This window comes from Mesoplodon bidens (assembly GCF_964165515.1).
Source record: "Mesoplodon bidens genome assembly, chromosome: 9".
In the NCBI taxonomy this organism is placed as follows: Eukaryota; Metazoa; Chordata; class Mammalia; order Artiodactyla; family Ziphiidae; genus Mesoplodon; species Mesoplodon bidens.
This window is the reverse complement of record NC_138166.1, coordinates 31,447,153-31,590,674: the sequence shown is the minus strand read 5'-3', so window position 1 is coordinate 31,590,674 and position 143,522 is coordinate 31,447,153. Positions and strand designations below refer to the sequence as shown.

General features: G+C 37.4%; 1 protein-coding gene across 4 annotated transcripts; it reads right to left on the bottom strand.

The window, feature by feature from the left end:
- Positions 1–39,213: 39,213 nt before the first annotated feature.
- Positions 39,214–126,821, bottom strand: HYCC1 (hyccin PI4KA lipid kinase complex subunit 1). 4 transcript variants are annotated; one of them, XM_081244545.1, is made up of 12 exons: positions 126,610–126,819; positions 85,838–85,916; positions 79,895–79,996; positions 74,263–74,442; positions 73,326–73,406; positions 72,710–72,825; positions 72,242–72,337; positions 63,490–63,606; positions 60,426–60,513; positions 59,568–59,727; positions 44,852–45,147; positions 43,922–44,054 (listed from the first exon to the last, which is right to left on the bottom strand). In XM_081244545.1, the coding sequence occupies exons 2-11, from the start codon at positions 85,886–85,888 to the stop codon at positions 44,879–44,881; spliced, it is 1,260 nt and encodes a 419-aa protein (XP_081100671.1). In that variant the 5' UTR covers positions 85,889–85,916; positions 126,610–126,819; the 3' UTR covers positions 43,922–44,054; positions 44,852–44,878. The 4 variants fall into 4 exon arrangements, with proteins under 4 accessions (XP_081100669.1, XP_081100670.1, XP_081100671.1 ...); XM_081244546.1 differs by having other exon boundaries at positions 43,938–44,054; positions 44,933–45,147; positions 126,610–126,820; XM_081244543.1 differs by lacking the exon at positions 44,852–45,147 and having other exon boundaries at positions 39,214–44,054; positions 126,610–126,821.
- Between the last annotated feature and the right edge of the window lie 16,701 nt (positions 126,822–143,522).

Below are 143,522 nucleotides of genomic sequence, written 5' to 3'. Positions count from 1 at the left end.
ATTCTTCAGCCCATGATGGCTTCTGAGCTCAGGAGAGCCTAGTAAGATTTGAACAAAGCTTTGGAATTAAGACTGTAAAAAATCACCTCAGCCATGCATCCTTCAAAAGCGTTGTAAGAATTCCCATTTGGAAACTTATTTGGGCTTGGGTTCCTTGTTCCTAATATTCTTCTCAATCAGACTTTGAGGCAAAGGACTATGACACGAGTGTGGAGTCAAGCTCTCTGTGAGGCAGGCTGCTCTGATTTGGGGACCTAACTTTATTCCCCCTCCCCAAGTGACCCTCTACATCCCACTCCACAATTTACATGTAACAGTGGGAGAAAATGAACAGGGGATGGCATTTTTTACCCCCAGTTGTAGTAATTACAATACTAATTGTGTATTTGAACTACTCAACACCCTTTATAGTCGACAGCCCTTATAAACATAATTAGGAAAAAGTTCAGATGCACCCACACTCTGAGAGAGATGGGTAAACAAAGCTAATTGTTTTCTGACATGTAAATTAATGAAATCAACAGTGGTTTTTGCAGAACATTGTTGCATAAAGGAAAAATGTTGCTTGATTATCTTTATTTTTTTTAACCTCCCATTTTACTTAATTAAAACCATTATGGGAGATTGGTTCAAGATGGCAGAGTAGAAGGACGTGAACTCATTCCCTCTTGTGAGAGCACCGGAATCACAACTAACTGCTGAACAATCATCAACAGGAAGACACTGGAACTCACCAAATAAGATACCCCACATCCAAAGACAAAGGAGAAGCCACAATGAGACGGTAAGAGGGGCGCAATCACAATAAAATCAAATTCCATAACTGTTGAGTGGATGACTCACAAATTGGAGAACACTTATACCACAGAAGTCCACCCACTGGAGTGAAGGTTCTGAGCCCCACGTCAGGCTTCCCAACCTGGGGGTCCGGCAATGGGAGGAGGAATTCCTAGAGAATCAGACTTTGAAGGCTAGTGGGATTTGATTGCAGAACTTCGACAGGACTGGGGGAAACAGAGACTCCACTCTTGGAGGGCACACACAAAGTAGTGTGTGCATCGGGACCCAGGGGAAGGAGCAGTGACCCCATAGGACACTGAACTAGACCTACCGGCTAGTGTTGGAGGGTCCCCTGCAGAGGTGGGAGTTGGCTGTGGCTCACTGTGAGGAAAAGGACACTGGCAGCAGAAGTTCTGGGAAGTACTCCTTGCTGTGAGCTCTCCCAGAGTCCACCATTAGCCCCACCAAAGAGCCCAGGTAGGCTCCAGTGTTGGGTTGCCTCAGGCCAAACAAACAACAGGGAGGGAACCCAGCCCCACCCATGAGCAGTCAAGCGGATTAAAGTTTCACTGAGCTCCGCCCACCAGAGCAACACCCAGCTCTACCCACCACCAGTCCCTCCCATCAGGAAACTTGAACAAGCCTCTTATATAGCCTCATCCACCAAAGGGCAGACAGCAGAAGCAAGAAGAACTACAATCCTGCAACGTGTGGAACAAAACCCACATTCACAGAAAGATAGACAAGATGAAAAGGCAGAGGGCTAAGTACCAGATAAAGGAACAAGATAAAACCCCAGAAAAACAACTAAATGAAGCGGAGAGAAGCAACCTTCCAGAAAAAGAATTCAGAATAATGATAGTGATGATGATCCAGGACGTCAGAAAAAGAATGGAGGCAAAGATCGAGCAGATGCAAGAAATGGTTAACAAAGACCTAGAAGAATTAAAGAACAAACAAACAGAAATGAATACAATAACTGAAATGAAAAATACAATAGAAGGAATCAATAGCACAATAACTGAGGCAGAAGAACGGATAATGACCTGGAAGACAGAATGGTGGAATTCACTGCCATGGAACAGAATAAAGAAAAAAGAATGAAAAGAAATGTAGACAGCTTAAGAGACCTCTGGAACAACATTAAACGCAACAACATTTGCATTATAGGGGTCCCAGAAGGAGAAGAGAGAGAGAAAGGACCCGAGAAAATATTTGAAGAGATTATAGTCGAAAACTTCACTAACATGGGAAGGAAAAGAGCCACCCAAGCTCAGGAAGCTCAGAGTCCCAGGCAGGATAAACCCAAGGAGAAACATGCTGAGACACATAGTAATCAAATTGACAAAAATTAAGACAAAGAAAAATTATTGAAAGCAACAAGGGGAAAATGACAAATAATATACAAGGGAACTCCCATAAGGTGAACAGCTGATTTCTCAGCTGAAACTCTACAACCCAGAAGGGAGTGGTGTGATATATTTAAAGTGATGAAAGGGAAGAACCTACAACCAAGATTACTCTACCCGGCAAGGATCTCATTCAGATTCGACAGAGAAATCAAAAGCTTTACAGACAAGCAAAATCTAAGAGAATTCAGCACCACCAAACCAGCTCTACAACAAATGCTAAAGAAACTTCTCTAAGTGGGAAACACAAGAGAAGAAAAGCACCTACAAAAACAAACCCATAACAATTAAGAAAATGGTAATAGGAACATACATATCGATAATTACCTTAAACGTGAATGGATTAAATGCTCCAACCAAAAGATACAGGTTCGCTGAATGGATACAAAACAAGACCCATATATATGCTGTCTACAAGACACCCACTTCAGACCTAGGGACACATACAGACTGCAAGTGAGGGGATGGAAAAAGATATGCCATGCAAATGGAAATCAAAAAGAAAGCTGGAGTAGCAATACTCATATCAGATAAAAAAGACTTTAAAATAAAAAATGTTATAAGAGACAAGGAATGACACTACATAATGATCAAGGGATCAATCCAAAAAGCAAATATAACAATTATAAATATATATGCACCCAACATAGGAGCACCTCAATACATAGGGCAACTGCTAACAGCTATAAAAGAGGAAATCGACAGTAACACAATAATAGTGAGGTACTTTAACACCTCATTTACACCAATGGACAGATCATCCAAAATGAAAATAAATAAGCAAACAGAAGCTTTAAATGACACAATAGACCAGCTAGATTTAATTGATATTTATAGGACATTTCATCCAAAAACAGCAGATTACACTTTCTTCTCAAGTGCACATGGAACATTCTCCAGGATAGCTCACATCTTGGGTCACAAATCAAACTTCAGTAAATTTAAGAAAATTGAAATCATATCAAGCATCTTTTCTGACCACAATGCTATGAGATTAGAAATGAATTACAGGGAAAAAAACATAAAAAACACAAACACATGGAGGCTAAACCATACGTTACTAAATAACCAAGAGATCACTGAAGAAATCAAAGAGGAAATGAAAAACTACCTAGAGACAAATTACAATGAAAACACGATGATACAAAACCTATGGGAGGCAGCAAAAGCAGTTCTAAGAGGGAAGTTTATAGTAACACAAGCCTACCTCAAGAAACAAGAAAAATCTCAAATAAACAATCTAACTTTACACCTAAAGGAGCTAGAGAAAGAAGAACAAACAAAACCCAAAGTTATCAGAAGGAAAGAAATCATAAAGATCAGAGCAGAAATAAATGAAATAGAAACTAAGAAAATAATACCAAAGATCAATAAAACTAAAAGCTTGTTCTTTGAGAAGATAAACAAAATTGATAAACCATTAGCCAGACTCATTAAGAAAAAGAGGGAGAGGACTCAAATCAATAAAATTAGAAATGAAAAAGGAGAAGTTTCAACAGACACCACATCCTGAGAGACTACTACAAGCAACTCTATGCCAATAAATTGGACAGCCTGGAAGAAATGGACAAATTCTTAGAAAGGTATAACCTTCCAAGACTGAACCAGGAAGAAATAGAAAATATGAACAGACCAATCACAAGTAATGAAATTGCAAATGTGATTAAAAATCTTCCAACAAACAAAAGTCCAGGACCAGATGGCTTCACAGGTGAATTCTATCAAACATTTAGAGAAGACCTAACACCCATCCTTCTCAAATTCTTCCAAAAGATTGCAGAGGAAGGAACACTCCCAGACTCATTCTATGAGGCCACCATCACCCTGATACCAAAACCAGACAAAGATATTACAAAATTACAAAAAAAGAAAATTACAGACCAATATCACTGATGAATATAGATGCAAAAATCCTCAAAAATACTAGCAAACAGAATCCAACAACACATTAAAAGGATCAGCTACATGTAAAACAATGAAATTAGAACACTCCCTAACACCACACACAAAAATAAACTCAAAATGGATTAGAGACCTAAATGTAAGACTGGACACTATAAAACTCTTAGAGGAAAACATAGGAAGAACACTCTTTGACATAAATCACAGCAAGATCTTTTTTGATCCACCTCCTAGAGTAATGGAAATAAAAACAAAAATAAACAAATGGGACCTAATGATACTTAAAAGCTTTTGCACAGCAAAGGAAACCATAAACAAGACGAAAAGACAACACTCAGAATGGGAGAAAATATTTGCAAATGAATCAACAAAGGATTAATCTCCAAAATATATAAACAGCTCATGCAGCTCAATATTAAAAAGATAAACAACCCAATCAAAAAATGGGCAGAAGACCTAAATAGACATTTTTCCAAAGAATACATACATTTGTCCAAAAAGCACATGAAAAAGCTGCTCAACATCACTAATTTTTAGAGAAATGCAAATGAGAACTACAGTGAGGTATCACTTCACACCAGTTAGAATGGGCATCATGAGAAAATCTACAAACAACAAATGCTGGAGAGGGTGTGGAGAAAAGGGAACCCTCTTGCACTGTTGGTGGGAATGTAAATTGATACAACCACTATGGAGAACAGTATGGAGGTTCCTTAAAAAACTAAAAATAGAATTACCATATGACCCAGCAATCCCACTACTGGGATTACAGAGAAAACTGTAATTCAAATACACACATGCACTCCAATGTTCATTGCAGCACTATTTACAATAGCCAGGTCATGGAAGCAACCTAAATGCCCATCGACAGACGAATGGATAAAGAAGATGTGGTACATATATACAATGGAATATTACTCAGCCATAAAATGGAACAAAATTGGGTCTTTTGTAGAGACGTGGATGGATCTAGAGACTGTCATACAGAGTGAAGTAAGCCAGAAAGAGAAAAACAAATATCATATACTAACGCATATATATGGAACCTAGAAAACTGGTACAGATGAACCGGTTTGCAGAGCAGGAATAGAGACACAGATGTAGAGAACAAACGTGTAAACACCAATGGGGGAAAGTGGCAGGGCGGGGTGTTGGTGTGATGAATTGGGAGATTGGGATTGACATTTATACACTAATATGTATAAAATGGATAACTAATAAGAACCTTCTGTATATATGTAAAAAAAAAAAGCCATTATGCTCAGAAGAACTTGACAGCTTCATACTGCTGATGTCAATGCAGCAGAATTGCCTCCGCAGGGGCAATGTGCCCCCTTTCTCAAGTAGAGTTTACTAGAATAATGTGTAACTGGAGACTTACCTAAACGACTCTTCTCTCTCTTCATCTGCCTGGTGCTTGCGGTTCTAGTCTCTTTCTCCTCATTTCCAGAATTTTCGGTGTCATTTAATTCTCCCACCATTACTACATGTTGGGGAAAAACGGTTTCAAATAATGAAAAATATATTTAAACTGGTCATAAGGTGGTAGAAGTCAATGTGTTTTAACTTAATTCCATTGGATTCCTCAAAAACCATTAATATTTCATTCATTTTAACTGCAGAAAGTTAATTGTATAATCTGTTAGAAGGGCCTTATTGCATATAATAAAGTCATAGCAATTGCTTGTGAAAGTTAGAGGTTTATTATTAATGCTCAAAACCCATTATTCTGGGGGAAACATTCAGCCAGCTCTAATCAGAGACTCACAAACTTATCACACTCAAAAAATGGTTAAAGATATGTTTTGACTAAATTATCTGTGTCACCATTCAACCCAGGAACAATGGTATAAGTAATTTCTCCCTCTTTAACATGTTATTTTTCCAACTTTTTTAAAAGAGCACATTTCTTAAGCTTGAAATAACTAATGCAAGTCATAAATAAAAGCTTTGTTATATTTTCACAAACATATCCTCAAGAAACAAATGTTTGCTTCTGCTAATGACTATTTTACCTCTAAAAGGAGTGAAAGCAAGGAATTTCTAAAATTTTAACATTCTGCTTACCGAACATAGACAACAGGAAGGTTTGGATCCCCTCACTGGACTCCCAGAGACCGTGTAGAAAGATGAATCACAAAGCAGTGCCATCAACAGCTTGGGAACCACATCCGGGCATTGCTACCATGGGCCACTTTGTGCAGAAAGTGTTAGACACGCATATGTTTCCTGTGGGCTGTGGAAAGAGAGGCCAGCAGTTTCTGCCACCCGTGACCTCCCAGCACAGTGTGCTCTGACGAGGCCCTTCTGGGGCTGTAGGGTGCTGCACCTCGCCTCTCCTGCCTCAGCCTGGGCAAGGACAAGAGATGTCCAAAACATCCCTGTCGTAGAAAAAACTAGGACACACGCAGGAACATTCGTTAAGATTCTTTTTTGTTTTGATTTGTTTTGTTTTGTTTTGATTTTGGTTTTGGGGGGGTTTTTTGGCCACACCACATGGCATACGGGATCTTAGTTCCCCGACCAGAGACAGAACCTGTGCTGCTGCAGTGGAAGCGTGGAGTCCTAACCACTGGACTGCCAAGGAATTCCCTCGTTAAGATTCTTAAAGAAGAAAGTTTGATTTTGTGCTTGGAAATATATCAGAAATCACTTAGAGGCAAACAAGAGCTGATCCTCTGCAGAGTTGAGCAGCCACCCGTCTCCTGATGCCTCCACGCTTAAAGTGCTCTCTTGAGGCTGGGGCTTTCAAGGCCTTTCCAGGCAAGGCTGCCCAGCATCTTTCTCTTTCTCCCTCCAGGCTTTGAACCAGTGATGCTCACCTGTGGTGTCTCATTCTCTCGGCAAACCGTGCTGGCTGGGCCCTGCACACATGAATCCTAGGAAAGGTTAATGGCAAGCCCAAGTTTGGGGATGGTCCTCCTGGACTGACTGACCCTCTTTCCAAGAGCGATGCTAACTTAACCAAAGGATTTCATTCATAATGGGAATTTCAGGACTCAGTATTTTTTCTTGGGTTGAGGAGGGTGGGATCAGGGATGTTTCTTGTTCTTTGGTTCAGAATGGGTAACATTTAGTAGCAGCTGTGGCCCAGCAAAACCTCTTTTTTGTTATTTCTGTCCCAAGAACTTAGAGCAGGGTTCCCCAACCCCTGGGCCATGGACCCGTACCGGTGTGCAGCCTTTTAGGAACCGGGCAGCACAGCAGGAGGTGAGCGGCGGGCCAGCGAGCGAAGCTTCACCTGCCGCTCCCCATCGCTCCCCATTGCTCGCATTACCGCCTGAACCATCCCCCACCCCCCCACCCCCATCCATGGAAAACCTGTCTTCCACGAAACCGGTCCCTGGTGCCAAAAAGGTTAGGGACCTCTACCTTAGAGCACTGAGTAAAAAATCCTTCAGATCCTCCTGATTCACTTCAGTAATGACCTATAATACTTCTCTCAGACAGGTTCAGATTCTTGGGACCATCTCCCTGTTTAGTCCATACATCTTGTTTGCAGTGACTGGCAGAGAGTTAGTTGAGAAATCTAGGATAACAAAGCTTTTACTGTATAAATGTTCTACCAAAGAAAATCAAAAAGATATCATAAAGCATTCAATCTGACACATTCCAGATAAATTATTCAAATTTTACTGCAAATGCTTCAGCCTAAAATAAATGGCTTTGTTTGCAGAACTGTGTATGATACCGCACATTTGTCTCCTTACCCATCCGAAAGTGCTGTTGCCCTGGTAACTGGGGAGCTTGGCAGAGCTAAGAGATCCTGCTGGCGGCAGGGGTAACATAAACTCCATGAGGGCAGGGTTCACGTCCATTATATTCACCGCCCTCTCTCAGGTCCCAGATACAGGGCCAGGCACAGAGAGGGCACTTGAGACATGAGCCCATTTGCTGTATTTACAAGTGTAAGAATATGGCAATAGCATCAGGCCCTGAGCTTGTAGGGCAAAGAATAAAAAGGACAGGTCACCACTTCATCTTTCATGTATGCATGTGTGACATCACATGGATGAAAAATGAGCAGGAGGAGTTGTTCTTTTCAAAAGGAAAATATTCACAAAATATATGGAAATAGTAACAGAACTTTGAGACCATAGGTGGTTTCCCTGAGCAAGATTTGGCAGGAATCAAAAAAGCCAATTTAGCACTCTAGGCAGAAACTTGATGGTACTTGGGAATGCGAGGAGAATTTTACGGTACCTCATCAAGTGGCATACACACACACACACACACACATTATATTACAGATGTATATATACACAAAAACATACATAGTATATACATAAGTATATGTATACATATGTATACATAGTATACAGTATATGTATACATAAGTATATGTTTGTGTATTTCTATCAAAGATCCCTGTGCTCTACCTCAGACTTTCCATGATGAAATGAGATACTTTGGTCATCAACAGAGAAATAATAAAATAATTCCCAAAGTTTGGGGAGAAGGGGAGGCTGGGGAGAAAACTGTTCCATATTTAGCATAAGACGACCAGCTTCCTAAAAAGTATCTTTCTCTACATAAACTACAAAAATCATTTCAAAATTTACCACTTTATGCTTTCCATACCTTTAACAAAACTGACATATCCAAAGTCAATATTGGAAGAGAAAAGGGATTATTTACTCACCCCCAGAGGAGCAGCCTTTCTCTCTCTTAAAAGAGGTTTCTACTTGTTGGTGGTGGTTTAAGTAAGAGGAACGGGTAAGTGGGAATCGTAGGGAGATGGGTTTTTACTCTCCAAAGGAGAATATTTTCCCCTTCACCGTACATTGCCGGTAGAATGATGCACTTGATTTAGTGCCCCAGCGGCAACTGAAGCCTTAAAGGCTCAAAGGAGTTCAAGGAAGAAGTGATGGGGAACCAGATTAGACAGAAGGTCTCTCCAAAAACATACACATTCAGTTTAGACCAATCGTATTTTCCAACCCGAAGCACTCTTCCTACAGACTCTGGCGGTCAGCATCCTCCCAAGCACAGGAAATGCTGACATCTGTGTGCAGGCACATCTGCAGGAGTCACACTGCCTGGGCTCAGACTCAGGCTCCACCCACCGGCCATGTGGCTGCAGTCAGGGTCACTGATTTCTTCAAGCCTCCGTTTCTCAGCTCTAACACGGGCATAACAATAGTACTTACCTCACAAAGTGGTTACGAAGATGAAACAAGGATGACAACGCATGAAGCGTCTTAGGAGAGGGTCTGGGGTGAAGTTAGTGCTCAGAAAAGCACAGCTATTGTCATTCTGATTGGCAGTATTGCATATTCAGTTATCATTATTATTATCAGGAACAGCAGCATTGTTATACTCAAGGAGTTTGGTCTGACTGAAGGTGAAAGTGTGAAATGGTGATCAATATGAGGGAGAAGGTGTAACTGAACCAAAACCTGGCTCAGCTGGCCCGTGCATGCAGTAAAGTCAATCTACTGACACCAGGTTGTGGTGAAGGAAAGGGCAGTGTTTATCGCAGGGCGCCAAGCAAGGAGTCCAGGTAACAAGTGCTCAAAAAGCCTGAACTCCCCCCGAAGGCTTTCAGGGAAAGGTTTTTAAAGACAGGGAGAGGGAGAGGGTTGCAGGGTATGTGATCAGCTCGTGGACATTCTTCTGATTGGTTGGTGGTGAGGTAATGGGGAGTCAACATCATCAATCTTCTGGTTCCAACCGGTCTAGGCTCTTCGTGCTTGTGGGCAGCGTGCAGTTAATTTCTTCCACCTGGTGGGGGTTTCAGTATCTGCAAAACAGCTCAAAGGATTTGGCTCAGAATATTATCTATAGCCTTTGAGGAGGAACTAAAGGTCCTCGACTTTGTTTAATGGCTAAATTATTATTTTGTCTTGCTTGACTGTTTTCCTTTGCTTCTGCATTTTCTCACTTCTTTAATTAAATATATTCTTTGGAACTCTGGGAAGGCCTAGGAGGCTAAAGTTTTTCTACAAACAAGAGGCAGGTAGAGGACATGTGCCAGGGGAGGGTGTGGGGGTGGAATGGGGGTGGTGTCCGGCTGTCCCAAGGAGGCCCCATAGGGTCCTGCTGAGTTATAAAGGCAACAAGTAATTTGGGGGAAGATAAAAATTAAACCCACAAACACACTCTCACTCCTTTCCCTCTGTGCCAGACTGTCAGCCCCTACAGCTTTGAGATTAATCTAGGTATTGTCCTGAGATTAAGGTAACAAGCTGAGTTCCTCCATGCATGATCCATAGTGATAGAAACAAAGCCATCAGAGTGACACAGAGCACAATAAAAAGGTAGTTTCACTCTTTTAAACTAATTCTTAAAATAATTAATGCATAAGTAGATTCTCCTCATAAAAATACAAACAATACAGATAAGGACAAACTCTCCCTTGACCACTATCCCCAATTCTAGAGCCCTCCCCAGAGGTAAGCACTGTTATCAGGGTGGAATGCATCCTCAGACTTTGTCCATAGAAAATGTACACTATTCATTTTGGTTCACATAAATGGACTCTCTGTACTATTGATATTTGGCAACTGCTGTTTTAATTAATGAGTGTCTGGAATGTTGCCATATTTGTATATATGAACAGTTCTACCTTATTCATTCTTTTCAAAGTGTGTCTATTCCCAGTAACTGAGTGGATAGCTTTCACAGTGCTGACGAGATTCCATCCCTTGCCCCCTTCTGTCTTTTGCAGAAGCAGTTACCTCACGGGAGGAAATGTCACTGCTTGAGAGTTTGGAGATGTGTTCTTTGGTTCTACCACTTCTGACTAGAAGTAGACCTAGAGAACTCAGTTTGCTTATCTATTAAACAAGAGAACTGGATCACACAGTTCTGATACAGCTACAATAATCCATGTTTTGGGTATTGAAACAAAAAAGCTGTTCCTCAGAATGAGGAAAGTTGTGGGAGTGGGCAAAAGCTGATGATTTCTAAAGAAGTTCTTCTTGCAGAGGTGAATGCTTTCCACAAAGTTCAGCCCACTTACAAACTAAAGTCTGATTTACCTCATTCTTTTAATGTTCGCAAACTATTCAATAGTATGTTGGCTTTATTTGAAAATCACGAGAGTCGAGATATTTTTGAGTAGCCACACATACAGAAATTCTTCTGGTGGAATTTAGCTGAAAATATTTGCATCTGGGCTGTTTGCTGGGTAGGGAATTAGGATGTTAGAGGGCAGATTTGGATGAAAGCTAAAAGGGAGAGATTTCAGTGCCCTAAAAAGGTTCATTCAATTGAATGAACACCCACATGTCCAGTGGTGAGGACACTAAAATAAAAACCAAGACAGTTAGATTTTGTACTTCCAGAATCTTCACCATTGTCTGTTCTCTACCCAAAAGATGTCTGTATACTGGAGTAGTTCTCTTGTTCCCAGTCCATTACCCAGGTACTTTGCTACTGGAGATTTCAGACAAAACCTTGAAGAACTATTTGTCAGCATGGCTTTTTAACAAGGTTCCCTTCAACCCCACCATTAATGGTTTAACCAGTAAAAGAGAAAGAGGTGGTCGACAGTAACATTTTCATGGCTCTTATTTATTACTCTTTATTATCTTATCCGGAATATATTTAAAATTACCATTACTGACACCAAAAAGAAATATTCTTTCACCAGAAAACAGGTAACTATTATGCTGTGGATGAGCAGTGATAAAATTTGGAGTGTGTGGGGAGGTTGAACATGAAGTTTGCCATATGGGATGAGGGGGAGGGGAAGACCCCAGCAAACCATCACCTACCTTCTTTCCTTTACAAACCATCACCTACCTTCTTTGCTTCACAAACCATCACCTACCTTCTTTCCTTTACCCTCTGAACTGCAGTAGGTGGCAAAGACTTGGGGAGTCCATAGCATGACTGCCCACACCCCCTGTTGCTGAGCCCTCAGGAAAGCTAAGTTCTGCCCCTTTGTCCCACACCACCACATTCTGTTGGACCAGTTCACACCCCCAACCACATTCCCACTCCCTAAATGTAGTCCCAGGGCTCCAAGGTTGAGGGGCTCCAGAACTGATTTCTTATTTCCCTCCCAGGATCAGCCTTGTCTATGGAGTTAGAGATACAAGCTCAGAACATCCCAACCCCAGCTGGCTCTCCAGTTGACTTTTAAAGAGGTCAATTCTTAGCCTCCAGTGCTTAGACTACCTGCCTGCCTGTGTCCAACACAGTTATGGTAAAGTGGGATTGGAAAACCCTAGTTTTCTTTCATAGAGTGTTGAACATAAATCCATGAAAGGCTAAGCAAGTCTTCCCCTCCTCCATCTCCCAGCACCTTCCTCCAGCCTTTCTACACGAATCACAACATTTTAGAGCCTACAGAAATCAGGACTAGTAGTCCTAAGAACAAATGTAAGGTAGTCCCGTTGGCTTTTTTGCAGCCCCCTTTTCCCTTGTGGTGACTTTCCTCTGTGCCTTCCCACTGCCCCTGATGCCAAGGGTCCTGATTCTAGGGCTCCCCACAGCAGGAGAACCTTCTCAGTTTCACCACTTATCACAGTGCCCCTTGCCAGGGTCCTTGTTAATGGTCTAGACCACAAAGAAAAGGATGGGGTAAACACATGCAACCTCATCTCTGAGCCCTGGGACCAGATGCCTGCCCTATACCTCCCAAGGAACTGATGCTGTTTAAGAGGGTCCCTGGAGGCAACAATGTTTTTAAAATTTTGTTTTTAATGATAGATCTCAAGTACTATCAGGACAAAGGAGGTCCGAGTTTTTCAAGTGGTAAGTTTTTTCTGAAGCATCCGAAATCTCCCCACATTACCCTGCTAATATCATTATTCTGTGAGTTTCTTTAATATCTCTTTTCATTCTCAACATTTGAGGGCTGAAATCAGGTAATGAAATTGCCTTATGCCTCCACTTCAGTAAAATAGAACAGACTACAAGCTATAAGTTATCTTATATGTAAACCGAATACAAGTTAAATTATCAGTAAATTAAAATTGGATTATATGGGCACTTGGCAAAAACACTTGGGACTTTAAAAAAGCAGACATTAAAACTACTATATCTGTGTTAGGCTGAAATTCTCAAAAATATCCCATGTGGATTGTTTATGTGTACATACACTCCTTTTCTTTGTTTCTTTTTCTTTTTCTTTCTTTTTTTCATTCAACAAACTTTTATTGAATGCTTACCCTAATCTAGGACAATTCCAGGCACTGGGGATACAGCCTTGAACAAGAAAGCCCACTTCCTGCTCTCAGGTTGCTGACATTATCTTTGAAGAGAGAGAAAGAATAGGTAATCAAGTAAACAAGATGATTTCATATGGTGATGAGTGTCTCCAGCCAAATAAAGCAGGTTACTATGATGGAGTGCCTGGGCTAGGGGCCTTTTTTGTTTTTGTTTTTTGTTTTTTTAGGGATATAAAAGATTTTAATAAATGGAGAGTTATACTATTTTTGGATTATAAAATTAAATTTGTAAGGATGCCAGTTCTCCTCACATTTATAATTTTAATGCTTTGCATCCGGGACCCCTCCTTTGCACACACTCTCCCCCCCTCCACTTGGGCCTAGGCAGCCGGTGCAGGGCCACACTCCACAAGGAGGCATCACCTGGCAGCTTGGACTCTGCCACTCTGCTGTGGAGGCGCCCTCCTCCCATCCCACTGGTTCCCACAGTCCCTGTCAGGCTGCTGCTCTGAGGGACATCCTCTTTTCCAGGTGGCCCATGCATTCCTTTTCTGACGAATCATTCCATATATACTAATTTGATGTCAGAAAAAGCTTGGACTAGAATCTTGAAACTTCCCTTTTAAGTTAAAATATTTGAATTCTCAAAAACTTTGTTCTCGGGCTTCCCTGGTGGCGCAGTGGTTGAGAGTCCGCCTGCCGATGCAGGGGACACGGGTTCGTGCCCCGGTCTGGGAAGATCCCACATACCGCAGAGCGGCTAGGCCCGTGAGCCATGGCTGCTGAGCCTGCGCGTCCGGAGCCTGTGCTCTGCAAGGGGAGAGGCCACAACAGTGAGAGGCCCGCCTACCGCAAAAAAAAAAAAAAAAAAAAAAAAAAAAAAAAAAACTTTGTTCTCAGTTTCATTTTAGATAAAGAGATTAAAACGCACATGTATATTGTATATGGGTGCGAATTTAATAAAGTAATTTCTTTAGAATTATAATTCGTTTCCATTGTGACTAAGAGCCTTCTAGGTGTGGTGGAAAGATGAATATGTGAAATTGAACAGAAGGTCTAACATTCTTTCTTCCTCATTTTCATACATTTGCAACCCTTTCCGGGAGCAGGCTCTGGAAAGGGTAGTTCTATTAGAGGCGTTTACATGTAAATGCTAGCTTGCCAAGACGTCTCCAGAGGTACTGGGACCAGCAAGTCAACATCAACAGGTGCTGAAACTCACCAGGTCATTCCTCTGGGAGCCCGCAGGCACGAGGGCCATCTCAAGTTAACAGCCTTTCTTCCATCCTTATCCCTACCTGTGAACTGCTTCCCCTTCCTTTTTGTCTTAGTCACTATGTGAATTTCAGGCATTCTTATCATTTTTTTTGTTCTCACATAAGCTTGTTTTGCCCCCAACGTTGAGGCAAACAATCCTGAAAAGTTCTGGAAGCATCATTTCCACATTGTAAGTTATCATATCGTCATATTTCATCTGCTGAAATCCATTGATCACTACTTAGCTAGTCATCATGATTTAATTTTCCACCCTGCAGAGCTCTTTTGCACACTGCTATTTCTCTAAACAATAACACGCAGGATATGGTGTAGGGCAAAGATAGAACCAAACACCGGCAAGACAGAGAGGCTGTTTTTATTATTGTGATTTCCTTATGTTGAACACACTGTGATATCCACCTAGCCAAGCTCTGTGGTTAATATTATATTTGAAATGAAAAAAATTCCAAGTTCTTCAAAATTTGCATTCTCAAAGGCTGTCTTCTTGAATTTCTACATTTTAAAAACAATCTTCTGACAACTAAGATCGTACTTAAATCGGCTTTGCAAATTCCAGCAAGAAACTGAGTCCACATCACCTGAGGATCTATTCTGTCGACTTCCCTTGCTTCCCCCTAGCCAAAAAGATAAACCATTAAAAAATTTTATATAATTACTTTAAAACTATTTTAAGGATTCAACATACAGCTAGCTAGGCTCTCTGGGAGTTATGGTACAGAAGGAGAAAGTGACGAAAGGATACAATACCAAGAGTTGGAAGAGGAAAATTTCTCAGTTGAATATTATGCCTGTAAAGCAAAGGAACAAAGCAAGCATTAGCGGGCAGACTGCCATTCTGGTTCAGCGGTATGGTTCATGTGGCAGTACTCCTTTATAGAAGATGGTTGTCCAGAGAGTCCTGAACAAGTGTGTATTCATTTGTCTAGATTATGAACAAAAGTCAAACATAAAATTTTAAATGTGATCAAAGAAAGCTTGCAGCCACTCCCCCAAGAATATGGTCATGAAAGTAGCCAAATTTGAGGAACACTGTGCTAAATGATTTTCTCTCTCTCCTTTATTTTTCTCTACTCTATGAAAACTTAACCCTTATTTGGAAGTTTGTTCTAGAATTGCAAGATGAAGTTCTTTTCCTTCTGCAGTCTCTAGTGTGAATGGATAATTTCTTTCCTAATTAAGAAGTACCCATAGATGACACAGTGATTTTCTCAAGATCTTAAGGAATGATATTAAATGCAAAATACACCAATTTATTCTGGTTTGTTCCCTGCCAGTATAAATGAACGAACTAACCCTGAATTAATTTGTTCAAAATGACCCCTACAGAGCTATTTTAAGGTCCCATAGTTCAAGGTTGTATGAATTCCTTTCATATGAAAATTAAGTAGCAAGATGAAAGCACGTAACCATCTGGCATAACTCTGTAGCCCAGGAAGAGAAGTGGGCTTTGGAGCCAGTTTACCGGCATACTCCTGACTTGAAATCTCTGAACATGTCTGTACCTTAGCTCTGCCTTTTGAACAATTCTCTTCGGTTATCGCATAGATTAAAAAAAAAAAAATTCCATTGAGCATTTCCTGGCAGAAAGGAGAAGAAAGGCCTGTCTCGTTCCCATCTCCCATCCTAAGCTTCTCTGCCATCTGTATTTTTTTTTCCTTCCCAAAGCGGAGTCTGCTCTGACAGTCTGGGAGTTCAAAGTGCAAAGCTACCATTTGTTAGCTCTGAACATTAGGCAAATGACTTAACTTCTCGACACCACATGTATTCAACAAATATTGAGTCAGTATGTGCCAAGCCATTTCCTAAGGGGTGAGGAAGACAAAGTCCTAACTCACTAAGCTCCCATTATTATCAAAGGAGAAATAATAAACAGATAGATAAAGAGGCATTTGATAATGTCAGGTGGCACTAAGGCTGTGCAGAAAAGTAAGGCATGGTGAAGCGAAGAGGGAGGAAGGGAAGTTATTTTAGATAGAGTCATCCGGAAGGGCTGTCTGGGGTGTAAGGTTGGATCAGAGACTAAACGAAGTAAGGGAGCGAGTCTGATCTGGGGGAGAGAACAGTGACTGCAGATGGCAGCAAGCAAGGAGCCAGGGTGGCTGGAGTGATGCCCATGTAAGGTCAGGGAGGTACGTGGGGCCGGGGCATGTGTGCCCTGTGGCCACTGTGGGACTTCAGATTTTATTCAGTGCCAGGAAGCAGCTGGAGAGTTTTAGCAGAGGAGTGACATGATCTGATTGCGTGTCATAAAAATGGCTCAGGTTGATTTCGAGAATGGACTATATGGGGGTAACCATGGAAGCAGAAAGACCAGAAAGGAAGTTACAGTAATGGCTGCAGCAAGGGATGATGGTAGCTCACTAATCTGCACCAGGAGGATAATGGTAGCGACAGCTGCATGGTGCTGCGGTGAGAATTAAATGGGACAATACATGTGGGTGGTTTGACTTAGCGCCTAGTGTGGAGCAATAACTCGGTGTTACCATCGTCACTGTTATCATCATGATGATTTTGAGGTGATTCTTCTACCCCAACTGGTAGCTCCTTTTCTGAGCTTTGGCATTCCCCTTGCTCAGGGGTTCCACATACTCCTTTATCCCCTCTAAACATTTCTTCTTGTGTCCTAGAGCAGCCTTACATACAAAAGTGTTTATGTGTTTGGTCAAAGACATTCAAAAATGCTTTGTCAAGACTGCTTTTATTCTTTGTGCTTGTAAGTCCTGCTGTTTATGACCGCAGAGAGTCAGGCTGGTGGACAGCACTGGAAGAGTACCGCTTCCCAGGGGTATCTGGTAATGGGGCATTCTGGATGTCACAATGACAGGGGGCCAGTACAAGTACTTAGTGGGTGAGGTCCAGGAACGCTAAATGGGACAGCCCTGCACAGTAAATGATTTCCTACCCAAACTGCCCACGCTGGCCCCCTGGGAAATATTTAGGTGGCAGGAGAGTCTCCACGCAAGTTGTATACAGCCAACTCCAGGGAGGTAGTGCAGCCAGGGAGGGGAGACCTGGGGATGCTGGGGCAGAGGAAAGAGCATCAGGTTGAGGGGCAGCTCTCAGTCTCAACTCTGACAGTACAAGTCATGTGAATTTAGATCTTTCATTCATCGTTGTTGAGCCTCAGTTTTCTTATCCATCAACTGGGGGAATTTTGACTACCTCCTTGGAAAGTTAAGAAAATTCAATAAGATAATGCTGTGTATGCATTTATTAAATTGCAAATCATCATGAGGCTAAACAACCTGTCTCTCTGCACACACAAACTGCTAATACAGTCTCTGCCCTGGAGAATTTATAATCCAGTCATCATTAATGGAGAGCTACTAGCTCCCATTAGAGAAAAAAGTAGGAAATGTGCTTTCAAAATCACAGGTCTGGTTTTCACAAGCCAAACATTTTAAATGTAATGAAAGTTTGCAAATGCCAATTATTTTTCCCCTAATTAAGCATATTTCCCAAGAATATCCATACTCTACTAAAACATATTAAATAAGACATACTCAAATGCTACTTTGACTTTTTAAAACAAAATTATAAGTAACAATTTTTTTATGACACTTACCTTCTTTTAAAAATGGAAAAGGAGGGGCTTCCCTGGTGGCGCAGTGGTTGAGAGTCCGCCTGCAGATGTAAGGGACACGGGTTCGTGCCCCGGTCCGGGAAGATCCCACATGCCGTGGAGCGGCTGGGCCCATGAACCATGGCCATTGAGCCTGCACGTCCGAAGCCTGTGCTCCGCAATGGGAGAGGCCACAGCAGTGAGAGGCCCGCGTACAGCAAAAAAAAAAAAAAAAAAAAATGGAAAAGGAAACAACCCGATAGCACAAATTTAGCTTTTTTTTCTGTTTTGCTTTGTTTTTTATTTTAATTAATGATTGTCTCTCTTTTTTAAATTTTTATTGGAGTATAGTTGATTTACAATGTTGTGTTATGATTGCCTCTTTTATGACAAAATAATCTCATTGGGAGAAATTTTTTTCTGCTAGAATAAAATTGAACTCTCCTTTTATCAAATTTCATTTTTTTAGTCAGAAAATAGTAACTTCTATGCGTTCATTAATTATGCACTTACTCACTAATAGAATATAATTATTACCTACCATAGACTCATTTTGTACAAACCTGCAAAATTTATTATAAAGGGCACTCCTAGCCCAAATAAATAATAAAATGGAAATAAGAGGTATAGGGCAACAAACACTAAAAACTAGAGTTCATGTAATTGTTTGAAGGGGATAGTTTTCCTTAGTAAAATAAATTATGAATGACAAAAAACAAAACAAAACAAAAAAGAATTATGTTAAAGTGTACTGAGGTTAAAATTTTGGCAAAGTATATTAGATAAGATTAATTACTGTGACAGACACTGATTCTTGTTTACCCCATATTCAAACCCCTTCTTTCCTGCTAACAAATACCAACTTACTTAGGTAGCAAGCAGAGCCCCTCTATTTCACTGTAGATGGATTTCTCCTCTATTTCCAGAATATGAATCTCAATTTGTCTAACTCAGTCACTACCTGTGGACAATGACTGCCATAAAGGTAGTGATGAGACCCAGTTTTGGCCAACAAGATGGTAATAAACATCTGCTAGGTGTGGTTCCAGAACAGCTTTTGATATACTGAATTAAAAAGACAAACTCTGGGGGCTTCCCTGGTGGCGCAGTGGTTGAGAGTCTGCCTGCTGATGCAGGGGACATGGGTTCGTGCCCCGGTCCATGGGGATCCCACATGCCGCGGAGCGGCTGGGCCCGTGGGCCATGGCCGCTGGGCCTGCGCGTCCGGAGCCTGTGCTCCACAGCGGGAGAGGCCACAGCAGTGAGAGGCCCGCGTACCGCACAAAAAAAAAAAAAAAAAAAAATGACAAACTCTGATTAGGAATGCATTTTGTAATTCCTAGAGTAACCACTAAAAATAATAATAACACAAAGAGGTGGCTAAAATGCCAACAAATAAATTACAATGGAATAGTAAGAAAAAAATTTTAAAGCAAAAGAGTGGGAACAGAAGAACGAAAAGCAGAAGGTACAAATGATGAGATAATGAAGTGGTAGACCTACATCTAACCATATTAATAATTACACCAGGTTAATGATCTAAACATATTATTTAAAAGGCAAAGACTGGGACTTCCCTGGTGATCTAGTGGTTAAGAATCCACCTTCCAATGCAGGGGACACGGGTTCAATCCCTGTTTGGGGAACTAAGATCACACATGCTGCAAGGCAACTAAGCCCACACACCGCAACTACTGAGCCTGTGCTCTGGAGCCTGCATGCCACAACTAGAGAGCCCGTGCGCCACAACGAAGATCCCACGTGCCACAGCCAAGACCCAACACTGCCAAATAAATAAATAAATATTTTTAAAAACGGCAAACATTATCAGAGTGGATAAGAAGGCAAGACCCAAATATATATTGCCTACAAAAGGCATATTTTATTTTACTTTATTTATCTTTTTGGCTGTGCCCTGTGGCTTATGGGATCTTAGTTCCCCAGACAGGGATTGAACCCAGGCCCTCAGCAGCGAAAGCACTGAGTTTTAACCACTGGACCTCCAGGGAATTCCCCAAAAGGCATATTTTAAACAAAAAGACATAAACAGGTTTGAAAGAAAATAGAATGAAAAAATATGAAATGAATTCTGAAACAATGTTTACGCAACCTAAAGTCAGACAAAAGAAAATAAACAAAAAAATTCAGAGGGAACTAATAGAAAACACTGTCTACCCTAGATACAGACCACTGGATAAAGGCCAGGAATGCTACTAAATATCCTAGAATGCACAGGATAGCTCTCACCTATCCAACAAGGAATTATTGAGGCCAAAATTTCAATAGTGCTGAGGTTGAGAAGCCCTCAGCTACAGTAATAAAGACAGAATGGTGAAAAAAAAAAAAAGAAAAGACAGAATGGTACTGGCAAAAAGATAGACATATAAACCAATAGAAGAGAATACAGTCTAGAAAGAGATCCGTACATATATGGTTAACTAATTTTTTTTAAGTCCCAAGGCAATTCAATGGGAAAATAAATTTTTTTTCAACAAATGGTGCTGGAATAATTTATATCTATATGGGGAAAAATAAACACCAGCTCTTTCTTCAAATCACACACAAAAATTAAACCAAACTGTTTCATAGACTAAATGTAAAATCTAAAACTACAAAGCTTCTAGAAGAAACCAAAGGAGACAATTTTTGTAATCCTGGGGTAAAACAAAATTTCTTAGATAAGAACACTAAAATATGAATTATAAAAGGAAAAAATGACAAATTGTGCATCAATGACCAAAGATATATAACTAGTCAATAAGCACATAAAAAAGACGCTCAATATCATTAGTCATTAGGGAAAGGCAAATAAAAACCATAATAAGATAACATTTCACACATACTAGAATGGCTGGAAGAACAAAAACAGACAACAAGTATTGGTAAGGAGGTAAAGAAATTGCAACCCTCATGGACTACTGGAGGGTGTATAAAAGTGCAGCCACTATGGAAAAGAGTTTGGTGATTTCTCAAAAGATTAAACATAGAGTTACCATACAACCCAGCAATACCACTCTGCTATGGTCTGAATGTTTGTGTCCTCTCCTTCCCCAATTCATATGTTGAAACTTTAATGCCCATTGTGATGGTATTAGAAGGGGGAGCCTTTGGGAGGTTATTAGGTCATGAGGGTGGAGCCCTCATGAATGAGATTAATGTTCTTATAAAAGAGAGCCCACAGAGCTCCCCAGCCCCTTCCACCATGTGAGGACACAAAGGGAAGTCTGAGACCCTGAAGAGGGTCCTCACGTGACCATGCCAGTGCACTGACCTCAGACTTCCAGCCTCCAGTATGGTAGGAAATAAATTTCTGTTTTTTATAAATTACCCAATCTGTAGTATTTTGTTATAGCAACACAAACAGACTGACACACTCCAAGGCGTATACTCAAGAGAAATGAAAACATATGTCCACATAAAAATTTGTACACAGATGTTCATATCAGCTTTATTTGTAATATCCCAAAACTGGAAACAACCCAAATGTCTATCAACAGGTGAATGGATAAACACATTGTGGTATATCCATGCACTGGAATACCATTTAGCTATCTTAACTACAAAAAGGACAAATTATTGATTCATACCATAACATGGATAAATCTCAAAATAATTATGCTGAATGAAAGATGCCAGGCCAAAAAAAAAAAAGTATTACTTTATGATCCCATTTATATAATACTAGAAAATGGAAAAACTAATATTTAGTGACAGAAAGCAGATCAGTGATTGCCTAAGAATGCAATTGGAGGGAAGAATAGGTTCTAAAGAGGCACAAGAAAATTTGTTTAGTTTTCTTTTAAGGAAAAGAAAAAGTATGACATCATAGCAACAATATTTAAGCTTATATACGGATGGAATAATGTGAATGCAGAGGAATTGATTAAAATAAGAAATATGATTTGGCTAAACCTCCTCTTAAAAAAGATAAATATCTGGATTGAAAAAAATCCAACAAATCTGATGCTTTCAAGGAGCCTCTTAAACACCAAAATACATAGAAGAGCCAAAAAAAAAAAAAAAAGGCAGAAAATTTTATTGTTCCAGAGGTTTCTAGTACTAAGAAATAAAAAGAAACATCAACTGGGTTCCCACTTTAGTTTGAGAAAAAACTAACTAGCAAGCCAAGAGAAAGTAAGGAAAGGGAAATAATAAAATTAAGAGTAAACATATGCTAAGGAGAAGAAAAAATAAAATTAATAACACCAATAGTTGATTCTGCAAAACAAAATTTTTAAATGAAAAAGCTATTAGCACAAATAATGGAATGGGTAAAAGAAAATACAAATTACTAGAATTAACTGATGCATAATAGATATTTGTTGAAGAACAAATTAATGAAAAAAGAACAGAGAAAACAAATATAAAAGAGTTCAAAACAGGAGAACTATAATTTAGATGTGTAATATACATAAAGTGAACATGGCAAAATATTAACAATTGTTAATTCTGCAAATCAACATTTCTGTTATGTTTGAAATTTTTTATTTTAAAATCTTGGAAGAAAAAGTAGGGGAATATGATTTTCTTCTATTCTAACAAATTTTATTATGACCTAGAAGGAGACAGCTATAAAAATACTAAAAATATAATATTAAAACTGATAAAACAAAAGCAAGAAAATAAATATTGATAATATAGTAAGACCAATAAGATACAAATGTAAAAATTATAAAATCCTAGAGAAAACTTAGTAATTGAAACTTTAAAAGAATTTGTCTTTGGGATCCCATAGCGCTTATTGCTGGACTGCAGAGTAAAATAGGGCATATTCATCATGCTTTCAAGAGGAAAAGGGAATAATCCACATCTTAAAAGAAAATCTTTTGTATAAGTCACCATCTTTAATTTCTTCTCAAAAGAATTAAATAATACCTTTAAAGAAAATTTGCCAAAAAGAAAAAAAGTAATATAATCTCACATCTTTATTTTATATAATTCTTTCTAATCTTTTCCCAGATGTAGATATATATTTTACATGGCATTATATATTCTGGTTTTTCACATAGGATATCAAATATGTTTCATTTCTACATGTTACTTAATAAAAATAAAAATTAGTTATGGAGAATTTCTTTAACATGACTAATAATTTCACTGCCTAATAGAAGAAATTTATTTATGGGGAAATTAAACTCTAATAGAGGGCGGAAATATACATTTATGAAGACATATACCTTGTTTCTGCCTGAGAAGACTTAAGTAAAATATTAACATGGTCACTAAGTTAGATGAAATTAAATACTAGTTAAGAGTCTCCAGCCCACTCTCTTGATAAATTAATAGCAATATTTGGAAAGGTTAGTGAACAAGACTCTCATACAGTGCCTTTGTTATTATTTGATTTTGATGATGATGACAATTAATAGTAGTAGTAGCAATAGCAATATCATCATCATAATCTTAATGCTGCCACTGCTTTTTCCAGAATGACATTGATACTCACTGACTCAGATCAATTAGTATTCCCATCTCCACTGACTCCTTATTCAGGAAGAAAAAGTTCACATACCAGTATAAACAAAGAAGCAGCGTGGGGCAGGAATAAATCAAGAGGAGGGATGGGAGATTTTTTAATATATCAGAATCTGATACATTAACTCTGAAAGTGCAGTTGACCTTTGAACAACGTGGAGGTTGAGGCGCCAACCCCTGCTAAGTTGAAAATCCACGTATAATTTTACAGTCCACCTCATGTGTCTGTGGTTCCACATCCACAGATTCAACCAACCTCAGATCATGTAGTACTGTAGTAGATATTTATTGAAAAAAATCTTCATGTAAGTGGACCCATGTTGTTCAAGGGTCAACTGTAATTCCAAATAAACATTGAACACTATTTTAAAATCTAGAAAAAAATGTACTGGCATATTTATCTCAGCTATAGAATGATACATGACAAGATGGAGGCCATTTTCAGATACATATAAAATACAAAACTTTTGTAACTATATGAAATATTAAAAGAAAAGCAACCAAAGAGAGAAATATGTAATAAGCTATAAAAGTTTACTACCCAAATTATCAAACAACAATTTTAAAGGTATAGGATTAGTGCCTTATTCTACTTGATTTATAGTTAACGTCGACAAACTATTTACACATGGAGACGTGCAGACATCAAATTACCAAAATGAAAAATGCACAGCCTTGCTGGCCTTCTTTAATAAGAAAATGGACATTCTGGGGCACAATTAAAATTTTTAAATAAGTTAAAGCTCAAGATTGGAAGCACTGGTTGGTGGAAGTTGGTTGGAGGGCAGGGAGAGTAATGCATAGATGTAATGCATAACTTAACAGCAGTGCAATTTTTTTTCATTGTTCAGAAAATCTACTTAGCAATGAGCCATAAAAGAATTAATGTCTTTTAAATGGTAATTCCACTTAGGGGACTATACAAGAAATAATTTGAACTAGTATGTTCAAAGTATTGATACTACCCCAGACAAATCATTTAACTGGTCTTGGTTTTGTTGCTCTAACTATGTGTGATGGTTGGGCTAAAGCAATGGTTCTCACATTCTGTGTGCAAGTAAATCACCTGACAAAGTCTGGTTCAAGCTCCCATCAAAGAAGAAGATGTTTGGACTTCCCTGGTGGCACAGTGGTTAAGAATCCGCCTATCAATACAGGGGACACTGGATCGAGCCCTGGTCCTGGAAGATCCCACGTGCTGTGGAGCAACTAAGCCCGTGCGCCACAACTACTGAGCCTGCGTGCTGCAACTACTGAAGCCAGTGTGCCTAGAGCCTATGCTCCGCAACAAGAGAAGCCACCACAATGAGTAGCTCACGCACCAGAGTGAAGAGTAGCCCCTGCTCGCGGCAACTAGAGAAAGCCCATGTGCAGCCATGATGACCCAATGCAGCCAAAAATAAATAAATAAATAAATAGAATAAGATGTTTAGGAGAGGTGGGGAAATTTTCCTTTTCTCCTTACTTAGTTCAGGTAAGATATGTTAGGATTTTTTAAAATTAATTTTTATTAGAGTATCGTTGCTTTACAATGTTGTGTTAGTTTCTACTGTACAGCAAAATGAATCAGCTATGCATATACATATATCCCCTCTTTTTTGGATTTCCTTCCCATTTAGGTCACCATAGTGCATTAAGTAGGGTTCCTTGTTCTACACAGTTGAATTTTAAAAGATAAACTTTTATTATGAAAACACATGTTAAAAATAACAAAAAAGTATCATCACCTAGTGACATCTAGTCAGTGATTGGCTGAGTGGCACATTACCTTAGTCCCTCCAGGTATCCTCAGTACAGAATCCCTCAGCCCTTCCATCTCAACCCTTGAATCTAGGAGATCTGTTGGAACAGGAAAGTCCAAAACTATTTGAAAAACATTTATTGAGGGCTTTCTAGGTGTCAGACACTTCACTGAAACAAATGTTTTCCTGGAGCTACTCTAAACAGATCATCATAAGGAAATAATTGTGAGTGTGTAAAACATTCTGAAAGACATGAGGTAGATCCAGATGGACACGCCTGTTAAAATGCAGATTTCTGTGCTCCACATGCCTCACCTATTGAACCAAAATCTCTGTTGATGAGGCTGATAAATCTGCCCAGAAAATTCTCATGCAGGCAGTTTGAGGGCTACCATTAAGATAAAAAATGGACTTAATGGAGTTTTAAGATCTTTCTTGCTCCCAACGTTTCTGAGTCTATAATTTTGTTTTTAATAATTTAAAACTTAAAAAATTTTAAACTTTAATAATTTAAAATAGCCTAAATGATGAAAAATGGGGAAATGAGTAAGGCATTATTAGTGTACAATGGAGTAGCAAAAAGGTCCATTAGACAAATTTCTTTTGGAGGATTTGGTTTTCTTTATTTTACTAGATAACAAGAGCCTTGACAACCATAGTTTCCTTTTTGCTGTGACTTCCATCGTGTGCTCAATTTAAGTAGCTTTTCTTGGTTAGATATTCTGGTGAGGCACTGTTGTGAAATACATACTCCAATGCTCCAGCACACAGACAAAACTTGGCTCTTCTTTTTCTTATGATTTTGGTTTTATCACAGCCTATTGTGGTCCTCCTGGCAGTATGTGGAAGCAAGTCATGATAAAAACCACATTCCCTAAATATGCTGGTTAATTCCATCTATGTCTTTGATCTATGTCTTCTGTTAACGATTTTTATTCCTTCTTCATCTGTCACCCTATCTGGATTCTCTATTCTGCCACTAGCCACCTTTCCAGCCTCTAAATCATTTTGTACTCCAGCCAGAATGGAATCTTCATGCCTTGGGTAGTAAAAATTGACCTTACCCAAAGAGAGGTCTGGTTTTTGCCCTAAGCTCCTGGGAGGTGATCTCTAAGCTGTTGGAATGCCCTGCCTGATAGGAGTGTCTTTGTTTACCTGGGGGCCTTGGACCACACTGTATAGTCTAACAGTGTGATTTTTGGTGGGATCTTCAGGCAATGCATTATCAGGTTGACTCCCAGAGGGACTAGAGACTAGAAGTTAGCCATGCAAGTGGTCAAACATATCTACAGGACTGAGCCCTAGTAAAATCACCATATTCCAAGGCCAAAGTGAGCTTCCCTGGTTGGCAATACTCCATGCGTGTTGTCCCACATCATCACTGGGAGAATTTAGTGCTATCCAGGACTCCAGTGGGAGAGGACAACTGAAAATTCCACACGTGGAATTCTCCTGGACTCTGCCCCATGCAATTCTTCTACTGTCTGAAGTTAATCCGTTTCCTCTTGCTGTAATAAACTATAACCACGAGTTGAACAGCTTCCAGTGAGTTCTGTAAGTCTCTCTAATGAATCACTGAACCTATGAGTGGTCTGGGAACTCCTTAACTTTGCATGCCTGTATCGCTCTGAACACACTGAGGTCTCTAATTCTTCCCAGCCTTTCCTCCCACACTTCCCTCTATCTAATAATCCCTTCCTCATTACCCTCATCTTCCCTACTTATCTGGCAAAATCTTGTTCTTATATTTAGAATAATTAAATGGCATCTCTTGTTGAGTCCTCACCACATCACTCTTTCCCACAAAATTAGTCATCCCCCACCCCACGCTCATTGTGCTCCCATAGATCGACCAGGACACCAAGCACAAATAACCATGTCTTTCTCATCTCTGCATTATCAGTACACATCAGAGTGCCTGGTACATAGCAGGTCTTTAGTACATGTGTATGGACTGAATGAGCTACATATGGACATGAGTATTTGAAACAGGGGGAAAAAAACAGACTAGAAAATATGCACAAATAAAGTACAACTCAGTGAAAAATACGTAAGGCCATTAATAAGCATAAGTGAGAAATGTCAAATAAGGTCTATTTAACATTTACTATTGAGGGACTTCCCTGGTAGTGTAGTGGTTAAGAATCTGCTGGCCAATGGAGGGGACACGGGTTCGAGCCCTGGTCCGGGAAGATCCCACATGCCGCGGAGCAACTAAGCCCATGCACCACAACTACTGAGCCCGCGCTCTAGAGCCCCTGCTCTGCGACAAGAGAAGCTACCACAATGAGAAGCCCGTGCACTGCAACGAAGAGTAGCCCCCGCTCTCTGCAAATAGAGGAAGCCTTCGCATAGCAATGAAGACCCAACACAGCCAAAAATTAATTAATTAATTAATTTTTAAAAATTTACTATTGATTATCTTCATCGCCCTGAAAAGGCTAGTTTTCTGTTAGTACGCAAAATGAGGGTAGGACTGCTATGATAAAAATTATTTAACAAAGAAGCACATATATAATTGCAGGATTAGGAGCTCTAAAATATGAAATGTAAAATGTTACAAAAATGGATACATTTTCATATTTTAAATTCATAAGCAGATTTGTTTTAGCAATCAAATTACTTTGGGAAATAAAATATATCATTACATTTTCCTGTTGCTTTCCTGGCCGACTAATTTTAGCTAACTTCTAGTGAGTTACTATAACAAAATATTTCGGGAATATGCTTATTCTCTCTGAAGTATGTTCACTCAGAAAAAAAATCCACAGAAATTATGTTGCTCTCATTATTTCACGTTAGTGTTTATGTTTTATTATGTTAAAGTAGCTACTCAGGGCTTACCTGTTTAGACGTCTACATTTTGAGTACTTGGGTTTTAGTTTAACCAAAGCCTACACCTGATAAATTTCATAGAAAGGCTAAAATAGTAACCATGCAAAGTGCTCATGTACTTGGGTTTTAGTTTAACCAAAGCCTACACCTGATAAATTTCATAGAAAGGCTAAAAGAGTAACCATGCAAAGTGCTCATTTGCATGGGTTTGGGCTTTAGGAACAGAGAGGAAGAATTTCATGACCTTTTGGCTTTTTATGATAGCATCAGGGGACAATTACTGGAACTGGATCCTAGTGGTTGCCATCAATTTGGTGGCTGCTTAGAGATTCTTAACCCTAGAAGGTATCAGGTAAACAGAGTCCTTGTAAATGAGAGCAGCAGTATGTAGATTGGTTTGTTTTGTTTTTGTTTTCCTCCTTGGCTCACTTGTGAATTTTTAATCACAACCAATTGCCTTGGTACTAGAGTTCTGACTGGTTTTGTTTTTATACCAGATAATCTTTGATAATCAGTCTTGATGTTTGAAAAGAACACTTCAGCAATGTCTGTGGCAGCAAGATAATTTACCCCTAAAATAGACCCTAGAGAGAAATTATTCATTGTTTTCATATCTACATTGAAGTTCAACATTTTTGAAATGTTCCTAATCCTAGTATTATATCTTTGAAGTGTATTCTAACTAAATAGCCCCAACTTAGTAAAGCAAGATATCCATCCTTTTTTCAAAAGAAAAAAACAGTGACATAAGAAAAGACAAATGTATTTAAAGATTGGCTGGTGATTTTATCATAAAAGTACAGTGACTGGCTTCACAGGAGAGTACAGAACATTTATAAGTTGATGGCAATGTTGTTGGCATTTTGTCATCTAAACTTAAGTGAAGGTTCCACTTCTGGGATGGTAGCATGAGGAGTTCTGAGGACCTATTCCCCAGTATACAAGCATAGCTGGTAAAAACTATTTAAACAAACAACCAGTTAAAGTCTCTGGAAATTGCCCTAAGTGCATACAGCAAGTGAAGAAAATCTACTAAAACTCAGAAAAAACAGAGAAAGTACGTAGAATTTGAGTTAGGACACTCTCCCTCCCTTACACCTCCCAGATTAGCTTAACGGAAGCTCCATTCTAAGTGGATATGGCCAAGAATATGGGGGCTCCTCTTTCCTAAGTTCCCAATCAAAGGTTAACTTATCTTACCAGGAGGACAGGCCTCTAGCATTTCTCATCTCCTCCAACTCCAAGTCCAAGAGGAAAAATTCCTGGAGAGTGCAGCCAAGAGGCTGGGGCCTCCATTCCACCACTCAGCACACATCTATAGCAGAGAGACTCTACCCCAGATGTGGCAGGCCAAGAACACTGGGACCCCAGTTACACTTGTTCCAGCTCACTCAAAAGGCAGTGATTCCATGCCAGGACAGGCAAGTCAAGATCACATAAATAAATAAATAAATAAATAAATAAATAAATAAATAAATAAATAAATAAATAAATAAATAAATAACTAACTAACTTCGGGGCTTCCCTGGTGGCGCAGTAGTTCAGAGTCCACCTGCAGATGCAGGGGATACGGGTTCGTGCCCGGGTCTGGGAGGATCCCACATGCCGCGGAGCGGCTGGGCCTGTGAGCCATGGCCGCTAAGCCTGTGCGTCTGGAGCCTGTGCTCTGCAACGGGAGAGGCCACAACAGTGAGAGGCCCGTGTACCACAAAAAAAACCCAAAACAAAACAACAAAAAAACTGCTCCTGCCTGAATTTAAGTGGATCAGACTGAAGAACGATTTATGCCCAGGGCATTGTTGAAAACAATAGAGGAATTATCCAGTAACTCATGGAGCCTAACAGTTGGATGTGATATCAAGTAAGGCTGACAGCTTAACAGAGACCAGGGAAAAGATAGTCAAAGAAAGCCCTGTTAAAACCATTGTCATCCCAACGTGACCGTGTGCACATCGAGGCAGTGTCTTCCAAGAATTGATACCACACAGTGGGAGAAAGAATCTGAAAAAGTATATGTGTGTTTATATATATATATATATACATATATATATAACTGAATCACTTTGCTGTACACCTGAAACATTGTAAATCAACTACACTTCAATTTTAAAAATTATTTTTAAAAAGAGAAAAAATAGCCTAGATTGCCATCAGAGGGAACACAGTCCTGCTGACACCTTCATTTTGAACTCCAGAACTGTAAAACAATAAATTTCTATTGTTGTAAACCATATGATTTGTGGTAATTTGATACAGCAGCTCTATGAAATTAATACATCAACCTTGAATTGCTAGGATAAATTCTTGTTGATCTGCCTCATGGCTATATCCATTATCGAAAATGGGGTATTGAAGGCTCCAACTATTATTGAGCTATCCATTTCTCCCTTTGATTCTGACAATTTTTGCTTCATATATTTTGGAGCTCTGCTGTTAGTGTGTGTTTATAATTGTTATATCTTCATGATGGATTGACCCTTCTATCATTATAAAATGCCTCTCTTTATCTCTAGTTACATTTTTTGTTTGTTTTAAAGTCTAATGGTTTGATATTAGTATAACCATTCTGGCTGTCTTATGGTTGCTCTTTGCATGGTGCATCTTTGGATCCTTTTATTTTCGATATACGTGTGCCTGAATCTAAAGCATGTCTGATCTTTTTAACAAATTCAGTCTAACAATCTCTTTTTGATTGTTTAATCCATTCTCTAATCTGCTTAAATATATATACTGAGTTCTTAATTTTAGGTTTTGCATTTTTCAGTTCTAGAATTTTGAATAAAAAAGATTCTAGTTCTTATTAAATTCTCAATCTCGACTCATTAATCAGAGCTATTTTTAAATCCATATCAGATAACACTAATAACTGGGTCATCTGTGGATCTGCTTTTAGTGTCTTTTTCCTCATGGTTCTACTCTTTGGTATTCTTCATAATTTTTGACTTAATGCTAGATATTGTATATGATACACTGTGCTGTCTCTGGAATGTTATTTGCATACAGGGAGGGATCACCCTATTCCCTGGTAGGAAGATAAGAGTGGTGGCAAGCAGATCACATTAATCCAATCTATAATTCAGTGGATGTGAAACTAGGTTGTAATTTTTATAAGCTTTACTCTTTCTCCTGTTCCAATTTTTGTTTCTTAAATACAATGATGAGATAGATAGATAGATAGATAGTAGATAGATAGATAGAAAGAAAAGATAGACAAATAGATATCTTTGCTTTGGCTTTCAGGTTTCTGCCTTTTTTTTTTTTTTTTTTAATCTTTCTGCTCTGATCAGTCCCAGAATTCAGCAAGTACTCAAGGGGAAAACCAGCAGAGTATCAGGCTCACTTCTCTGAAACTTTCTGCCTTATTGGGACCTTAGGTCTTTCAAGTGTTGGTTGGCTTGATGACCCTAAGCTTTTTGTCTCTCTAGTTCCTTGGAGTTGCTATAATTTGTTTGCTTCTCTGATTCTTAGCAGAAATTCTCTTCCTGGGCCTTCTACCCAGATTTTTGTCCCAAACTGGCAAATTCTATAAAGGAAAAAGTAGCTGCACAAGGCTTGCTCACAAGTTCTCTGGTTACCTTCTGTGTTGAGAGTCCACAAGAAAACCCTCAAATTCAGTGATTTAGTAGAACGACTCACAGGACTCAGCATACAGTCAGACTCATGGCTATGATGCATTACAGCAAAACAACGCAAAGCAATATCAGCCAAGGGAAAAAGTGCATGGGGTGAAATCCATAGGAAACCAGGCACAAGCTTCCAAAAATTTTCCCCTGTGGAATCACACAAGATGTGCTTAATTCCACCAGTATTGAATTGTGACAACTTATGTGATATGTTATCTGCCAGGGACACTCTTTAGAGATCTACTGCCCAGGGTTTGTATTAGAAGCTGTTCATATAGGCACCTTCTGCCTAGCATGTATCATAATTACAGACGCCCAGAGGAAAGCAGATGTTCAGCATAAACCATGTTGTTTGTATAATGAGTCTATACATAGTAAACTACCTTATCAGTTAGGAAATGGTGGGAACATTCCTGTAATCCAAATTCCCAGGTGCCAGCCAAAGGCCAACATTGCAAGCAGGGCTTTCTAAGGATAGTATGTCAGGCCTGCTCTGTAAACTCTTCTCTGCACACCTTCTTTCTGGGATTTTGGCTCTTGGAGTCCTGTTTGCCTAAAAGTTCTTCAATGGTTTCAAACAGAGGTTTTAAATTATTTTATCCAATGTCACTAGTTGTCCTCAGCGAGGGCTGCTCTGCTGTAGTAGTGTCTGGTTATTTCTTCTTCTCTGCTGAACATTTAATTTCAAAAATTATGGAACTTGAAACTTAAGATGTTTTTTCTTTCCTCAACAGAGTATTTGTTTGTTTGTTACCAGGCACCTAAGGGATTACTTCAGTTCAATTTCAGGATTTGAGATGATTTGACGCTGCGCTGAATTCCCCGTGAATTTGGAGGGGTGGGGGAGTGTACCTTCAATTCACTTTTCCTTCACTGGTGAAGCTTTTTGGGACCCCAAACCAAAAAATGGGAGTTTTCTAAGCCCCTCCCCATGAGATGGCATGCACTAGTATCCAATTTTTGTCCTCCTAGCTTTCTGGGCTAGTAAAAGCACTGCTCATCCCCTTAAGCGCTTCTTCTAGAATCAGCCAATACCTCCAGGTAAGAAGTGGCCACAATGCTGGGCTTGCCTCTCTAGATTTTCGTATTTTAAAAAGAATTCGTGGGCTTCCCTGGTGGCGCAGTGGTTGAGAATCTGCCTGCCAATGCAGGGGACACGGGTTCGAGCCCTGGTCTGGGAGGATCCCACATGCCGTGGAGCGGCTAGGCCCGTGAGCCACAACTGCTGAGCCTGCGTGTCTGGAGCCTGTGCTCCGCAACAAGAGAGGCCGCGACAGTGAGAGGCCCGCGCACCGCGATGAAGAGTGGCCCCCGCTTGCCACAACTAGAGATAGCCCTCGCACAGAAATGAAGACCCAACACAGCAAAAATAAATTAATTGATTGGTAAACTCCTACCCTCAACGTGTTCTTTAAAAAAAAAAAAAAAAAAACTTAAAAAAAAAAAAAAGAATTCGTTCAGATTATCTAGATGTCCATGGAGATCTTGATGTTATTACCCACTCTGCCATTAATGGAAGTGGAATTCCCCCTCTACCTTGCTTCTTACGCTATAAAGCAAGTTCCTTAGATGCAACATTTTGAGGAAAATCATTATGGTCAATAGGGCACTTAGTGTTGCACACGGAAGCATGACAGACAGGGAAGGCAAATCTAAATCCAGATTAACAGTGTCTACTCTATGAACAAATAACTGCGTCTCCATGACAAGAGATTTGATATAATTTGTCTGCCACTAGGCAACTATTTGGTTGCCCTAGGGCACGAAATCTTAGGGTTTGTCACTCCTGCCGGCAGACTGGGCTCTTAGCAGTGGCAGTAATAAGGGTAGCCTTGATGAAAGGAGGGCCATATTGTTTGTCTGTTATTTGATAAGTTTTTTAAAAAAATAAATTTATTTATTTTCTTTTGGCTGCACTGGGTCTTCGATGCTGCGCACAGGCTTTCTCTAGTTGCAGTGAGTGGGGGGTACCCTTTGTTGCGGTGCGCGGGCTTCTCATTGCGGTGGCTTCTCTTGTTGCGGACCATAGGCTCTAGGCATGCGGGCTTCAGTAGTTGTGGCACGTGGGCTCAGTCGTTGTGGCTCGCGGGCTCCAGAGCGCAGGCTCAGTACTTGCGGCGCACGGGCTTAGTTGCTCCGCAGCATGTGGGATCTTACCGGACCAGGGATTGAACCCGTGTCCCCTGCAATGGCAGGTGGATTCTTTTTTTTTTTACATCTTTATTGGAGTGTAATTGCTTTACAATGGTGTGTTAGTTTCTGCTTTATAACAAAGTGAGTCAGCTATACATATACATATATCCCCGTAGCTCCTCCCTCTTGCGTCTCCCTCCCACCCTCCCTATCCGACCGCTCTAGGTGGCCACAAAACACTGAGCTGATCTCCCTGTGCTATGTGGCTGGCAGGCGGATTCTTAACCACTGCACCACCAGGGAAGTCCCAGGAGGGCCATATTGTTGAAGTCCATGTATAGCCCTTTTGCTTCCAGTATCACCACTTTGTTCATTAGCTGATTGAACATGGACTGGAATATGAAAGGAAGATCTGCTGACATCCTCAGAATCATCTTGACCATCTGAGTACTTAGTATCTCCTTCAAATGGGGTCTTTGTTTAGTATTTATGTAGAAAACAATTATTCTTACAACCTGAGCCCATCTTGAGAAGTCCAACCATACATTTAGTGCCTGAATTTTATCACTCATCCTCCAACCTTGTTACTTCCATGTCCTCTACCACCTGGCCAACTATGACTCATAAAATGGGGCAGATCTGTACCTTGGGATATCTTTACCTTCTGTGCAGAGCAGACAAGAAATACTGGTCAGATTTATTCTCACTGTAAAGAGTTCCTCTCCTAAGTGTCCTCCACCACCATTGCTGAGTGGGGTTGTAGTGCCACAGTTTACCTCTAACTACTTCCAGCATACTGGGCTGTAGTGCTTGTATAACCCAGCTCAATTTTTTCCTGCTTGGCAAACTGTAATATTCTCTCCTATTGTAAGTATAGTTCATGGGTTTGCTTGCTTGCTTGCTTGTTTTCTCCTTTCAAACATACCTTGCCTCATTAAATTCAACTTGGTGGATGTAAATGAATATTGAAACAAGATTCCACACTAGAATAGAATTAGAATAGAAGAGGAAGTGGTGACATGTTGTTCCAGAAGGTTACATTTCAAGCGATTTGGAGAAGAAAATGTTAGTAAAAATTATATAGCACAGGGGGCAAGACAGAAGTAGAAGCATCCTGGCTAAGTAAAGAGAACACAAGTTTTAAGATAAATGCACTACAGGCCTTCAATAGGTAGTAATGGACCTGAGATACAAAAGTTAAACATACTTGTAGCTTCTATAAAAGGAAGCAAGTGAAGCAAGAAGTGAGAATTTGTATTGTTCAAGTTAAGTCTTTCCTACTTCATTTTCTAAAGAGTCTAGATATCACTTACGTGCACCACAGAAATATTGAAGAGAATATGATAGAAAAAGAAAGTCAAACATAAGTCCAGAAAAATCTTCATGCTATTCATTAGTTTAAGTAAAAAGAAACATGATGTATCATAATTTATTTCTCAAAAAACTTTTATGTAGATACTTGTTAAAGAACCAAAGTGGTAAAGTTTTACAACCTTCACCTTCATCTCTGTACAGATGTACATTAGAGAATCAAATGAGTTTCACAGACTTTTCTTGAATGGAAGAGGAGCAACACAGTGTCCCTAAGTTGCCACTCATTTCCTGGATTGGATTTACATTCTATCTAGTAAAACAAATCTTTATTCACTATCATGTATTAGGTATTATACTAAACTCCCACAGGGCAATGCGGAAGACAGACATGTGAAAAGATAATCGCAGTACAATGTGATGAGAATTATTATATTACAGCACTTTACAAGTATAAATCCAGTGTGATAAGGGTCAAGAAGCTTCAGAAGAAATCTCTGAGATCTTCTGTAGAACCCTAAGAAGTCATTAAGGACGTATCAATATGCTGTATTTATAGTATTGACTTACAATCTTTGAATGGGAAGAGATAAACAGACTTGAAACTATCAGTGTCAGTATGGCTTAGATAAGGCTGTAGGCCCTCTACTTCAATATGAGATAGTTGTTCATTCCAGTAAACCCTTGCCCAGGAAAGATAAGATGGTAAACAAAACAAAACAAAAGACAAACAGGAACAATCTCTAATTTTTTGTTTGCATAAGGAAGTTCCTATAGGATGGAGACAATGACCTGCTGACCTGGGCAAACAGCTAGCTTATCAAACAACAGTTTACTTATCAAGATTCTTCAAGGTCCTTATTTGCCGTGTCCACCAATCCTAAACCATTTCTTAACTTTGCCAAATCCAATCAGTTCCCTGTCTTGACAGACATGTCTTAAACCATCTGGGCACAGGTCTCAAAACTCAACAAATAGCTAATTTTCTAGTTCTGAGAGACAGGTAAGCATATCAAGGTGGTGCACTGACTTACTGCAGTTAACTTTTAGTACTTAATTTTGCTTTATTAGCAGGTCATCAGATGATATTTGAGAGAGTTAAACAACAGCAAAGGTTTTTTTTTTTTAAGGATTACTCATTTAATTGGCATGTGCTATACAGTAGAATCACTTTTGTGTGTCAGGTCAATTTACCTTTCACTAACAGGTCTATGTTGATGATGTTAATCAATGTTAATTGGCTTTATCTTAGGGGGAGCCCCATTTAGAACACAAGATCTGGTCAAGAAATTTGTCCTTGCTGAAACAACGTTAAGTGTCCATCAATAGATGAATGGATAAAGAAAATGTGGTACACACACACAGGAATATTATAAAACCATAAAAAAGAAGAAAATCTTGCCGTTTGTGATAACATGGATGGACGTTGGGGGCATTATGGTAAGTGAAATAAGCCAGAAGCAGGGGTGGAAAGGTGAGCAAAATAGGTGAAGGGACTCAAAAGGTACAAACTTCCAGTCATAAGATACATACGTCATGAGGATGTAATGTACAGCATGATCACTACAGTTAATAATACTGTATTGCTTATCTGAAAATGGCTAAGAGAGTAAATCTTAAAAGTTCTCATCACAAAAGAAAAAACATTTTGTAACTCTGTATGGTGATGGATATTAACTAGACTTACTGTGGTGATCATTTTGCAATATATGCAAATATTGAACCATTATGTTGTACACCTGAAACTAATATAACATATGTGTCAACTATACCGCAATTTAACAATTAATTTTTTAAAAAACACATTTGTCTTTCCTAACTACAAACCATTACCAGAGACATAAAGATAACCAATTCATTGATGTCAGCTACTAAACCAAATGTTAAGTTTGTATAAGAATCAACTGAAAAACTTGTTAGAAATAAAGGTTTTCATGCTTCACTCAGTGATTCTGATTTGGAGGGATCAGCACAAGGCCTAGAAATCTCTATTTTAAAAAGCACCATTTTTTCCCTAATGCAGGCTGTTTTTAGATCATACTTAGAGAAATAATGCTTTCCTCCCCGCATACCAGCAAACATACAAGTGCTGAACATATGTACATATATGAATATATAAACATATATAAACACACATACACCCATACTAAATGTTCTACCCAAGTCTTATAAAAATGGGATTGCTCTATGACATGTTTTTTTCAGGGAACATTCTATTAAATAATCTCTCTGAATCACCACATACACATCTGCATTGTTTTCCACAGCTACATCATATTCCACTATATGTGGGCACCATAATTTATCCAGTCCTCTATTAACAGTCATTTAGATTGTTGCTTTTTTTTTTTTTTTGCTATTACAAGCAATGCTGCAATGAATACCTTTATACCTTATGCTAAAATTTCTGTAAAATATAGAGAGTGGAATAAACATGGAAGAGCAGGATTGCTAGGTCAGAAGGTACATGCACTTTAAAGTTTGACAGATCCTGCTGAACTGCTCATCAATTTAGTTGTACCCATTTAAGTCCTGCCAAAGGCCTCTTAAACTAATGATTTCCCCACACCTATACTAATACTAGTATCAATCTTTTTAATCCTTATCTATCTGACAGGTAAAAAAATAAACAAAATCTTAATTTAAATTTTACTATGCTTTTAATATCAGAATAACTAGCATTCAGTTTACCACTGAAACACAATTACCTAAAGCTCTACAAAACATATCATAATTTATTTTTGGAAAACTTTTATTTTGACCTTAAAACTTAACTGTCACCTATGAGACAGATGGAAGGAGTGAATATCAAACACATGTCTGTTATGTAGTATTCACTTAGTATGTTCTTTTACCAAGTGATAGAAAAGTGAGAGTCACAGGACCTATGTTTAAGCTCTAGCTTTCCACCCAGCAGCTAAGTGACCTTGGGCAAGTCACCTGCCCTTTTGAGAGCTTCAGTTTCCTCTTTTGTAAAATGTGAATTCTAATCATTTTATAGGACTGTTTTGAAGATTAAATGAGATCATAATTTTAAATACAAATATTAGGTATCTACCACCACAATAACAATGTGAGGGAAATTACCAAGTGACTAGAATTATTTGTAAAAGCCTTTCTTAATAAGTATAAAATAATTATATGCTGGTATTACAGATTCTATGAAGTGAATCAACTATTTATTGGGATTGCTAAAGTCACTAGAAGAGTTTGTATTCCATAGGGCTAACATACTGCCTACAAAATCGCTTCTCTTGTTTTCTATGATTGCTCCTCTAATAGTAGTCAGAAAATATTTCCTAAATTACTTACTTCCTTAGATGAAATGGAATTATCCAAATATATAATCAACTATACAACAGGATTTTTTTTCAAGCTTCTAAGAGGGTTTTGTTTCTAAGCACACACAGTAATCCTATTCAAGTAATGTCATGGAGATTTCCTAGAGTCAGTAAATGAAATTTTAAAATTTTACCATAATACAATACGTTGGAGACTTTATCCTTGATTCTTTCCCAAAACTAACGTCAACCTAACTCACACATTCATTGAATGTCTCAATACCTACCATGTACAAAGTCCTATGCTAGGAACTAGGGGCATATAGTCTCTGCACTCAAGAGATAAAGACCCATATGAAAGATAAAAGGGCAAAGCACTGCTATCTAAATTTGCCTGTACTTCTGGTATGACAAATAATCAGTCACTGGTGCATGACCCATGGAGCTCATCTTCTTTTGGATGGATACTAATGAACTTGTCACACTTCTCATCCATAGCCATGTAAAATGTAAAGCCAGGAATGAGATGTCACTGTCCTATGGCTTACTCCCAAAAGCTCTCAATGGCTCAACTCACCTAAGTCTTCCTCCTTTAATTTCTTCCTCCACATCATGACTTTTGCAAAATTTTATGACGATTTTTTAATTAGTAAAGTGATCTGGAAAAAATATTTTTTCAGTTTTTATTTCATTAAAACAAGAGGCAACACTGCTGTATAAAGTATTGCATATGGAGAACATTTACACAAATATACAAAACTTCAAAAAACTAAACTCCAGTTTATTTCCATAGCCTTAAAAAGGTAGAGAGCACATAAAAATATCCAAAGTCATAATTTATTCTTTAGGAGTGTAAACTCTAGAAACACGATTAGAAACAAGTCAATTTACTATGAAAAGATTAGTATCACTATGTGATTAGAAATAAAGATAAGAGGTACACAATAAACTCCACATAAGAGAAAATAACAGTATGTGAAATAGGACCTTCAGTTTACTAGTAGAAACTTCATATCAAGACATAAGTACTCTAGAACTCTACTATTAAAAAACACAAAAGCATCTTCTAAAACGTTCACTGCTAATCTCTTTAGGTATGCACAAGTTACAAAATACAGAAGACAACATATTTCTGTTCTCTGATGAAGAATTTAACAATATTAAATATAAATGTGAATAACTCAAAGTATTGAGTATAATTTTACTAAGCAATTAATCTAAAAGTATAAATTCATGCTAATTAAAGGACTAGAGAGTTTATTTTTTATCCAAAGATTGGTAAGACACTATTATACATTAACTTCTATCTACAATGATTAATTAAAGTACCCATCAAATTATTCTTTTTTTAAATGGCTTTTTAAAAAATATTTTTTCAGTTACGTTATTTAACATATATATTTCCTTGATGTGCTTCCCTTTAACAAAGTGTAGACTTATTGTGCCTATAGACTTAAACGTTAGCCTTACTTTAAATATATGCTGAAAATTAGGTCTCAGGGTGTATTTTTCTTTACAATTTAAATTTAAAGGTTTCAACACTTTAATTTTATTCTTCCAAAATAGACAAAATCTCTTAAAAATGGGATCATTTTTCATCCATTTTGGTTTAAAATTTTTATTTCCCTTTATTTTAACTTATTATCTTTAAAAGTTAATAACTTTTATAATTATTATTGAATAATGTTTGCTAAGCAGTTACTTCATAATTGAAAAGAGCAATGAAATATTGCTTTTTCAAAACACACTGAAATCATTTAAGGACTGAGAATTTCTACTCTTCAAATCTACAGAGCTGCCTTTAAAAGTTCCATGGTGGTATAATAAGGAATTCCAGGGTGCTCACCTGCCCTGGGACACTCCCCTGAAGTCTTTGTTTCTCTCTGCACTTGGATTCTAAAATGGAAAAGCTGGCACCCAGCTTCGCTAGAATATCCCAGGTAGTCGCGTATCTGAAGAGTGAGAGGTTGGGTAATTTCAAGAATCTTTTAGAGGTTTAAAATGTGGAATGGGACTACAATGTCTGCACAGATCCTCTGAGCTATGGGGTGCAAGGCCCCAGTTTTGTGCAGAATCCTTCTTGTGGTAAAATGTATTACTCTGGATATACAGAAGGTCTGTGAGCAAATGGTCACATCAGCATCTTCTTAAGAAAATGACCTACAAAAGCCACTCCAACTTTCAAATTTGGAAAAGTGAATGGGACAAGAAGAGTAGGGATAATTACCATTGTTACCACAGTTAGCATTACCCAGTATTAATAACTGCTATAAAAATTTTCAAATGTATAATCTTTATTTGAAATAGTATCAAAGGTACTACGAAAGAATTTTACGGTTAACATAACTCCACATTCCAGAAAATCAACTGGGACAAACTACTTGAAGCAAAAATTCAGAACCACTCCTTTGAGTAAGCCTTCAGGGTTTTTAAAAGAAAAAACACATGCAGATTTGTTGTGCATTGTGTAAAAGGGTGGTACCCCTTTCATACTTAAAATTGTAGGCATCTACAGCTCTGATTCCATTTTCAAATAATAGAAGAAGATAAAATGTTAACATTTTTATTGTAAAAATAAATGAGATTCATTAAAAATTTAGAATTAGGGGACTTAAGTCAGTTGACACTTAAAAAATTGATTAGCTTTAAAAACAATGAAGATTATAATGATCTAGTATCCAACATATTTGATCTAGGGCTGTGAGACCACTGAGAATTCTAAATATTAGATAAGTGATTTGTTTGCACTTTGATACTGTCTTCTCAAACTTTAATGTACATAATAATCACCTGAGATCTTATTAAAAGGCAGATTATGATTCAGTAGATCTAAGGTGGCTCTGAAATTCTGCATTTTTAACAAGATGGCAGATAATGCCAATGTTCCTTACTGGTCCTCAGACCACAATGATTTATAACAGCAATGATCTAGAATAGTAACAAAATGAGGTTCCATTACAACAGCTGAACATTAAAATCTGATCTCTTATTTGTGCCAGCTAATGTTTCCTCAAACTTATTCTATAATGTTTCCTAAGCACCTTAACTTGCCTCCAATGCCAATCTTTTAAATTCGTTCTTAAGACTATTATTAATATTGTTAGTAGCTATGCCTAGGGGAAATTCTTTGTTAAAGAATTACAAAAAGACAATAGGAAATTCACAGTAATTGTACACAGGATTTAAATTGTAGACAGGATTTCTATTAAGTTAATACTTTATCAACTTTCACTGTCTGGTTGCTTTGCTTTTTTTTTTTTTTCCCTACAATGTATGCCAATAGATCTTATTCCATTTCTATCACTGGCACTAAAAAAATCAAATTCACTTACATTAAAAACCATATTTTATTCAGGGTTACTGAATAAAAACTAGTTCATGCTTTTTGAAGAATTGGATTTAAAACGATAGCCAAAGCAGTTATGGTCAAAACTGCATTCATAGTGAAAATGCTTTAGCAGTCTTCAATACATAACAAATTTTTCACATATTTGAGCTCTGCATAAGCAGGTACAAGAGGAAAACTAGCATTTTCTCTGTGTGACCACAGCTAAAGACTGTGAATAAGGAAACTACTGTGTACTAACCACTAACAAGGGGACAGCTCCCTACATCTTCCTCCCCAGTCAACTTATTCTCTCATCCTCAACCCTGCTTTCTCTCTCTTACCCTAGATTATTACTTAAGTATACTTGATTTATAAGGAACCTCAACCATAGCTGAAATGACCACCACTAGCAAACATCAAATTTTCACATCCATCTGGACGTCACCTGACTCTCTATAGCTACATACAAGTTTGTTTAGCTTCTGCCATATTGCCTTTTTATTTTTATTTTTTGGTTGGGAGCAACTACATTGATTATTCTTTCTATCATAACAAGAACATTTCAAATAGGCCTGTTCACAAAACAGGAAACACATTTAATATTTTTCACACTTAAAATTTTAAATTTAAGAACACAAACATATATAACCCTAAATTAGTTAATATATAAATGTCCTTTGTCCATATTTCACTATTTTTACTTTCTTTCAACGATATTTTATAGATGAAAAATTTACCTAATTTCTTTCATTTGTAGACAAACAATTCAATATGGTAAACACTGGTATCTTGAGAGATGGGTTGCAAAATTCAATGATTTCCAGAAAGTCTTCAATGATGTGTGCTCTGAATTGTGGGAATCCAAACTAAGTAGGATTTCCGAAGTCCAGCAGCAGGGTAAGTCAGTTTTATGGCCTATTACATCTTAGGAACTGAAAGGGATCTTCACCTGCTAAATCCAGATCAAACACTTCAAAACAGCACATCTACTAGCAATCTGATTTCTGTTATAAAAATGTTCCAAAGATAACAATGGAAACCCCTCTTCCCATCCCCTGGAATCATATAATATTTTAGGTTACGGAGTTACCAGGCATTTTCCAGTGCTTTATATAAACTGTTTTACTAATCTTAAAGATGATCTGGTTACAAACATTTTTAGCAGGCACTTTTCATACATATCATTTTTGTTTTTTCACATGCCTGTTTTTCAGACTGGCTCGCTAAACAGCCAGCTGTAGAATTCCTGGAGTTGTACCGCAGCCTCATCCTTGAAAAAACTGTTCTCATGCAAGGAGATTCCCTTTTATACTGAAGGTCAAACATACAGCTACCAAAACAGGAGTTATTAAAGAAAAAGACTCATAACCTCTCATGAGCTGTAACCAAACTAATCAGACAACCTGCCAAAATGTATTGTCACACTGACAATCTTAGGGCAACAGAAACAAATAAGAAAGTAAGAAAAAAAAAAGACTCAAGCCAAGGGGAAAACACACAACCAAGAAATAACAAAACCATATTTCAACTTACTGTAACCTAGACATTATTCCCTTCATAAAGTCAAGGTAGCCTTCAGAATTTAAGACATCAGGGCTCCTGTCAGGAACAGGGATGAAAAGACGACCCTGGGAACTTTCATGAAGAAGCAAAGTCATATTTTCTGATTCACTGGTTACGTGAGAAAACTCTTATAGATTAATCTGTGGACAAAGTAATGCTAATACTAGGAGGTCTCTGCTGACCTGTTTGATGCTTCACTGGAAGTTCAGTCCTTTCAGAAACGTAAATAAGCGTTTCTTCTTGCAGACTACAAGCAGAAAACCTATTGGTATCTGTCCCAGTCCCACAGCCAACAGCAGATGATGGGTTATATGGGACTGTGACACCACTAACTTGTTCAAAGGATTTACTGAATACGGTCGCAGCGGTCTTAGCCAAACCATGACTACTAGGTTTAGGCAGAGATTGGCTGGTTGTTAATGTAAGTCTCTTCAAGGAGAGAAGCTCGAGATTCTCACTTTGGGCTCTCTGAGTTTGTTTTCGAGCAAAGTGATCTTTGCAAGACTCCCCTGCAGTTTCTTTTTCTTTTCCTCCAGTTTTGTTTCCTCCTGACCGTCTCTGAGTCTTTCCTACACTTGCCTTGTTACTACAATTTTGACTACTGTTTGATAAACCCGACTGGCTGGTACTAGACGCAGCCCTGGAATAAAATCCCTCGTCAACTTCAGATATCTCCATCAGTTCTTCTTGACCTGTTAATTCTGTATTTCCTAAACAAAGAAATAACAAAGATTAATTAACATTAAGCATTTTAAGTAATTGTTTTTTCATGATTCATACCAAATCAAGTATACTTTAAATACATTAAATTTTAGCATAATATGTAAAGCAAAAGATTATAGACCAAAATCAAAGGATAATCAAAACATTCTATAAAATGTCAACAATAGTTCATTATAATTAAATAAGAGTAATTTAGAGTGTATTAAACGAAAAACATGCCATAAACCACACCCCACTGTGTTTTTAGAAAAAGTTCTCTTACTATTCATGCAAAAGATCAGAAACAATTAGGAAAAATACCACACAGTAAAACTAGAGGTAAACTCTCCCCCAGTAGCAAAGCAGTGTAAAATCAATGATCATACAAAGGAACTTTTTAAAAAATGGTATTAAAATGTTTCAAAGATTTTTTTAAAGGTTGCACTACACATTCTAGATTATTTTACTAAGAGAAAAATATACAGACCATAAGTATCACAAGCTCAAACTTGTTAAAATTCTTTATACATTCTCCTTCATATCAAAGATGGCAAAAATACAAAGATAAAAAAGTAATTTTAAATCTCAAAACATAAGCAGAAAATTATTTTGGAAGCAATTTTCTGCCTCATTTTCATAACTGTTTACTCAGAGAGCAGAGCTATGACTATTCCAAAGAGCATTAAGAGTCATTGAGAAACTGTGGTACAAAATTCATGCATTTTGATTAGGTGGCATGCAAAATTTTTGTGACTGTGCAACTCTTGCTTAAAACATGCAGCAGTGACCCTTTGCCATGAGATACCTTGGAGTGCAGTTATAAAGTGCTCTGCTAAAACTGCACTCTGCCAGGTGAGTTTATTCCATCCTCCATCATTTTTCTTACAGATTTTTGCCTCCTGATCTCTGGCAAGCCTTTGCTCTCAGTTCTAGGATCTGTGGTTGTTTCCTGTACACCCTGTATATGCTGAGCATCAATCTCTCCTAGTGTTCTGCCTTTTTCCCCATTCCCGGTCCTCTCTCCGGCCACATTTGTGACACTAATCTCAGGAATGACAAGGATGCCCAATTCAGTAGTATCATTATTGTTGTCAGGTTGCTCTAGAATTGAAGATGATAAGACAAAATGATGGCTGAAAACAAAACAAAATAAAAATGCAAAACAAGAAAAGCAAAAAGATCCAAAACAAAAATTGGACGAGTGAATGTTAGGTGTTAAGCCAAATATTTGCACTGTAGAAATTCCCATAATTTACCATACTCTGACAGCACTGGAGACAATGGGGTCATGTTCTTTAATTTCAAATGACAATGACAAAACTCAGAGCATCAATTAATGTTCTGTATTTTTTCACACACATATTTGATGTGGACTATGAAACAGAAATTTTTTTATAGTTTAAAATAGAATTTCTATTATTTTTAAGATAATATTGTGACCACTTGAACTTATGTCAAGCTTTAGGCAAATTTTCAAGGATTTACAGCCAAAACTCTAGCTCTTCTTAACATGAGGAACCAAGCCACTTAGGAATTCCCCTTGCACAGTTTTTTTATTAGATTACACTGAGACTGCCTTAATAAACCATGATATTGGAAAAATGCTTATGCACTTATATCACGGTTAGTAATGCTACAGGTATAGTTTTTGTTTCACACACCAATCATCTTGTATATTAGTAAATATTAATGTGGCTGTGACATAATTAAACAGTCTATTCCTTCAGACTCATACTAATTCCATAAATTTAGGCTAATTTGTAACCGTTCATTACTAAACTGGAGAAAAATAAAAATGGATTTGGAAAAACAAATTGGCTATTGGTCCTTTATTCTGAAAATGGTCATTTGGAATCAAAACAAAGGAATGAAACTCCTAACGAGTTAATACTTGTAGACATTTTATTGTGTCTCAAATCACAAAGCCATGGTTTATTTAAAGTTGTCAAGGAAATATCCGTAACAGATGGGGAAAAAATAACATGAATATGTCTACCATGGACCAGTAATGAAAGTTAAAGTTCAAAACACCATAAGACTATGTAAAACAGTATATACTCTTTTAAAATGTAGAACACAAATCTGTGTGAGGGACATTACCCACTATTTTCAAATATTTTTCATTTCAAGGTCTCCTGAATGGTGCTACAACATGTGAAACAGTAACAGGCAAAACACTGGCGGCCAGAACCATATATTCCTGTGGGTGCCTACTTTGCTGTGCATCTTTAAGTACTATGAATGCCTGGCTCTCACCCTAGACATTCTGATTTAAACAGTATGAGGTATGACCTGGGCACTGGGATTTTTAAAAGTTCCCACATGACCAATGTGCAGCAAAGTTTAGGAACCACTGCTCTATTCTGATTCTTTCAAATTTTGAAAACTTAAAATGAAAGTTATTATGGATGCTCTGGGTACTCCATACCCAGCAGCAATACGCACCTCCAAAGGTCCTCCAAGCTTCATATTGCCCTGTGCTGGTAGGTCAATGCGCTGGTATATTAATTTCCCAATTACCTAGCGCTTCATAAACCTTTTTTTTTTTAATTGGGGTATAGTTGCTTTACAATGTTGTGTTAGTTTCTGCTGTACAACAAAGTGAATCAACTCTATGTATACATATATCCCCTCCCTCTTGGACCTCCTTCCCACCACCCCCCCCCATCCCACCCACCTAGGTCAAAAGAGAGCACTGAGCGGAGCTCCCTGCACTATACAGCAGGTTCCCACTAGCTATCTGTTTTACACATGGCAGTGTGTATATGTCAATCCCAATCCCCCAGTTCATCCCACACCTCCTCCCCCACCGCATGTCCACACGTCCATTCTCTACATCTGTGTCTCTATTCCTGCCCTGCAAATAGGTTCATCTGTACCATTTTTCTAGATTCCACATATATGCATTAATATACAATATTTGTTTTTCTCTGACTTACTTCACTCTGTACGACAGACTCTAGGTCCATCCATGTCTTTTGACTGAATACACTCTAAATGAAATTTTTATTTCCTAGACAGACCAAAGCATGTTGGTGAGGCAGTATCACATTGCTGCTTCTGCTTCCCTAACAGAGGTTTAATGAGACTAAGAAGTTCCAAACAAGCCCATTCCCCATTGCTAATAGTTGTCTTCAATGTGAGGGCAAGTGACACAACATTGTAAAGCAACTATACTCCAATAAAAATTAATTTAAAAAAAACAAAAACAAAGTGAGGGCAAGTAAAGTCTAACTGAGGTAAATGCCAGAGGCCACTGCAACTGAGAGTAAAATCAGCATGGCACTGTTGGTGACAACCAACAATTGTCCATTTACACTGTAGAAGAAGTTTCACAAAAGATCTATTAACGGGATCATTAGTCCAAAATAGTTATAAACTGTTGAAATTATCCAGACATAACAAAGCCAATGATTACTAAAATTTAACAAAAATTTAAAAGATAAGCATAAGTAGCCTAACAGAATAGAAAACAATCTACACATTGGTTGGCACTAAATAATTTTCTTGAGAGTGTTCACATATATTATTCAATTATATTCTCAGAATAATGTGTTAGTGCACCTCTGAAGCAGGCAATTTGACTCCCATTGACAAGGAAACTGAAGTTCAGAAAGAGCTAAAACAACTATTGTATGGGGGATCTAAACAGTAAAACATACTATAAATTCTAACTCTTCAATTCATTAAAGTCAATTTGAGTTAAATATTCTCTGATAGAGATTTTTCAATTACATTTAACTTACTTGCTTAGATTCCTGGTCATTTCATAGAAAGCAAATAAATTACTTGGCTGAACACAGAGCAAGAGCAAATAAATCTCTAAGAAAACCTAAATAAGTCATAACTCTCAAGGTTAATTTATTTTTTTAATTAGGTTTATTTTTTAAAAGATGTCAATGAAAATTAAAATGGTGCTGCAATGTGAAAATTTAGAATTTTGCAGGAAAAACTAGAAAATAACAAGAATATTATATAAAAGAGCAATAGGCAATTGGATTGCTAATCACATTCACTGGGATAATGGTAAAGATCTGCAGCCCAAGAAAAAATAACATTAATTTTTTTTAATCATGAAATTAACTGGCATGTGGAAAAACAAGTTATGTTTTTCCACAAGCAAAAATCTTTAATTCATTTATGTATGTTATCACTCAAAAATGGTAAAAACCACAAAACTTTTAAACTGCTTATTAAAGTAAATTCATAGAAAGAAAAACATGTAATTTTGCACAGAGCTAGAAAGAAAAGAAATATAATTCTCAGGAAAATTACAGGATAAAGAAAGATAATTACATAACAAACATCTGTTATGTTATCTTGCTCTCTATTATTTCTCCAACTTCTTCCCCTATATAATTCTGTGACCCAATCCCCCCACACACAACTTCTTATTGGTCTTACTATTCTCTAGGCCTGGAATGCTCTTCCCCACATAGCTACGTGGCTCATCTCCTTACTTCCTTCAGGTCTTTTCTCAAAACCTTCTCAGTGAAGTCCTCCCTGATCATCCCATCAAGTTTCAATATTCCCCATATTTCATATGCCCTCTTCCCTACTTTGTATCTTTTTCTTCTTAGCACTTCATTACTTTCTAACCTACAAGTATTTATCTTGTCTACTAGATGTGAGTTCCATGAGGTCAGGGATTTTTATCTGGTTACTGCTGTATACCTAGTTCCTAGGAAAGTAGATTGCATTAAGTACGTGCCTAATAAACATTTGTTTGATAAGTTGAATGAATCTCCAGTTATGAGGTGAAATTATTAAAATAAATAAAGTTGAAAGACCATAAAGAAGGAATGAGAAAGGTAAGCTGGGAATGTGTTACTTGACTTGATAAAATGAAAAAATAATGTATAGCATAAAAGAAATTTTAGGGACTTCCCTGGTGGTCGAGTGGTTAAAACTCTGCACTTCCAGTGCAGGGGGTGCAGGTTCAACCCCTGGTCGGGAAATTAAGATCCCACGTGACAGGTTGCGTGGCCAAAATAAAAAAAAATTTTTAGATGGCAAAGAAAAGCAAAGGCTTTTTGTTTTAGAAAAGTGTAGTAGCTGCCTCTAAATGTAGGTTTAGTAAAATGCTTATTAACATCAGAAAGACTTTTTATTTTTAAATCTATAGTTCTTTTATTATGTTATCCAGATGATAAGAAGAGAAAGTTATTCTTTCTTTAAAAAGCCCATTTTAAGGGAATATAAATGAATAAGAAAATAGAATCTGCTTAAAAGCCCAGAACTTAAAATTTTATGCAAAATGTGTCATGATTGTTCTATACCTATAAAAAAACAGTATTTACATTTGACTTCAAATAATTTGAAAAGTTCAAAGAAGATCCAAAGAGAAACTTCTCAGACAATATTTTATTTGTATAACCTCTATAAATAGGTAATATTCTCTCCATGTATAGATATGAGGAGAGTTAAAGAATACTTTTAATAGACATTTCCAAATTGGTTCTCAAAGGCACTCAAATCATTTCTCCCTACAAAATTTCTTCTGGCTTTGAAGGAGAAAAAAAAAAAAAAGGTGAAACAAATTGCAAATATCATTAAAACTGATCATGAAAAGTTGTGATTTCTCTCATATGTAATTTTATAATCCCAAATATCTATTCCATTATGTCACTCATGAAACTCTTTATCCTAGCTTTAGCTTCTATTTTTTCACAGCTGCCCTACTTACTAAAAGCGACAATTTAAATAACGGAACAGTTTATTATTCACAGAATTTACACAACTCTGTACTCAGACTGATTCATAAGTCTAAAGGAATCTGGAAAAAAAAAAAAAAAGACAATCAAGGTGAATCAAAAAAAAAAAAAGAAAGGAACCTGGTTATGACCTAAGGCACTTGCAAATTCATTTGCAAAATCAATAAAATAAGCTAACATTAAAAAAAATTAATCTGTATCATAAAATTTTGACATTAATTATGAAAAGTATTTTAGAGTAGAACCCAGAAGAAAGTCATACATATTCCTTTACAATTTATAAGATATATTTTAAATGTCATAAAATACCTGAACAATTTCATATTACCCAGTTTAATGTTTACAATTCATTCTATTCAATGGAAGACAAATGTTTTCTATATTCATTAAGCTATTCATTGCAGTGTTATCCATAATAGCAAAAAGTTAGAAACAAATTATTTAGCATATTAAGGAAATGGTTAAGTAAATGCTGGAATATAAACTCAATGTGGTATTATGTAGCCATTAAAATAATGGGACTTACTAGGAAAACTTGGGAAAATGTTTAACAGTGTTAACAAAAGCACAGAATGTAAAAAAAAATTAATTAGAGAATAACTATGAAAAGTACATATACGTATGGAAAAAAAAACTGTAAAATGGTAACTCTTTAAGTACTGGGATTATAAGTGAATATTCCTCTACCCAGTTTACTATCATGTTGTTGCACTGTTTTTCAATAAAATAAGGAAAAAATAAGCAAATTGCTCAGTCTATATTATAAATTTATCATTTATTCACTTATTCATGCATTCAACTATTTCTTGAGCACCTATTATGTGCTAGACATTGTTTTAGACTCTGGGGATACAATGGCCAACCAGACAGACAAAGACACTGCCCTCACAGAACTTATATTGTAGTATGGGAACTAAGTAAACAAGAGAATTTTAGATAGTGGAAAATGCAATGAAGAAAAGAATAATGGGAAAGAGTAAGCAGGGTAGTGGGGAGAAAGTCTACTTTAGATGGGTGGTCTGGGAAAACCTCTTTGAGGAAAAGATATTTGAACTGAGATCTGAATGATGAAAAAGCACTGGCTACACAACAATGTGGAGGAAGAGAGTTCAATCTGTCACTTATTAATAATTCAAATCTCAGCTCAAATATCCCCACTTCCTAGTACAAAGTCCCTAAGGCAGAAATGGCTTAGAACGTCGAAGGGTTAGAAGGAAAGGTGAGAGTGGTCTTCAGATGAGGTCACAGTGGTAGGTAAGACATCACCAGGGCCACCTATGCCATAGTACAGAGCTCAGACTTTGTTCTGATTGCAATAGGCAGCCATTGACAAATACACAGATAAATTATTTGGGTACTTTATTAGCATTCTTTATCAATAGAAGTCACATCTATATGACACAAAATATTGAGCACGAAGTGTGTCCTGGGTTAGAAAGAACAGCACTGTAACAGTCCACAGCCTGGGCCAGTAATTTGCAAGGCAGATTAGAGTAAAGTAAAGCTGCCATAGAAACACAGAATAAGGTCCTGGCAGTTAAGGGGCTGCACTCTGAGCAAAAACATGAATTACTAAGATATAGTAATATTAATCCTGAAGCCAGAAGCAGAATTCCCAGGTAAGAAAAGAGGGGCCTGGGTCACAAAGAAAAAACACAGTCTGGACAAGAACAATTTATTTACGGACACACTGGTTAGGAAATATTACCAGATTCCTTAAGTAAGAACAGGCAAGTCTTTAACTTGTGTATATAGTAAATGACACAATTCTCCTTATCGAGGTAAATTCAATTACTTGCAATAACTTCTGCCATCTTTATTAAGTCTCAAGTATAAAAAAAAATCTCTTTGAGAACTGCCAACACTGCTGCTGGATCAGGTGAATCCTCCATGATTAAAGATCCTTATGACCAGAGAGACCAAAAACAGGCAAGCAACATCTACTAAAAAACTATCTATAAAAGCTTATTTCTTCCTCTGTGTGCATTGTACAACAAATGCTCCTTAAAAGGTTGGGGGAAGGGTAAAGCTCAATAATAAATAACAATAAATAATAAGTTCCTTAACTACAGCCAGAATTATATAAGGCATCCTTAGTAAAAAAAAAAAAAAAAAAAAAAAAATGTAGAACACAGTCATTTACAAACAACTGTTTTTGCCTCATAAAACCAATAATTTTAACTATCTTGCTTCTCTGTAGAGAAAATTACTTTATTTTATCTAGAAATAAACTAAGATTTTTTGTTTGCTTCTAAAGTTGGCCAGAATTCTTAAGACTACTGTCTTCCTCTTTAAGCCTAATGTTCACATGTGTCAATTGTATTTCAGCTCTCTGGTCAATATGTCCTTTTTCTTTGTGTCACCCAATATTTTCTAATATATTATTTTGTCTTCCATGAGTAAAAGGTCAATATCAAAAATGTCAGTTAAAATTCATGTAATGCTAAGTTTGGTCAGAAGGAAATGCTTATTTTTGGTTCTAATGTTTTATCATCTATATTGGAAAAAGAAAATTTGTTCCTCAAACAGCATTTTAGAATCTAAAAATAATGGAGCTTCTCAAAATGATAACAACTTTTAAAATAAAAACATAAGCATTATAAATTTCTAATTGCACATGTAGAATTCCAATAGCCAATTCTTTAAAGTATGCTACTTTTGAGTTTAAAATTACCATTTCTTCATTTTTCAAAATGCTTTTATAACTATCAGCAATTTTGTTTTTCCTCAAATGCTTTACTTATAAAGTCATAAAATCTGATTCACAAAATAAATGTTCTGTGTCAAGATTTATGGCACTTACCTTCTGCAATATCTAGAAAGACTAGCTTAAATGTTTTGAAATATTTACAAATAATCTTTTTTTAAATATTTAACTAAAATATACCTCTTATAATTATTCCAATTTGTTCAACAGTTAGAAAGTTATTAATGTCCTATTTTATCAATATGTTATTATATGACAGAAATTTATTAACATTTTCTAAATCAATATCCATTTTTTTAAATAATCAGTTTTAAATAAACTATTTTCCAGTTGCATCTTTTTATTGTTCCATTTCTTTCTTTCTTTTTTTTTTTTTTTTTTTTTGCGGTACATGGGCCTCTCACTGTTGTGGCCTCTCCCGTTGCGGAGCACAGGCTCTGGATGAGCAGGCCCAGTGGCCATGGCTCACAGGCCCAGCCACTCCGCGGCATGCGGGATCCTCCCAGACCGGGGCACAAACCCATGTCCCCTGCATCGGCAGGCGGACTCTCAACCACTGTGCCACCAGGGAAGCCTTATTGTTCCATTTCTTATCTCATCTAATAAGTTGGTCCTAAATCACTGGGAAAACTGAAACAAATCACATTTTTTGTCATTTTTAAAAAACAGAATCGCAGGTATCTTTGAATTTTATTACAATCATTTAAACTTATTTAACTACCTTGGCATCCTTTAAATAGGAACTTAATGCTGAAAATGCAATACAGCTGTAACAACATGAAACCACTTTCTTTAGATTCACTCTATGTAAACTATATTTTGTTTCATTTTCCACTTAAACATTCCATATAATTAATGAAATACTCTAAAATTCTCAGGGTACTGATTTGGTATACTAAGTTAGAAGACTTAAAAATATATATAGTACTTATTTTCCATTCTTTTTCACTGCTTAAAACTTTGTACTCTTGGATCTCCTAAGTCAAAATAATGAAATGCAATATTATAAAAATAAACCATTTAACATATGCCAGGACCAAAAGCAGGGCAAAATTCAAAGAATCTAGATTACAAATATTGCTTTTATTGTTACACCTACCTGTTGCAAACAGTTGTAACTGTACATAAATGAGAATACAAGTTCAATCTATTCTATTTATCTGTCAATTTGGGATTGAGACAAGTATTAAAGCAACATTCTAAAAAATCCTGACTGTAATGGTGTTATACATGTCAGATAATAGAGTACTATACCTCAGGGCTTTAGAAATTACAAAAAAATCATTAAACTGATCGTTACTATTATATCACATATGTATACTTTTTGTTTGATATTACACTCAAACTAAACATGTTTGTCTCAAATTGAGGAAAGCCAATGAAAGGGTTAATCAATCACAGGATGATCTGAATAGCAAGCTGGCTAAAAAAAGCTCATCAAGAATACAATTATTGAGCAGTTAATAAAACAAAGTAAATAGTTTTAAATTAATAAAAGTCAGCCTTTACATAGTGCTTTAAAGCATACCGAAATGCTTTTCACTGACTTGTCTCATTATCTCACAAATACACAAGTGGAAAAATGGTGGGCAGTAATAAAGAAGTAGGATTTCACTAGATAAGACTTTTATCAGATAACTAGTTGGCAAGAATTATAAGCACTCATTATTTGCAACCATAACTTAATTAGGGGACTTTTATGGAATGGGTATTTCAACAACCATTTTAAAAGAAAGGAGGAAAGTTGTTACATTGTTCCAAGTATAGATAATTTTTTAAAAAGTGGAAGAAGAGTGAGTCATAATGGTGGTGGTGGTGAGGAAACAGATGAAGAAAAAAATAGCAATTAAATTTGCTCTAGGAGAGGAGAAGGAATGGAAAAGTACAAGGAAATAAATAAGTATAGATTGTATAATAGAATCTTGTAGAGAATCATTCAGGGATTTAAGAAAAAGGACTCTCATAGCTGAAATGGTAGATAATGAAGATAGCTTTAGAAGCAACATTTAAGAATAACTATAGAACAGAAACATAGTTATAAAGAAATACCTTCTGTTTCCCTTTTAGCTCTGTTTATTTTTTAAACGTAATAAATATTTAAGAAAATAAAACTGCATTTTTATTATTAATTTAAAAAATTGATTATCTCACTGTTTTATCTTATTTTTCTTATTGGAATTTTCATTTTGATTCTTGTGACGGTCATAATCTACTCACATTCTTCTCTTACCTTACTTAATGCTTTTTAAAATCTTTATTCAATTATTATCTTTCTCTAATTGCATTTTACTTTCAAATTATGACTTCTAAATAGCCCTCAATCTGTAGGTGGCTCAAAAATCTAGGTTTAAAAAATACACACTAAGTGAAACACAATATGCTTAAAATAATTAACAAATATATATAAACAAATCTATATAAATATATATAAAGCTATTAATTCTGAAACTATGACCCTTGAAATTCAAAAGCAGCAACTCTACATTGTAATTTTACTTTCCAAACATATGTATTGACATGGAATTATGAATTCATTAAACCTTTCTCAAAAATTTATACACAAAGTTTAAAAAGTCTGAAAACACAACATTAAGTTAAGCCACACCAGTACAATATTAAAATAATTAAGTGAAAAGTGGGGAAAATCAGGCCAACACACTAGTTCTCAAACATGTCTCTCCAAAACAATACTTCAGCTGAAACCAACCTTTCTTTAAAAATCACCCTATTTAGTCACTGTCTGATCAAAATTAAAATTACAGGGCCTTGCGACATCTCCCTTGCTTGGGATGTTGATAGTCAGGGCGGATAAAGCATGCTGACAGAGGGCAGTGGTCAGAGGGTATATGGCAACTCTGTACTTTCCACTCAATTTTGTTGTGAGCCTAAAACTGCTCTTAAAAATAAAGTCTATTAATAATAATAATTTAAAAATTGAACCGTCCAAAATATGATTCTAGAAATTTGGGTTGTTATTTAACAATAATAAGATGATGGCAAGGGATATGTGTTCTGAAATGTGTGGAAATGCTAAAGCTAAAGTAATTTTTTACCTTCCAAAAGAACGTTTGCCATTAAAATATAAACTATAGATAAATTCTTAACTTTAAGAAAAGAATGGCAGATCTGTGAAGCTTCAGAGAATCCTGAAATACTGATACATTCTAAAAGAGCTCAGAAAAACATTTTTGAATGCAAATGATTAAAATTGCTCCAAATTAATTTTTGAAAGACTAAACCATGAATGGGTTTTGGCTGTAAAGACAAAGAGATTTTTTTCTGTTACAAATAAGAAAAAGAATACATGTGATTAACTGCTCCAATTTAATGTATTTGTTTGCATGTGCAATTTTTGGTGACTCAGATGTACAAACACACTAATGGCTTAACTATCTATATTCCTTAATGAAAAAGGGAGATGGAAAGAGAAAAAGAAAGCTCTGCTTGGCTGCTTCTGTGGGACAATCTCATTTACTCCTGCCCCTCTTCTCCCCAGAGAGGATGGAAAATGGAGAAAAAAGGAGAGAGGCAATAAATAAAGACATAAATATGGAAGCAACCTAAATGTCCATCGACAAATGAATGAACAAGGAAAATGTGGTATACATACAATGGAATATTATTTATCCATAAAAGAAGGAACTCCTGTCACTTGTAACAACATGGATGGACCTTGAGGGCATTACGCTAAGAAATAAGTCAGACAGAGAAAGACAAATACCATATGAGATTCCTTATATACGGAATCTAAAAAAACTCCTAGATACAGAGATCAGAGGTGGGAAGTGGGAGTGGGTGAAATGGGTGAAAGTGATTAACAGGTACAAACATCCAGTTATAAAAACATAAGTCTTGGGGATGTAATGTACAGCATGGTGACTATAGTTAATAATAAGACTGTGGGCTTCCCTGGTGGCGCAGTGGTTGAAAGTCCACCTGCCGATGCAGTGGATACGGGTTCATGCCCCGGTCCAGGAAGATCCCACGTGCCGCGGAGCGGCTGGGCCCGTGAGCCATGGCCACTGAGCCTGCGCGTCCAGAGCCCGTGCTCCGCAACGGGAGAGGCCACAACAGTGAGAGGCCCGCCTATCGCAAAAAAAAAAAAAAAAAAAAAAAAAAAGACTGTATGGTGTATTTGAAAGTTGCTTAGAGAGAAGATCTTACAAGTTTTCATCATGGGGGAAAAAAGGGTAACTATGTGTGGAAATGCATGTTAACTAGACTTATTGTGATCACAGTTCACAATATATCCATATATTGAATCATTATGTTGTACACCTGAAACTAATGTTATATGTCAATTATATCTCAATTTTTTAAAAAGACACAAATAAAAGAAAAAAGAGAAGAAAAAGGGAAGAGATCCAAGAAAAAAAAAAGGGCCAATTGCTTTCTTCTTTCCCAGCACTAGCAATAACAAGGAAAAAGACAAGGAGTAAAAAAAAAAGAGTATTCCTTAAAGTTCATGTTTCTTGTCCCTTCTCCTTCCCCAACCCTCATCATCACTGCCTTAAAGTTGCATATTCCATATTCCTACCGTATGATACAGTTCAGGGTGTGGGAAGAAATCCCTCCTCCTGAGAGGGTTGGTGTGGGAAGGGAAGGGTAGGGATAGAGGTGGAACACGAAACACATTTAGCATTCCATCAAACAAAGAAACACTAAATGTGTTTTCACAGTCATAAACTAAGCTTACATTCTACAGTGCTGTGCTTCAGAAACATTATAAGATGATAAGGCTTTTGTGGATCACCCTGGAATCCACATGCCCTTTAACATTGTTTCTGCAAATATTAATGTATAAATAAAATTGTTATAATTTATATATATAATTCATATGTGAATGTAATATAATAAACATAATTTATATAAACAAACTTAATTTAAAAATCCATTTACAACTTGAGAATGATCTATATATTTAAGAACTGTAGTAAAGATACCTATCTTCCCCACAAGAAGCCAGTGTCAGCTAGAGCCCAGGACAATGATAAGATGTTCAAATAGGAATCAGGACCATGGAGATGGAAAACAGAAAAGCTTTCGATTCAGCAAAACAGGATAACAATGAAAAATACTGCTCTAGGAAGGAAAGCCAAGACTACTCTAAAAAGGGAGAATGCAACCTACCTGTAGAGATAAATAAGGACCTTGGACTAGGAATATTTTACAGTCCACTGGATAAAGAGAATTCATACTGCAGAAGAGTGGTAAACAAGACTTAGCTACATTCTACATGCGCCTGACTTGCTTTTCACAGTTCGTTCTCTTTAAATCCTCATCCTTGACTTTTTTGTTATCATAAACAGGAGTTGCTCAAGTGTTAAGAGTTGTTAAGATTGAATAAGTGTAGGGAGACAGGTGACAAGTAAGGTTAAGGCTGTAGCCTTAAGACACTGTGCCAACCCTTCAAGTGGTAGCCAATATAAAATCTGGAAGATATGTAAGAATCTAGTATATACAATATATACAAGTAGTCTTTTCTTGTTTTGGTAATTTACTGCTATACAATACTTCTGGAAAATGATTTCTATTTTATTGCACGGTACACATCTTATTCCATTAAATGCACTTATGGACACATACACAAATCTTCTTTCACACATACATATGTGCAAATACAATTAAACTTCAATATTTCACATTTTTAACTGCAGGACCTATATTTTTCCCCTAGTTCCCAATATGTCCACCTAAATAGAAAGAATGGAAAGTGAAAAAGGAACTAAAATTCATTCTTGCATTTCCTGTAGTGGTAATTTTGGAGCAATTATGGCCACAACGGACACATATGATCTGGTTCATTGCCTCTGTATACATTTTCACTTGCTTTAATGCTTAAAAGGGGAACATGGTGATATCTAATTAAATGACTTTCTACCTGTAATCTAGTCCCAAACTGTAGCATAATTTTCACTGAAGAAACTGATGTATGTTTAGACGCTGACTATATGTTTTAAACAGTAGCATAATTTGCCACCTCTTTTGTGCCTTCCTAAAGGACTTTCGAGAATTGGTCACATTACTTTAAAAAAGGAAAAGATTGAAAATGATCATTGGTTAAGCTGGAAAATTTCATCATCATTTTTTTTTTGGACATACTGTCTCCTAGATTCCCTGAGTAGAAACAAAGGCAGCTGTTCTCATCATCAACTTTCTATTTCGTAGTGAATAATCTCACTCTTCTCACTTTTGCATTTTCTCTATAGATATCATAGAGAGAACTGGAACTATCAAATATACAAAAAGGAGCTACCATTTTCATTGCAGTTTGTAGGAAGGATAAAACAGACAATCGATTTTGTTTTACTCCAATATATATGTTTGCTTGGAGCAAAGAAATGGCTTTTTGCTTCCCATTCTATGGTTAACTTCTAGGAAAGTGATAGTAATCTCCTTACACTGATTCTTGTCCACTACAACAACTTCTAGGTAGGAGGCGAGTTATAAAAAGAATAAGAAATTAAATAAAAAATAATAAGTTATAAGAAAACGGAGAGAGATAGAAAGCATTAAGAAGGTCATGGTAAATAAAATTCACTTCCAGTAGAGTTTTTAAATAATAAAATGAAGCAGTCAAGAAGGGATACTAAAACAAACAATCTTACAAGAAAATTAACTTCTAGAAAATAGAAATGCCTAGAGTTGTATCAATACCATGGGATTCTTTACCAAGACGTCCAGAAGAAAATGTTAAAGTCCCTATTGGTTGTTCCATTTCAATATGCAAGTTTACCTGCTAAAGAGTTGAAAAATCAGAAACATTAAGGAATATTTGCAAATAGTTGTGAATAGAAACCCAAAATGTATTAATAATTGAAAAATGCATTTCCTACTCTCCTACTGTGTTGAAATAAAATTTAAAAGCCAATACAATGTTCAAATAAATTTTCATCCGTATATGTAACACAAGGGGCTCTGTATTCTTATTGCTTGCCATTCATGGGTAATAAATGAAAAGTTAAAGGTGATCCAACAGCTCTTTATTCGATGCCACTATGGTATTATTTACTAAATTTAGAAGTTACAGCACCTTAAGTACAGAGAAGAAGGAGACAGCAATAACGATCCTCTAATTTGAGGAGTGTTTTATTTCTTACCGTGTCTTTTCCACCTATGACCTCTTATTGACATGCTGGTTACTGCATTTCTCGATATTCTAGAAGAAGTTGGTGTGATTTCAACTTGAATACACCTTGTACCCTCCTTACTAGATTTCATGGCACCATGAGGCAATGAAGCCTGTATTGCATTGGCAACCTAAGAAGGAAAAATATAGTTCAAGATTGGCATTAAACAGATGTATTATTATACCCTTAGATAAAACAAGATGCTAAATTCTTTTTTCAATTTTGTTTATTGAAGTAGAGCTGATTGACAATGCTGTGCCAACCTCTGCTGTGCAGCAAACTCGCTCAGTTATCCACAGACACATTCTTTATTTATAGTCTCTTCCATTATGGTTTATCCCAGGATATTGAGTATAGTTCCCTGTGCAAGACATTAGGACCTTGTTGTTTATCCCAAGATGCTAAATTTTAACAGATTTTTAAAAAGAATAATTCCTTCAAGATCTTTCATAAGATCCTCTAAAATGAGGAGTAAGAACGCAGAAGGAAACATGGTTAAAAATATATGTGATGAAATTTAAAATTCCAAAATACTAAATTATATTTCCAAATGCCTAATGCCAATTAATAAATGAAGCTTGAGCATGTTAATGAGAATATTCTTAGAAGTGAAAATGACTATTCATATCAGGCTAAGACGTTAGCCTAATGAAATTTTCAAATAATATATACCTTTTTCGAGTAACATATTTTTCTACTATAACAGGAACATGAATCACTGAGTATTAATAATGTATTAATGCACTACAAATGGCTACTTCTCAATTTATAGTTTTAAATTGAGAAGTTTTAAATTACAAAATTTACATAAATAAGTGAGACACCTACCAGCAATGGCTCTGGATATAATTCTAGCTGGGCTCTGTATATAATATCATCCAATGCTTTTTGTGCTAGATCCCATTCTCCATTATAACTATAAAATTAAATGAAGTATAATTATTTTAAATTAATTCTATATAACTAAACAAGATATAATGAGAAATTGTTTATCTTTAATAAGGAAAATAATAGATCGTATTAGCACATTGCTTAGCCTTCCACCCTCATTAAATATATATTTCTAAATCTTTGAATTCCTTTCAACTGTATCTGAAAGCCTATTAGTAGCAAAGAAAATTTTACAGATGTTCATTTCTTCTCTAAAGAACGTGTCTATTTATAGAACAGACAGCCAAAAAGCTAGGCAATCTCGAAGCACTTTACGCTTTCAAAACAAGTCACAGCATAATAAATTATATACCTTAGAATGTTCAGAACACTTTATGGTCAAATTACTCTGTAACTCCCATGGTTTTTAATGAAAATCTACAACTACTGTGGCTTGCAGCATCCTAAGTAGTTACTTCTTTGCATTCACATAGTCATTTAGAAGTGTACATGACATATGCTGCAAACATCACAGAGATATTGGGAAAAAAGTGCATGTGTATATTAATTTTCAAAGATATGGCCAAACTCTTCCTAAAAATTGGCTAAACGATGGAATGGACAGAGAAATAATGGCTTGCTCATATGACAACAAAATAAAGAAGTGTGAATTACATCAAGCGTGCAAGTGAGGCCTAAAAAATGGAAGCAGCATTGCTCTCACCCTAAAAACAAGATAAAGCCAGGTAATCTACAAAATCATAACTTCTCATGAATCCAACAAGCAGCTAAGGTCACAGGGCAACCAAGTAGCCCGAAACCCAATGGCAGCCAGGTGTCCCTGAAGAGAGTGAGGCCACAATGCAGGTGGGTAAAAAGAATTCAGCTAAACTTTTCAACAAATTTCTAAAAGCCAGGTGTGGGCCAGTACAAGAGTACAAACACTCTGGAAGCAGATACAAGGGGACGTCACACCCACTCATAAGCTCTTCTCCACAAACCACCTTTAGGCACTCATAAGAAAAACTAAGCGCAAGGCGGGGGACCAGAGAAAGCTGCTCTTGGTAGTGCAGGCCTGAAGGAGAAGAGTGGCCATCAGAGCAGGAAAGGCACCAAGATCCAGCCAGACACTTCCAGTGGAACAAAAGTTTAAAGCCTTTGGGGAAAGAGCAGAAAAACCCTTTCACCCTGAGGGTGGAGACGAAGACCAACTCACTCTTGCTGTGAGGGAGAGAAAAAGAAAAAAAGCCTCTACATGTAGGGGAGGATCAGGAAATCATCCTATGTTGAGAAGAAGGAAGGCCAGAGGTCTCTTACCACTGGAGGAGGGGCAGGACCACTGAGGAACTCCCACCCAGATAAGCAGGGACATAGGGCCTGCTTAGAACTGAGGCCAGACAAGGACAACAGAAAACACCACTTCCCCTCCCTCCCACCCCCAACCAGGCTAGTACACATCTAGAAACATGCAGCAGCACTCTACTGCTGGAGGAGGGGCAAGAACACGGAGAGAGACCCTCTCTGAGGTATAGACACACTGGGAAAGCTAAAAGCTGAGGATGGAGCAAGAGTATTGAGGAAAAACCCTCCAGCAATAAGTAGCAGGTAACATAAAAGGAATCTGAAGTAGGTGGTGCAATATAGGTAATCATAGCAGCAACGAATCCAGTCCCAGCTCACTCCTGCCTACAAAAAACTCTACTAGTATCCCAGAAAAGAGGCATATCCATTTCCAGGCATAAATAATATTGATCTCAATCTTTACTGTCCTACCCATGAACAAAATAATGATCAATCAAATACTACAAAGCACACAAAAAGCAAGAAGAAAACAACCCACTATCAAGAGACAAAAAACAACCAAACCAAATTCAGAGATGACTCAGATGTTGTACTTATCTGGGAAATTAAAATAACTGAGATTAATATATTAAATGCTCTAGTGGAAAAGAGGGACAACATGTATGAACTGACGGGTAGTTTAGCAGAGAGATAGGAACTATAAGAAAAAGCCAAATGAAAGGCTAGAAATAAACACAGTAACGGAGATGAAGAACCCCCTCAGTGGGCTCATTAGTAGACTCAACATAGTCAAGGAAAGAATCAATGAACATGAAGATAGATCAACAGAACTTAATCAGAAACACAAAGCAAAAAGGAGAGAAAATAAAATGGATCAGAGCATCTAAGAGCTGTGGGACAATATTAATGGTCTAACACAGGGGTCAAGAAACTTCTTCTTAAAGAGCCAGATAATAAATATTTTGGGCTCGTGGGCCATACCGTCTCCACTGCAACTAGTCAACTCTGTCACTATAGCACAAAAGCAGCCAAAGACAATACATAAACAAACAGATATCACTGCTTTTCAATAAAACTTTTTAAAAACCAGGGAGCATGCCAGATTTGGACCAAAGATCATAAATTCTGCCTTCAGTTAAGAAGCTTATAATCTACTGGGGAAAATTAAGGTATCAAGTGAATATAATATAAAGTATAGTAAAATATGTGTAGTAAGAGAAGTACAAAGTAGTAAAAGATAGGGTGCAAAGAAAAATACTAATATCTCAAGTATCAAGTAAGACTGAGCATCAATATTAGAAATTAATAGCAAATTCATAATAAACTTTGATGCAAGAGGCTCTAAGATGTTTCTCAAGAATTAAAATTTCTGGAAATGGAAAAGAGATATTCATTAGGGAAAAAATGCTACTTGGAAATTACAGCAAAAAAAAAAAATTGAGTAATGAAGAAAGAAACTGTAAGTGTATTTAGGTGTCACTAATTTTCATTCTGTCCTGAATTAAAGAAAGACGATGAAGTGTTTTAGTTGGTTACAAATTCTTTGGAATATTAAAAGATATGTTTTAAATAATAAAACTATTATCAGGATATTGATTCATATTTTTTTCACAAAAATATGCTGATTGTTTATTGAGATAATAATATAGCAACAATAAAATAACAGACTATAATTTTCCAAAGAGATCAAAGGTTAACTTTGTATATGAAATAAACTTACAAGGCAAAATAAATTCCTGTTAACATCTGCACCATGAATCCTGAAGAAACCGGTACCCTGCTACTTATACCTTTGTATTTTCTTACATGTTGTCGAGGATATCCACAAACACAGATTCTAGAAAGACCAAAATAAATATATTTGTAAAATTAGTAAAAATTAAGGTAATTTATTTTTTAACATTTATAAGCCAACAATGTACGAGGTATGCTCTCATAACAAACCAAACAGCAATGAAACAAAGAATCTTTCAAAACAGAACATTTGTCTGTAACATTTTACTGAGTAAGTTAGACTGGGAAAAAATGTAGAAAGCTGGGGGTATGTTAATATAAAGTAAGTGAACCAGATTCTCAGAGTTGGTTCACTAATTTTTTATTTTTTTATTTTTTTTTTATTTTTTATTTTTGCTGTACATGGGCCTCTCACTGTTGTGGCCTCTCCCGTTGCGGAGCACAGGCTCCGGACACGCAGGCCCAGCAGCCATGGCTCACGGGCCCAGCCGCTCCGCGGCATGTGGGATCTTCCCAGACCAGGGCACGAACCCGTGTCCCCTGCATCGGCAGGCGGACTCCCAACCACTGCGCCACCAGGGAAGCCCGGTTCACTAATTTTGATCAATCATTATTATTGACCAAATTATTAATGATTTTTGGTTATCATAAAACCATAAAACATGAAGCTCAGCACTATTCATCATGAATAGATCAGTGGTATGATCCTCTATTCCTGATAAAGTTCTTGACACAAACTGCAGGCTCCAAAAAAGTATTCTAAAATTAGACTCAAACTTCATATAGTATATCTTAATAAATTTCAGATAGATTGAAAATTTTAATGTTAAAATACCATAAGAGGGGACTTCCCTGGTGGCGCAGTGGTTAAGAATCCGCCTGCCAATGCAGGGGACATGGGTTCGATCCCTGGTCCAGAAAGATCCCACGTGCCGCGGAGCAACTAAGCCCATGCGCCACAACTACTGAGCCTGCACTCTAGAGCACATGAGCCACAACTACTGAGCCTGCGTGCCACAACCACTGAAGCCCACGCGCCTGGAGCCCGTGCTCTGCAATGAGAAGGCCACGCACTGCAACAAAGTGTAGCCCCCACTCGCCACAACTAGAGAAAGCCCGCGTGCAGCAACGAAGACCCAATGCAGCCAAAAAAAAAAACAAAGTAACATACTATCATCAGGGAGTGAAAAGGAAAGAATAAGAGGAATGTATAATTATCGCCACATTTATTGGGGGGTTTGGATAGCTGGCTGGCTGGTAGTGCCACTAAATCAATTAGGACAAGTAACACATACTGTTTTGGAAGGTGCTAAGTTTCAGGTATGTTTATTTTTAGGTATACAATATAGGTATCAGTTTTGTCTGTCATGTCCTCTCTCCCACCCCCAACGTCTTCCATTAATAGTACCTCTATCCCTCTTACCTTTAGGAAGTAGTCTCCCCCTATAAAATTAAGTATAACCATGTGATTATGGTGAGGCTGACAATAAAACTGCCTGTGACAAGAGATTGCTACTCTAAGATCTATTTTTCCCTTCTTCCTTTTAATAACATATATAAAGGCACACTCCCCTCCACACTCCCCAACCAATTTTAACTAGAACTATGGCCACCTGCTAGAGACCATATTTCCTAGGCTTCCTTGCATCTAAGTGTGACCATGTGACTAGTTCTGGACAGTGGTCTGTTAACTGAAGTCGTACGACTTCTAAGCTGTACCCTTAAAAGGCAGCTGCTTGCCTTCCACTCTCGCTTTCTCCCTGCTTTCAGGATAGAACGCAGATGTAATAGTAGTGATCCATCACCATACAGACAAGAGTAACACCATAGGGAATGGTAGAATCCCAAGAAAGAAGGAGCCTGAATACTTTAGAAACAGAGTCAATCTGCCCTCAGACCATCTATCAGCTTGGACTTTTATGTGAAAGAAAAATAAATAGCCACAAATAAACAGCCAAACCAATATTTAACCTGATACAGTACTCTTCCAATAATACTACTGCGCAACTTGGCCCCATAGGGGTTTGTATAAGCTTCAGACGGCACAATCGAAACTTTTGCTGGATTGTTTTTCATAGTGAACCTGGGAGAGATGTTCTTTTTCCTGCGTTCACTAAAGGAAGACAATGTAAGCTTTTAGCTGCCTGTGGTCACTGCTCTTACCACATAGAAGAAGCCTATCTTCAGTAAAAAAAAACAAGTATAATGCCAACAGATGAAAATGAGGTAAGAGAGAGAGAGGAGAGAATAGCCTGATAACAGTTGAGCCTCTGCATCTAGTTGACCCTGAGGCCAGTTCCATCCCTACTCTTCCCAAGTACTAACAGCCAAAAACGTTCCCTTTGATATTAGGTAGTTTTACGTAGGTATCAGTCAGTTGCAAGAGAAAGAGTTCTAACTCTTACAAGGTATCTATGGGACATCTTGATGAAGATGTTTACTGAACTGGATACACAGGTTTAGAAATCAGGAAAGAAGTATAGGGTTTAAGAAAGAGAATATGGTCAGAAAAATAAGTTATTGTTGTTATTACACAATTTTTAGAAAACAACATTGCCATAGCTCTAGGATGGTCAATCAACTTTTAAATTTACTTTAGGTAAGAACTAGAGAGATAGTTCTCTCAATTCACAAAAGAAATAGGATTCCAGGTTCTCTTGTTTTCTCTACTAGCTACCTATAAGGAAATAAGCAATTATCTGTTAGAGGCTGTATTTACTTCTTTATTCAGAAGTGCAAAGGGTTAGTGTCTTAGTCCGTCTGGGCTGTTATGACCAAATACAACAGAAGGAGTAGTTTATAAACAACAAAAATTTATTTCTCATAGTTCTAGAGGCTGGAATCACAAGATCAGGGTATCAGCATGGTCGGGCGAGGGCCCTCTTCAAGGTTGGAGAGTTCTTGTTATATCTTCACATGGCAGAAGGGGAGAGGGAGATCTGGCTAAGAACACTAATCCCATTCTCAAAGGCCCCACCTCCTAATACCATCACATTGGGCATTAAGATTTCAACATAAGAATCTGGGGATGGGGGGAACACAAACATTCAGATCATAGCAGTTAGGGGGGTTTGTTTGTTTGTTTTTTAGCAGTTAGTTTTTAATAACTACTAAAACTTTACCCAAACTGTAGCAAGTGACTTCAGGAATTTTTCATTTATCAATGAAAGATTTTTAAAAAATAAAAACTAATTATTTCCTTTAATCATAATTTTACTTAATGGTTCACAAATCTGAAGTGGAAGAGATCATCTATCATTCATTCATTGAACAAATAGTTACTAAGTTTTTACTGTATGCCAGGCATTTCTCTTGAACTCTAAGGAGACAGCAGTGAAAAAAACACCAAAGTTCCTGACCTCATGATATTCCAGCAGTTGACAGGCTATACCAAGTGAACAAACAAGGTAATAACAGTGTTATAAGTGCTAAAAGGAAATAAACTGGGGTGGGAAGATGCTACTATAGAAAAGATGATAATGGAAGATCTCTCCAAGGAGGTAACATTGAGCTGAGACCCAAAATAATCTAGTGCTAGCCAGCTGCAGCATAACTCATAATGGCAACTCTTTACCCTCTTTTCTCCAGTCCTTTTTTTAAAAAAAATAATTAATTTTTGGCTACTTTGGTTCTTCGTTGCTGTGCACGGCTTTCTCTAGTTGTGGTGAGCAGGGGCTACTCTTCGTTGCGGTGCGCAGGCTTCTCATTACGGTGGCTTCTCTTGTTGTGCAGCACAGGCTCTAGGTGCACGGGCTTCAGTAGTTGCGGCACGTGGGCTCAGTAGTTATGGCTCGTGGGCTTTAGAGCACAGGCTCAGTAGTTGTGGCGCACGGGCTTAGTTGCTCTGCGGCATGTGGGATCTTCCCGGACCAGGGATCGAACCCGTGTCCCCTGCATTGGCAGGCAGATTCTTAACCACTGGGCCACCAGGGAAGCCCTCTCCAGTCCTTGCTTTTAATAATTAAGAATTCTGATTTACTCATCAGTACTCTGAATGCTCTCTTCAAAGATATTCTTTTCGCATAGATCCTTCACTGAATTTACATAAAATGCAGAACTAAGCAAAAACAATCAACAAAGCTACATGTCACATGAATGCCTGACTCCTCTGTTCATCAGAGGGTATCCTGAAGTTGCCTGACTTCCCTTTACAAATCCAAAACATAAGGACTCGACCTTACGAAAGAGCAGCTGAGTGGCCTAACCTCCACTGCTGTATTAAACTTACTCTGCGGTCACATATAGGAATCTCCCAAATTCACAAACCATGATAAAATAAAATTCCTTTTAGAAGGCATATTTGTCAATACATTTCTGGAAGAAGTTCTAAGTATCCATTTGTAAGTGAGGGAAACTACTGCCATAATTCTCATTCTCTGTTGAGAGATACTATCTCTTTCTTAGACTGAGAGAAAACCTGTGGGATTGTTCTCAATATACTGAATTACAAACCACAAAATGATTAGAAAGCCCAATTCCAGTGGGGCTGACTGGAGAGAGTATTTATTTAGAACTTAAAGTAGAAAAGAAAATAGATTAACTACTATCATTAGATCATCAGACCAGTGAGTAGAAACTAGCTAGAAAAAAAGGGAAACAATGATTTTTCTATTTTTTAACTTGAGAAATATTTAAAATTTGGTCCAGTTCTATTTCCTATCCATCTGGATAAAATACATAGACTATGAAATAAAACTAACCAATTTCAAAACCTCTTCCTTTTCTGCTCTGCTTTTTAAATAGTGAGGAGAGGGGAGGTGAGGAGAAGGCCAGGAGAGCAGAAAAAGTGGGGGAATGAGGGAGAAAAGAGAAAATGGAAGAAATTCCTATACAGTAATGAGCACTTTTCTGTTCTCATGCTTCTGCTCTTTGAAATTAGGAGCCTAATAAAGGCTGCATCTTCTATCACTTTCCTCAAGAGAATACCATATACAAAAATAGTGCTCAAGTTGCTGGAGAAGAGAGATTATTTCAGATGGGTTGTAAAGGAAGGATGGAGAAGACTTACAATGGTGGAAAGGTGTACAAAGTAAATAATAAGCAATGAAAAGCCAACTGTAGGTTCTTTCAACAAGGAATTTCCTAGTATAAGATATGCTCTAGAACGGCTGGCAACTGCAAACAGGTGGGAAAAAAGAGCGGCTGTGTATCTATAGTGAACATGTGTGTTCATCATTGGGGTACTAGCTGTCATTTACTGAATGATAACAAAGTGGCATACACTGTGCTAAGAGCTTGTTCTCCCTCTCTCTCTCTCTCTCTCTCTATCATTTTATCAGTCAGGAAAATTAATCCACAAGATGGTTTATTTGCACAAAGCTGTCCCTAATAGACAGAAAACAAGAAGAAATCTGTTCAGTGGTCAGGAAGGCTGATTTAGGAATCAAGAGTGAGTCAGGGTTTCATTACAGATTCACAGGAACAAATACACTAATCAAGAATCCCTAGCAGTACATATTCAAGTCAGTCACCGAGGTGACTCACCAAGTGAACAAAATCAGGACAGTCCCTTAGACAATGGGGGAAAATTTAATTTACAGCTTAGTACAGTTTCATCTTTAATATTTATATTCTACATCAAAAGGCAAGATAAGCCATTTCTTAAACACAATTGTATTAAAAGAGATGCTCAACAGAAAAAAAAAGAAAAAAATATTCCCCCAAATTTAGAGGACTTAGGAATATACTAATAAAACTTATTTGTAGTATTGGTGGGTATGTTGCTTTTAGGAGGGCCATATGTAATATTTAGTACTAGCAGAAAATAAAAACCTGTTGACTAAAACTCAGTCTACCTCTTGCCTCCTTTCAGATCTCTCTTCTAGTGGTCCATGCACATAGGTAGGAGAAAAACACAGGCTATCAAGCTGGCCATCAGTATGCTTACAGTTAACTGAAGCAAAGCTTATAGTTAACTGAACAGATTTTTGACCAGTAGAATAGATTTGTATGTATGCGTGGAGGGTGGGAAGTGTCCAGGATTGTTTTAATTCCACGATTCATTACAATCAGAAGGTTAAAAAAAGAACAGAACACATTTGTCACTGAACCTAGCTCAGGTATTCCATGAAATTTTTCTGGTTGTATTTATGTGTCCTTCCTCCTAGATAACCCAGTCTATCATTTTGATATAATTATCATCAACAACCAAACTAATCAGCAATCTGAAACAACTGCCACATGGCCAAAACAACTTGATTAGCCATAACACAGTGTGATCACTTTATTTTATTCTTCAGGAAAACCTGCACCAGGACTAAGATCATCAGGAATCTCTTGTACTTTAACTATCATAATCATTTATAACTTACTTATCACCATAGTTCTATAACTAATTTTCCTTCCATAGCTCTGGACTAGGCTTTGCTTGATTAGCTACTAGTGCTTTCTAGTTCTTTGCTATACATCTTTAAAGTGTACACCTTAATTAGAATATTTGATAAATGATTAAGGGAATCCAGAGTTAAGAGAAATAAATAACTAGATTTTAAACTATTGAGAATACAGTAATAGGGAATCTAAAACAAAAACAAAAGCAAACTAAAAAAGATGGAAACGATAAATTTGATGGAGTTCCTATTACATCATGTTCTGTGGCTTAAGAGTTAGCATTATTAAATAGTTTAAGTCTTTTGAATTACATAGATCTCTTTCCTCCCTCATTTTCTTATAGCTAGTGAGTATACAAGAGTTTTTCTTGTGGCATAGAATTAATGTAATATGTTTCTACTAAACTCTTCCTCGGCCAAAATCCTATAGCTAGTTTTCAAGTAATCGGTGTTTCTATTTGTTTTCAAAACCAGCTCTTACTTGCGTTCTTAAGGGATTACCTAATTCCCTCATTAGTTAAATTGATATATTAGCAGTTTTCTACCCAGAACATAAAGGTAATTATACTGAAGATAGTGCACTGGAGTTACACAGGACAGAAACCAGTGACACATGTTCTTTCCTAACTTTGCCATCACTCATTTTAGGAAAACATCAACAGTGGTTCTTATTTAGGAGGTTGTGTTAGAACATTTGTATGTATTAGAACGTTAGAGCTTCAAGCATATTAGAATATTCCTGGGTCCTACCATCTAAAATACTGCTTTGAAGTAGTGTGTTTTAAGTTCTACAGGTGAAAAGTTCCTGCATCGAACTACTCCTTAAGCCAAAGTTTCTGAAGTGTTGGTTCTTACACTCATTTTAGTGCATAACAACATTTTCACTGGACCATAATGAAATGAGAAACAAGGAATGCTAAACACCTCACTTTTGACTTATAAACTGTTGTCCTGCCCTTCCACTCTACCCCTTTTGGGTGTTAAAATACTCTCCCCTTTCATTAAATAATGTTGACGGTAGATATTTATTATACAATGACTTGACAAAAGACAAAGTCGGCAACACCATGTAAATACCCACTTCAGCTTTTTTGAAATTTTACAGATCTGTGAAATTCAAAAACTCTGGGTACCTCTGCCTTTAAAATATTTAAAACAAGAAACATATTAGAAAGAGTCAGAGAGATGGCACACTGGTATCGTCTTCTAAGGTGCAGCAAATGTACTTGTGCTCCAATTCAGGAAATATCTGAATGACTCTCCACTTCTCTATCTTCTCTAATAAGCCCCCTGCCTTGTTACCTCCCTCTCCCTCTGGTCCTGCGTGGTTTTCTATCTTATTCAATAGAATCAGTTTAGGTTTTTTGTTTGTTTTGTTTTGACTTCATTTCTAAGTATTGCTCTATGCACCCTCCCTCTTACTAAATTTCCAAAGCTACATTTTCTAAATAAGTTTCCCAAATCTAAATTATTTTACAAGTTCCTTAATTCTATATTTTCCCTTATTTACTTGAATTACCAAAGGCATTTTCTCTGCCTTGTTTTTTTTTTGTTTTCTTTTGTTTTTGTTTTTTTAAAAAAGGTAACAGGGACTTCCCTGGTGTTCCAGAGGTTAGGACTCCTCACTTTCACTGCTGAGGGTGCGGGTTCAGTCCCTGGTTGGGGAACTAAGATCCCGCAAGCCATGCAGTGTGGCCAAAAAAAAAAAAAAAAAAAGGTAACATCGTCAACATAGAAAATGTAGAGAATGACAGAAAATCACACAGGAAAAAAATTAAAATAAACTATAATTCCACCAAGTAGACATAACTATTGTTAATATTCTGGTCATATTCAGTCAACACTGGAATCACACCATATATACTATCATTAAGTACTCTTTTAAATCAGAATTCTTAAATATTTGCATAGTATACACAAGGATTACCATAATTTACTTAACCAAGCTCTTGGCTAAATTTTTTTTAACACGAAAAGTTTAAAAACCAGTATCTCTTACTTCCTTCTTGGTACCAAATTAGAGCACAATAAAAATAACTACCTAGATAGATAGATAGATAGATAGGTAGATAAACAGACAGATAAAAAAGCAAAGAAAACAGAAACCAACCACATGCCAAAAACTGAAAGGTCATAATAGTTCCATTCTTTTAATTATATAGTATGATCCTTTTCTAATTAAATATTCTATTGAAATGTTATTCAGCTTTACCCACTTCACTGTGTCTTTTGTGACTTCATTGTGTTTTTAGGGAGCTTTCTGTATGTCAACTACGTGGAGCTTTATATTAACCTATTTAGTGTTTCAAGCAAATGATTAAACAAAACAAAAATAACGTAGATATGTAACAAACTAGCAATCCTAGATTCATCTATTTCAATACTAAAAACATTTGAATTTTAATTTACCTTGAACAAATTTGACACAGTGATTGAAGAGAAACACTGGGCATATAAGTTAGGGCAGCATTGTAACACAACAAAAGGAATGTCAACACTTCAAACCTAAAGATAAACCAAAAGAATATTTACAAATCTTGAGAATTCTAAGAAGTCAACTGTAATTAAGCAAGCATTGGGGAGGGATATTATGTTACAGAACAGACCTGTACAATATAATCACACCAATAAGAATACAAAACTGAAAGGAAAAAGTAACAGTCATATGAAAATTATCTTAAAAATTCAATGTTCCAGATGACATCTGAAGCAAAGTGTAAGTGACAGATTGGGAAGATGTGTTTTTCTCTTGTATAAAATGACTCAACATTTTAAAAATTGTTACATACAACTCATTAAACGTTATTTATAAATCTACTGAAATAATTCTTAAACAATTAGCATGGTACAATAGCAGGTTATGTCTCCACAGTATACCTATTCTGTGCTGTCAGCATCTCCCTTTGGGGGTGAGGTCCGCTGTACACAACTTTTGACAAGCCATGCTGGGATAGGGCACTCTCGGTCAGAGCCATGGACCCAATGCTGGAAGGCTAAAGAAAAGACATGTGAATAAAGAAAACAACATTCTGTTGAAGATGTGGTATTTAGAATATATACACCAGTAAGAATGATTGCCAAGAACATCATACATCTTGGAAATATTCAGACTGCCTACTAAGTATTCTGCTCAAAGATTTAACAAATAATTAAAAACAAACCACAAATAGAAATACAAAATAGTTTAACTTTAAAAATTCTACCCCAGAAATACATAATTGCCACACATAAAAAATCTAATCTTATCTGTCAGGAGAAGGGGAGAATATTTCAAAATGAATACTTTTAATAGATCATTTACAATCAGGTTTTAGTTTAATGATTTTGATTGCCCATTTTTACTTTGGGAACAGCCAATACTTTGTGTGGTGTTTTATACTTTTTAAGGCACTAATAAACTGATCAAATTTTTTGTCTCAATAACCAGACCCTAATTTATAGCAACTTCAAATCTTAGGACCAATAAACTTACTTTGATAAAAATGTCACTTACCTCATGATATACAGATGGTTTGGATAAAGATGGAATCGTAAAACTCAATACTTTGCTATGTCCCTGTTTGTCAACTATTTCCTACAAAAGTGAAAGAAAATATCTTACAATATTTATTTTTTATACATAAATTTAAAAGCTGAATTTAAACTGTTAGTCTAAAAAAAAAGACCTGAGAAGAAAGGAATTTTAAATTCAGCTAAAATCTTAAACTATAATAATCGATTATTCACAAATACTAGGAGTTAACCTTCTCCTTAAAATATAAGTACCATAGTTTTAAGGATGAAATACAGGATGAAATACAGATGTAGTATGGTAATCATTGATTTTTTTCTCATGTAAAAAGTTCTACTTTCTAAATCAATTAACATAGTTATGAAATACATTATGAAATGACCCTTAAATTTTTTTTCCACTTTAAAAAGTACAAACCTTAAGTATGTATCTAGAATATTATACTATTTAATATACAAACACTATTAGTAATGCAAACTATATATTTTAAATCAATGGTGTGAAGTCTGGAGACAGTCCAGATTTTACAGAATTATTATTGGTAGATATTAGACTAGATCTTTTCTCCCAAACTTTCTGTGAAGGTCACAACAGACAATTAATAGACAGTGGATTTTAAGTTTAAAAAATTTAAAACTCAACACTGATATTTTCAGATACCTCCATAAAATTATTTAAATGGACTGATTTTTAGTCTCCAATCAATCAAAAAATGTATATTTACATAATTGTATGTATGCCCATATAGCCTTCAACCTCCATAAAGTTATTTTTGGGAGAATGAGCTATGAGTCATTTGATGTATTAAAAATAAATATTAGCTTTACTAAAATGAAAAATAGCTGCCATTATGTATTCATTTTTGTTGAAAGGGTTATTTTTGTCAGAAAACATTTTGTTAACTACATTAAATACAAACCAAATTGTAAACCCCTAGGAGAAGAGCTTCAATGCATCCACTGCTATGCACATTTCTGCTGGCTGAGACGGCAAGGTAGCACCAAATCAGTTCTGGAAGAAACTGCAGTGTAAATCGAAGCAACTGCTCCTCTCCACTGCGATAGAATTCAAAGAGCTGGTGACAGACAGGCTCTAGCAACTGCAAGAAAGACAAAATATTCATTCAAGGACTGGACTGTATTTGAATGACACTGATGTATGAAATATAAAAGGTTTTCCCTGATTGGTAATTACTGAAATATACAAATGTTTCCATTTTTTAGAAACACAAAACTCTTCACAGCTAAGCTATTTAGTAATGAACTCTAGTGGAAGCCAAACTGCAAGCTAAGTGTATACTGAAGCACTTTATAAACTCTAAAACATTCTGTAACTTGAAGGTAGTATTGTTATTAAAACCGTATCTTTTAAAATTCCTAAAATAGATAGGTTGTGAGAAGTTTCTTCCTGAATATCCTTGCTTCCAGATAAAACATGTCAATATAAATGACTGGCTACAGGGTTGGAGAAATTGAAATGGGAGTCCTAGGGAGTTACTGTCTCATTGCCTTCCTGAGTTATAACTAGGCAGCATCGGAGAGCAACGCCCAGTATGTGTGGAGGGAGAAGCTGAATAATATAAAGCCCCTAGGTCTAGTTTCTTACTGTAACCATGGTTAATTCCCCTGGATGATCTAAATGTTGCTATCATTTTATTTTAAACTTGATTTGGACTTACGTTTTTCCCCCCACCACACTCCCCCAGTTACCCAGTTAACAGAGCTGACTGTATCTTTATAACAGACATTTTTTAAAAATATCAGAAAGTCAAGATAAGAGACTCTTATAGGTAAGTATTATCTTAAAGCATATATAATCATCACACACAAGTCATTAATGAATATGTCAGGGCTACTTTTCAAACAAGCAGGCTACTATTATATTTTCAGCAAACGGGAGTTCATTCACTTCACTAACTTAGGCAATAGATTGACGTCAATTTACGAAACAGATTTTCTACTACCAATAATTGGAATGAACAGGAACTAAAGTGGATGTTTTGATTTCAAAAAAGTTCAATATGTAAAGCAAATCGGGTATAATTAAAGTCAGTATTATAGAAAAAGTTATACTTTAATAAATATTGACTAAATCAAACTGGTCTTTCCTATTGAAAAACTATCTTCTGACAGTTAAAGAACATTTTTCCACTCTCAGAATGGTCATCAGAGTGCAACAGGTGTCCACTGTGGCATGGCAAAGGCAAAAGGAAACTGGAGGGTCAAAGGCAAAGTAACCCCATTCACAGATAGCAAGAAAAGTTTTTAGGGTAGGAATTTGGAAGAATGGAGAGGGGGATGGTGGAAGAAAGACTGGTAGGGGAATGTTTAGCTTTCAGGGTGGAGTTTTAAAAATTTCTTTGTGGACCAGGGTCGATAATCCTATATTGTGGTGTAATATCGGTCATCTCTAAATACCAGGGAAAGCTTTGATTAAATCAATTAATATAGTCTAAAAATTATTTGCAAACTTGTGAAACTTTATGCTGAAAATTTATTCAATAGGCTACATGAACACATAATCAATTTTAATCAAAACACTCCAAAAGGCCTTTTAAACTGGTTTAAAGTCTAAAATTAAATGGAGTTTTGGTTTATGAAAGCAGAACCAAATGAAGACAGACTCAAAAGGGATGCAGAAGTTATATATTGCAATGAGATTAGATGAAATTATGCATATCAAACCACTAGAGGTAAATACCAGTATCTGTGCAGGATTTTACAGCTTGCAAAGTACGTTCACATATATGAACCCATTTAATTCCCACAATATTATATGGTACAGTGTCATTACCCTCATGTATACTTTCTACATAAGGAAATTGAGACAAAGAAGCTATCAATTGAAACCAAAAAAATCACACAGCTCACGAAAGTCAGACTGAAGCCAAGGCTTTCTAACTCCTTTATAAACATACATGAAAAATGTCGGAAAAGAATAAAACAATATACAATGTGGGAAACACAAGCCGTGTTTGACTTAACTAACCTGAATATATTTGAGACAAGCAATGGAGCATTAGAACATGCTGTATTCCTAGTGTCTTGCTTGAACTTTTGAATTATTTTCTCATGAAAACATTGTTATACTTGGTGGGTAGGTTTCTTAATACTGTTAAGAGAGAACTGCACCTCAAGTATATTTTGATGTGTTAAATGGCCTTTTTATGGTCTGATCATCATGTACCTTCTTTCCATTCTAAAATACATTCTGAATTCTAAAACAACTGAGTTACAAATGAACTTTTACAACAATCTATTCATAAGTAAGAAGCTGTATCTTAAGAGAGAATTTTAATAATAGAAATGTATCATTAAAATGCCTTTAAATGACTAAAGCAGGGATAGAAGATGGAAAAGAGCTAAGTTTGGGTAAATTCACAAGAGAATCATCCAAACTTTTTTTGCATTGAACAACTACTGAGAATACAGGTAGGAAACAGATGCAGAAAAGTTGGAGGGCACTACTCTTCAGGTGCCAGTAGCCAATGAACTGACCTCTTCTCACTCTGGGATTGCTATGCCTAGAAGATTTTATGTGGCTTTTTCAAAAAAAACAGCTGGTTTCATAACAGACTTGAGCATTGTTAGCCTCTAATCCTATGCCTATCTTAGTCAATTAAAAGCACTGGTTAAGGAAATTTCATTGTATCCATAAACTGCCTCTTTACAGTTTCTTGAGCCTGCCACACACACCTGCCTCAGGGCCTTTGCACTTACTATTCCCTCTCTGGAAAGCTCTTGCCCCAGTTTTATTTTCTTCCTCTAATTCACCTCCTCAGTCCCAACACATACTTCCGCTACTCTGCTTTATTTATCTTCACAGTTTTATCACTGACATTTTATTATACATTTAGGTATTTGTTTAATGTTTCTTTCACCTACCAGAATACAAGCTCTAATCTATAAGAAAAAGAATTTGTTCTATTTTGTTCACTGCTACATTTCTAAGTGATTTCTGGCACGCTATATGTGTTCAATAAATATTTATCAAATGAATTTAACTGAATAATGAAAAAGTACTACTTGTAAAATCCAAATACCAAATTTCCCAGACTTCAAATAACAGCAGAATCAACGTTCCAAATTTCAAAAATGCCAAAAGACAATGATGTCAACTTTTTGGGAATATCTCCACTTTAAGACACAAAGTGTTCTGAAGAGCAAAAGGAAGGCTATGATGTTAAAGTAGACACTGCTATATTTCAGAAGCACCTCTAAGTACACTTTTAAAGATTGAGTTGTCTTTTTAAGAATACAGAATACACACTGTCTTTACCACATTCATCAGGCTAAAAACATAAAACAAACTTACATGCAAAACCTCCTAAACCAGTGCTTCTGAAAGTGTGGTCCATGGACTGAAGACCATCTACAAACTGTTACCAGTCCTCAACAATATAAATACAGAAATTGAGAGCAAATATTTAAAAACTTTTATAGCAACTTGATATGGCTGCAATAACAAAGAGAGTGATCAGCAGATTATTATTGAACAGAGTATGGATCAGTTAGGGGTTATCAAATTTATGTGGTACCTCGCATGTGATGTGAGTTGCATACTTGTCATACACATTAGGTACACATATTGGTCTGTGAGAGATTGGAAAAAAAAATTTTAACTGGTACTTCACCACAAATAGTTTGAGATATACAGCTCTGAGTCATTAGAGCTCACTGTCATCTGAATGAAAGAAATGCTATGAACCAAACTAGCCTATCAGAAATTTACCTCTATCCAAAGCAACCTGGTAAAAACACACTTCATTAGAGAAATAATTTTTAAGTCTTTCAAAATACTGAGCAGTAAATGATAAATAAGACTTAATTTGTTAAAAAAAATAATAAAGCACACAGCTATACTTGCTCCATTTGGTAAAATAATTCTCAAATAAACATGGAAAACTGTAAGACAGCTTCTACCCAAATACTTCAAAAGCTAAAACCCTTCAAGAAAACAAGCTACTATACAAATTAAGAAGCTTTGGGAAGGAGGAAGGTTGCTCTATTTAGTTATTCCAGTTAAAGTTTTTGTCTTGTCAATATAAACCCTAGTCTTTTTTCCAGCACCTAAAATTCATAATCTTTATAATCTTCTTTATGGAATAATCAGTAGAAGCTGGGTTATTCTAGACCCCCTCCAAAAGAGGTTACCTACTCAAATAACAAAAGACTCTAGTTTTGATAGTTTCATCCCAAAGGCATATAGGTCCACATAGGACTAGACGCCAGGATGTAAGTTGTTTTACCCCTAGATAATAGGATTAGTGGTCTTAGAGCCTATCGTTTCACCTACCAAACTCAAGTATAAAAAGAATGCATACCTCATACTCCTCCTCTCTACTCCACCTCTTTCCAGTCCCACTGACACTGCCTTAGTTCAGGTTCTCAACAGCCCTCCTACACTGTTGTCATAGCCTCCTAGTCTTCTTGCTTTCATTTCTTCCATTCTCCAATCTGTCCTCCACAGAGCCACCTTCCTAAAACAATCATCTGGTCAAGTCATCAGCACAAAAAAAGTCTGAACTGCTTATGATGGAATTCTAGGCCCGCCACGGTTACAACCTAAACCTATCTTTCCAGCTTCAGTTCCCAACAGTCTTTCATCTCTTGTTAACTACTGCATTAGCCTATTTGCTTTTATCTGAATGCCATGCCTTTTGATTTTCCTCACTAATTCCAATCCTTACCTATTATATTTCTACTATGAATGGTGGGATTTATAAGCACCAGAATCTGGAGTATAGATCATTTTGTCACCTTCAAAGTAAATTTGCTATCTAAAAAAGAAAAGGAAATGCGGGGTGGGGTGGAGGGGTGCACAGAGCAAAGAAGAAAGGACTGGGAAAAACACCAGCAGGACCAAACTACTTGCTACTCCTCAAATTCCTCACATTTTCTCAGGCCTCCATATACTATCCCTACAGCTTGGAATGTCCTTTTACTTTCCACACCTGGAAAACATGTGCAAATCCATCTAGACTCAGTTAGGCACTGCCTTGAAAGCATGTATTTACATATTTCCTCCCTTTCCTCTTATGGGATAAAGACCATGTTCTACTCATCTTTGATTTTCTGTTGCCTAGCACTGCAGCTGGCTCATAATGGGCACACAAATATTTGCTGAATGAATAAATGAATGCAGTGACCCAGACTTTCCAAGGTTATCTCCAGCAAGATAGATATATAGATAGATAGATAGACAGACAGATACCTACATACATAATGCATAGGTAGATGAGCAGGAACATGTTCAGAGGTGGCTTTGGAATATGGTAATAATTCTATTTCTTGGCCCGGGTGATGGTACACTGGATCTCATTTTATTATAATTTTTTTTATTCTGCCATTTTTCTGCACATAATGTATTCTTCTCTTATCCCTCTATCCACTTCTCAAAAGAAATCAGCTAAACACTCCAGAATATATATTACAATTCTTTAAACTATACTTTTCTTACCCTTTTTAATATATGTATTATTTTTCACAGTAACAAATTAAAAAATCAATCAAATGAATACTACTAGCACAATAAACTATTAGAGTACTTACCTCACTTTGTGGCTCCTGGATAACTTTATAGAGAGATGAAACTAAAGAATTCTTGTCTTTCAAATTTGTAGCATAACTTGGTAAAGATGTTTCTGGTAGTGTCTAAACAAATTTAAAAAAATACATTTTATTTTTATGAAATGTCCAGAATAGACAAATCCAAATACAGGAAGCAGATTAGTTGTTGCCAGAGATTGGGGGACGGGGAATTGGGAGAAGGAAGAATTGGGAGTGACTAACCAGGTATGGAGTTTCTTTTGGAGGTGATGGAAATGTCCTAGGATTAGATGCTTGTGTTAGTGGCACAACATTGTAAAACCACTAAAAACCACTGTATTTTCATCTTAAAATAGTGAATTTTTCATTATGTGAATTATATCTCAACAAAAAAATTGTAAAAATAAAATAAAAGATATATTTAATCCTCAACATCAACAGGGACATAAATTAACATCAGCACTTCATCTTTTTTTTTTTTTTTTTTTTTTTTGCGGTGTGTGGGCCTCTCACTGTTGTGGCCTCTCCCGTTGCGGAGCGCAGGCTCAGCGGCCATGGCTCACGGGCCCAGCCGCTCCGCGGCATGTGGGATCTTCCTGGACCGGGGCACGAACCCGTGTCCCCTGCATCGGCAGGCGGACTCTCAACCACTGCGCCACCAGGGAAGTCCAGCACTTCATCTTTGATCACAGTTTGGGGTTAGAAATAAGAATACAAATCATTTGTAAAGCCAGAGATACATTTTTTGTAGCAGTATACAGGTTACCAATCTTATTAGCAGTATTTTATCCTGTTTCTTTTTTTTTTTTTTTTTTTTATAAATTTATTTATTTTATTTTTGGCTGTGTTGAGTCTTCGTTGCTGCACACAGGCGTTCTCTAGTTGCAGAGAGCGGGGGCTCTTTGTTGCGGTGCACAGGCTTCTCAGTACAGTGGCTTCTCTTGTTGCAGAGCACGGGCTCTAGGCTCATGGGCTTCATTAGTTGTGGTGCACGAGGACTTAGTTGCTCTGCGGCATGTGGGATCTTCCCAGACCAGGGCTCGAACCCATGTCCCCTGCATTGGCAGGCAGATTCTCAACCACTGCGCCACCAGGGAAGCCCCCTGTTTCTTAATAAACATGTTATATAAGGATCTAATGTTTCAAACCTTAAAGCCACAGATCATCTATCAAAGTAACTCCTGAGTTACATGTTGTGACTGTTAAGTAAGACTGTTCTAATTTACAGAATTGGGGGGAAATTTTTTACTTCTCAGAACTGGAGAAAAAGATAGCCACACTACCAACAAACTAGTGTTCTTAATGCCATTTAAAATATCAGCAATTAATCACAGAGCCACCCTTTCAGAAAGGACACTATGACCAGAGAGGAATGGGAAGAGATAAAACTCCAGTAGTAAGTCAGACGGTTTAGGATAAAAGTAGTAGGGAAATCTGAAGAAAAACAAAAAACAAAAACCCACTTCATCATAACAAATGATAAAAACCTATCCTTCTAGAGTGTACCCCTTCCTTAACAACTTCTGTCTCCCAAGTCATTATTTTTTCCCATGAAAATTATTTCTATCAATCAACCAATTAATCAACAATGTTAATCCTGCAGTAGATATAATGTCTCAAGATACTGCTAACAGTCATTCCAAGATATACACTATTTCTTACATGTCCCACATCCTAGTATTTCATTATTTAAAATGGGTTATGGTTAGTGTATATAGGTGTGTGTGTGCATAAATAGACATAGAAAATTAAACAGCATTAATTTTTATAATAAGGACATTTGGTTCATTTTTACCCTACTGTGAACTCCTTGAGGGCAAGAACTATCTTATCTCTCCATCCACAGCATTCAGCACAAAGCCTCGTACTCAAATCTTTGCTGAAGACATTTATATAGATGAACAAAATAAGAAATAAATACTGTCACTGTTTACTCTTCAGTAGGTTCTTTAAAAATAGGTCACATTTCACCTTAGGATATATAAGTGAATAGCTTCTTTTTGTAATTTATTAAGATAGTTTTGTTTACCAGAATGGTAAGTAAATGTGAACTATCTGGGAACCTTCCACAATTCTTCCGGGGCGGGGTGGGGGTTGGGGGAAGCGGGGAGTTTCACTGCAGCTGCTTACACAAAGAGGAGATTAGGGCTTTCTTCAGTATTTCAAAAGCATGTAGCAAAAGATCTCCGGCAACATTCCATTTCCGTTATTTGATCAAGAGTAACCTAATATTGATGGAATTTATATAAAAGGGAATAATAGTCAAATGAACAACAGATTTCCAATCACCTGAATGATAACGAACCTAAATGTACATGTAAAACACATTAATATATGTGTGTGTATGTGCACACGTGCACATGTGTGTCTAAACATAAAATTTTAAACCAAGTGAATTGAAAAATAAATCTTAAAAAATGATTAGTGAATAGAAAGATTATTACATATACTATCTAGGCTAAAACTGGAAGAGTCATTAAAAATGTGAACTACAATTTTCAGTTTACGTACCAATTTTACGTCATGAGGTAAAATATTTTTTGTGAAACAGCAAAAAGCAAAAGGACAGCTCTTTTCTGAAAAGACAAGTTCTAGAAAATATCCTGGGCCTAGGCTACTACTGCTAAATGAGAGGAAGGATCTCCTAACAATTAGTGTAGTGAACTATTATATTTTATCACAATTCTGTCATTATTTCATTTTGTGAATGTGGGAAAAGTTACTTTTGTCTATAGAAGGAGAGAAAATACAATTGCTGTGTTTATGAACAGTGTTTTGAAAACCTTAAGATCTAAAAGAGCCTATGGATTTAAATACCATGACAGCAAACCTTTAAATTTTCTTACACTGTACTAGTTCAAAGGTACTTGCCTTCTTAAATACCAGCCAAGCTTTCTCACTTTTCAGAAGGCAGAACTGGAGACAAAAGAAGTTATAATGGGAAATTATGGTAGGAAATTAGTCTTGACAAAATTTGAAGAAGACAGATGCTTCATACTAAAGTATCATTTGGCAGATGGCTTTTATAAAATGTAAGGAAGTGATATGGGTTGGGTGGAAGAGAATTAATGAAGATGGACAGATGGGTGGAGAACCAATAAATAAAACAATTCTGACCAACAACATTACACATAAGACTAGATTTTGAGTCACATATTGTGATTCAGTGACTACCAGAAAATCAAAAATCTGGCAGATAAATCTACATATAACATTAAGAAAAACATAATACAATCTGAAAGATAATATTTTATAAATAAATATTTGTAAAGACAAAGATTGAACTAACTATTCATGAAACCTTAAAATAATGAAGTCTGAGTCTAATTCTCTTTGTTGGTATACTAAGAGAATATTAATGAGGGCCCATAGCTAGAGTAAATACTAGTTTTTCCAAAGGCAAAAAAGAAAAAAAGAAATAAAAATTGCACAAAGCAAACTGCATTGTCTTTGTGCATTTGAGAGAATGTTGAGTGAGGTTATGAGGTTGGGAGTTCAGACTGTACCCACGGAACAGTGCACAGTTAAAATCATCTTCAAAGACCACCTATTTCAGTTTTTCTGGTGAGGATACTGAGACCCAAAGAAGTTATGTGATTTGTCCAACATCGTAAAACCACCTAGAGGAAAAATTATAATTAGACCAAAGGGTGTCTGACTTCTCAGCCCCATGTACTCTGTACCACTTACTTTATTAATCATGATGACCTTGGCCTTATTAGCACCACGGTTATTAGATTAAACAACCAAGCAGAGGCATAGATAGATAGATGATAGATAGATAGACAGATGATCCCTAAACTTTATTTCTTAAATATTTTCACCAAAATATATAATTAACATCACAAATCATTTCAAAAGACAAGATATTCGATTTTAAAAGTATAGTTGGGAGATTTGTTCTCATGCACTTTCCTATCTTCTATCACTTTTACTATGCTGCTGATTTTGTCTGGTAACCTTAATCTCTTCATCAAATATAAACAGAGCTGAATTCAACACACATTAACACAATTCAAAATAATTTTCAGAAATGCCTACCAAATTAACCAAGGAATATGAAATATCTTCCCTTATACTTGACAATAATTTAAATCATTTGTTATGTCAAATTGATTGAAAATTGGGTAAATTTAATTTTGGCGGGTTAGGGGAAAGTTAAATAACCTTTTATTTCATGGGGCCCATGATCTTACTCCCCTCCTCTCAAGGAAAAGTTTCCTTCCCAGGAAGGGAAGGAAATAAACAAAAAGATGGGAAGGGAAGAGAATTAGTCATGATTTTCAGTTATTTGCCTTAATAGTTGATCCTCTCCTAAGCCCCACATCCTTTTTCGAGCCCTCTTGACACAACTCCCATAGTAAAGAACGGCTAACTGGCTCTATTTGCTTTTGCAAATTTTACTTCATTATTAATATAAGAATGCCCTAGAAGTGGTATTCAACTGTTGAACTTGACAATTTTAATCAACTTGCCAAAAAAAAAAATCATGGTAATGAACCATATTAAACACTCTTGAAGCAGGAATAAAGGTTAAAAACACAAAGACAACATATGTAAGAAAAAAAGGCACACACCAGATTTAATCAAACTATTAAAATATGTATACTATATACAGTGCCCTTTTATAAGTGCATGTATAACTACATCACTTTATGATGAGTTACGGGACCCACAGAAAGATATTCAATTCATGACTATAAAAGCTTAGAAAATGAAAACCTTTGTCATTCATCAGGATGAGATAACGACGGGTAAGGCCAGCTACAAAATTAACAGGAAACATTGCTTCTCTCGAGGACATACTGCAGCTAAAAAGTGTCATAACAACCTCCATTTTTGAATGACTACTGTATTCTTACTCAGTGAGAAGCCTTGTAATCTAAAATCATAGATATCAAGAACTTTGACATTTAAACATATATCGGTTAAGAATGAAACATCCCACTCTTGGCAGGAGGATCTAAGTCACCTAGACACAGAGAAGCAGGCTTCAGATAAGGGGTTTCTGAACCGAACATTCCACACAGATGTTAACTTTGTAGTTCCCAAGACAACATGACCCTGGGTCCTCTTCACAGTCCAGGCCAGATTTTAACCCCATTACACATAGCTCTGCTTTGTTTTGAGTCTATCAAAATACTGTTTCATTTAAATTTCACCTTTTCTGAAAATCCTTTAACAGTTTTATTTTTTCCTTTGTTTGGTGAGATGCCTACAGGGTACCTATTGTATAATCTCCCTCACTGAAACAGGCCAATAAGTCTGACTTTTGTCCGAGGCCTTGGGCTAACTTGGCTGGACAAAAAATGACAATTTCAGCCCAAACCCTTCCTTCCTGTGGTTCATGATCAGGAAGCTCACATAATTATGTGTAACAACAAGACCCAGAGGACAAAAAGAAGTTAGTTAACTGGTTAAAGGAACACTATTTTAACTATCATAAAGAAGAGTTCATGAGACAAGAAAACAGAGTTTTATATTTCTTCATCAACTAACCAAGAGTTATATACTGCTTATACAGGCATTGGGTTAGCCAACTAGAGAAAGATGCACTGATAGAAAGTTGGGCAAATATCTTCCCATCTTCTCCTCATCATTGATCTGCCCACTCCCAGTGCCCCCCAAATTGGGAGAAACATTTCAACAGTAAATCTTTCATAGTGGTTGGAGAGAGTGACATCAACTTTCAGAGACTTTAACCATTCTTGGTGGTGTTGCCATAAAAGGGAGAAAACAAACTAAACTACTTGGTGAAAAAAGGAGTCAATTTCCTAGGAAAGATTACTATGTGTAAATAATTCCTTAATAAGATTTTTTGGAACCTTCTTTTGCTTCCACAGATATTTAGCTTTTTAGTCATTAAAAAAAAAAAGTCACTGGAATTTAAATCCCAGATACAACTTCTTTGGAATATAACTATTATATTAAAACAGTAAATATTACCTTAAACTCTGACAACCATTCCTCCACAACCCCTTTCTCTGAAGTGAACATCTTTCCACATCTGTTCTAAACCTTCAACCTGAAAATTAACATAGAAAAATGTTAAAATTTTGAATATATTTTCTTTATAGTCAGATTACCAAGAATAAAAGTAATCCTATAAAATTTAGCTACTTTGTTACTTGTGAAATTAAAGCAGTTTCAAACATAAATTACTGGGTTCATTTCAAAACCAGTATGCACAAACAAGCATTAAAATGCAACAATTCTGACAAAAGTATAAATATCATAACATGATGAAACTGGCTCTGCAATTTTTCATTCAGCTTTTAGTAATACATACTGGACATTTTTCCCTAGTTTCAATTAAATAATTCCAAGTAGATAATGCATCTTAAGAAAACTGTAGAGGGACTTCCCTCATGCCACAGTGGTTAAGAATCTGCTTGCCAATGCAGGGGACACGGGTTCGATCACTGATCCAGGAAGATCCCACCTACTGTGGAGCGACTAAGCCTTGTGCCACAACTACCGCGTGCTGCAACTACGAAAGCCCCCGCGCCTGGAGCCCGTGCTCCGCAATGAGAGAAGCCACCGCTACGAGAAGCCCGCGCACCGCAATGAAGAGTAGCCACCACTCGCCGCAACCAGAGAAAGCCTGCACGCAGCAGCGAAGACCCAACACAGCCAAAAATAAATAAGTTAATACATAAATTAATTAAAAGAAAACTGCGAAAAACATTTTAAAACTGAAAATATAAAAAGACGTGCATCCAAAACTAACTTTATAGAAAGCATTAATTTAATTTGCTTATATTTCAGTTCTTTACTACAGTAACAATCTATCTAGGTAAGCCACTTGGTTCCCTGAAAGCTTAATATTCATAAAACAGAAGTAAAAGTGGTAATATCCAAGAAAATGACCTTAGTCTTAACAACAGTTATTCATAAGATTGGAATTTACTTAAGTATAAATAAGAAAAAAGGAAGCTAAAGGAAATGCAAAACAAATTTATCTCACGCAAAACTTTTGTCAAAGTACAATGTAGTTTTCTTCACCCATCCATCTATAGGAGAATAAACTTAAAAACTGTTTCTTGGGGCTTCCCTGGTGGCGCAGTGGTTGAGAGTCCGCCTGCCGATGCAGGGGACACGGGTTCGTGCCCCGGTCCGGGAGGATCCCACATGCCGCGGAGCGGCTGGGCCCGTGGGCCATGGCCGCTGAGCCTGCGCGTCCGGAGCCTGTGCTCTGCAATGGGAGAGGCCACAACAGTGAGAGGCCTGCGTACCGCAAAAAAAAAAAAAAAAAAACCTGTTTCTTGAGGGGAAACTTTATTAGCTCTAGCTGAATTTACTAACCTCCTAAGTCAGGCACAAACCCTGCATTAGCCTTCTTAATTTTAATCAGCATTATCATGTAGTAGAAACCGGGACAGAATTGACAGAAACTGAATCCTGATTCTATTCTTACTTATAGTATAACCTTGGGCAGGTTATTTGCCTTACTTTTTTCATTCACGAAATAGGGATAACCACAGTACCTACTTTCAATGGATTATTGTGAGAATTAAATGAAAAAATGTAAATAAAAGCACTTATTACAGTACCTTGCAATAAAAGTGTTATTACTATGCAATATTATTATCAAAGAATATCAACTTGTATAGCCACTGCTCAGCTGTCTATCAAAGTATACAGATACTTCTTAATGAACAACATAGGTTCTTGCAAAGAATACATTCTAATGTTTCTGTTGTCTAATTTCCATTAAAAAAATGGTTAAATATATATATATTCACTAATTCATTTATTCATACATGAAGAATTACTTGAGAGATATGCATTTTATTTTTTCAGGATAAAAAAATAGCCCTTTTTTATTCTAAATTTTATCCTTGGATCAAGCCACACTATTAGAAAACCACATATTTGTACCATATTATTGATTTTATAGAACTGTCCATTCAAATAAACTGGGCTTTGGAATTATGCCCAAAATGTTACTGAAAACCCTGTTAGATCACGTTCTTCCCTTTAAAATCCAAAGGAGGAGAAATATCACATCTTTCAATCACATTTTTCAATACCAGGAAAAACTCTCCTTTAGAGTAACTGGTTTACTTTTTCTTTTCTTTTTTTTAAATTGTAGTACTGATTTTAAAAATTTATTTATTTTTATTTTTGGCTGCATTGGGTCTTCGTTGCTGTGCACGGGCTTTCTCTAGTTGCGGTGAGCGGGGGCTGCTCTCGTTGCAGTGTGCGGGCTTCTCATGGTGGTGGCTTCTCTTGTTGTGGAGCACGGGCTCTAGCCGCGCAGGCTTCAGTAGTTGTGGCACGTGGGCTCTGTAGTTGTGGCTCACAGGCTCTAGAGTGCAGGCTCAGTAGTTGTGGTGCACAGGCTCAGTTGCTCTGCGGCATGTGGGATCTTCCTGGACCAGGGCTCAAACCCATGTCCCCTGCATTGGCAGGTGGATTCTTAACCACTGTGCCACCAGGGAAGTCCTGGTTTGCTTTTATATTATGGATACTGTGAATCTCATTACAGATTCTCTTTGCTTTAATTTTAATAAAATGGGAGTCAAAGTTTCTGCCCTAACTCTGTAAGCAGGCCAGGATTAATTTTATTTATCATTTTATATTATACACTTACCCTTACTTTCTTTCTACCTAGATCTACTTATTTTTATCCTGTTATACATATTTGTGAAGCAAAATGAAGCAAGGTAAATATAAATGCAGATGAGTTTTCTTTTGTATTTATCCACTGTTTATCTAGTAAATTAGGACAGAAAGCGATCACAAATAGAACGACACTACATCAAGTTACAGAGAATTGGGGAGGTAAAATTTTTACAAAAATTCAAAATAATCCTCTACTTAAAATTTATTTTTAAAAGGTTAAAAGGAATCAAGAGGCATATGCAAATGGATCAAGAATAGTCAAAGCAATCTTGAAGAACAACAGAGTTGGAGGACTTGGATTTCTAAATATCAAGGCTTACTATAAAACTTACCAAAACCATAGTAATTAAGCCAGTGTGGTATTACCGTAAAGTATTATCATATTATCATCATATTATCATTACCAAAAAAGAAAATGGAACAGTTTAGAGTGACCAGAAACAGACATACACATACATTATCACCTGATTTATAACCAAAGTGACACTGTAATTCAGTAGGGAAAGGGTAGTCTTTATAAATAAATGGAACTAGGTCAACTGGACAGCTACATGGGGTACAGAGTGGGGAGAGAACCACAACCTATAGCTCATGCCATATGGAAAAGTCAGTTGCAGCTGGATCACAGATCTAATTTTAAAAAGTAAAACAAAAATTTTAGGAGAAAACATAAGAGAATACCTTTATAACCTTGGGATAGGCAAAAATTTTTTAAATAAGAAGAACAAAAGCACTAATCATATAGGGGTTTTTATAAATTGGATTCATTAAAAGTAAGAACTTCTGTCTGCCAACAAATGAATGGATAAGAAAATGTGATACACATACACACAAACACACACACAATGGAATATTATTCAGCCTTAAAAAGAAGAAAATCCTGCCATTTGCAAAAACATGGATGAACCTGGGAGACCTTACGCGAAGTTAAAAAAGCCAGACAAAAAAGACAAACATTGCAGGATCTCACTTGTACATGGAATCTAAAAAAGTCAAACTCATGGTAACAGACAGTAAAATGGTGGTTTCCAGGGGGGTGGGGGAAATGGGGAGATGTTGGCCCAAGGGTAAAAACTTTCAGTTATAAGATGAATAAGTTCTAGTAACCTAATGTGCAGCATGCTAACCATAGTTAGTAATAATGTATACTTGAAATTTGCTAAGAGAGTAGATCTTAAGTGTTCTCACCACACACACACACACACACACAAATGGTAACTATGTGAGGTGACAGATTTGTTAATTAGCTTGATTGTCGTATATCAAAACACCACGTACACCTTAAATATATATAATTTTTACTTGCCAATCATACCTCAATAAAGCTGGGGGTGGGGGGAAGAGAAAAACTTCTATTCATCAGAAGATACTACTGTGAGAAGGAAAAGGCAAAACCAAAGACTGGGAGAAGATACTTACAATTGACATACCTGACTAAAGTCCCATATCCAGAACATACAAAGAAACCATAAATTATTAAGAAAAAGGCAGAAAATTCAATAGGAAAAGCAAGCATGTCACTTATCCAAATGGAAACTTAATATAAAAGGTGCTTAAGTGTGTTAGTCATCAGGGAAATCTCTCTCTCTCTCTCTCTCTCACACACACACACACACACACACACACACACACTTACAAGTATGGCTAGAATGAAAGAGATAGTACCAAGTGCTGAAAAAGATATGAAGCAACCAGAATATTTATACACAGCTAGCCTGGATGTAAATTAGTACAGTATCTCGGAAAACACTTTGGCAATATCCTCTAATTGAACACATGCATACTCTAACAACTCCACACATAAAAATATACCTTACAAGGACTTCCCTGGTGGCCTGGTGGTTAAGAACCCGTCTGCCAATGTAGGGGACGCGGGTTCGAGCCCCGGTCCAGGAAGATCCCACATGCCGAGGAGCAATAAGCCCGTGCGCCACAACTACTGAGCCTGTACTCTAAAGCCCGCGAGCCACAACTACAGAGCCCACGTGCCACAACTACTGAAGCCCGTGAGCCTAGAGCCCATGCTCCGCAACAAAGAGAAGCCACTGCAATGAAAAGACCCAACACAGCTGAAAATAAATTAATTTTAAATATATATATATATACCTTACAGAAATATGAATATATGTCTCTGAAAGATATGTTCAGGAACATTCACAGCAGCAGTTTTTGTTAACAGTCAAAAACTAGAAAGAGATCAAGTGTCCATCAAGAGTAGGATGGATAAATTGTAGTATATCATACATGGAGTTCTACATGACGACAATAAGCAAACTATAACTACATCAATGTCACAATATTGGGAAAAGGAAGGCAAACAAGAGTAGTGCTATACAATTGCATTTATATAAACTTCCAGAACAGGCAAAATTAATCAATTTTGTTAAAAATCAGAAGAGTGGTTGCTCTTGAGGCAGTTAATTCTTGGGTTCTGGTAATATTATGTTTCTTGATCTAAGTGCTGGTTACACAGGTGTGTTCATTTAGTGAAAATTCATCAAGCTGAACACTTATGTTTTGTGCAGTTTTCTGTGTATATATTATACATTAGTAACACCAGACAGCTCCAGGCCTCTTATCATTCACTTGATAGAGATCAAATGGGAGCCCTCTATTGCATAACTGAGTTCACATGAATACTCAGTAAAATTGTCCCTCTCCATACTTCTTTGCCTTCCTCTGCAGAGCTCAAAAGGGAGACCTCAAAACAGCACCCCCCCCCAGAAACTTTCACAGCCTCACCACCACTACCTGCCTCCACCAGGACTAAAGTCATTTTCCCTTCCCCGCTGTTGATGTCAGGAACCATAAGAAAGTACAGCTCCCAGGTTACACTCAGCCCTTGCACACTGATCTTCGTAACTCTTTGCGGGCCCTCTATTTTACCTTCATCTCCTATTCCACCCTAATTCTGGAAGGAGGTTCTCTTTCACTGTGCCTTCTGGAATTGACAATCTGTTACCAGCAAAATTCTCTATATCTTCAACAGTTCTCTCACTGTCACTTTCTTCTTGTTCTAACAAGAAGCCTGGCTCTTCTCTGAAGACACTGCTTTCCCTGCAATCTTCTCAAAGAGGACTGCTTTTCCTCTCATAGCCCTGGAAGAAACCACTGGCCCTAGAGGTAACATTACCATTTCAGATCATTCTCCCTCTCTCCCCGCAAACCATCCACCCAACGCTGTTCCAAAACTCATGAAGCTGTCATCTACCATTCAATCCCTCCCTTTCATTTCTAGATGATTTTAGCTCTGGCTCACTGTCATGCTTTGAAACTACTCTTCCTTCTCACTCCCTGAACTCTTAATTCCTAAAAATCTCCTACAACAATACTGTCTTCTTCCTGGCCTCAGCAACTCAATCCTATGATCATAAACTAGACCAAACATTTACACTTTTAAATATTGAGCCAACCTGAAAGAACCCCCAATGGTCAAAGTTGGAAAAATTTGAGCAACAGAACAAATAACGTAGGATGAATTATTACCCAAAGTATAAAATAAATATACATGAGTCCATATTGATATAAATAAATGACTAAATAAATAAATATTAGCGAATAAGAGACAAATACTTTTTTCAGAAGAATTCCAAATAATATATATAGGTATTTCCCCCTCTAGGAGGAGTTTAGTCTCTGTTGCCTCCCCAGTGAGAATGGGCTGGACATAGTGATATCCTTCCAAAGAAGAGAGTATGGAAAGAGGAAAACAGTAACTTTATAGTGGAGAAATCTGATAAACACTGCCTTGATCAAGGTTAACATCATCCATGAGGTCATGTGAATATCATGTACCCTTGATATGATGAGAAGGGCACCTTACCTCTAAAAAGCCATAAACCCAGTATAATCATGATATAAACATTAGAAGAAACTCAATTTGAGGGATGTTTTACAAAATATCTGACCTATATTCCTCAAAACTAAAAGGTCATGAAAAATTAAAAATGCTGAGAGACTCACAGACCAGAGAGACTAAGGTGACATAACAACTAAATGCAATATGGTCTCCTGGATTGGATCCTAGAAAAGAGATAGTAATAAAAAAAAAAAAGTCTGAAATTTAGTTAATAGCAAAGTAATAGTAATGACAAATGTACAATGATAATATAAGATGACATTAGGAGAAACTGAAACTGGGTTTGGGGTATACAGGAATTCTCTGTACTATCTTTGAAAATTTTCTATAAATCTAAAATTGTTTAAAACATTATTGAGGCTCTGATGTATTTCTGTTCTAGGATCTAATCCAACTGACATTTACTGTATTCAAAAACAAAACAAAATTTAAAAGCACAAGAACATATGAGCACATATTTCATTAGTCATCACTTATCATGTAGCCACTGTCTACTCATAAATGGGAGTGAAAAAGACAAAAGTCCAAGTATTATTATGAAAATAGTTTTGAGCTTGCAAACACCATGAAAGGATCTTCAGGACTCTGAGAGGTCTCAAGATGATACTTGGAGAACCATTACCTTAGTCCTTGTCATTACCCACTCTGATCATTCCTCTTATCTTTTCGGCACACACTTTTATGTACTCAGACCCCAAAACGTTTTGACCATACCTGAATCTAATGTCACCTTCCAACCTTCTCCTTTCTCTCCTTACCCATTTCAAATTCTTTAGTCACTTATAATCACCATTTTGAATATGCTCCCTCAACTCCTTTGCTCTTACTAGTTTTACTCCTTTAGCAAAAATATAATTTTGGTAAAATCCAACTCTCCACCTAGTCCATGTGAGCACCCATGCAGCTGAACAAGGTGGAGAAAACAACTAAAACAACACTGAAAACTTATGACTAAGAACCTGACTCGAGCTCTTACTGCTGCCTGGCAATCATGCAGTGTCCTCCTCCCCATAGTCCATTCACTTTGCTACTGTCCTATTTAATTGTTTAGTGCATTCTACCTGATCCTCAAAACCCAAAACCATCTCCCCATTCCTACTCTCAGCTGATGATTTTAATTCCTACTTCACTGACCAATCAGAAGAGAACTTCCACAAAGTCCCAAATATCTACCAATCTTAAAGCATCTGTATCTTTTTACTCCATCTTCCCTTTTGTTAACTATAAATGAACTGTCCATGATCCTATCTGCAGCCAATCCTTTGAATTACACACCACAACCATCCTTTCTTGTCTACCTAAAGAAATTGCTCCAACGAGTCTCCTCCTCTCACTAATTAAATTTCTCCCTCTCTACTAACTCACTCCCCCTAAAAAACTCTCAACCTTATTTCCTCTTCAGCTATTTCCACATTTCTCTGCTTCTGTTTTATACTCAAACTTCTCAAAAGAGTTGTATGCTTGTTTTTAATTCCTACCTCCCCTCACAACATTTTTTTTTTAGTTTTTAGAAATCAACTTTGAGGTATAATTTATACACAATAAAATGTACACATTTTAAGTGTACAGTTCTACGCATACATCTATGCATACATCATTTTTTATGTTTTTTTCCCTGTAATTCATTTCTAATCTCATAGCATTGTGGTCAGAAAAGATGCTTGATATGATTTCAATTTTCTTAAATTTACTGAGGCTTGATTTGTGACCCAAGATGTGATCTATCCTGGAGAATGTTCCATGCGCACTTGAGAAGAAAGTGTAATCTGCTGTTTTTGGATGGAATGTCCTATAAATATCAATTAAATCTAGCTGGTCTATTGTGTCATTTAAAGCTTCTGTTTCCTTATTTATTTTTATTTTGGATGATCTGTCCATTGGTGTAAGCGAGGTGTTAAAGTCCCCCACTAATATTGTGTTACTATCGATTTCCTCTTTTATAGCTGTTAGCAGTTGCCCTATGTATTGAGGTGCTCCTATGTTGGGTGCATATATATTTATAATTGTTATATCTTCTTTTTGGATTGATCCCTTGATCATTATGTAGTGTCCTTCCTTGTCTCTTGTAACATTCTTTATTTTAAACTCTATTTTATCTGAGTATTGAGTATTGAGTATTTGCTACTCCAGCTTTCTTTTGATTTCCATTTGCATGGAATATCTTTTTCCATCCCCTCACTTTCAGTCTGTATGTGTCCCTAGGTCTGAAGTGGGTCACTTGTAGACAGCATGTATATGGGTCTTGTTTTTGTATCCATTCAGCAAGCCTGTGTCTTTTGGTTGGAGCATTTAATCCATTCACATTTAAGGTAATTATCGATATGTATGTTCCTATGACCATTTTCTTAATTGTTTTGGGTTTGTTTTTGTAGGTCCTTTTCTTCTCTTGTGTTTCCCACTTAGGTTCCTTTAGCATTTGTTGTAGAGCTGGTTTGGTGGTGCTGAATTCTCTTAGCTTTTGCTTGTCTGTAAAGCTTTTGATTTCTCCATCGAATCTGAATGAGATCCTTGCCAGGTAGAGTAATCTTGGTCGTAGGTTCTTCCCTTTCAACACTTTAAGTAGATCATGCCACTCCCTTCTGGCTTGTAGAGTTTCTGCTGAGAAATCAGCTGTTAACCTTATGGGAGTTCCCTTGTATGTTATCTGTCATTTTCCCCTTGCTACTTTCAATAGTTTTTCTTTGTCTTTAATTTTTGCCAATTTGATTACTATGTGTCTCGGCATGTCTCTCCTTGTGTTTATCCTGTATGGGACTCTCTGCACTTCCTGGACTTGGGTGGCTATTTCCTTTCCCATGTTAGGGAAGTTTTCAACTATAATCTCTTCAAATATTTTCTCTGGTCCTTTCTCTCTCTCTTCTCCTTCTGGGACCCCTATAATGCAAATGTTGTTGTGTTTAATGTTGTCCCAGAGGTCTCTTAGGCTGTCTTCATTTCTTTTCATTCTTTTTTCTTTATTCTGTTTTGAAGCAGTGAATTCCACCATTCTGTCTTCCAGGTCACTTATCCATTCTTCTGCCTCAGTTATTCTGCTATTGATTCCTTCTATTGTATTTTTCATTTCAGTTATTGTATTGTTCATCTCTGTTTGTTTGTTCTTTCATTCTTCTAGGTCTTTGTTAAACATTTCTTGCATCTTCTCGATCTTTGCCTTCATTCTTTTTCCAAGGTCCTAGATCATCTTCACTATCATTATTCTGAATTCTTTTTCTGGAAGGTTGCCTAGCTCCACTTCATTTAGTTGTTTTTCTGGGGTTTTATCTTGTTCCTTCATCTGGTACATAGCCCTCTGCCTTTTCATCTTCTCTATCTTTCTGTGAATGTGGTTTTTGTTCCACAGGCTGCAGGATTATAGTTCTTCTTGCTTCTGCTGTCTGCCCTATGGTGGATGTGGCTATCTAAGAGGCTTGTGCAAGTTTCCTGATGCGAGGGAATGGTGGTGGGTAGAGCTGGGTGTTGCTCTGTTGGGCAGAGCTCAGTGAAACTTTAATCCGCTTGACTGCTCATGGGTGGGGCTGGGTTCCCTCCCTGTTGTTTGTTTGGCCTGAGGCAACCCAACACTGGAGCCAACCTGGGCTCTTTGGTGGGGCTAATGGAAGACTCTGGGAGGGCTCACAGCAAGGAGTACTTCCTGGAACTTCTGCTGCCAGTGTCTTTGTCCCCATGGTTAGCCACAGCCACCTCCCGCCTCTGCAGGAGACCCTCCAACGCTACCAGGTAGGTATGGTTCAGTGTCCTATGGGGTCACTGCTCCTTCCCCTGGGTCCTGATGCGCACACTACTTTGTGTGTGCCCTCCAAGAGTGGAGTCTCTGTTTCCCCCAGTCCTGTCGACATCCTGCAATCAAATCCCACTAGGCTTCAAAGTCTGATTCTTTAGGAATTCCTCCTCCCGTTGCTGAACCCCCAGGTTGGGAAGCCTGATGTGGGTCTCAGAACCTTCACTCCAGTCAGTGGACTCCTGTGGTATTAATTGTTCTCCAGTCTGTGAGTCACCCACCCAGCAGTTACGGGATTTGATTTTACTGTGATTGCGCCCCTCCTACCATCTCATTGTGGCTTCTCCTTTGTCTTTGGATGTGGGGTATCTTATTTGGTGAGTTCCAGTGTCCTCCTGTCGATGATTGTCCAGCAGCTAGTTGTGATTCTGGTGTTCTCGCAAGAGGGAATGAGAGCACATCCTTCTACTCCACCATCTTGGTTCCTTAATGGTATTTTTTAAATAACAGAAGGTTTTAATTTTGATGAAGTCCAATTTATCATTTTTTCTTTCATGATTAGTATTTTCTGTGCCCCATTTAAGAAATGATTGCCTACCCAAAGAATTCAATTTCTCTAATAGATGTAGAGCTATTAAAATTCTTCTATTTCTTTTCATGTCAGCTTCAGTGAGTTGGTCAGTAATACTTTGCGTGTGTTGCTGCAGTTCACTTCAGGAGAAAAAGTGTGTTCCATGTGATCATTATGAGGGAGGACTTTGAAAGCTTGTGTCTGGTTTCCTCCTGACTCTACCTGATGCATCTTTTTCCTTTACTGATTCAGCTTTATATGCTTTCACTGTAATAAAGCATTGTGTGTGTAATTGCCTGAATCCTGTGAGCTCTTCTAGTGAATCATCTAATGTATGCATGCCATGAGATATCTGAAATAAGCTTATATGAAGCCTAAATCTTCTTATATGAAGCTTTCTCTTCATTTTTGGTTTTCAGCAGCCTATGATAAATCTAGGTGTGTTTTTCTTTGAATTTATCCTGCTTAGGGTTAGTTGAGTTTCTTGTATCAGTAAATCAAGTCTCATAGAAAGAGCTCATATTACGCCTGGAGTCAGCTAAATCCAAAAAGTTTTCTCATGCAAACTGCTTCCAAACAAGGTTACTCCTATCTTGTATTTATTATCTAATCTATTCTTTAAAATCTAAGTTACAATGTAGCCTTTTAAACTGACTCACACTTAATAGATACATAAACATTTGCTCAGTGAATGAAAAAGTGAGCAAACCTTTGAACCTTTGCTAGCTTGGGCCCTGAATTCCATTCTGTGTTTTGAATATAACATTTACCTTGTTAATTAGCCCTCCATGGTAGCTGACACCATAGCATGCAATAAAAGTGATCCTGAAAGCAAGAAATTTTGTACTAGAGAAAAAGTAAGGAATCAGAGCTAGAGATATGTTGTAAAACTATCCATGAATAAGCAATAATGTAGAAAGACACCAGCCACTGTGGAGAGCAGATCTGAAATGAAAATTAGTATATTTCTAATTTTTAAAGGTAAATTTATTTTACCGTATATAAAGTAATGTAGTATACTATCTGCCACAAGTGTAATCTGAAAGCACCTTCCAACAGTGGGATTAAGATCACTCCAAAGATATTCATGTCTTCTGATAACATTCTATACCATTCTTCATTAAAGCTTCGATTTCAGTAACTTTCATAATACTTGATTACACAAGGGCTTCTTAACCCTAAGGGGCAAATTCTTTTCCATTATAACTTATTCTCTGCACTAAACTGAGGTGACAAAGAGACTAATTTATAAAGAGATTTCTTATCTAGTTGTTGTTGTAAGCTAAAAAAGGAAAATAATTACAGTACTGAATTACAAACATGAATGAAAATTCAAATCATTAGTTAACTTATCATTAGTTGTGCTTTCTTTAAGAACAGTAATATACTCAGGCATTTTAGCTGTCTTTACATGGAGTCAAAAATCTTCAGTACAATGTATAAATATTTTTAATTAAATGTCTAATTTCAGAGAAATATTATACTATACCATAAAATTACAAGAAGTGAAAATTTCAACTGGCATTCATGTAATTTTAAATTACCAAGTCAAGCCAGTTCAAAACAAATCAAAATATGGTAAAACTTAAAAATTCTCTCAGATGACAAGTTTTTATAAATTTCAAAAAAGGAAAAGTATCTTAAGAAAAATAGGAAATGTACAAAGATTAAAAATGGGACCTGAAATATTAATGCATTATATGAGAAAGAGGTTAATGGAATTTTATAAAATGTAGTATAAGTAGCTAGAGAAATAGAAGATGGAAAACCAATAGTGTGTGTCAGTTTACAGAAGTTTTTCTTTGTCCTTACCACACACTGTGACCCTGTAAAAAAATTTTCTTTCCATTAGACCTGGGTTCCATGGTGAGTAAGTTATGACTATAGGTACCACTAAAGACTAGGGAGGACAAGAAGCAAAATGACCACAAAATTGAAACAGCGATTTAAAACCTTTTTCTCTCCACCAGTGCTCAGCAAAAGGCTCTCTACAGTTGCTATCCCACCCCCACATTTCATATCTAATATGTAATCTTTTAACATTTATGGCAAAGTCTTGATTACATAACTTTAAAGCTTTATAAACCTAATTAGATCTCTCAAGCAGTATTCAACATATACTCTCACATTAAAAAAATATTCTTCTCAAAGGCAAAAGGAATAAAATTAAAATAGGTATTTCATGCTGTGTATCTAACTTCCTATTTTTCTCAAATATATCTTGGAACAGAGTACTTAAAATTATATTAGAAAGCTCTCTAGGATTCTATGCAGTATTTCACAAGCAGAGTTAGTAATGTGTGAAATTAATTTTTTATATTTTCAGTATGTCATAAAACCTTTCTAAATCTAATGTCTTTTTCTTCAATCCCCCACCTTATATTTTAATTTTAACCCTAATAATGATTCCTGAATTCCTCAAGGAGCTTTCCAGAAAGCATATCATAAAAATGTTGTCACAAAAGACATATAACTTATAAATGTTTTACTCTTATCCAATTAAGGAAGAACATAAAAAGAAAAAAATGTACTTATAACTTTCACTGTAAAACTCTAAAAAATATTTTCACTATTATTTCACATCATCCCTTGCATCATGAAGTATTAACTATAAATTATTACTGAATCTTTTAAAACCATTTGCTTTATATGTCATGAAAATCAAGTTTCTATAAATCTAAAGAACAAACAAATTTCTATAAATGGATTGTGACACATCACAAAGTTTTAAACTTCTGTCCTACAAAATGGGGCCATTGCAGTAAATTAAGTGCCACCAGAAGATTACCAAGATTCCTAGCTGAATTTCAGGAAAACAGAGCAGAAGGAAATGTTCAGATTATGTTACAGAATAAAATTAATTTAATCTTAGTGATTTTACTGCTTAGAAAATAACCACTCAACTGGAGAGCCCTATGAAACAGGAAGGTACCTGTGCTGGTGCTTGAAAAGAAGTGCTGCTGATTGCCTCACTGCCTACTTGCGTCCTCAAGTGAATAAAGTTTCCTCTCAGGGCACAGGGAGAAGGAATAAAATTTATAGGCCAGTAGAAGAGGTGTGAGAAGTCTTTCCAAAGACCCATAACTTAGGCCTATTTTCCCCATAAGTCACAAACAAGTGTCTGGTTATTAAAAATAGAGCAGAGGTTTTTACTATGTGAAATATTTTTTGCATTCAACTTCTTTTGCCTACCCCAAGGACAAATAAAATCATGTTAGGATACCAATGTATTATGGCAACCAGGCCAGTGTGTTTCTTTTGGAAAAGGGAGGACAATTAGAAGAACGGTAGCAATCCCTCTTCTCATTTCTCATTTCTATCTTTCTATTCTTTTCAAATCCTCCAGGACTTCAGAAGAACCTTTTGTCCAGGGAAAGGATATCTGATTTGAATTTAAATCATACAAGTGAGAAAAAAACACTTTGATATCTGGACTAGCCCCATGTGCTGCTTTCACTGAAAGAATGCAGTGAACACAATGCTGTGAAACTGCTGAGGCCAGGCCTTAGGAAATCTGCAGCTCCCACTTTCATGTGTTTAGAATCCAAACACCATACTGTAAGAAGCCCACACCATCATGAAAGGTTGCATGGAAAAGAACTGAGGCCCCTGCTGAGCTACCAGCTAAGAGTCAGTACCAAGTACCAGCCACAAGACTGAGCCATTTTGGATATTCCAACCAAGCCAAGCCTCAGATGACTGTAGCTTCAGCTGACAACATGAAGTAGAAGATCTGCCATGCTAAATCTAGTCGGCCTCAGATTTGTGAGAGATCAAAAATATTTGCTGTTTGAAGCCACTAAGTTTGGGGATGGTTTGTTAGGCATCAATAGATAACTAGAACACGTATCTTAATCAGACATATAGGACATAATTTTTTAATGCAAGACAGTGTGCTAACTCCTATCAGAGAATATTAGATTTTTCAAGACATGATCCCTGCCATCAAGGAATTAGATTTTTCTCTGAAAACTTGTAGTTAAACCTATTATAAATAGGATATAATCTACGAATGTCTAATAAATGTGTTTACATTCTGCTGATGTGTATATTTTTTGCTTGATCCTACTGTTAATAATCGCAGACATTGTGATACAGTTGGCTAGAATTCAAAGTTTGGAGAAGTCCATAGCCACAAAGCAAAATAAAACTCACTGACTAATAATCATCCTATCTTAAATGCTATGTTTAATCAACGGAGCCAACTTATCACAGTAACCTTCACAGTTCTCACTATATTATATAAAAGTTGCTTTTAATAGCACAGGGAGATCAGCTCGTGCTTTGTGACCACCTAGAGAGGTGGGATAGAGAGGGTGGGAGACGCAAGAGGGAGGGGATATGGGGATATTATGTATATGTATAGCTGATTCATTTTGTTATATAGCAGCAACTAACACAACAATGTAAACAATTATACTCCAATAAAGATGTTTAAAAAAAAAGTTGTTTTTATTCATTAGGTATAAACAATCTTAAGTTTGTACATATGATGAGGCCAGCACCTCAGAATTTTCCTGAGATGTCAAATACTTTCATTTAAATTTTCAGTTTAAAAAAATCAAGTTTCACCTTGATATTCTTCTTTATAGTATAGATCTTTGCAATTTTGAAACTAATAAAAAATTTTAATTTAAATGATACAATAAGGGATTCAGGTTTGATAAAATAATTAATAACCCTTATTATTGGAAACCTCAATATAAAATAGGCTACGGAGAGAAAACATACAATTTCCAAAATTCTTTAAGATTATGATAGATTTTTCATCTGTCCAGGATTTTATAAGTAATAGCTCAAGAAAATTGATAGATAATCTAGAAAACTCTTAAAACTCCTGCTCATCCTACATCCATATATAAAAATTAATTATTCAAAAGAAAGTTTAGTAAACTGTTACAACAATGTACCATCTTAATATTACAGAAAGGGATATATGCAGAAGACCACAAAAGCCGTATGTCCAATTCCCACATCTCAAAGCATAGGATGAATATAGGTTGCTTTCATAGTGTTGATGTTCCATTCTTCATTTGCTGAATGGCTTTCTAACTTACTCATCCTGCCTATGTCCCATTATGGCTATTCTAGTCCTAATTATCACGACCTTTCTGCTCCAGACACACACTCTTCTCTGCACCAAATCTGCATTTCTCAATTTCCCAAATCTAAATTCTTCAAATAAATCTGATTGTACCAGTTACTTATTTTGATCATGACCACAACTCAACTAGCCACCCTGGAAATTGGCCAGCCTGAAGACTGCCCATCCTTTGGACAGATATCTCCCCTCGGTCCTACAGTTGAAATCAAAGAAACAGACGAATATAGATGCAGGTTTATTTCGAAGGGGCTTTGCGTGAGCAGGAATGGTAAACATATCTAGTATCTACTATAGATATAATATCCCAGGAGAAATCTAACAAGCTGAATACAAGGATACAACATTTCAATCAGGGAAACCTAAAAATTTTTTTTACTTTCCTTTGCAATCAAGTCTCACAGAAAGAGATGATATTATGCTTGCAGTCAGCTAAACCCCAAGACTTTTTTCATACAAACTGCTTCCAAACTAGGTCACTCCTATCTTATACTTATCCAATCAATTCTTAAAAATCTAAGTTACAATTTAGCCTTTTTAAACTGACTCACACATAATAGATATATAAACATTTGCTCAGTGAATGAAAAAGTGAGCAAACCTTTGAACCTTTGCTAGCTTGGGCCCTGAATTCCATTCTGTGTGTTTAATATAACATTTACCTTGTTAATTAGCCCTCCATGGTAGCTGACATCATAGCATGCAATAAAAGTGATCCTGAAAGCAAGGAATTTTGTACTAGAGAAAAAGTAAGGAAACAAAGCTAGAAATGTGTCGTAAGCTATCCAGGTATAAGCAATTATTAGTACAATGACAATAAATGACTTTTCCCAAAGTTGACACAGGCCAAATACAGGAGGCCCCAAACTAAGTAAATATCCATGATAAAAATCCAATTTCAATGTTTATTTTTTTAACATCTTTATTGGAGTATAATTGCTTTACAATGTTGTGTTAGTTTCTGTTGTATAGCAAAGTGAATCAGCTATATGTATACATATATCCCCATATCTCCTCCCTCTTGCGTCTCTCTCCCACCCTCCCTATCCCACCCCTCTAGGTGGTCACAAAGCACCAAGCTGATCTCCCTGTGCTATGCAACTGCTTCCCACTAGCTATCTGTTTTACATTTGGTCGTGTATATATGTCAGTGCCACTCTCTCACTTCATCCCAGCTTACCCTTCCCCCTCCCCATGTCCTCAAGTCCATTCTCTACATCTGCGTCTTTATTCCTGTCCTACCCCTAGGTTCTTCAGAACCATTTTTTTTTTAGATTCCATACATATGTGTTAGCATACGGTATTTGTTTTTCTCTTTCTAACTTACTTCACTCTGTATGACAAACTCCAGGTCCATCTACCTCACTACAAATAACTCAATTTCGTTTCTTTTTATGGCTGAGTAATATTTCATTGTATATATGTGCCACATCTTCTTTATCCATTCATCTGTCGATGGACACTTAGGTTGCTTCCATGTCCTGGCTATTGTAAATAGTGCTGCAGTGCACATTGTGGTACATGTCTCTTTCTGAATTATGGTTTTCTCAGGGTATATGTCCAGTACTGGTATTGCTGGGCATTTTCAATGTTTAGAATGAAGAAAGAATGGGGGCCTATGCTGAGGAAGGTTCCAGATCAGCCAATGAAATAGAAATCTCTGAAACAGATAACAGGAGAAATATCAAGGAAAAAATTAATAAAAGTATACAAGAATTACAACAATGAATCTTATGACTGTCCAGGAAGACAACACAGAAAACAAAATATTAGTTCCAACAGAATGAAAGCATTAAAAGCCAGGGCTTTCATTGGGATCTAATAGGGAAAAAAAGAAAAGCAATGCTATAGGCAGTATATTTACAGTTATGACAGTAAGAAGAAAAAATTACTTTTGCTTGTTGTCAATGAAGACAATACCATTAAAATTGAAATTTTCCAGTCTTTCTCATCAACACACTAAGGTATAAATTATTTATAACATGAAGATTTACCTCCATTGCCTCACTCTGCCCACATACTTATATTCCAATATGCAAACTACTATGTGTTATCAACATAACTTAAGGAAAATATTTATCTTATAAGAATGATTAATGTGGCTCTTTGAGTGGATTCATACCTACTTTTCTTATTGGCTTTAACCAGAGAAAATGACCTCAAAATCAAAGTACTTTTCAGTTTGTTTTAAACCAACAACCTATTTTAAGCATTGCTTGATGCAGAAATCATACTAACAAGATGCTAAAAGTATAGCACAAAGTGATAGTTGGCATTATAAGACTGTAATGAAAAGACTTTTTTATGCACTAGAACATTCTATTTTTTGGGGGGCGGGGGGGCCGCACTGCTTGGCTTGTGAGATCTTAGTTCCCCGACCAGGAACTGAACCTCTTGATCCTGGGCCCTCAACAGTGAGAGCTCGGAGTCCTAACCACTGGACCACCAGGGAATTCCATGCGCTAGAACATTCTTAATTGTTCACAAATATAAATGCAAGCTTTCTTAAAAAATAAAGCCCTCTGTTTAAGAACTTCCATTTGCTTGCCAGAGGATTTCTTATATGCACAATTAAGTAGCTGGTTTCAATTTGTTAATCAAATAAAGTACAAATTATTCTGGAAGATTAAGAAGTGTTTGCTCTTCATTTTAGAAAGGTCTAGAAGACTAGCTATTTTTAAAATTACAGGGCTTCCCTGGTGGCGCAGTGGTTGAGAATCTGCCTGCCAATGCAGGGGACATGGGTTCGAGCCCTGGTCTGGGAAGATCCCACATGCCGTGGAGCAACTAGCCCCGTGAGCCACAAATACTGAGCCTGCGCGCCTGGAGCCTGTGCTCCGCAATGAGAGGCTGCGATAGTGAGAGGCCCGCGCACCGCGATGAGGAGTGGCCCCCACTTGCCGCAACTAGAGAAAGCCCTCACACAGAAACGAAGACCCAACACAGCCATAAATAAATGAATAAATAAATAAATAAATAAATAAATAAATAAATAAATAATAAAATAAAAAAATAAAATTACAAATCACCAGAAAAGAGAATAGTAAGAACTTCACCACCGGTGTACATAATTTTAAAGCTTGAAATTGTATTGTAATTATAGGCAAAGTTCAGTCCAGATATTAGAAGCATAAATATATACAGTCAAGTATTTAATAAATATTTGTTGAGTAAAGGAATAAATTTCATTCTTCATAATGCCTGTCAAATTTGCCATCTGCTCTCCATCTCTATAGCTACACCCTCAGTCTGGGTCTTTATTGCCTCTGCAGGCTCAGTTCACACAGCCTTCCTGCTTCTGTTTCTTCTCCAGGACACCATATGCATTACTGCCAAACTAATCTTCCTGAAACACTGATTTTCTCCTGAATCATACTATGACACTTTTCCACACCGTACCTATCAGATCTTCTACCTCAAGCTCCCCTTATAATACAGCCATAATTTACCTATCTAAATTTTACTTACTGCTATTCTCCAAAATGCACCATGCCACTCCAACCTCCAAGTCTATATGCTTTTCTTCTCTACTATATCTTCCTTTTACTCCTGTTTTTTACAACCTACCCAGGAAAAACTCAGAGCCTAGGCTGATGAAGTATATGGGTAGCAAGGAAAACTGTCAGGAGAGAACTATGGCACTGCATCTATGAGCCACAACAGCATCACCTGATTGATTGGTTTAAAGATTGATTGACCTTGACTTAGAAAATATTACTAGAATTTTACAAGAATTCTAAAGAGTCAACTAAGGTAAGTTATGCATTTCTTTAAAAACAGAAGTATCAGAAATTGAGTTATTTCAAATTTAATATTGGGTATAAATCTACAAGAGCAATTATTGGCTGAAATAAGATTTTCTAAAATGTTTGTAGCGTCTTTTACAAAATATAATTACAGTATATACTGAATGATTCAAGTATTACTTCAGTAAATCAAAGTCCATGAAACCATGATAACTAAGACACAAATTGTAAAGTTTATGTTGACAGATTATAAAAGTTTCAAACTACAAAAATTACCTCAATACCATTCATTGACATGATTATTGTATAAGTAATAAGTAAGTAGTATAGTGATCAGTACTGCTTTTTACGTATTCACTAGACCAGGACCTCAAGTTGATACAAATTAGTTATGCATCCCCTGTCTAGTTCATACAATTTACCCAGACTGTAGGGCAGGCAGGGTCAGAGTGGGAACAAAAAAAGAGAACAAGACTAGGCAAAAACAGACATAGGATGAGAATCGATCATGTGTATAACTCACTCAATATTTTCATACATGCAAAAAATCAATATTACTATAGATTCAAATTGCAACGTTAACAATTCAACAAGCCCTTGAGTGCCTACTGAGTATAATACAAAGTGTTTCTATTACTTTGAAAAGAACAGTAAAATATGATCTGTGTCCACAGGAGGCTGTAATCCAGATGACAAAGGAAGGGAGAAGCATAGCTGAGGGGGAAAATGAATCAAGACGGCACCCTATATTTTCTACAGGAATAATTACAAGTACTAGAATCATGATAAAATTATGCGAAATACACAAAATCAACAATGTAGAGTGTAAAACAGGGTTCTGCTTATTACAAAACTATAAAAAAATTACAAAATTTCCATTAAGAAAACAAACCAAAAAACTATAAACACTTTCATAGAACATTAATCTCCCATCTCCACTAATATTTTTCTTTATTGGAGTTTTCTTTCATTGCTACACTTAAATCTTTTCCACATAATTAAAAGAAATATTCATCCATCTCACTGTTGCTATCCCACTCTTCAAAGGAAAGCACTGTTGTACTATTTTGTATTATTTCAAACTTTTTTCTATGCATATACCATCAATATATAATCAGCAGTTCTCAAAACTCCTTACTCTTAAAAATTATTGAGAACCCCAAAGAGGTTTTGTTTATGGTGGATATATTTACTGACATTTCAATCATATTTGAAACTTTTAATGATAAAATTTTAAATTTTATTACAATAATAAACCTATTACATATCAACATATTTTTATTTTTAATAATCCCTAAACAAAAAAATTATTGAGAAGAGTGGTTCTGTTTCACATTTTTGCAAATTTCTTTAATGTCTTGGCTTAATAGAACATAATTGGATCTTTATAACTGCTTCTGCATTCCAACTGATGATATGATGGTCAATTTGTGTTTTGATTTCCCCTCTCCCCCCTAAAATGGAATCACTCTCCACAGAGACTTGATCTTTTTCCATCTACTATATCCTGGACATTTTTCTTCATGTGAGGTAGACTATTACTATTATATTTATGGCCTTCAACAAACAACCCTTCCTACCATTTACACCTTTGTGTAGTCCTCTCCCACACTGATGCTGGGCTTGGCAATGTGACCTGTTTTGACCAGTGGCCTTTACCAAACATGATGCCAGCAGAGGCTTAACAGAAGTTTGCATCTCAGACATGTCCTCTTGAAATACCCTTTTAGAAGGTAGCCACCATGCTGTAAAAGCTCAGGGATAGACATGTGAATGAGAAGCCACGTGAAGAAAGGCCTTGGAAGATGAGAGGCCACATTGGGGATTTCAGACACAGCCAAGCTCCCACATGAATGCAGCTGCACAGTGATTTCAGCTAGACTGCTTTTAGCCGTGCAAAGGCAAAACTGCCAGCTGAACTCAGTCACCCATAAAATCATGAGAAAAATACATCTTTGTTATTTTTAAGCCACTTGATTTTGGGGTAATTTGTTACACAGTAACAGATAACTAAAACACCACAGGACACATTCAGAGAAATTAGGTTTTTGTGGGGAAAAAAAAACCCTGACTATTACAATTTTAGCTAAATCTATTAAGTTACAGGTATTTCGCTTTTTTGAAATTTTTTCCAGCCCTTTAAAATGGTTTTTTCCAATTTTTCTATTTGAACAATGCTGTGACAAATTTTCTTGTATTTCTACAAGTACTTCTATAGGACAGACTCAAGAAAGAGCATTGCTGGGTCTAAGGTTACTTGTGCATCTTGTTATCTAATAGGGTTTAATTTATACTGCTATTATAAATGAGCACTTTGTATTACACCTTACATTTTTTCTTTTTAATTGTAACTGCTTATTTCAAGTATTTAGGAAAGCCTGTTTTCCTATGCATTCGATTTCATTTCTAATAATCCTACTGAAATATTTATCCAAAGTTCCAATAATTCTTCAGTCTATTATCTGAAATACTCTAGATAATCATATTAATTATATATAACTGTCCCACATGACAGTTAAATTTTTTATTCTACCTCAGTGTTAATCCCCAATTTAATTTTACCTATACGAATTTTGCCATTCAGTAGGCAAATCATATTTTACATTTCAAACATTTCAAACGTGCAAGTATTAAAGTTTGCTGCTATGGATACGATATGAAGAGATGTTGGCAATGCAGGTGAAATGAAAAAAGTTTCATAAAATGTTATTTTATGAAAAGATTTCTGAATGTTTCAAAAATAAATAATCCAATCAGAAAAATATTAACCTTTATAGCTAATAAAACCATTTGCTTGGGCTTCCCTGGTGGCGCAGTGGTTGAGAGTCCGCCTGCCGATGCAGGGGACACGGGTTCGTGCCCCGGTCTGGGAAGATCCCACATGTCGCGGAGCGGCTGGGCCCGTGAGTCATGGCCGCTGAGCCTGCGTGTCCGGAGCCTGCGCTCCGCAATGGGAGAGGCCACAACACTGAGAGGCCCGTGTACCACAAAAAAAAAAAAAAAAAAAAAAAAAACCATTTGCTTGTTTAGTTCATAATTAAATGAAAACTATCACTACCACAGACAACCTACACCAATTCCTTCTCAGCCCTCACACACTCACAAACAGGCACAAACATTTTAGTCATGCTAACACCTATACGAAGGACAGTCTTGTGACAGCTTGGTATCATGCATTTAATCTCAAGAGGTAAAGCTGAACGGAAATTAAATGAAGACCATATAGTTGAGTCTAAAAAATGAACTGGACAAACAAGGATGGGGGAAATATGACTATATACAGAAATTTAGTGCTTAAAAAAACAATAAGAGGATTTTCAAAACACCAGGCTACATTAATAGGAAATATTTAGGACAAGGGATTTGAATGAGTGGCACAACAGAAGACAATATTCTAAGGATGCTGAAGAACAGCACAGGGAAAAATTACAACAGCAGCTGGGGCAAGAGTTCTGTTTCCACCAACTACTCCAAGGTGACCAGGCAAACATGGAAACCAAGACTCAGAAAGTTTATTTGACTGTTAAGTGACATTGAAATGCAAAAAATAATAGCTGCCCTACCTACCACACATAACAGAAAAATAAAGAAAATAAAGCATGTGAAAACACTCAATTACAGAATGATAAATGAATAAATGAATATAAGGTATCATTACTAGTACTGGTTTGGGGAAATGTTATTTGACAAATTATCTCTATTTTTTTTTAGAGGGATGTGGTTTTTTTTTTAATTGAAGTACAGTTAATTTACAAGGTTATGTTAGTTTCTGGTGTACAGCAAAGTGATTCAGTTATATATATATATTCAGTTATATATATATATATATATATATATATATATATATATATATATATATACACATATGTATGCTTTTTCATATTCTTTTCCATTACGGTTTATCACAGGATATTGACTATAGTTCCATGTGCTATACAGAAGGATCTTGACCTTGTTGTTTATCTATTTTATATATAGTAGTTGGTACCTGCTAATCCCAAACTCCTAATTCATCCCTCCCCCACCCCCTTTCCCATTTGGTAACCATAAGTTTGTTTCTTATGTCTGGGAGTCTGTTTCTGTTTCGTAAATAAGTTCATTTGTATCATTTGGTTCCACATATAAGTGATATCATAATGGTATCTGTCTTTCTCTTTCTGACTTACTTCACTTAGTATGATAATCTCTAGGTCCATCCATGTTTCTGCAAATGGCATTATTCCATTCTTTTTTATGGCTGAGTAGTATTCCATTGTATGTATGTACCACATCTTCTTTATTCCTCTGTCGATGGACATTTAGGTTGCTTCCATGTCTTGGCTATTGTAAATAGTGCTGCTATGAACATTGGGGTGCATGTATCTTTTTGAATTAGAGTTTTCTCCGAATACATGCCCAGGAGTGGGATTGCTGGATCACATGGCAGTTCTTAGTTTTTTGAGGAACCTCCATACTATTTTCCATAGTGACTACACCCATTTACATTCCCACCAACAGTGTAGGAAGGTTTCCTTTTCCCCACACCCTCTCCAGCATTTATTATTTGCAGACTTTTTAATGATGGCCATTCTGACTGGTGTGATGTGATACCTCATTGTAGTTTTGATTTGCATTTCTCTAATAATTAGCGAAGCTGAACATCTTCTCATGTGCTTATTGGCCATATGTATGTCTTCTTTGGAGAAATGTCTACTTAGGTCTTCTGCCCATTTTTTGATTGCACTTGTTTTTTTGTTGTTGAGTTGTATGAACTGTCTGTATATTTTGGAAATTAAGCCCTTGTCAGTCGCATTGTTTGCAAATATTTTCTCCCAGTCCGTAGGTTGTCTTTTCATTTTGTTTATGGTCTCCTTTGCTGTGCAAAAGCTTATAAGTTTGATTAGGTCCCATTTGTTTGTTTTTGCTTTTATTTCTATTGCCTTGGGAGACTGAACTAAGAAAACACTGCTACAATTTATGTCGGAGAATATTTTGCCTATGTCCTCTTCTAGGAGTTTTATGCTGTTGTGTCTTATATTTAAGTCTTTAAGCCATTTTGAGTTTATTTTTGTTTACGGTGTGATGGTGTTTTCTAACTTTATTGATTGACATGCGGCTGTCCAGCTTTCCCAAAACCACTTGCTGAAAAGACTGTCTTTTCTCCATTGTTTATTCTTGCCTACTTTGTTGAAGATTAATTGACCACAGGTGTGTGGGTTTATTTCCAGGCTCTCTATTCTATTCCATTAATCCATATGTCTGTTTTTGTGCCAATACCACGCTGTTTTGATTACTATAGATTTGTAGTATTGTCTGAAATTTGGAAGGGTTATGCCTTCATCTTTGTTCTCTTTCCTCAGGACTGCTTTGGCATTTTATGGTTCTATATCAATTTTAGGATCATTTGTTCTAGTTTTGTGAAAAATTTCATGGTTAATTTGATAGGGATCATATTAAATCTGTAGATTTCTTTGTATAGTATGGCCATTTTAACAATATTAATTATTCCAATCCAAGAGCATGGGATATCTTTTCATTTCTTTGAATCATCTTCAATTTCCCTTATCAATGTTTTATAGTTCTCATCATATAACTCTTTCACCTCCTTGGTCAGGTTTATTCCTAAGTTTTTTGGGGTTTTTTTTGTGCAATTTTAAAATGAATTTTTTTAAACTTTCCCTTTCTGATATTTCATTGTTAGTGTAAAGAAATGCAACAGATTTCTGTATGTTAAAAATGATTTCTATTTGAGGATAGATTTTATTATTTTTTATTTAAGTTAGGCTACAAACATCAGAATGTGACAAAGTAATCTAAATTAAGTATATTAAAAAAAAAAAGAAACCCAAACCTCAACTTCTTAACCATATACAGAATTTGAACTTGCCAAGGAATTCTTTTTAACCAGATTTCTCAAAGCTTCTGCAGTTTTGTTAGTGACTATTTCTATAATGAATTTGATATCAGGGACTTGATCAGGAACATAGCTCCTATTCCTATAACTTATTTGCAAGGCTGGTTGTATGACAGTTGGTACTAAGGCTGAAAAAAAGTCAAATCTAACAGGCAAGTTATTTCAATGACAAATCTTTCATATAACCAGTTGTTTACAGTCATTTTCCTCATTTATTTTGTTACTTCTAAAAGGCACATATACAGGCTAACTCCTAGGTAGTTACAGAAATTCTACTAGAATCCCAAACTCCTGGCTCCTTCCAACTATACATCATATTGTTATTGTAGAGTACAAATAACTGGGGAAAATAAAAAGATCACTATCCATATTAATTCACTAAACCAGGTAAACACAGTATAAATAGTTTAGGCAGTGCTTCCTAAACTATCGTTAGAACTGTTCTAGGACTTCCCTGGTGGCGCAGTGGTTAAGAATCTGCCTGCCAATGCAGAGGACATGGGTTCAATCCCTGGTCCAGGAAGATACCACATGCAGTGGAGCCACTAAGCCCGTGCACCACAACTACTGAAGCCCGTGCACCTAGAGTGCATGCTCTGCAACAAAAGGCAACACAATGAGAAGCCCACGCACCTCAATGATGAGCAGCCCCCGCTCGCCGCAACTAGAGAAAGCCTGCACGCAGCAACAGACTCAACACAGCCAAAAAAAAAAAAACCAAACAAACAAAAACAAACCGTTCTAAAAGATATTAACAGTTGTATCAAAGAAGAAAAGGCTTTCCCTATTAAAATTTAACTATTCAACAAAGTTAGAGTTTTCTTTCTTTTTAATCAAAGGACTCGTCAGAGCCTTTTTTTTTTTTTTTTTTTTTTTGCGGTATGCGGGCCTCTCACTGTTGTGGCCTCTCCCGTTGCGGAACACAGGCTCCGGATGCACAGGCTCAACGGCCATGGCTCACGGGCCCAGCCGCTCCGCGGCACGTAGGATCTTCCCGGACCAGGGCACGAACCTGTGTCCCCTGCATCGACAGGTGGACTCTCAACCACTGCACCACCAGGGAAGCCCTTCGTCAGAGTCTTTTAATATGCTATATCTGTGTTAATGAGTCTCCAAGAAAGCTATTTAGAATGAAATATTTTCCCAAGTGTATTTGCCCATTAGATCCTTTATGGTCCAGACACAACTGGCATCACTGGGAATACAGTGTAAAAAACAGTGTGAGTCAAATGTGTCAACAATAGACGTCCAGGGATGATATTGTTATAACGATTAACATTTCTCAAGCACTTACATGTCTGGCACTTTGTTAAGTGTTTATGGGAATTTTCATTTAATCCTCACAGACTTCCTAAATGGTAAATTAATATAATCTCCATTTCACAAAAAAAAGGAAGCTGAAGCTTAAAGAAAGCTTAAAGAAAGAAAACTTGTCCAAGGTCACACACTAGTAAGTAGTTGAGTTAGATTTAGAACCCAAGCAGCCCAACTCTAGAGTCCCCATTCTCAATCACTCTTCATGCTATCAACAATCCTTACCCCCAACACACAACAGTTCACAGTTTATACTATACTGTTTCATGAATAATTTACTTTTATTCTTTCCTTCTTAATATTTTCATTCTAAACAGAAAACTAGAATATTTTCATCTCAAAATAAATTGGTAGGGGAAAATAAATTACATGGGTGATTCTGTTCGGCAGCCAGGTTGAGAACTACAGGGCCATAGAAAAACATGGTAGGGTAACAGAGCAAAAGTCTTCAATTTACAATGAGACCCAGCTCTGCCACTTGTTAGCAAGTGACTTTGAGAAAATTCTTGGTTTCAGTATTTTTCTCAACAACTGGAATGAAGGAAAAGAAAGGGACTGAAAAAATGTATTACTGCTATTTACCACAGTAACTACAGGCTGTTAACAAGGGTGCTCTAGACTGTGTGGATGTGACTGAAGCTTAAATGCCAAAATTAGGTTAAAATTCTTACTTGCCCATAAATTGGAGGGTTTTGTTGTTTGTTTTGTTTTGCTTTATGGCAAACAATTTTTTTTTAAACTCTAGGACTGAGAGCTTTATTCAGTTTGCTAGTTAATTTAGTTTACCTGATTCTCAGTACTCTGGTAAACAACTTCCAAATGATGATAGAGCAAGTGTTCTTGTTTTGTACACGTCCAAAATCTTCTCTTTCAACTAAGTGTCTCAAAACACTATAAAAGATACATTGCTCTGCCCTGTTGATTATAACACAGGCAAAGTAATGTTGCTGAGATTATGCGCAAGCAATTAGTTCAAATTAATGCCACAATAACTATTTTATTCAGTCTTCCTCTTCCATCTCCATACTTTGAAAAAGCAACCAGGTTTAGCAGCAGCTCTTGAACACTTAAACACAAATAACTCATAAACACTTCCTCCGTGCCAAACCAAACAAATTCAGTTGAACTAGAGAATGAGCTAGCTGCTTGCCATTGACTGTATTGGTAGGAAGGTGGAAGGAGACAAATAGTTATTGTTTATTTTATTTTTAAATTTTATTTATTTATTTATTTGAGATGTATAGTTATTACTTTCTCCCTTAAGCCATACAAATTTCTCTTTCCCATGTCTTGCCTGGGGGAAGAGTAAAAAGTTCTAAGGTTTTGACATTGAGTGTAGCAAACTGTTCCTTGGAGATAGGCAAATTAAGGGTATCAGATTTTGCTAGAGCCAAGCATACAAGCCAGCTGTATTAGTTCATTAGGGTTGCTGTAACAAAGTACCACAGAATGGGTGGCTTAAACAATAGACAGTATTTTCTCAGAGGTTAGAAGTCTAATAATCAAGGTGTCAGCAGGGTTGATTCCTGCTGAGAGCCGTTAAGGAAAGGTTATGTTCCAGGCCTTTATCCTTGGTTTGCAGCCATCTTCTCCCTGTGCCTTCACATTATCTTCCATCTGTAAAGTCATATCCAAATTTCCTCTTCTTATAAGGACACCAGTCACACTAGATTAGAAGCTACCCTAATTACTTCATTTTAACTTAATTTGTACCTCTATAAAGACCCTATCTCCAAATATGGTTACATTCTGAGGTACTGGGGATTAGGAATGGAGTGGGGGAACAGACACAACTCAGTCCATTAATGCCATCAAAGCTGCATGCAATTAACTAGGATTGCAGCAATTAACCTCTCTTGTACTAGAGGCGTTTAAATATCATCCATTTATTTATGAACTATTAAATGTCTTCTATGTCCTAGATGCTAGATTTACAAAAATGAGTATGACATAGTTGCTGACTTGAGGGATTCACAGTCTATTAGGGGAAACAAGTAAACCTAAAACACAGCAGAAGTGAGTGTCCTTTAATCCCTTTTGAAACAAATCAAGGCAAATCAGGGTATAAGCAAATAAAAACAAATGCTATGAGGAAAATGAGGAGGAATGTTGAAGAAAGTCCAATGTAAATATTATCTTGCAGTCATTTTGCTATCATTCACCTCTCTTTCCTCTCTCTTTCCCCAAAATGATAGCATATAGAAATACACTTTTTAAAGCACAGCTCTATTTTAATTCCTTTGAAGTTTTTTGCATTCTTAAGCAGCAGTTTTCCCTTCTCTAATGTTGGAGACAAAAGAAGAGAGAAATGTTAGGAGAACCAAATTCCAAGTGACTCATGGGTTGGGTTGAGGTCTTAGGGTGAGTCACTGCCCTTTCAAAACTTGGAATGAGATGTTCAACCATTAATGACATCTGCCAACAGAAGTTCAGATATTCAATTAGAAAATGTGCAGACAAAGGGAGGGTACAATGAAAAAATGCAAGTAAACAGTTAATGGTGGTAATGTAATAGAGCCAAAATAATACAGCCATAATAATAAAAGCAACATAATAATAAAATAGAGCCATAATAACAAAAGCAACAAATCTTAACTACACTACAAAATTCTATTTGATTTGTCTCAATCAGAAACTCAGTGCATCTTATTAACACAGTTGTTTTTCTTGGCTTAAAAAATTATAGTGACCAAAGATGAAATAAATAGTTCCGTATGATCATGTTTTTTTGTTTTAATTTATTTATTTAATTTATTTATTTCTTGCTACATTGGGTCTTTGTTGCTGTGCATGGGCTTGCGGAGAGCAGCGGCTACTCTCTGTTGCAGTGCGCAGGTTTCTCATTGTGGTGGCTTCTCTTGTTGTGGAGCAAGGACTCTAGGCGTGCAGCCTTCAGTAACTGCAGCACATGGGCTCAGTAGTTGTAGCTCACAGGCTGTAGAGAGCAGGTTCAGTAGCTGTGGTGCATGGGCTTAGTTACTCCGCAGCATGTGGGAATCTTCCCGGACCAGGAATCGAACCCATGACCCCTGCATTGGCAGGCAGATTCTTTTTCTTTTTTCTTTTTTTTTTTTTTTGCAGTATGTGGACCTCTCACTGTTGTGGCCTCTCCCGTTGCAGAGCACAGGCTCCGGACGCGCAGTCTCAGCGGCCATGGCTCACGGGCCCAGCCGCTCCGCGGCATGTGGGATCTTCCCAGACCGGGGCACAAACCCACGTCCCCTATATCGGCAGGCGGACTCTCAACCACGGCGCCACCAGGGAAGTCCCAGTATGATCATGTTGATTCATACTAACTGGGGTCACAGTCAATTTGTTTTAGCAGAGGCTGAATTATAAAATTATTTTTTAAATAAAGTTTTGGTTTGTTTTTTTGGCTGCATTGGGTCTTCTTTGCTGAGCGCGGGCTTTCTCTAGTTGTGGCAAGCCGGGGGCTACTCTTTGTTGCGGTGCTCGGGCTTCTCATTGTGGTGGCTTTTCTTGCTGTGGAGCACAGGCTGTAGGCGCGCGGGCTTCAGTAGTTGTGGCTTACAGGCTCTAGAGCTCAGGCTCAGTAGTTGTGGTGCATGTGCTTAGATGCTCCAGAGCATGTGGGATCTTCCCGGACCAGGGATCGAACCTGTGTCCCCTGCATTGGCAGGCGGATTCTTAACCACTGTGCCACCAGGGAAATCCTCTAAATAAAGTTTTTAATAATATTAAGTCTTACACTAGTATAGCAAAATGTAACTTAGATGTTGCTTTGCAGCTGAATGTGAAACTAAAATTAGTACAGCAAAAATTTCTATGTTGGTTCCTCTCAAAGTACTTGAAAGTCCTGTGAGGATGTTTAATCCCTAAAGTAGTTTAAGTATTTCTTTTTAGTTATGCATTCCTTCCAAAGAAAGGGTTTATAACAGAAAATTAAACATTTGTTTGGACTCTGTCACCAATAACCTATTCCTGACTGATGGAATCCAAATTCAATAAATCACATTATACTACAATAAACTCTGAAGCTTTATAATCTGATGTCATGAAAAATATGTGCCCTGATTACCATCTTGTGACAAGCTCAGTATGATTTCCATGAAGAAGCTAAACTTTCTGAGGTGCTACTGAAAATTGTATAACATACTTGTAGCTCTCACAGTGAAAAGAACAATTCATACGCTGCCTTTTTTTTTTCCTTTCTCCCTTTGGCTGCGCCACACAACTTGTGGGATATTCGTTCCCCGATCAGAGACTGAACTTGCACCCTCGGCAGTGACAGAGTGGAGTCCTAACCTCTGGAATGCCATGGAATTCCCATATCCTGACTTTTCTTGACATCATCTTTCTTGGACTGTACTTCCTTTCCCCTCAACCAATCATTATCATGGATAAAAAGAACATTTCATCTCTAGATAAAGTTTTTAAAATTTAAGTATTATACATATGGTAGAGGAGCTTATTGAAATGAATTCTTTTATAAAACATTTTAAATAGAAAATATAGTTAACACAAATTACAGCAAACATAACGAAAATTTCTCTTCCACTCCTTTCTATAAGGAGAGGAATCATACCTTATATTCCTTTTACAACCACCCCTTCCCCAAGTGTTTTTTTTAATTAATTTTATAGGAGTATAGTTGCTTTACAATGTTCCCAAGTGTTTTAACACAGCTCAATAAACAGAAGAAGAACATGGCATAATGAAGTGTCCAAACAAACCAGGCCCACTTTCCAGCAAGTTACTTAAACTTCCTCAGTTTCGTCCACTGTGAAAAGTAGGTGATAACATCTGTATTACAGGAATGTTCTAGGGATTAAAAATAATACAACTAAAGCACTGGCACACCACAGATGCTCAATGATAGTTCAAATTATCACTAACAAAATATTTTCAATTGGACAATTTGCACTTCATTCAGTTGGACAAAATGCTTTTCAGGATCTGTGGGGAGGGGGTTGGGGGAGAGATAGAACTGGGAGAGAAGCTTCATTAGCTTCTAATGCCCTCCAGTTACTTTCATCCTTATTTATTCTTCACTGATTAGCTTTCTGATTTAGTAGCCTTATCTACTGCCACTGCCTCCAATTATTTCACCAATTTATTCCTTAACCCCCTTTACAGTATATATTTGGTTCTCATCATATACTCTCCATGACCTCAAAAATGACAATTCTATTCATTCTCTCTCGATACTCATTCCTTCTCTTTAACCTTGCCACAAGCATCTTCCTTTCTGAAACTCTACTGAGAAGACTTCACTGACTTCAATATTCTGCTTCTATCACCCATGTAACCCATTCTTCTGATTTTCCATACTTCTCTAACAGTCTATTCGATTTGCACATTTCTACCTTTCATACTTAGTTGATGCATCTCCCCCCACCCATTTCTAAAATACTTCCACCTTCCTCTACATTCCTTTATCCAGACCCACTCAAAGTTTCATAATTTCCCAAAACAGTCTCTCCCTCTTCTCAACTACTAAAGTGTGCACTGCTTTGGGGACTATGTGGTCACTCTGTCCACCACAATAATATCTATGGATTAACAAATCAACAGGAACTTTGACATTTAGATCCAAAGAGGATGTTATGTGCCAGGTCAGACTGGCAGCTTCTTCTGCCCCCTATTAGTGGAGGTGGGGAGTACAGTCTGTGTATGTTGATTAGAACCAATACCCTAATTGAATTAATTAATTGTTACTTACATCTAAAGGGGGAAAAAAACCAGAGGAGCTCAAAAAGATAGAAACAGAGTTTACAATTGCTTGCCCAACTTAAGCACTTTTAAGGCTTACATTATTCTCTTTAATTTCCAAGCCTGTAAATTCCTCTACAGAAGAGGAATGTATATCTTCCAATATCTGAAACCTCAAATAATTTTCATTGCACAGTTTAAGAACTCACATATAATGTTTTCACTAGGTCTAGTGCAAATAACTGAATGAATGCTTATGCATTTATATGAGAAAGCAACTAATGTTCATCTGCTAATCAAAAGACTCTTTGTTCCAGAAAGCACACACAAAACAAATATCATTTAACATTTACTACTAAAAGGCTACCCTGATGCAAGCTTCAACAGTGACAAATATTTAAACTAGAATGCAAGAGTACTATTTCCAAAGCTCCTTGATGTGTTGCGCTTAACATTCCTTACAAGGTAAAAACAGGATTCAGGAATGCAAGTTGATCTTGAACACCTGACAAATTAAAACATGAATTATATAAAGTGCATTAAATAAATATCATCCCTTCCCATTCCAGTATCTTCTGTCATAACCATACTGGGCTGTATTTATTAAAACAGCAGAAGATACGATATCAAAACAGAACAAACCAGTAATAATTAAGATAGGGTTACCAAAAACTGAAATTAATTGGGCAAAGAGGAAAACACTTAATAAGACACTCAAATAAAATAATTAAGTTTACTTCTCAGTAAGAGAGAATAAGGAAAGAGTCCTGATTAGGAAAAAATTAGGGTACTGATTAAAAATCATGAATCATGGCATCAGATAGGAATTGAGTTTAAACTCTCTCTACCACTAACTCGCTGTTGCTCTTGAACACGTATCTTAATCTCTCTGAGTCTCAGTTTCTTTATCTGTAGAATAAGGATAATAATACTTATCTTGCAAAGCTGCGCACAGATAAATGAAGTTAACTATGCAAAGTACTTAGAAAGTAGCAGATATTAAAATCTCAACAAGTTGTATTTAATCCAAAAAGACCTAGACATTTTTATAGCTAAACTATTTCAGACCATCAAAGAAGAGATTGCCAGAGCTTATAAAAAGATGGAACACTTCCCTCTCTCTCTCTCTCTCTCTCTCTCTCTCTCTATTTTACAAAGCTAGCATATTCAGAAACCAAAACCTCAAAAAGGTAATACAAAAAGAACACTAGAGATCTTACAGAGCAGCCAAATGTACCTTTAAAGAGGTATGCTATTATCAAGTTGCCTTTATTCCAAAGAGACAAAATTGGTGAAATCCACTAGGAAATCTTCTAATATAATTCATCAACCAATAGGTTAAAGAAGAAAAACCATATAATTATCTCAATATACATTATGAGAGTATGTGATCAAATATATTTTTCCAATTTAACCTCAACTCCAAAAAAGGGGAATAGAAGACTATTTCCATAACATACTAAAAAAAATTGTCAAAAAGAATACACAACTGTGAAACCCTAAAGGCATTCATTCAAATGAGAAATGAGCCAAAGATGCTCACTATTCACTACTATAATTTAACAATCTTCTAGATATTTCGATCAGTGTAATTTTTTTAAAAAGAAAGGGTTAAATATTGGCAAGAAAACAAAATTATCATCATTTACAAAGGCTATAACTGCCTTATTACAAAATCCAATAAAAACTATTAGAATTAAGAATTTTGTAAAATAACCAGTTAGAAAACAGTATACACAAGTCACCAACTTTTCTATGTTCCACCAGGAAGATGCAATACTCTTTAAAATACATTGAAAAAATACTCCACTCACAATAGCAACAACAAGCTTTAAAATACCAAAAATCAACTTTAAAAATAGGCAGAACCACATAAAGAAAACTACAAAACACTGAGTCATAAAAGATGACTTGAAGAAGTGATGAAAATATTGTAAAGATATCACACACAGCTATCTCTAAAAAATTAGTTTAGAAATTCCAATTGGGTTCTTTCAGGGTCTTAATAAGTTGAAGTAGAGGCAATCTGAAAAAAATATATGAGAAACGCTGAAAATGTTTTGAAAAAGATAATAGGAATTCACACAACCTTATAGTAAGATACATTAAAAAGTTATTAATAATTAGAACTGTTTGGAGTTACTGGAGCAAAAAATATAGCCCAATGAAGCAGAATAGAAAACCTAGAAAAAAAATCATGAATTGGTATATAAAAAAGACAGCATTTAAAACCTCTGGGGAAAGATAATTATTCAATAAATGGTATTAAAATAATTGACTTGCCACTCTACCTCAAAATACATTCCAAATAGATTAAAGATGTAAATGTTTTTTAAAACTCTGAAAGTAATATAAGGAAATAGAGGTAATTACTTAAATAATTTGGGAATGCAAGAAGGCTTTCCTAAGCAGGCAGATACCATAAAAGAAAAATTTGATAGATTTAACTACACTAAATGTTAAAAATCTGTTTAAAAAGAAAGAATTCACACCAAAAACAAAATTAGGATGCAAATGACAAACTGGAGAAATTATTTGCATTGTAATTTGACCAACTTCTAATAATTTTATACACAAAGAGCTCTCATAACTCAGTTTTTAAAAGTTTCCATATCATATCTTTATATCATAATAAAGTACAGTAATAGATAATTCACAAAAAATACAAATATTTAAAGTAACTAATAACCAATGAAACAAAAAAATTTATAGAAGATACAACTCTTCATATCAAAATGGCAGATTTTTAATATGGAGAGGTTGCTGGCATTCTCAAGCACAATTAACAAAAATGAATACTAATTAAAACTTTCTGGAAGGCAGTCTATTAATATCTATCAAAAATAATTAAAATATGATACCTTTTGATTTCAGAATTTGTCTTAAGTAAATAAAGATATGGGCAATGATTAATCCATCAAGAAGCTAACTGCTACATGATTCATTCAAAATTATTGGAAAGAGTTTAAATTTTTAACAATTGAAATGCTGGTTAAATAAATAACAGTAAATCCATACGCTGGAATATTAGCCACACATTTAAAATGATGTTACGTTGTAAAAAAATAATGTTTTATTGACTCGGGTAAGTATTCATTCAATTATGTAAAAGTAAGCTAGAAACAGAACAGCATGAACAACGACAACAGAAAAAGAGCAGTTACAATATGGTGGGGAGGGGTTCTTGTTAAAAAAAAAAGAGTAAATCCCATTAAAAAGGACCTATAAGGATATTCACCAAAGTGTAAATAATGATTATCAATGGGTGAAGGTATTATAAATGTTATTTAGCATTTATGCTTTCCTAAATTTTCCAAATTTCCTACAATTATTACGTATTACATTAGTAATTAAGAAAATACAGAATGTTTACAATATTGCTTTGAATATAGTAACAATAGTATCCAAAATCATGTTAACATTGATAGTCCCACTCTTTTAGGCTGCACCAAAACTAGGGATGCCTACCCTCTCTAGGTCTGATCATACTTTTATACTATAATCACAATGAAAGAAATTTTCAGAACTCTAGGAAACAATCAGACAAAAATTTCCACCCCACCTTTATTTATGCTCAAGTGCAATGTCAAATAATATTTAGATATTAACCATTTGTTTTCAGCCCCCTGACAAAGGTAAGAAACAAGAGTGAAGAACAAACCCTGGACCTCAGAACCAGTGTGGCTCAGCTTTCACCTACATCCAAAACCTGAGCCAGAAATTTAAAAAGAAAAGAAAAAGAAAAAGTGGAATGGGGGAGTGGGGTAGGATGGGGGCGTAGAATTACCTTTCTCAGGATACAAAGTGTGGGCCTTTTTTAAAAAAAATATTTATTTATTTATTTGGTTGCACCAGGTCTTAGTTGTGGCAGGTGGGATCCTTAGCTGAGGCTCACCAGCTCCTTAGTTGCAGCACGTGCGCTCCTTAGTTGTGGCATGAGAACTCTGAGTTGCGGCATGCATGTGGGATCTAGCTCCCTGACCAGGGATCAAACCCAGGCCCCCTGCATTGCAAGTGTGGAGTCTTATCCACTGTGCCACCAGGGAAGTCCCAAAGTGTGGGCCTTTGACAACTTCTAATCACAACTCTTCTCTGTCTCATTTGGGACACAGAAGGATTTTCTTCTCCAATGTATTTAAAAGGCATATATCCAAAGGGCAAGCAAGCAAGATTTCTTCTGAACAAAAATACTTTAAACAGGAGATTTGTAAATGTTAAATGTTCTCTTTCCACAGTGCAGATATGCAGCCTAACTCTGAGAGGGCCAGAAAGATTCTAGCAGTACTTGGCTCTTAACAATAAGCAATAATCAAACTGTTAATTCCATCTGCTCCCTTCCAAAAAAATGACAAAGCATTACATGGTGGTGTCAGGGGTCTCAGGCTGCATTTAAGGGGTTTTGCTGAGGGGCATTCATTTTCATAATATTAAGATGCTAATTGTTTTTGAGTACTTCAGAGAACTAATCTTGATATTACATGTGACAACATTGATGCTGATAACAACAAAAAAATACTATCTTTAATATCATATTCTTTGTTAGAGATGTTGCTTCCAGAATTGTCTTCCTTTCCTACCGGTCAAAGCTCTAAATTCCATCTACTTCTATCTCCTCAGGGACTTAGTTCCAATAGATATCTTTCCTAATCTCTTACTTCTCACTTTCCTTATGCATATAAAAAAATCAAGCATAATATCTCTTCAACCCATATCCCTCTGCAGCAGTTTCAACTATGGCTATAGAATTACCTAGGGAGCTTTAAAATATCTATGCAACTAATCTATAGTAACAAAAAGTACATCAGTGGTTTCGGGGGATGAGAGAGAGAGATTACAAAGGGGCACTAGGAAACTTTTGGAGGTGATTTTGATTGTGGTGATGGTTTAATGAGTATAAACACATGTTAAACACTGAACTGCACACTTTAACTATGTGTAGTTTATTATTTGCCAATTATACTTCAATAAAGCTATTGAAATAAATACGGATGTCTGGGTCCTGTCCCACTCCCCAAATTGGTATAAGAGTTCCCCCTTGAAATCGGGATTCTTAAAAGCTCCCCCAGAAGATTGTAAATGTGTAGGTAAGATTGAGAACCACTGCTCTATAGCTGTCATTCTCTCCCTTCCTCAGTTTTCTTAAAATGCCTCAGGCAAGCATGTCTACTTTATCATCATCCATTCTTTCTCAATCTTCTGAAGACTAGTTTCTGAACCACCACTCAGCTAAATCTGTACTTGTCAGTCACCTATGGACTCCTGACAAATTCACTGGTCCCTGAAGTCTCTCATTTGACACCTCTTTAAAGAATTCGAAATTGTTGACCCATTCCCTCTCTATTTGAAAATTTCTCCTCCCTTGGCATCCCTCTTGAAGTTCTTCCTACCTTTCTAACCACTGCTTCTCTCTTTCACACTGTTCTTCCACCTATCTGCTTTTTATTTGTCTGTTCTCTGACTGCTGCTTTCATTATGCTAAAGACTCCCAATCTGAGTCATTCCAACATACCCAAGTCAACGCAGCTTCTTCAATTCAACCTCCACTCTTCCCTCTATTCCTGATTTCCTTTACAAGTTTCACATCCTAGATCCAAACATCTATCTACAGCTTCACCTGAACATTCCACAGCTTTCTCAAATTCAAAAATATCCAAAACAGAATTTGTCATCTTCCCTCCATCTATGTGTTCCTCATTTCCAACCAATGGAACCAAATCAAATCCTCAGTCTTGATTCCTCCTCCTTTCTTTCCCAAGGTGACAGCATCTATCAGATTCTACCTCACTCTGGCAGAGTGAGGATCCAAAACACAGATCCATTAAGCAGTTTCTTACCCATCACTTTCAACGCAACCCCCTTGGCCAAGGATACAAGGCCCTGGTCTGGCCCTCTACCACCCTCGCTGTTCTCATCTTCCACCATTTCCCCATCTCACCCCTGCATTCAAGTCACATCAACGTTGCTGGCTTCGGACTTGTCACTGACAATGACTTCTCTAAACTACCAGGGTTTCTCATGCCTCCTTGCTTTCTCACTGACTATATTTATATTCTCTTCTTGGAAAGTTATTCACTTACATCCTGCACTTGGCAAAATTATGTCATACTTTAAAACTCTACTGTGTGCCCCCGACTTTATATACATCCAAGCTGAGTTAGCCATCTCCTACCCTGCTCCCTTACTATACTAGGCATACCTCTATTCACACTTATCAGAGGGTATTATAATTGTTACTTTACTTATCTGTCTTGTATATTACACAGTAAATTCCTTGATGACAAGAGTTATGACATTCATTTCTGTATCCCTAGCACCTATTCAGGCTGGGATAGTGCAAATTTTATGTTTGACATAATTTCCATTATTTACAAAATGTAAACTTGATAACCCCCCAAAATGGTCTTGATACTAACATTTTTTAAAGATTTCTTAATATTCATTATAAAATAAATATCAGGCAACAGGATCCTGAGTAAAATAGTTGACTACGAGATATATTTAAACTCTGACTGTCAAAACAACACCACTCTAAACATGCAACCAAGAGCAGATTTCATTAAACAGGAACACAACAAAGAAAGGAAGCATAGCAGGGATAACACACTGGCCTAGCCAATGCCTCATCTGGCTATCCATACCCTGTTAATGCTGATAACTAAGAGGGTTTATAATCCCTCTATGGTTATAACTATAGTAAATCAAAAAAGGATAAATACACCAAATCCAGAGTTTATTTTCTAAAACAGGTGATGATTTTCCCCCTTGCAACTTTGTTGAAATGAATTATTAGAATAACTGACTTTGAAGCTACTATTGGCCAACCAAGCATATCCTACATGTTTTTTTTTCTTTCTTTCTTGCCTGCACTTCAAAAATATGGTGCTTTGGACTTAAAATGTATTGACCTAAAGAAAAAAATGCTTAGAAATTGGGGGCCGGGGGCGGGGCGGTGATCTATGGATGTTAGGAGAATATTCTTATGGAAAACAAGCCTCCCAGGACTATCACATTGACTCAAGGTTAGACCAATATTTATGACTTTATGCAGATAAGATTTTAAAAGCTGAAAATTTCAAACTGTAAAATGATACACGAACCAAAGAGGTGTCATACCTGCCCCCAAAACTACTGCGTGACCCAAAGGACAAATAATTTGCCAAAGGACAGCCTGGCCCGACTGCCAGTAGTACGGTCTCTGAGATAAGTAGAAGCTGCCAGCGGAATAAACTCCCCCTACCTGAAGAGCCGAGCGGCTGCCAGGCGTGTGATAGTGTATTTAACAGAGAACCGATTCTGCAGGGTACGAAAGCACCAGGGTAAAATTAAAAATTATCAGGACTGTCTAAACTCTGAGGGTACAACGCACACATGTGCACACCGAAGGGCGGATACCCAGTTTTGTCAAAGTGTGCAAACCTCGGCGGGTCTTTCAATGCAACAATTTTCAGACAAAACCCTGACGATTCTCGAGTATGTTAGAATCATCCTAAGGAGAGGACTAACTCTTAGTAAGAAGAGGGCAAGGGCTGAAGAAGAGATCTCCGGTGTAAATAACCAAGGAAGGAATCGTGGCTGCTTTGTGAATCTGTCCGACCGGGGGGGGGGGGCGGGGAGGGGGGAACCGAGGCGAATGCAGCTTTCAAAGACGAGGGGGGCGACAGTGACCGTTTTGGCCATTAGACTGAACGGATAGCGGCAGTCTCGCTGAACTGGCAAGCCGGAGTAGGAGGGGTGGGAGGGGTAGGAGAGGTCAGGCCGGAGCATCAGCCGCGGCGGGGGTGGCGGGGTCCCACCCCAGGCCAGCCCCGCCGAGGGGCGGCGAGTCGGGCCGAGGCGGCTACACCCCGGTCACGCCCGGAGGTCGGAGGGCTCCTGGCCGGGGAAGGAGAAAGACCCGAGTCCGCGCGCACAAAGCTGCCGCCGCCGCCCAGGCAGCAGGCGGGCTGCGCCCAACTTCTGGGCGAGAAGCCGCCGGCCGCAGCCCACCATCCGGTCCCGCTCCCCAGACCTCCGGACGCCCCAGGCGCCCAGCACCGTCTCGCGCCCAACCGCGGCGCCTCGCGCGGGAGCCGTTACCTCCAACGAAGCCGCCGCCCCGGGGACAAACTCCCGGTGCCCTCCCCGCCGCCGCCTCGCCCCAGCTCCTTCCTGACAAAAAAGTTATCGGTCGCCGGCCACCCTGGGGGCCCGGCGCGGTTCGCTCGGCCGGACTCACCAGAGCGGCTCTCCAAGCTCCACCTCCAGAACCTCGACTTGTCTGGTTTGCAGCGACAGCGACGGCTGCTGCTCTGGTTTCTCCCGAGTAAGCAGCACCACCTGCCCCCCTTCTTCCTAGCAGAACGGGTCCCCGCGAGCCATCTTACCCCTCAGCTCACTGACTGACAACCCAGCCCCGAGAGCCGCCACTGCCGCCAGCTACCCTGACGGGCAACGCCAGGGACCCGTCCCCAGGCAGCCAACCGCCACCGCCCCACGCCAGCTCGGCCTATCGCCGCTCGCCGGGGCGGGACCAGAGCAACTTCTCCACCAATGAGAATCTTACTTTGCTAGGCCTGGGGCGGAGCCATGAGGTGGGAGGGAGGGCGACTTGGTGGGCGCGGTCTGAGCAGTAGGCGTGGTCGGGGCACCCAAGGGGGAGATGATTGACTAAGATTGCGGCAACAGCTAGGCGATAGTGATCAGAGAAGGTCTCTTGGACTCAGCCATTAGGATTTACAGCCCTCCCAGAAGAAAATAAGCCTTTCGGAATGCTGTTAACCGTAATCACAGAAGAGAAATTAATTGATATCTTAATTTCTTGGTCAGGAGGATTTACTTCCCAGTAATTCGAGTCACCAGAATTTCTCAAAATTTTATCAAATTCTCGGAGGGGAGAAAAAAATGTACGCTTTGCAAAATGGTAATAAAAACTCTTCTCACCTTATATCATTGCTTTTGGCCTTAGTCTGGAAAAAGTCAAACAATTCCACAATATCCGTTCCATGAGCTGTTTTGTTTTGTTTTGTTTTGTTTTTCTTCATCTTCCCTCCCTACTCTTCTCCCAAATACACACTAAATATTTTATGTAACGACTTGAACCTGAGCACATCTGAACTATTTCCTACATATAGTTCCTCTGTTTCGACCTTGTCGATTCCTCCTACCATATCCCTCGCAAGTTCAATCAGAATTGATTAGAAGAAAAATGAACCTTCAACCTGGAAGACAGGAAGCCACTTTAGTTTTATAAGAAAGGGGAAGGACTTCTCCTAAAGCACCAAGATCTTTTCAAACATAGCACACACATAAATAACAAGCAAAAAGTAACAAAATTTATTACTTGATATTGAAAGGGCATCAAGCAAACAACTTCAGGTAATCATTAGGGTAGATCTATAGAACAATCAGGATCCCCCATCCAAGAGTATAGACAGATTTATAAGTAAATAATAACAAAATATGGTGATAAGGGCAACAGAGCTAGGTTCAATGAGCCAGAGGAACACAGAAGAAGAAATTATTGTGTTTAGGAGAGTCAGGGAACTTCACAAGGAAGGTGATATTTGAGTTGGCTCTTTTTTTTTTTTTTTTGGCCGTACGCGGGCCTCTCACTGCTGTGGCCTCTCCCGTTGCGGAGCACAGGCTCTGGACGCGCAGACTCAGCGGCCATGGCTCACGGGCCCAGCTGCTCCGCGGCATAGTGGGGTCTTCCCAGACCGGGGCACGAACCCATGTCTCCTGCACTGGCAGGCGGACTCTCAACCACTGTGCCACCAGGGAAGCCCCTGAGTGGGATCTTAAAAGGTAGATGGGAGTTTGCCAGAGAAGGAAGTCAAAGGGCATTTCAGGAAGCGGGAACAGCAAGTTCAAAGGCATGAAGTGTGAAAGGGCACTGCTGGGCTGCAGAACACTGAGAAAGTTGGTGGGGCTGAAAGGTATGTAGCCGCCAAAAATTAAGCTAGAGCAAAACACTGAGATGAGATTATAAAGGCCATATGAACTACACTAAGGTATGTAGATGAGCACTGTCCAACAGCGCTTTCTTCAAGGATGAAAATGTTCTATATTTGCGTTGTCCAATATGATAGCCACTAGCCACAAGTGGCTATCCAGTGCTTGAAATATGGCATAGTGGAGGAACTCAATTTTTTAATTTGAATTTTCATAACTCCCATATTGGACAGCTCAGGTTTAGACTTTATTCTACAGGCAACGAGGGACTCATAGAAGCTTTTAATCATGTGGACAATCTTAAAGACAGTGTAGAGAGTGCCTGTTCTGTTTGATGAGAATCTTGACAGATCACACCAGGGTACTGGTGGAGGACTGCAGGATAACTTAGGTCAGCTGAGCCAGAGCCTGGCCAGGGGAAGTGTTTACCTGAAGGAATAGAAACAGGAAGATCCAGAGAGTGTGTTGTACTCTAACATCTCAAAGAATGCAAGCAGTAAAAACCCAAGAAATTGAATTCTGCCATCAAGTCCTGACAGAATACGGAGTAGGAGAGTGAGGGGTCAGAGAGGGAAAGAAAGCCAAAAGGTCAGCTGATCAGAAAATAGGGAGAGAGCAAGGGTGAGCAGACCAGTTTTACTGACAATCAGTTTTACTGACAATTAGCCATGTGGGCCACTGATGTGTTGGCCTGATTTAAAGAGCCAGAGATTCCGTTGGCAAGAAGGTCCACTAGGACCAGGGCAAGACCCCAGCAGACATGAAGGGCCAAACCACACCTTCGGAAATGGGAGAAAAGGGCAAATACTTATTGACTTCCTGCACTCCACAAGACACTCAGCTTGTCAAGGATACAAAGGCATGCCAGAAGCTCACAGTATGGGTCCCTGGGTAACAGGTGAAAAGTAAAGCAAAGTTTAATCATTTATCACAACAATAGAAGAGATAACACAAAGCAGTACATGATTGATTCATTGTTCAGATGATTTTCTAGGCAATAACGGCTGTGTGAGTTCAGAAGAGGGAGCAAGCCCTCCAGTCAAGGATGGTCAGGGAAGGCAACATGGGAGAGGTAAAAACTGAGCCAAGTCTTGAAAAATGGGCAGAAATTTGAATCCGAAAAAAAAAAAAAAACATGTGAGAAGGAAACTCTTGGTATGCCTGGAAAAGAAACAGAAGAGGGGAAATATAAGCAATGTACAGAGGACATGGGGAGCCGTATGAGCCGGCCAGACCCTGGCAAGCTAGGTTGGAGATGGATAATAGAGTGCCTTAAAAGCAAACTCAAATGTTCAGGTTCTGTCTGCTTGCCTAGTAGCTTCCTCTCTGTTCCTTAGAGTTACTTGGGATGACTTTCAAAAATATAAATGCCGAAAGCATACCCACGTCAAATAAATCAGAAAATTGGGGGATGGATATAGGGTTTATTTCACAAGCTTCCCAAGTGAATCTAACATACACTCAGGGTTGAGACCAGGGGAATGACATCATAACTTTTTACTAATGCTAAATCAAGACTGTACATAAGATGGATTCAGTGGCGAGAGACTGAAGGCTGTCTATTTATATTCGTATATTTGTTTCCCTTCTGCAAAAAGACAGAAAGCAATTTATTGCCTGACCACTTCCTGTTTTGAAGTGGTGAGATGATATAGAAGGCAATTTGAGTCATCTTCCCTCTAAGTCAGAGTAAAACCAAAACACAAATTTATGTTTGCAGTCCACTCTCCTTTCTATCACAATTTGTGCAAATAAAAATATTTTCCAACAATAACAGCCTGCAGTTAACAGTTACACATAACCATTTGTATCTGAGCAGCAAAGCACCAGGAAAATGCCTGAGAACATTGTTTCAAAAGGGAAATGCTTTTAACCTACTTTATGAAAGTCAGCATACTCCAGACCTTAACTACCCAACTTTGCCAGTCTCCAATATCTGTACGCATAATTCTACATTAACTATTAAAATGCATTTACCTTCTTGCAAATAAGTTGAACATTTTAAAGCGTGAACGTTTTCCCTATGATGTTAAATTTCAGAAAACTAAGAAAAATTTAACTCAAATATATTTCTATTAAATTAACCATAAAACAGCTAGGTAACATGACTATTTTCTTCCAGGTTTATTGAGATAAAATTGACCTATAGCATTGTGTAAGTTTAAGGTGGACAATTTGACAATTTGATATACAGACTGTGAAATAATTACCACAGTAATATTAGTTAACACATCCATCACTTCACATGGTTAACTTTTTTCCTTTTTTCTTTCTTTCTTTCTTTTTTTTTGGGGTATTGTTGTTGTGAGAACGTCTAGGATCTACTCTCTTAGCAACTTTCAAGTATACAATACAGTATTGTTAACTGCAGTCAGCACGCTGTACATTACATCCCCAGAACTTATTCATTTTATAACTGGAAATTTGTACCAACATCTCCCCATTTCCCTCCACCTGCAACCCTTGGCAACCACCAATATATTCTTCATTTCTATGTACCATGACTATTTTAAATGACAGAGTCAGGAGAATTTTATCTTGAAAAAAACATGAAGAATACGTTACTTTAGTGGCAAGTATGTTAAAACATATATATATTTTTTTTTTTCCGGTACGCAGGCCTCTCACTGTTGTGGCCTCTCCCGTTGCGGAGAACAGGCTCCAGACATGCAGGCTCAGCGGCCATGGCTCACGGGCCTAGCTGCTCCGCGGCATGTGGGATCCTCCCAGAGCAGGGCACGAACCCGTGTCCCCTGCATCGGCAGGCGGACTCTCAACCACTGCGCCACCAGGGAAGCCCAAAACATATATTTTTTTAAAAAATTAAAACAAAAAGAGTGTGCCTAAGAGGTCATTCTGTCTGCTGTGCCAGATTCCCCTTCTAAGAGAACCACTCCAGCCAGTGTCCACAGCAGAGGCAATAGCCATGATCTGTGCCATACAACCCCCTTCCTAGAACCATATAGGCCAAGGGAAGCCAGGCCTAATGATGTGAACACTCCATCCAAACAGGGATGGTGGTAATCACCTAAACCCATTGTCTTTCAAGAATGTGTACTGGAAATGGTTAGAGAAAATCACTCACGTGGTGGGTGCAGAAGCTAAAAAGTCAGGCAATAGAAGGAAGCCCTGAGAAGCCCCAAGAGGGGCAAGTTATGAGGACACTGAAGCCATTAGGCAGTGAACAGAGATAAAAAGTAGAAGATGAAGTAATTGGTAACAAAGGAGCAGTAGAAGTAGAGACAGAGTAGAAGGAGTCACCATAATAAAGATGGGGATCAATGAAATCCTGCTGTTGAGGGGACAATGAAATAATCCATTTCCTACAGCTGCACTGAATCACACCAGTTTCCAGTGTTTGCATTCAACATCTGTGAGATCTAACTGCAATTGTTTCCAGAGTCCTATAAGATTCCCATCTGCACCACCTAAGATATTCTAAGTAAATTGTTGTACCTTTCATGCCTACAATAAGTAGACTCCCAGAATCATGCACCAAGTGAAAGAAGCTGGATCAATTGCACTCTGCAAAGTGAATTTTATCCTTCAAGGTTGGTTCCATGTTTTTCTAGGAATAACATCCTAGAAAGAAGACAACATTCTCTACATCTTAAAAAAAAAATTCATAAGTTAAAATTAAAATTTCAATATCTTTATAACAGATGTTTTAAGGGAAAAAAACATTTTTTCTCTTAACTTTTAACAGCAGACCCTATCTTGTTCATATTTATAAAAAGCCATATAGATAGGGGGGGAAAGCCTAATGACTAACTGCTACCCTCAAGTCATTAGAAATGAAAAATAGCCACTTATATCTTCTAAGACATTTTATTAACCAGTGTTTTCTAGAAGAATTATTGTTGGGAGAGTCTTGTTTTGCAGGTTTTATAAATCATGTTTTTGAAAAATATTTTATGACATGGGAAAAAGATGAAAAATGGGTACAAAACTGCATACGTGGGACTTCCCTGGTGGCACAGTGGTTAAGAATCTGCCTGCCAATGCAGGGGACACAGGTTCAAGCCCTGGTCCAGGGAGATCCCACATACAGCAGAGCAACTAAGGCCGTGTGCCACAACAAGAGAAGCCACCGCAATGAGAAGCCCGCGCACTGCAACAAAGGGTAGCCCCTGCTCACCGCAACTAGAGAAAGCCCACACAGCAACGAAGACCCAACACAGCCAAAAATAAAATACATTTTAAAAATAAAGACATTTTTTTAAAGCAGTAATCTTTAAAAAAAAAAGAGAGAGAGAGAGAGAGAGAGAGGCAGGAAGGGGCACACCTGCAAAGAGTTTTGCCAACCCGTTCACTCTGGTTTGTTACTCTTGGGTTAAGAGAGTCCAATGTATGAATAATACTATTTTTCAATTTTGTTCTCATCTACTTAGTCACCATCACCACACCCTGATATTTATGCCAAAAAAAAAAAGTTCCAGTGAGCAAATTCAGCATCATCACCAATGTTCAGTAAGGGCAAGCCTGTCACCCATTTCCTCCATCGCCATGTTGAAATGACTCAGTCCTCCATTAAGCTGGTCTTTCTTGATACCCATTATGTCAGCAGAACCAAGGAACACCTTCTGTAGACTTCTCTGTTTACCTGAGGCAAAAACTCAGCACAGGCATGGGACGCATGTCCAGGCTCAGCTCTCCTGTGTCCTTTAAAGGGTGTCATTCCCCAAAAAACCACTACCTCTTTGGGCTGAACCATGGTACTAATCTTTAAAGTCATTCTCGAAGATTTTTTTCAAATTTGAATTACACCAGGAAGAAAAGAAGTCACGTTGGTCATCAAAAAATTAGCAGAGATCGGGAATTCCCTGGCAGTCCAGTGGTTAGGACTCTGCACGCTCACTGTCAATGGTCTGGGTTCCATCCCTGGTCAGAGAACTAAGATCCCGAAAGCCTCAGAGCTTGGCCAAAAAAATTTTTTTTAAATCAGCAGAGATTAATTGATCATATCTCTAAGACAGAACAGGGCTTTAGGAAAGACAATGGAGAGGACGGATGCAAGGAATGTAGATATTTGAGCCTGGGACAGTAACTAGGGAGCTCTTTCCCTCTGGAGACCATGGGCAGTAAGATGCTATGGGGAGCTGAGAAGAATCAGGGGGACCCTTGAAGGAAATAAGATACGTTGAAGGGGTCAAGGAGGGGCAGGCTATTTTGACTTGGACCAGTCCTGCCAGCTCTGCAATTGTAATTTTGTTTTAACAGAGGTATAACATACATATAGAAAAACAGAGAAAACAAAAATACGATGACCTCAGTGGATTGTCACAGGTGAACACTGCAACCACTGATCCATGTCAAGAAAAAAAAAATTGACAACAATTCAGAAGCTCCCTTGGGCCTGCTGCCATTCACCACTTGCTTCTTCCTTCCCAAAGATAACCTCTGTTTTGACTCCTATTGCTTTAATGTAGCTATACTTATGAAATTTGATGTAAGTGGAATCATACAGAATATACACTCTTGGGTCTTTTTTTCCTCTACATATTGTTTGTGCATTCCATCCATGTTTCTTTTACTTATAGTTTATTCATTCCCATTGTTATATGGTATTCTACTATATGAATATGTTACAATGTATCTGACAATACTACAGCTGATGGACATTTGGGTAGTTGTCAGAGGAAGCCTATTACAAATAATGCTGCTGTGAGCATTCTTGTACTGCATGGCTCTTAGTGTACATGTATGTGTACTTTTTTTTTTTTTTTTTTTTTTTTTTTGCGGTACGCGGGCCTCTCACTGTTGTGACCTCTCCCATTGTGGAGCACAGGCTCCGGACGCACAGGCTCAGCGGCCATGGCTCACGGGCCCAACCTCTCCGCGGCATGTGGGATCTTCCCAGACCGGGGCATGAACCCGTATCCCCTGCATTGGCAGGCGGATTCTCAACCACTGCGCCACCAGGGAAGCCCCATGTATGTGTACTTTTGTGGCATATATCCAGGAGTGGAATTTCTGGTTATAGGGTCAGCTTATGCTCTCCTTTACACGATACTGTCAAACCATTTTCCTAAGTAATTGTATCATTTACATAGTTATCAGTGGAATATGAGAGTTCCAGTTGCTCCACATCCTTGTCAATATTTGTATTACCAGCCCTTTAAATTCTAGCTATTCTAGTGGATAGGTAATGGTATCTCACTGTGGTTTTAATTTGCATTTTCCAGATGACTAATGCAGACCTTTCCATGTTCAGCAATTTTAAAGGATCTCTGCATGTCTGTTTCATTGCAAATCACTGCTAAGTCACATTTTGATTCAGAATCAACAGTCTTTTTTTAATTGAAATATATTAGACATACAACGTAAATTTAAGGTGTATAACATATTGATTTGATACATTTCTATATTATGATTACCATCGTAGCTATAGTTAGCACTTCCATCGTGTCACATAATTATCATTTCTTTTTTGTGGATGGAATAATTAAGATCTAGACGTAGCAAGTTGGATGATTATAATACAATATTATTGTCTATATTCACCATACTGTGCATCAGATCTCCAGGACCTATTTACCTATTAGTTGCAAGATCAACAATCATTCATTAAGTCCCTACTGTGACTCTGAGACTACATGTGTTACTTGCCTCCAATTACATGGCCTGAAGATGGTGGTGAGAGATTTTTCTAGACTAGGTGATTTCTGGTCAGACCTGCTGGTTTAGATCCAGTATATTTTCACTGACATTGCAGGGAGAACACTACTAGGAGAAGAATATGCCAGCAGGGCAGGGAAGGAGGAAAGGAGTTGAGTATAAAGAGTGAAAACCAGCTGCGTTTCCAAACTTTACAGCTTGAAAATAGTTGGTGACCGTTTCCACAAGGAAATAATTTAGCCTGTCAGCCATAAAAGAGGATGATTATTAATACTGATACAGATAATACTAATCCTTGTAAGCAAGGGAAAATTGACCTTCGACAGGTGTTTGACGGTATTGTAAAATAAAAATCTCCTAGCAAGATCTTTCTTAGAATGACTCATAGCACAGCTTCTCTAAAAATGTGGGTAAACCTCTGGGAACATGAGGTTCTTTGAAGGCCAAAGAAAAGTTTACTTGGCCTCAAATCCCACCTGGCAGTTTTTTCCAGAGCTGGCAATAGGGGCTGATGAGAAGCTCTTTTCTGTTCCAGAAAAAGAGGCTGCAAATTATCTTCTTCTGCACCTCAATCAAGAGGTGGTGCTAGATGACCTTCCCCCGCTGCTGCCTGTCACAGGTGGACTGGAGTGTATGAATATTCCACCACAGGGTCTATTTATCAGACTGAGGTGCTGTCACTGTGCAGACAGTGGAGAGGAATGTGGGGAGAGTATTTGGGCAGGGTAACACATTAACAGGCTACTTAACAACCTCGAACAATTAGACACACCTTTGTTTAGCAGATCTGCTGAAGTCTCACTGAAAAGGAAACCCTAAAGGACAGTAGGCCTTGACTGAGGAGAGGGCCAAGACAGTCTGAGCTCTGGGCACGTTCAAGGGGATAGGAAGACCAGCTCCTGCCTAAGGCGGGAACTAGCTCTTGGTGACCGGGAGTGAAGGGGAGGAAGAAACCTGGGAAGGAGTGAGCATAAGGCAACTGAAGGCAAAGGTCAACCATTTCCCAATTTTCCCTAAGACTGACCCTGAAGTATTGAAACCTAAGTGAACTGAATTCCCTGCAGTGAACCTAATAACAGACCCAGCATTTTGGCCACCTTAATTACCCATTCAGATCGCCCCAGAACACACCTGTGGTGCATTTGGAAGGACAAGTTGACCTCTCCTGGTGAGCCAGGTCTTTCTTGTCCACCCACCTTGCCCAAAGGGCTGTAGTTGAGCTTTCATATAATCACATTTTCATTTCTACGCAACTCGCACCTTATTCAGGTGAACAGTCTACTGTTGGTGGCATATGTCTGCCCAGAGATGAAATCTTCATCTCTCTTTTCCTTCTCTAGAAGACACAGGAGAACTGAGAAACTGAATTTTGAGGGAGAAGTAAGATAATGAATAGACCCAGAGAGTCTAAAAGATGAAGAGTGGCCGCATGGAAGAGACACATTGTGGAACTAGAAGGCAGGATTGGGCTGACACCTCACATTGACCTTGTGTGACTTTAAACAAGCTCTGTGGATCTCAGTTTTCTCATCTGTAAGATGAGTGGATTGGACTCTGAGCTGAAAGTAAAATGTTCGTTTATTTGACATACTGGAGTTTTGCTCAAAGTTTTTACCCAGAAGGTAGATTGTGGAGAGAGAGGCCTAATTATTCTCCATTTTCTCCCCCAGAGCCTTGTGTGCTCTGGTTCCAGAGAGGCTCTCACTTACTCACATTGCACTTCCTGGGCTCTTTTGCTCTCTGGTTCTATCTGAGTTTGGTTAGTAGGAGATACCTGTAGGAGAACTGAGGACTGAATGAGAGAAAGAGAGAGATTTCTTCCCTGCTTCCTTCCTGCTTTGATGTGCTGTGTCCACAAGTCCAGCTTCTATGGGATGGCCCTTCCTCCAGCTGGTAACACCTTTACTCTCTTTGCCCCCTCAGACCTACTAGCGGTAATAGCTTCCCACTGTCGACAGTCCCTGGTTACCTTAACATCTTTGCTGGCTCCCTTGACCTTGCCCTCATCTCTGTACATAGTCCCTTTACTAAAACCTCTTCCACTGAACTATTTTGAGTGGAGAATTCAGTTTCCTACCAGGATCCTGGTTAATACAAAAATTTTCTCCTCAAAGAGAAAACTATGAATTACAGAACTTCCTGAGTCCCCCCTCTCCCCACTTGATGCTAGCTATTACTCTTTTTCCCGTTTCCAGAGAATGATGAGGTCTGATGGGTGTATTTACTTGGAGGAGGGAAAGGAACACAGAGTTTAGAGGTCTCCTTCTTTTTATTACTTACACTATTGTTTTCCTTTTTTTATTGAACGGTGGTTGGTTTACAATACTGTGTTAGTTTCAGGTGTACAGCAAAGTGATTCAGTTATACGTACATATATATATTCTTTTTCAGATTATTTTCCATTATAAGTTATTACAAACACTATTGTTTTTCAAGTGGACTTCATCAGTGCAGCAACTCACAGCAACGTGCAGGTACACACTTCACGTGAAAGAAATCCAAGTTGGGAAATGGTTAAGTTATTTGGCTAACACAAATGCCGAATTACATGATCCAAGCTCCAAAGACCATTTCCTCCCTCTCCACACCTCCTCCAACAAGAATTATTGGACTTGACTTTGAAACATGACGAGGTTAAGCAGGCGGTTTCCAAGTTTTCCCTTTCACTTTGCATCCAGGATAAACATAATCCATGACTTTAATTTTTATACATTTTCGTTTCAGTCAGGAGTTGGCAGGTTTTCAGCAGGGCTGCACCAAGTTTCATCTGTTTACTGAAATTTACATTTTTTACCCTTTCTGGTTATAACCTTTCTCCCTATGTCCTCTTCTTCCCTCCTTCCCCAGTCGTTGTGGATCGAGGACACTATATCATCCAGGGATGAAGGGATTTGAGAGGCTAAATGTCTTTCATAGACATATCCAACTTGACTAGAAGTTTCTGTGAGGTCTGAAAACTAGACATGTTGAAGACATGTAAGATTGTCAGGGAGGTGGGGAGTTTGCAGTTGTGGAGAATAAAACCCGGAGCTTTTAGAGCATTAGAGAGATTTGAAGTAAAAGGAGGAAATGAAAAAACTTTTAAAAGCAAAAATAGCTTGGATAAGTCTCTCCTGAAGTGTGTGCCATGGAGCCCTAACACTGTACCTCCTGTGCGGGGTGCAAGTTGCGGGGAGATTATGATCAAATACGTTTGGGAAATAATACAAAATGTGGCACCTCTTTGGAGAGCCCCAAAGCCTACTAGAGGTACTGAGAACTCCTGTAGTAAAGAATTTTGTTTAAGGGTTGAGTCGCCACATTTCCCCGCAAAATTCTTAGTCATGGAACTTTTAAAATAACATCTATTTTCATTCTCTTGTGGAAATATCAAGGAACAAACTTTGAAAGACAATAGTCTGTCATACTGGGAGGAGAAACTCAGGGACTAAAAACAGAAAAACCTGATTTGTATCTTCTCTATCTCTTTCTTTCTTCCTGGGCAATAGGGCTCTTGCACTAGGATTCAAACTCAGACTGCTGCTCTTTTCCACCCTGATGAATATTCTAGCTGAAAACGGCCTATATAGTATATAATACCAGACTGGCAAATGTTAAGTGTTCTGTAAATGTCTCTTGAATGAATTCATGATCAAATAAAATGAGTTAGTCCCTGTAAACCATGCACAATGCCTGACACAGAATAAATAGCAACAAATGCTATTATTACTATTCATCATGATCGCTGGTTTAGAGGAAACAGAAAAACTCAAAACTTGTTACTGTCCCCCCCTTCAAAATAACTTAAAGACTTAGATGGGCTCTGTCATCAGGTAACATACATTTTCTGAAGGAGAACCAAATGATTAAGCCACAATAAAATGACCTTTCACACAGAGAAGTCTTACGTGGAAATATATCAGAATCACAGACAAAAAATTCTGTTTGCTTAGAGTCACAAACAATGAATGGCATGTTTCTACAAGGAAGAAATGAACTGGGTAAAATAAATATATACATACATACATACATATATATATTATATTCCAATTCTGTGATGCCAGAAGGAAGAGCTAATTTGTTGAGAGTTTTGTTTTTTATTTTTAATATCCTTACCATAGTTGCCATTACTTACAATAACAACATAAAACATGAAGGAGGTGAAGTAACTTATTTCACTTCTACTCCTACCTCGACTTATAAACAGAATGGAGGCTCTAACAAACTGCAAGTGTTAAGATTATGTGGATCAGCTTCCTTAGAAGGAATTTATCTTGTCTAAGAATCTCAAGCGTTTCCAGAATTAGTAATGTACCAGTTTGTTTCTTGCTGACAACTATTAACTAATCACATCAAATCTTTGGAAAGAGAACTGTCTTTCCTGCCCACAGTATATCACGAAAACATTAAGAATAGGGTCATGCTTTTATTGAGCACTTTCTGTGATTTTAAACCATAGAAATAGATTTGTATTTATATATGTATTATCTCATTAATGAAAGATAAAGTTGTCAGTTATTTGGAAGAGGAAAAGCTCCAATAAATAAAAATATTACTTATTTCAAATGCATTTATTTTCATTTTATTGAGTTTTAGGAATTTATGTAACATTAAGTGTTACAGTTAAGCATGGCCAAAGTAAAAGAAGCTCTGATTTGAAGTTGCTTAAGTAAGGAAATTTGCATAACCTCACATACCAGGAGGTACAGCGGAAGATCAAGTCTCTGGCTTGAGGGATTCAGTGTCTCAATGATTTCATCAAAGGCTTGGGCCCTGTCCCTCGCTCTGCTCTGCCTTCTGCCCCACTGGCTGTTTACTGAGGCTGGTTCTCTCCTCATGATAAAATGGGTGCCAGCAACAAATAATCATTCATTATTCATCTACAACAGGAGAAAGTAAATCTTCCAACCAAGGAATATGCACCTTTGCCTTTAGTCTGATCGGGTCGAGTTATTACACTTGTCCATTCCCAGAACAGAGGAATGACATTGATGGTCCTAAACCAATGATTCTCAAAGTACAGTCCCCAGATCAGCAGCTTATGCTGCTGGGAACCTGAAAACCTATTAGAATTGCAAATTCTCAGGCCTCACTCTAGCTCTACTGAATCAGAAATATTGGGGTTAGGGTCCAGCAATCTGAGTTTTAACAAATATGCCATGTATTCTAAAGTTTGAGGATCACTGCTTTAGACTAAACAGAATATACTCCTGGTGCAGGCGGAAGGGGTGGACACCTGGACCAAACTGGGGTTATGTTAGGAGGAGGAAGTTATGCCTGTTGAACTACTAACAATGTTCACGTCCTGGATTTCTCAAAAACAACATTGGTTTCAAATATTCTGTTCCATGGGGGTTGCAAAACATGGTCCGCCTTAAGATGACTATTTCAAAAACTCTCTCGAAATCCTCTGGTGAATATACTGTGTCCTGGAAAGAGAGTGAGAATATATCAGAAATCAAAAGATCTAAAGTCTAAGTCTAGCTGTGTCACTGTTCAAGCCAATGTCCTTGAGAAATTCACTTAGACTCTCTAAACCCCAGCTTTTACTCCTGTAAGGGTGTTGAAACAGAGAGTCTTTAAATTCTTGAAAACAAAAACAATTGTAGCCAGCAGTTACTGAGCACTTACTCTACGTCATACACTGCCAAGGATTTTATTTGGCATGCTATCATTGAATACTTAGAATAGCCCCTATGAATGATGGGTGGATGGATGGATAGATGGGCAGGCGGGTGGGTGGAGGGATGGATGGATGGATGGGTACATGAGTGGGTGAATAAATGAATAAGTTTTTTAAAAAAGAGAATAGCCCCTATGAAGCATGTAACTTGCCCCAACTCAGTTGGCTGCTGAGTGAAGAATCTGAGATTCAGGTCTATCTGACCCACGGTCCATTTGCTAAGCCACTATCCCACATATAGTGGCCCACTCTCCCTAACCTCCACCAAACTAACTCTTTGTGATTCTGCAATTCATTTGGTTTCTTATGGTTTAGCTCATTATGCTTTTTAGGAAACATGTTTTTTAGTATAGTGAAAAGAATGTGGGCTTTTAAATTCAAGCTATATTGGAATCTTGGCTTCACCACTCTCTTGATCTATGACTTTGGGAAAGTTATTTAACTTCTCTGAAACTTTAATTTTCATTCTGTAAAATACCATTTTGCATAGCATTTGTAAGGATTAAAGGAGATAATACATCTAAAGTGCTTGGCACAGTGCCTGGACTATAATAGATATTCAATAAATGTTCATTTCCTCCCCTGCCTATTGCCTCATGGGAAATGTTATTTGCTGAATGAGTAGGAAATATTTTAGAACATTTATTTATTTGTTTTCCCCAATATTTCCATTCTTAAGTGCCCTTATTAAGTTGTACCAGGAATGGAAAAATTCTGCCTGTGCCTTCTTGGCTAAAACCTTTCTAGGTATAAGAACCCAGAGGGAAGACCACATCCAGGACAAGAACAACCCTAGACTTTCTATCAGTTCCCCCATATTCACACTCTCCTAACAATCTCTTCCCAGAGTTTTTTCAAGTGGGCTATGTGGGTCTACATTTGAACTTGAAAGATTATTTCCAAATTTGAGAGGTAGTCCTCTTAACCTGTGTTAATCTCAAAATAGAACAGTCTGTGTGGGGTAAGAAGTCCACGCTGTCCTTTCACAGGCCTCCCTGTGATGGAGGGGTAACAGCAGCCACACACAGAGTTTGGGGTAAGTTATTTGGCTCATGACAAGAAAGGCCATGGCTCCCAAGGAAAGACTGCGCCCTTTGAAGCAGCTACATCAAGGAAAGAAGAATTTTACTCTCCGAGCTCCGAAGGGTGTGTGTAGTAAAGAGTTCATGGTGCACTCTCATGGGGTTTAAATAATTGTTTAATTGACAAATTTTTTGTGGCTCTATCATCACACCATTTTTCATGGTGAAAAGTCATACAATTAGAAAACGTAGCCCTTTCAAATACTTGAAAAATAAGAAGTTCTGATGTTTGCTTTAAATTTTAGTGTTACTGTTAATGGTGGGCTGTTTAATTTTGCTGTCTTGAAGAATAACAAACTTCTGGATTTTTTTTTTTTTTTTTTTGGCTGCACTGCATGCAGCTTGTGGGATCTTAGTTCCCTGACCAGGGATTGAACCCGGGCTCTCGGCAGTGAGAGCATGGAGTCCTAGCCACTGGACCACCAGGGAATTCCCAATAATAACAAACTTTTGGAATAAATTTACAATAAATGGCTTCTGAAGTTATTTAATGCTTATACTTTCTTGCAACATGATTTAAGCAGAGTGGACAAGTATGGCCTGTGTTTCCCAAGGCCATGACCAATACCCCTTATAGTTACATTTTGAAGCAAGTGTTTGACATCAGATAATTCATCCAGAAAATAACTCTCTAAAATTTTCTTTATTGTAACCAGGAGGCAGTAATAGATCATGAAGATGAATGTATGTTATTATCCGTCTGGTTGATATAGAAAACACAAAATGATAAAAGCTGTTTTATGGCCTCTCTTTAACACAATGCTAGGAAATCCTATGGCCATTTATCTTGCATTTTCATGAGCAGAAAAGAACATAAAATTGAGAAAATATCCAAAAATGTCATTACTGGTAGTCATTCTTTTTTTTTTTTTTGCGGTACACGGGCCTCTCACTGTTGTGGCCTCTCCCGTTGTGGAGCACAGGCTCCGGACGCGCAGGCTCAGCGGCCATGGCTCATGGGCACAGCCGCTCCGCGGCATGTGGGATCTTCCCGGACCGGGGCACGAACCCGTGTCCCCTGCATCGGCAGGTGGACTCTGAACCACTGCGCCACCAGGGAAGCCCTGGTAGTCATTCTTAATAATTCAACTCTATAATTATACCAGGTTTCCTTATAAAATTTTTATATATAACACATATTTATTTTACATATATGCATATTTCTATAGTATATAAGTGCTTTAAAGTTACATAAAGGATACATGTGTTTAATTATTAGACACCAGAGCTGGGTTAACAAACAAGGATCTTGAGACTCTATAGGGTAAAACCAGGCACTATTTTTTTTAACCCCCCCCCCCAGGTGATGACAATGTGCAAGCAGAGTTAAGAAACACCACCCAAAATATGCTACCAACCACACATGAACATGAACACATATATTTTCTTAACTTCACTGGGAACACCTACTACTAGCAATATAGTCTCATAGAACAGACAAGTTCAAGGGCATGCCTGCTCCCTTTCCCCATTATCCTTCATTAACTTCTCCTTGAGCAAAATATCCAAGAGATTCGTTTGCCCGTTTGTGTGTGTATAGTAGCATCAGTAGTAGAAGAAGTAGCAAAGTTCTTTGTTCTTTTTCTAAATGATTTTTCCTGCAGACTCAACAAATAAGACTGAATAAAGCATAATGTACAGAACAAAAGTGGAATACCTCAAGAAACTTCTGCCCTCCTACCCCTTTCTCCATCATCATCAGAACCCCAGGGGTCCCCAGAGCACCATTCTAAAATCTGCCTCTCAGACCCTAGAGAACTTGGCTATCTCACTTAGTGGCTGCTGGAAGAAGACTCATCTCAAGTGTGACAGGAAGGGCCCCAGGACAATCTGCTG

Coding starts and splice junctions, on each gene's coding strand:
- HYCC1 (XM_081244543.1), bottom strand. CDS start 85,888: ATGTTCACTTCAGAGAAAGGGGTTGTGGAGGAATGGTTGTCAGAGTTT. Junction 72,338..72,709: donor ATGCTGACAGCACAGAATAG/GTATACTGTGGA, acceptor GTTTATCTTTAG/GTTTGAAGTGTTGACATTCC. Junction 59,728..60,425: donor TATATCCAGAGCCATTGCTG/GTAGGTGTCTCA, acceptor TTTCCTTCTTAG/GTTGCCAATGCAATACAGGC.